The sequence below is a fragment of the Hyaena hyaena genome, unplaced genomic scaffold, assembly GCF_003009895.1.
Source record: "Hyaena hyaena isolate Hyena2069 unplaced genomic scaffold, ASM300989v1 scaffold_129, whole genome shotgun sequence".
NCBI lineage: Eukaryota > Metazoa > Chordata > Mammalia > Carnivora > Hyaenidae > Hyaena > Hyaena hyaena.
In genome coordinates, this window is record NW_024080763.1 from 52,895 (window position 1) to 196,688 (window position 143,794).

The following is a 143,794-nucleotide window of genomic DNA, read 5'->3' on the forward strand; positions in this document are numbered from 1 at the left end:
ATCATCATTCTGCACACCTTTCCAAAATTGCCTTCAGCGACAGGACAAGTCCCTTCTTATCAATAAGGAAATCAGTTCTGGACTTAATCCTGCAAATCACTGGTTTCTCTTCTCCTGGGCCTTTTTCCTGCAGACATTATATCTATGATCTCAAATGCAGCCTGTGGCCAGAGACATGAATTTGGAGAAATTGTACCTGGTGTAGGAATCTTATGCTCCTTGGATCTGCTGAGATGCAGCAGGTTGTATTTAACAAGGTTGTTTTTCTGCCACATTTTTTTTTTTTTTTGCCCAGGTTTCTGCTATACTACTTTATTCCATGAATTCAATTCAGCATGCATTTATAAGGTATTTGCCCCATGAGAGACTATGACATGTACTGGGGGAAAAATGAATGAACAGGACTCAGTACTTTGTGCAGACTTTCCAATCCACTGTGGGAGGAACTCCTATACCATCAACCATCGCAGTGAGCAAAATGGAATAAATCCACATAGAGGTGGTGCTGGCGGGAGAAGCAGTTACTGGTTATTAGGCATTTATTATGCACTAGGCACTCCATTTGCATGTTGCAAATGTTCTCTTTAACTTCAGGGCAACCCTTCAAAGTAGATTTAATTATCCCTCTTTTCCAGAATTGAGGCTTGGAGGGGATGAATGACATACTCAAGGTTTTGCAGCTGGCGTATGAAGATCAAAGTCTCAAACCCAGGACCACCTGGCTACAAGGCTGGATTTGCCTTCCCCTCCCCGCCCCTTAACCAAAGAGGGAGAAAACAGAGGAAGGCCAGATGAATTCTAATTTAGAGAAAGGCGGTGACATTGGAGATGTTTTTAATTAAACTTTTCTACTTTGAAATAATTGGAGGTTCACATGTAGTTTTTTTTAAGTACTTCATTTCATTTTATTTTTTTTAACGTTGACTTATTTATTTTGAGAGACAGCGAGAGCATGAGCAGGGGAGGGGCAGAGAGAGGGAGAGAAGGAGAATCCTAAGTAGGCTTGGCACCAACAGAGTGGAGCCTGATGCAGGCTCCAACTTACACATCACTGCGAAATCATGACCTGAGCTAAGATCAAGAGTCAGACGCCTAACCCAACTGAGCCACCAAGGTGCCTATGTAGCTTTTTTAATGTTTACTTCTTTATTTTGAGAGAGAGAGGGGACAGGAGGAGAGGGGCAGAGAGAGGGAGAGAGAGAGAATCTTAAGTAGACTCCACACTCAGCACAGAGCCTGAAATCAAGAGTCGGACACTTCATCGACTGAGTCATCCAGGTGCCCCGGTTCTCATATAGTTTTAAGAAATAGGGGCACCTGAGTGGCTCAGTCGGTTAAGCGTCCGACGTCGGCTCAGGTCATGATCTCACAGTGCGTGGGTTCGAGCCCCGCGTCGGGCTCTGTGCTGACAGCTCAGAGCCTGCAGCCTGCTTTGGATTCTGTGTCTCCCTCTCTCTCCAACTCTCCACTGTTCACTCTCTCTCTCTCTCAAAATAAAACAAAGACATAAAAAAAGAAAAAGAAATAATACAGACATGCCATGTACCTTTGACCCTATTTCCCCCTAATGGTAACATCCTACAAAACGGACAGTGCACCATCACAACTAGTGTACTTAATGTGATACAAGTCAAACAGCACATTTCCATTCCATCAGGGGCCCTGCTCTTGACCTTTTATAGAGCCATCCACTTCCCTCTTGATCCCGCCCCTCCTTAATCCCTGGCAACCATGTATCTGTCTTCATTTCTGTCATCTTGTCTGCCAAGGTTACACAAATGAAATCCAACAGCATGAAACAGGCTTTTGCCCTCAGCAGAATCCTTTGGAGACTCATTCAGATTGACCCATGTATAAATAGTTCATTCCTTTTTAATGCTGAGTAGTATCCCATGATATGGATATACCACAGTTTGCTTATCTGTTCCCCCATTGAAGAACATCTGGATTCTTCCCAGTTTGGGGCTATTATAAATAAAGCTGCTGGACACATTCATGTACAGTCTGTGTGTATGTGTGAACACAAGTCTTCATTTTTCTGGGATAAGTGCCCAAGAGTGCAATGGCGTGTTGTATGGTAGTTGTGTATAGTGATATCTCATTGTGGTTTTAATTGACATTTCTCCGATGGGTAATGCCGTGAAGCATCTTTTACATGCTTATTTGCGATCTGTATGTGCTCATTGGTAAAATGTAGCTCCATGCCTTTAGACGATTTTCTAATTGGATTGTTGGTTTTTCTTACTACTGAGTTGTGACAGTTCTTTATATATTCTAGATACTGACCCTTTGTTGGCTGTGTGGTTTGCAAATATTTTCTCTCATTCTGTAGCTTGCCTTTTCATATTCTGCACAAGGTCTTCACAGAGAAAAATACTTCAATTGTGATGGAGTCTAGTTTATCGATTTATCTTTAATGGGTCATTCTTTTTGTGTCAAGTCTAAGAACTCTTTTCTCAAGCCCTAGATCCCACAGATATACTCTTACTTCGTTATCCCTAAAATATTTATAGTTTTGCATTGTACGTTGAGTTATACCCCATTTTGCATTAATTTGTATATCAGCTGTGAGACTGAGTTCAAGGATAATTTTTCGACCTGTAAGTGTTCAATCACTTCAGCACCATTTGTTTAAAAGATGTCTTTCCTCCAGTGAATTGCTTTTGCACCTTTATCGAAAATCAGTTGGACGTATTTGTGTGTATCTATTTCTGAACTCCATTCTCTTCCATTCATAAAGAGCCCAACAATCTGCCAGCACCTCATGGCCTTGATTACTGAAGGTTAAATATTTTATCTTGAAATCGAGTAGATAGGTTTCTCCCAGTTTATTGTTTTAAAAAATTGTTTTAGCTACTCTAGATCCTTTCTGTTTCTATATAAATTTTACAATAGTTTTGTCTATATAAAAAAATCTTGCTGGGATTTTGATAGAAATTGTGTTAAACCTATATATCCATTTAGAAAGAACTGACATCTTTCCTATATTGAATCTTTTAATCCATGAACATGGAATGTCTCTCCATTTATTTATATCATCTTGACTCCTTTCATTAATGTTGTACCATTTTCAGCACCCAAGTCCTGTGCATGTTTTGTTAGATCCACACCTAGTATATAATTTTTTTGAGCAATTATAACATGGTATTGTAAATGAGCTTTTGGTATCCATGTGTTCACTGTTGTGTATAAACACAATTGATTTTTGTATGTTTATGTTGTCTCCTGCAGCCTTATTGAACTTATTAGTTCTGGGAACTTTGTTTTCAGATATTTTGGGGGGATATTCCAGGTAGGCAAGTATTTCATTTATAAGTAAGGACAATTTTATTTCTTTCTTTCCAGTCTGGTTTTTTTTTTTTTTTTTTTTTTTTTGGTAGTAGGGTATTAATACTAGCTTTATAAACTAAACTGGGAGGTATTCTTTTTTCTTTTTTCTGGAAGAAAGTATGTAGAATTGATGTTAGCTCTTCATTAAATGTTTGGTAGCACTCTCAAGTGAAACCATCTGGACCTGGAAATTTGGGGGGGGGGGCAGAGGATTTAATTATAAATTCAATTTTTTTTTTATTTTTTCTTTTTAAAAAAATTTTTAAAAATATTTTTTATTTATTTTTAGGAGACAGAGAGAGAGACAGCGTGAGCAAGGGAGGGTCAGAGAGAGAGGGAGTCACAGACTCTGAAACAGGCTCCAGGCTCTGAGCTGGCAGTCAGCACAGAGCCCGACGCAGGGCTCGAACCCACGAACCGCAAGATCATGACCTAAGCGAAAGTCGGACGCTTAACCGACTAAGCCACCCAGGCGCCCCTATAAATTCAGTTTTCTTGATTGTTACAGGGATAGTCAAATTGTGTATTTCATGTTGGGTGAGTTGCAGTCATTTGTATTTTCAGGGGATTGGTTCCTTCCACCTCAGCTGTCAGATTTACGTGGGTAGAGTTGTTCATAGTATTTACTTATTAATCCTTTTAATGCCTATAAGGTCTGTAATGATATATTTCTATTTCATTCCTGACATTGGTAACCTTTTTCTTCTCTTTTTTCTCTTATTAGAAGTTCATCAACTTTACTTCTACCAGCCCTGTCCTATTGATTTTCTCTATTGTTTCTCTGGTTTTGATTTCACTGATTTCTGGTTTACCTTTATAATTCCCTCCTTCTGCCTCCTTTGGGATTAGTTTTCCCTTCTTCTTCTAGCTGCTTGAGGTGGGAGCTTAGAGTGCTGATTTGAAACTTTTCCTCTTTTCTGTTGTTTCCCTTTAGTGCTATAAATGCACTGCCACAGCTGTGTCACAAATATTGATAAGTTGTGGCTTTATTTTCATTCAGTTCACTTTACTTTGTATTTTCTTGGAGCTGTCCTCTTTGACTCATTGATTATTTAGAAGGATGTTGCTTAGTTTCTAAGTGTCTGGGGATTTCCCTGTTACTTGTTCCTAGTTTGATTCCAATGTAGTCAGAAAACACACTAGATATGATTAGAACTTTTTAAAATTTGTTGATGTTTGTTTTATGGCTCAGGAAATGGTGCATTTTGGTACATGTTCCGTGGCTACTGGGAAGTGGTGTGTATTCTGCTCTAGTTGGGTGCAGTGGTTTGTAAATACTGATTCACCCCTGTTGGTTGGTGACGTCGTTCAGTTCCTGAGCTGGTGGTATCATTGCTGGTTTTGTGTCTATCTCTTCTGTCCATAGTCGAGAAAGGGGTGTTAAAATCTCCTAGTATAATTTCAGGTTTGTCTGTTAACCCTTTCGGTTCTCTCCGCCTTTGCTTCATGTATTTTGCAGCTCTGTTGTGCGAGACATACACAGTTATGATTTTCCTGTCTCCTTGATAGATTGGCTCTTTTATCATTATACACTGTCCTCTTACTCTGGTAATTTTCTTTGCTTAGAAGTCTACTTTGTCTGATATTAACATAGCTACTCTTATTTTCCTTTGATGAATGTTTCCATTCCTTTACATTCAACCTGCTTTATTTATTTATTAAAGTTTTTATTTATTCTGAGAGTGAGAGAGAGAGAGAGAGCACAAGCAGGGGAGGTCCAGTGAAAGAGGAAGAGAGAGAATCCCATGCAAGGCTTCATGCTGCCAACACAGAGCCCAATGCCGGCCTTGATCCCTCAAAATGTGAGAGCATGACCTGAGCCGAAATCAGGAGTCAGATGCTTAACTGGCTGAGCCACCCAGGTGCCCCTACTTGCTATATTTAAAGTGAGGGGTTTTTTCGTGGATAGCAAATGGTCAGGTCATATTTTATCAACCACTCCACAAACTTGTGTCTTTTACTTTGTGTATGTGGACCACTTGCATTTGGTATAATTCTAGGTAAGTTACAGCTGGAGTCGACCATTTTATTTGTTGTGTTCCTGCTTTTACGTATGTTTTTCATTTCTCTATTCTCGGTTTTCTTTTCCTGCTTCCTGTGGGCTACTTGAACATTTCTTACAATTTCATTGTGATTTAACTATAATGTTTTTCAGAATGCCTTTGTCTAGCTTTTTTAATGGTTACTCTAGGGATGAGGTGTTAGATGTGATATGCCAGGCATCACATTATGTACATACATGATATATATATATATATATATAATATGAATATATATCATGCATGTGCTATACATGTATGTACTGTATCATTTACATAAAATCACATGAGATATTTTATATATGTGATCTATAACACATATTTATGTGTATATTTGTGTATTTATATATCTCATCTGTGTATGTAATGCAAATGCATACATTAAAAGGCAAAATTTATGAATTAGACTTTAAAACAAGACCCAAATATTTGCTATCTATATGAAACTCACTTTAAATATAGCAATCTAGGCAAGCAAATGTAAAAGGATAGAAACATATATCATGCAAACATGAACCAAAGGAAAGCAGGGTTAGCTATATTAAGTAGGTACTTATATAAAATCATAGTCTCTTGTCATCATTTTGCCAGTTCAAGTGAGGTACAGAAACTTCACCTCCCTCTACGTCCCTTTACCCTCCCCTATTTATAATACAAGGATTTAAAATACTTCCTGCCAAATTATGGAAAGAGCCTAAATGTGCATCAACTGATGAATGGATAAAGAACACGTGGTTTATCTATATGATGGAATACTACTTGGCAATGAGAAAGAATGAAATCTGGTCATGTGTAGCAGTGTGGATGGAACTCAAGGGTATTATGCTAAGTGAAATAAGTCAGTCAGAGAAAGACAGATGCCATATGTTTTCACTCATATGTGGATTTTGAGAAACTTGACAGAAGACCATGGGGGAGGGGAAGGGGAAAAGAAGTTACAGAGAGGGAGGCAAACCGTAAGAGACTCTTAAGTACTGAGAACAAACTGAGGGTTGATGGGGGTGGGGGAGAGGGGAAAATGGGTGATGGGCATGGAGGAGGGCTCTTGTTGTGATGGGCACTGGGTTTGGTATGGAAACCAATTTGACAATAAATTATATTAAAAAATAAAATACTTCTTTTATGTACATTTAGAACCATATTAAATAGTGTTGTCATTTTTGCTTCAACCATTAAATATAACTCACAGAACTCAAGAGCGGAAGAAAACCTATTGTATTACTCATACCTTTGCTCACTGTCTTCTTCCTTCCTTCCTGGCGTTCCAAGCTTCTGTCAATTTGGTTTTCTGTTTAGAGAGAACTACCTTTAGCATTCTCTTAGGGTAAGTCTGCTGGCCACAGATTTTCTTAGTTTTTTTTCTTTTTTCTATCTGAGAATGTCTTGATTTCCCCTTCATTTCTTTTTTTTTAAATTTTTTTAAATGTTTTATTTATTTCTAGGAGAGAGAGCGAGACAGCGTGACCAGGGGAGGGTCAGAGAGAGAGAGAGAGTGACAGACTCTGAAACAGGCTCCAGGCTCTGAGCTGCCAGTCAGCATAGAGCCCGACGCGGGGCTTGAACCCACGAACCGCGAGATCATGACCTAAGTGAAAGTCGGACGCTTAGCCGACTAAGCCACCCAGGCGCCCCTCCCCTTCATTTCTGAATGATATTTTCCGAGGTATAGGATTCTGGGTTAAAAGTTCTTTTTTTTCCCCTCTTTCTTTTTTCTTTTTCTTTTTCTTTTTTTCTTTTTTAGCACATGAAAAATAGTGTGTCACTTCCTTCTGGTCCCCATGGTTTCCGGAGTTCCAGTAAATGTATTTACCAAAGAGAGAGAAAGAGAAAATGCTATTTAAATATTGTGAGAAATTTCTGCCTCCAGGTTTCTTGGCCATTTTGGGATCATAGGCAATGGGGAGAATCAGTAAGATACAGTCATAGCATATTGATAAGAGTTAAGTGAAGAATTTTAAAGGTTTCTTTATCAGGGACCAAAAAAGAATGAGGCATTGGGGTCATTCACTTGGCCAGGTATACAGGTCATGATACCTTCCTTTACATAATAAAAGGGAAGGGACAAGGAATTAAGGCCACAGAGACCCTTTAACTAAGAGGAGTTAGGATATTGTACAACCATAGCGTGTACATTTTGTACTCAAATGGTAATTTATAGGAGATTTGTACCAGGCTCAATGTCATCTCCATTACTGTGGGCCCCTGGGAGCCGGGGACCTGGGTCCAGGTGAGAGAGATCAGAGGAGGGCCAGGCGTGATTAGGTGGATGCAGGAGGGTGTTAGGAGTGTAGTCACACTCTCCATGACGTGGGAGGAAGGTGGAAGAGGAGGTGGGTTACGCATGACCTCAGTGAGGCTGTGAGTCACTTTCAGACACAAGATGGCAGGCACCATGTATTTTAAATAGTGGGTCAGCGTTTATCTCTTCTAAAGATGAATGTGGTATTTAAAAGTCATTTTGCCCACACCAGATATGGGAAGTCTAGCCTGGAGATGATCTTCAGAGGTGCCTGGATGGCTCAGTCAGCTAAGCGTCTGACTCAGGTTCCAGTCATGATATCGCAGTTCGTGAGTTCGAACCCCACATTGGGCTCTGTGCTGACAGCTCAGAGCCTGGAGCCTGCTTCAGATTCTGTGTCTCCCCCTCTTTCTGCTCCTCTCCCCTGCTCATGCTCTGTCTCTCCTCTCTCTCAAAAATAAACATTAAAAAATGTAAAAAATAAAGAAAATGTCCTCAAAACCCATCACCCTGCTGATCAGGAAGGAGGGAAAGACACTAAAATCACCAGATAATCAAAGGTCTTCCTCTCTTCTGGCCGTGCATGTGGTGGGATCGACAGGGCAAGGCGGGGGCCTTACGCCATCTGGGGAAGAGTGGATTTGCGAATAGCTCTTCCAGGCTGTGCTTTACATGATTATTCCCTCCTCTCACTTAGGGAAAAACAATTCTGCCCTAACATTGCCTGGTGGCTCTGTACTTTCCCTCCCCTGATTCCATCGTCTCTTGACATCCATTTAAGATAATCTTTCTGAAAGCTCCACTGACAAAGGGGAGGTCCCGAATGTCAGAAATCCTGTTGACTCTTTAAGTGGAAACGAAAAATAAAACCCAGTGTGCTTTCTCGGTGGAGAGAGTGTCTTGGGATTTATTTTTGTTAAGTGAGGTGTATCCGACGCACTGCACAGAGTGACAGGTATTATTTCAGATGATGACCCCCCACAGGGGGACGCGGTGTGGAGAGGAAAATGGGGCCAAATCCTGGAAGTGGCTGATTGACAGGCTGGGGATGGGGAATGGACTCACATCCAACCGTGGGCTTTGCCGGATCCAAAGAACACAGCAGATTATTTTCCTATGACATCATAGCCATGGCCTTGTGAGCACCTTTGGATGCATTTCAACCCTGTAAGAGCATATGTGTGTCACAGAAGCCACCAGTTAGGGCCATTGGGCCAGGGTCATTGCACAGAAGTCTTTGGTTGGGCCCAAGAGTACCTTGTTGTTTACTTTGAATATCAAAAATTGGGAGATTTTAACTAAAAAGTCAGGCATAGAACTTCTCTGAAAAATCTGGGTGAGGCAACGCTATTCTTGTTCCCATGAGCTGAGGGGCACTCGGCCCCGAGGGGAGGCTCTCGGTGCACCCCAGCCCCGCCCAGCCTGCTCTGCCTTTCCATGGCACCTGCTGGCTTCTGTGGGCAGGTCAACCCCTGGGTGCTGACCTAGGGCTGCGGGAAGAAGGCAGCCTTGAGGCTGGAGTCGGCCCTTCACTCAGTCCTGCAAAGAATGTCGAGGCGACACCAGCTTTTGGAACGTCCTTCACCACTCTTGTTTGAGAAAGGACTTTCTCGAAAGTAATAGCACTGCTAATGAAAATTGATTTTCCTTTCTAACAGTTTATTTTCCCAAGAACAAACACAGGGAATTCTTAACCACATGTGTTAATGGTAGCTAGCACAGGCACGGGGAAATAAAATCTGTGATCGCCAGGGAATAGCATTTTCGTGTTGGTCTGATGAGCCATTGGTTCACTCTTGGAAAATGGGTTCATAACCAACCTCCAGATGGACTGAGAGGTGGTGGGAAAGGCGCTTCTGTGTGGTCAGCCTGCCCGAAGTGCCCCTGCTCTGTCCCCCACTGTACCTGTGCCCATAGCTGTCAGAACCCAAATTATCAGTGACTTATCTATCTCCCCTTCTAGAACGTCAACCCCTTGACTGCCTAATAGCATCCCACGTTTACTGCATGTTGAAGATGTAGCAGACACAGTGCCAGGCACTTTATCCGAATTAACTCAGTGTGTCCTCTCAGCGGCTCTTTGAGGTAGGCATGTGTCATCCCCATTTTTCAGATGAGAAAACCAATATGGAGGGACACTTCATATGTACCAAAAGGCAGAGTTGACAAGTTTGAATACTTACAGATTTGTTGAAGCCTAAGCAGTGTAGCACTTGAATGACTTAATTTTTATTACAACCACTTTATGGAACTAGATATCAGGCATTAGAGTGTAAATTGTATGTTTTTACATTTTTATTGCCGTACAGAGTTGTTTACACAAATCACATGTATGTAATTTATGGGTGATTTAAAGGATGTTTAAGGGCAATTTGAGATGAAACGGTCCTTCGGTTTCTTCTTTGAAGCTCTCAGCAAAATCAACAATACCCATTTGCCAGATTTTTAATTTTGTTTTATTTTTTTAAACAACTAAGTGCCGGGGCACCTGGGTGGCTTAGTCGGTTAAGCGTCCGACTTTCGCTTAGGTCATGATCTCGCGGTTCGTGGGTTCGGGCCCCGCATCGGGCTCTGTGCTGACTGCCAGCTCAGAGCCTGGAGCCTGTTTCAGTCTGTGACTCCCTCTCTCTCTGACCCTCCCCTGCTCACTCTGTCTCTCTCTCTCCTAGAAATAAATAAAACATTAAAAAAAATTTTTTTTTTAAACAACTAAGTGCCAGTGAACATATACCTCTGTCTTGGGGCATGTGTAGAATTGAATTTTATAAGTGGAATTGATGTGTCACAAGGTATATACATTTGTTTTTTTTTTTAAATTATTTTATTTATTTTTTGAGAGAGAGAGTGAGAGAGTGAGCCTGCACAAGTAGGGGAGGGGCAGAGAGAGGGGGAGAGAAATCTCAAGCAGGTTCTGCAACAAAACAGAGCCTGACTCAGGGCTCAAACTCAGGAACCGTGAGATCTTGACCTGAGCTGAAACCACAGAGTCAGATGCTTAACTGACTGAGCCACCCAGGCGCCCCAGGTATATACATTTTAAATTTGATAGATAATCACCAAATTTCCCTCCCCAAAATGCTCTACTGGTTTATATTTGAGCCAAAAGGGTGGAGAGAACCCGCTTTCCCACACCCTAAGATTGGATTTTTCAAAAAAATTGAGAGAGAGAGAAGAAGGGCAGAGAGAGAGAGGGAGAGAGAGAATCCCAAGCAGGCTCCGTGCTGCTCTCAGCACAGAGCCCAACATGGGGCTCGATCTCACAAACTGGGAGATGGTTACCTGAGCTGAAATCAACAGTCAGACACTTAACTGACTGAGCCACCCAGGCGCCCCCTAAAACTGGAATTTTATAGATGTGTGTGTATGGTCAAATTTGCCAAACTAAGACAATGGTAATGTATCTCACTGTTGTTTTCACTGAGGTGAGATTCTCACGACCGAACAATTAAACTATTTTAAAAAGTGCTTTGCAGTGAACATTCGCGACGTTATACAATCAACACCTCAGTTCTGAAACACTTTGCCACACCGAATAAAAGCTCTTCCCATTCATACCTACCCCCAGTTCTTCGCAACTACTAATCTACTTTTCTTCTTTGTGGACTCACCTGTCTGGACATTTCATATAAAGGGAATCATATAATATGTGATCTTTTGTGTCTGGCTTCTTTTACTCAGCACGATGTTTTCGAGGCTCATCCATGTTGTAGCATGTGTTGGTGCCTCATTTCTTTTCACAGCTGAATATATATATATATATAATATGTTGTATAATGTACAACAGTTTGTTTATCCAGTCATTTGTTGGTGGGCATTTGGGTTGTTTCCACCTGTTGGCTATTGCAAATAGTATTGATACAAACGTTTGCATGAAAGTGTTTATCTGAGCACCAGTTTTCAGTTCTTTTGTGTGTGTGTATATAAATGAGTACATACATGCATGTATCCACACGTATATGATAATATGGTCATATGGTCATTATGTTTAACTTTTTGAAGAACCACCAAACAAGCTTCCACAATAGCCATATTATTTTACATTCCCACCAGCAATGGATGGGAATTTTCATTTCTTCCCATCTTTACTAATTCCTAATTTTTTCAGGTTTTTTAAAATATGTTTGTTTTGTTTTAGATTTAATTACAGCCACAATAGTGGATATAAAATGGTGTCTTATTGTGGTTTTGATTTGTATTTCCCTCCTGAATGATGATGTTGAGATTCTTTTCGTGTGCTCGTTGGCCATTGTATAGTTTCTTTGAAGTAATGTCTGTTCTTTGAAGAAATGCCATTGGGTTGGTTGGCTTTTTGCTGTTGAGCTATGGAGTTGTTTATATATGCAGGATTCTGGATTCTTATCAGATATATGATCTGCAAACATTTTGTCCCATTCTGTAGATTGTCTTTTCACTTTCTTGAGACTATCCTTTGCTGAAGAAGGTATTACTTGAATTTATTTTATTTAAACATTGTTTTAAGTTATATTTTCTCAATTGCTAAAAACCTCCAGCAGCTTTTAATTGAATATTATCCCATTGTATTTATTTTTCTATGAAATCCATGTTCAAATCACTCACTTTTATAAGGTATGTTCTTCTACTATAATCATAGAAGTTAATATTATATCCTCTGTATTTATCCTTTTAATATTTTCTTTCAGTCTGTTGCTTGTTACTTAATGTTTTTCTTTTTTCTTTTTCTTTTTGCTTGTCATTTAATTTTGTATGTAATAACAAATGTCGTATGCAAGTTACTCCTTATTTTACACTTTGACCATCTATCTTTTATGGCCTCTGGATATCTTGTCCTCTTTAAGAAGACTTCCAATATTATAAAAAATATTCTTTTATTTTTTTGATTTCACTTTTTATGTTTACATTTTTAATCCATTTTAAATTTAGTTTTGTGAATGGCTTTATTTACTTTTTTCAGATTTTATTTTTAAGTAATCTCTACACCCAATGTGGGGCTCAGACTCATAAACTCTTGTGACATTAAGAGTTACATGCTCTACCAATTGAGCCAGCAAGATGCCCCATGAATGGCTTTAAATATGAACCATAGCATTATTTTATCCTTAAATGGATTAGCAGTACCAATCCTATTCCCTTTGAGTTGTAACGTCTTGTTGATAGCAAATTCCCCGGCGTATATGGGTGTTTTACTTCCTGTTTTATTTCATTGATCTATTATCTCTTCCTTTGCTGAGATCACACTGTTTGAATTATTAACCCAGCTTTTGAATAAGTTTTGGTACATATTACGGCAACATTTCACGTTTGCTATGTATTATCAAAATCGACCCGAGTATTTTTATGTATTCTCTTTTCCACCTACATTTCATCATACTTTCAATTTTTATTTAATATTTATCTATTGTCCATTTTTAATGAAGTTGGGAATATATACGTTAATTTGGACAGTGTTGACTTTGCAATTATGACCTCTTCATCTAGAAACATGGTGTGCTCCCCCATTCACTTAGCCTTTCCTTATTTCCTCTGGTATAATTTTAGGATTTTCTCAACATGGGTGTAGCAGATTTCATGTTAGTTGCATTCCTGGGTGTCTCATAATTTCCTTGCCAGTGTTAATTTTTGTCTCCTGGTGATTTGTAATTGATTATTGCTGCTCTTTGTGAAAGAAGTTGATACTTGGAAGTGGTTTTTGGTTGTGCTTTAACTACTCAGCTCTGCCAGGGGTTCTAATGGTTTTCAGCTTAGACCCTTGGGTTCCCAGGTGGACAGTCACATCGTCTGCAGTCGTGAGAGTTTTGTCTCTTCCCTCCTTAACCTTGCTGTGTCGGCAGCTCCCCTGGGATCTTGGGAGTGCTTGTCTTGTTCCCAGCTCCTAAGGTTTCCTTGTCTGACACTTCATATTTTATCACAAGAAATCTCATTATTTAAAAAAAAATTACTTATTTAATAAGTACATGCTGGAAAAAATTTAATTTATAAGCTTTTCCAAATATAGTGGTCTTAGAGATTTTGCCCATTTTATAAAAATCACAAAATAAGCATTATCTTTCTTTTGCTTCATTAAAATATTTTTAATGTTTATTTATTTTTGAGAGAGAGAGAGAAACAGAGTGTGAGTGGGAGAAGGGGAGAGAGAGAGGAAGACAGAATCTGAAGCAGGCTCCAGTTTCTGAGCTGCTGGCACAGAGCCCGACGCGGGGCTCAAACCCATGAACCACGAGACCATGGCCTAAGCCAAAGTTGGATGCTCAACCGACTGAGCCACCGAGGTGCCCCTTTCGCTTCATTAAAACATTTTAATCAAATTTTAATATTTGATCATTTCTGGTGTGCTATATTCACGGAACAAATTTATTTCTGTTGGCTGAAGGTCTGTGTGACTGGAAGAATCACTTAAATGCAATTATTCAGGGGCTCCTGGGTGGGTTCCTTAAGTGTCCAACTTGGCTCATGTCACGAACTTGCAGTTTGTGAGTTCGAGCCCCATGTCCGGCTCTGTGCCGGATCCTACTTCGGGTTCTGGGTCTCCTCTTTCTGTTCCTCCCCTGCTCGCACTCTGTCTCTGTCTCTCAAAAATAAAGATTAAAAAAAATTTAATGCATTTATTTATATGATCTGGCCCTTTAAATAATGTCATAGATGGAGGCGGTTTCTTTGATGGGGAAATGCTACTGCAGAGACTCAACAAAAAACAAAGAATCTTTCCGTGTGTGTGTGCGCGCGCACACATACACACACGTACGCACACGCACCCCCCCCCCCACAGGTGGTTAGCTTTCCGAACATGGTGACCTTGTTGGGGAGACCAATTCACCATCACTTGCCTGTGGCAATTTTAGCCCCTCTCTGTCATGGAACAGAGCCCTACTATGGGGTTTTCCTCTATTCACCAAAATTTGCTTTCCTTGCAAAATGTGTGCTTTCCCTGCTCAGCACACGAATCCAAGCTACAATAGTGTTGCCGGGTGTTGCAAATGTGAGAAAATTTGCTCCGCCACTGTGGCAGGAAGGTCCCTCTGCACCGTCTTGCTCAGCGCTGGGACTGCAGGGCCCCCTCCGGGCTCTTCCTCCCTGTGGCCCCAGAGACACAGACGTTTAATCAGCTTCAAAGCTAACTTTGCTCCGAGCTCAACTTGCTGCCGCAGAAGTGTCCTGCCCGCCAGCCAGGGACCAGCTCCTGGCTTGAGCTCAGCTGGCAACGTGCCTCCCATCAACATGTTAAATATTTCATAGCACCTTGGTCCTTTCGGGCTTCCCTGCCCTGGTTAGCAGTTAGCCTTGCGGGTAGTTACTTCTGGGGGAAGCCCCTGTCTGCGCGGGGAGGGAGCCGCGTCTAGAAGGAGCACAGGGAGAATGGCAAGGGGGTGAAGAGCATGGTCTCCCGGGCGTCCGACTGGCTTGCGAATTCCAGCTCCTGCACCTGCGAGCTGTGGGGTGTCGGACAAGTTGACACCATTTCGCTAAGCCACGGCTTCATTAGGTGCCCACCGTGGTGAGTCAGACGTGGGGAGCCGGGGGCCTCAATGAGAAGGGGAGTGACATCTGTAGCAGCATATGGCATGTGGGGAGCGGTAGTATGGGTTTCCGGGGACATTTGAAGGACAGCACATCGAGTGGCTTGGACAGCAGGAGTGTATTGCTTCCCAGCTCCGGAGCCCTGCCATCCAGAATCAACGTGTCATCGGCCAAGTTGGGTCCTTCTGAGCCGGTGATGGATGGACAGTCTGTTCTGTACTTCTTGTCCCTACTTCTGGTGGGGCGCTGGCCATCCCTGATATTTCTTGGCTCATTCATGCACCGCCCTGCTCTCTGCCTTTGTCTTCACGTGCTCTTCTCTCTCTGTGTGCATCTCTGTGTCCAAACTATCCCCTTTTAATAAGGACAGCAGTCGTATTGGGTCAGAGCCACCCTAACGATCTCACTCTAACCTACTCACCTTAGGACTTAACGTATGAATTTGGGGGGAGACACAATTGAGCCCATGACAACATTCAAGAAGTCTTTTTCGATTTCAAAAAAGTGTTCAATAACCAATAACCAGTTGAAGCCTGGAGAATGACCTCCGGATGAAAGACACCACAGATTCTCTGATGGGCCGTACAATTTCTTGAGCATCCAGAGAACCCTTTAGATGGGAAAAAGGTACATTTCTGTTGTGCTGAGTTGCAGGAGAATTTAGTGGGGGAGGGATCTGAGGATCTTAGTCTCAAGAGGGAGATAACCCTGGGAACTTGGACATGAGGTTTTTTGGCTCCCTCTGTGTCACTATATGGGAAAGCCCCTGGGGCGAAGAGAAGGGAGAGAGGGGCGCTGCCCTGCAAAGTGCTTTGCTTCGGCAACTGCGGGCAGTAGCTGCATCTGTTAGAGATGCTTGGTTTTCACAAGAGCCAGGTAACGGGAGGGCGTTTTGGGGGCCGGGTTGCTAGGCAACAGCTTTCCCCTTTCCTGGGGAAGCCATGAAGCATCTCGTTCCCCTTGTCCAGAGGTCTCTTCTTTGGTAAAGGCTGGATTTAGAGAATCGATGACATTTTAGAACTTTGGGGGTGGTGGTGGTGGCAGTGAAGGGTGGGGCGACTGTGCATATATGTAATCAGTTAACAGAATCTAAACAGAAAGCCCTCCTGTTGGCAGTGACATGGCTGACATTGCCTCTGCTGCTTCTTGGTTATTTTTCTTATTGAATTGTATACGCGCACCTGGGTTGCCTGACTATGGTCCTCAGCAGAAGTGGAAGTTAAGGATCAATGGACTGCCAAGTTTAGGTGTGATATCGAGCCTCGCTCCTTCTTTACTTTCAAATTTCAAGTGCTAGTGATAAAAAAGCAATTACCTGTTATCTTTTGTTGGAAAAAAAGATAAGCACCAAACCCACTTACATTTCTCTTTATTTTTACGTCTCTCTGTTTGTTGAATGTCAGGTGTTTTTATTCCAGCTCCTGAGGACTTGGCAGGGCAATGACTGATTTGCCAAATCCAGCCCTTTGGAGCCGTTGTTCCAGGGGAAACACAGGGCTGGCGATCAAGGACCCCAGGCTTCCTCACCTGGCCAGACTTCTTGCCACAGGATTCTCAGGGCTGCCTTTGAATGGTGGACATTTTTATCAGACTCGGGCAGGGCGTGCAAAGAATTCAAGGGCATCTGTGTCTATAAGAACACAAATATGGCTTTATGCATCGTTCTGTGGTAGACGGGCACCGTATAGAGAGCACAGGTGGAAACAATTTATTTCCTTGAGGCCAGTGTGACGTGGTGGGGAAGCTTTGGCGTGACGTCAGGCAGGATGGGCTCAGGAAATGGGAGCAATCTTCACCACCCTTTCCTGAGGTCTTGGGTGGAATCAAGTGCAATGAGACGGGCTTAGACGTGTTTGCCGAAGAGCGTTTACTGACCACTGCCTCCAACCACCACCACCCCGGCCGTCCCTTTCCCAGGTTCAAGGTTGCATCAACCCCCCTGCCCCCATCCACCGATGGAAGATGCTGTGTCCCCTGGTGGGATTGCTTGTCCCAGGCTGACACCAGGTCCCTAGGTCAGTGCCCGCTGATTCCCAGGGCAGCACCACAGAGGAGGCCCCTTGCAGAATGCTTGACGTGCAAAGGGCGGGCTTCTCTCCTAACCAGGCATCTCCTGTAATCCAGGTGGCTCTTTTCGGGCTGTGGCTTCATTCCACACCAATGGGAACAAAAGTAGGAATCAAGATTCTGCCCCACCTGTCACCTAATCGTGGTCCCTGCAGTGACAGTTCAGATTGTTCTTGGACAAGAGGAACCCCTAGCCGGGATTACAGCCTTCCTGCCTAATGTGGGCGCGAGCCGGTGTGCACTGGAGGTTCAAGGGCAGCTGTGCCTCCCACGAAGGCTTTCAAGGCTCGTTGTGGCCCGGCCCCTGCTCCCTAACACGGAGGTTCTGAGGGGAAAGGCCTGACGGAGTCGGCAGATAGTGGAGAGCACTTCTCTGTTGCCTGCAAAAAACAAATGGCCATATTTCCACCTCTTCTAGTTCTAATGGGAAGATCTAAGACACATCAAAGAAAAATGAAAAAAAAAATGCATGTATCTATAGCATCGCAGTCCCTGCTGCCGTGAGTTTCAATTGTAAATATTTTTCTCACTGTTTCCTTTACAGCCACGGATTTCAAACAACATGACTGGATTTGTAGAGGTCTCAGCACAGCTTCATGTTTTGCAGGCAGGTAGCAGGAATCTGCTAGGAATGTAGGATCGGTTTGGAAATCTTTTTAACGGTTCCCTGGGTCCAAAATGAAAATACACAACTCTTCGTGGGAGCGTGACCTCAGCTGCTGCGAGCAGGCCACCTGGGCACACGTTCCTTCTCGGCCACGTGGGGGTGGCCAGTTTCTGCTCCCAGGGAGCCGATGGGGGCGCCTGTGAGTCCACAGAGACTCACCGAGGCAAACGGCCCCATGCAAACCCCGCTGGGTGTCGAAAGGCAGCCCTGTGTTCCCACGGTGTGTGTGCCAGGTGGACGGGAGCCCGCCGAGAGTCTCCAGATGTGCCAGCTCAGCCATGCCCCATTTCTGCCCCGTTTGCTGAGGGAGGAGGGAAGCGGAATGAGAAAAAGACAGGGACAGACCTGGCATTCATTCTAGGGGTTTTGATCTTTCTTAGTAGAAAAATGAAGGTTGTATGGATCCCATGGCTTTGTCATCTTTTCTTCCCCTGGGAGTGGACGAGGGATGCAGGAAAGCCACCTCTGGAGACATCATAAAAGAGCTGTATGTGTCTCTTGGGTCTTGGTTTATGACACCAGTGGCACATGACAGGAGGGACTGTGTGTCCCAAACACTGCAGTGGCCCCTGCTGGGGAGGACAGTTCAGCCAGATGCAAAGGCCTGGGGGAGTCGTGGGGACCGCGCCTCGTGACAACTGTTAAGAGCAGGCGCGGTGGGGAATGGCAAATGTGACGCCGAAGAAAATGCAAGGACAGGGAAATTCTCTGGCGACAAAACCAGAGAGGTCATTTGGGCACTGAAGGGAGCCTGCATTGGAAACCCAGGTGATCAGGTACCAAAAAGAAGTGGACTTGCACAAGCAGGTAGACCTGGGAGTCCCTTGGGCAGAAGGGGGCTTGGTGGACTTGTACCCTGGGGTGCAATGCACAGGTCTTCTCCGGGGATGCGGGTCTCGTGGGGGCAGGAAGGAAACCCCTCAGCGGGATGGGGCAGCCATGGCTCTGGGTAAGGGTGTGGGGAGGGGGAACTAGCAGAGGCCACCCGCTCACAAAGAATCATTTCATGTCTTCCTCTCTCTTCTTTTTACTTTTTAAAAAATGTTTTCTTTTCTTTTGAGAGACGGAGTGTGAGTGGGGGTGGGGCAGAGAGAGAGAGGGGGACAGAGGATCAAAAGCCAGCTCTGTGCTCACAGGCTGACAGCACAGAGCCCAGTGCAGGGCTTGAACTCATGAACCGTTAGATATGACCTGAGCTGAAGTCAGGAGCTCAACCAACTGAGCCCCCAGACCCCCCTTCCTCCCTCTTATTTATATGCAGACGCACTCTTGGGGTTCTGGTCCAATCTGGTCCCAGCTCTTATGGGGATCCTGGCCTCTCAGGAAAGGTCCCCTGTGGACACACTGGTTTACCCCCCCACCCCCCGAAGAAAGCAGCACTTGTAATTCTGCCCAGTTGAGCAAACTTTTAACTCCCTCTTACACGAAGTGGCAGCTGCCATTCCTTAGATTTTGCCTTGTGCCAAGGGCTCTCCATGCAGGAAGCGATGCCGTAAAACCAGAGACGGGGAAGGGGCTGTGAGGGGCTCACTTCGTCGAAGTTAAAGTTGTTGTCAGGTCCTCCGGTGTCCAAGCTCATTCCTCGTGGCTTTATGTCCCCAAGCAGCAGACCCGGCAGTGGGGATGTAGAGGCCCCCTCGCCCCTGGGAGGGCCATCCATCCGGGACTGCACCTGCTGACCGCTATAGGGCACTGTGGAGAGGGGCCCCTGGGAACCCAGAAGAGCATCTGGATTGTTTTCTCTGGGGGCAAAAACTTCCAGTGGGAGATAGTTCGAGCTTGGCCTTAAATGATAAGACAGATTTGCCCTGAGTTGAAAGGGACTTACTCCAGAATTGCACCATTGGGTGCTGGGTTTGTAGGAGTGGGGTTTAGCAATACAGGCTAGCTTTATTTTATTTTATTTTATTTTATTTTATTTTATTTTATTTTATTTATCTTATTTTATTATTTAATTATATATATATTTTTAAATTTATTTTTAAATTTTAATTATAAAGAAAGAATACTTGCTTTGTGCTCACTCTGCATACAAGTCCTGACCCCACTTATTGGGGGCTGACCTGGGATGACCCGACTTGGATGTAAAAGGCCCCAGGCTCAGGGTCTGAGAGTTTCTGGGACGAAGGCATGGTCTGAGGACTGGGACAAAGATGTAGTTGTGATGCCAGCCACTGGGAGGGGCCTCGGAGCCCGGCTCTGTCACTTCTTTGAAGGGAACATCTGCAGTCACTAGTAGCACCTGCTTCCCCAGTGGTGACAACCAGAAATGTCTCCAGATAGTGCCCAATATCCCTCAGGAGGCAGTTCCCCCCGCTGAGAATCACTGGTCCGTGTTCATGAGGGACACTGATTTGTGATTTTCATCCCTCCTCTCTCTGTGTGTTGTAATGTCTTTATCAGGCCTTGCTGTGTCTGTGGTAGGTTGTGCTGGTCGCCTCTAATTTCCCAAGAGTCTTATGGTATTGGCATTATCTTTTTTCTTGACGTTCATGTTTCCCATATATGCCTGCAGGCTGCCCGAGCTAAGGTTTGGTTTTCTTCCATCTCATCCTCTTCCTTGTTTCCAGGGAAGCCATCTGTGCCTGGAATTTTCTTTGTAAAAAGGTTTTTTAATAATGACGACTTCCTGTAATAGCTGTAGGACTCTTAAGATTTTCTGTTTTATCGTGTGTCAGTTTTGGTAAGTTGCATTTTTTAAAAGCGATTTGTACATCTTTTCTATGTTGTTGAATTTATTCCCATAAAACATATTCATGATCCTTTTCTCGCCTATAGTCTTAACACCTGTTCCATTCCTGGCAATGGCTACTTGTATGTGTTTTTAATGTTTTTCTTGATTGATTTTGTTGATATTTTTCCCTTGAAAACCCCAGTTTTGGTTTTGCTCATTTTTCTTTCATTTTTTTCTGTTGTTTCATTAGTTTCTTCTCTTATTTTCACTTGCTTTTTGTCACCCATGTTCAGGTGTGCAGCTGTCATTTATTTATATTCACTGCTGGATTGTTGAATATTTCACTATTTGTAAGTTCTCCTATCAAAGTACATGGTGGTTGTTTTCAGGTTTTTGTCCTTAAGAGCAATGATGCTGTGGACAGTCTTTTGTAAATCCTGGTGTCAACAAGCAGGTTTCTTTTATGTACACACCATATGTCATTCATTCTAAGATATATATTTTTTACATCTTAATATATCTGAAATCAGAATGTGTCTTAAAATTCATGGCATCTTAGAACATAATTAGAAGCTTTTTCTTTCATGGTGATACATAAAATAATGGTACATCTTATACTCGACGATGTGCTAGATTTTGCTGAAATACTGTCAATAAGAGCTAAGTTCATCTTTACCTTCACTAGGTTACTCTCATAGTGGCTGTATATCCACTGTGCTCACCAGCCGTACACAGGAGTTGTCTTCACCAATATATAACATTGTTATTTTTTACCAGTTGGATAGATATGAAATGGTCTCTTATTATGATTTTATTTTCACTTCTCTATTTACTAATGAGGTTATTCAATGAACAGATATATGTATCCATATCTATCTATTCAGTTCAATTGTTTAGTGAACATTCTGTTCTGAGAAATATGTATTCTGTCTTTGCCTATTTTTCCATTGGTTTACTAGTCTTTCCCAAATTAATTTATGGAAGTTTTTTTATTATTGTGATTCTAACTCTCTATTTTGGGAGTTGCAAGTATCTTTTTCTAATTTAGCTTCCTCTTTTTATCACATCTACTAATGGTCAGAAATTCTTAAAAATACTTGAATTTATCAAATATTTATTTATATAGTGTTTGATGTGGGAACATTTTGATTATGATTCCCAAAATCGTAAAGGTATGAACTGTTTTATCTCTTAACAGTTTTAAAGTCTTACCTTTCCAATTTAAGTCTTTAGATTATCTGGAGTTGATTTGTGGGCATGGTAAAGTGTAGGGAACCGATTCTGGTTTCTAAATTAATGACAACTAATAGTTCCAGCATCATTTATTATGGTTTGTTTTTATCCATGCCACCTCATTATTTTTCACATTTCACATATAAGAGTGTCTCTTTCTGGGTTCCTTATTCTTTTCCACTAGTCATTTTTGTTGTTGTTGTTTATTCCTATAGCAATGCACTGACGTTTTCTCTACATCTTTAAATTTTGATATCTGATAGGGGAAATTCCTCTGCCCTGACTATCTGTGTGTCTGTCTTTCTTCAAAAGGCGGCCTATTGATATCCCTACCACTTAGTTTTGACATATCGCCTCACACACACGAAGAGGCTGTGCTCATCTGGGCATCTCAGAGAGTCCCACAGGAAGCTGAGCATCGACAGCTAGGCTGTGCTAGCAGCCTCTCATCCCCAGTGGTGGGAATATTCTCTTAGAAGGACTTGAGAGTCTAACCTGCTGGATGAGGCTGGAATTGATGAACCCACTTTTCAGATGAAGACATTAAGAAAAGGCACGTGACTTTTTCAGCCTCATTTGCTCAGGTAAATTTTGCAGCTCATGCCCATAGGCAGTGTTACTTCAGTGTTACTCTTCATTCAATCTCAGATTCAGTCCCACCCGGGCCCACCCAGTTTTTCCAGAAGCTGGAGCTGCTCTACTTGCTCTTTCTGCCCAAGTGCCCTTCTCATTTACTTCTCTAGTCTATTTAAAAATTATACCTGCTCTTACGCTTCTAAAATTCCCTTAGATTGGTGAGTGTGTTCTCCCTCTCTTTGCTAAGACACCTGGAAGTGCTAAATCTTGGTGTTTGCTCCTTTTTTCACCTTCCTAAGACCCATGGACCCACTGCCAGGCGTCTCCCCTGGCACCTCTCCTTCTGTCTCTGTGCAAGTGTAGATGAAGGAAAGGCTCTTCTGGGGAGCTAGCAGGAGAGCAGTAATTACTGAAGCTAATGCTTCAGCTCTCTCTAAAGTTCAAGTTCATTAGTGAAACTTTATCTTGTCATTCTAGTTTCTGGTTTCTGATGAGCTGGTACTTATTTTGCAATCAAGAGTAAAAATGTTGAATTATAATAATAACTAGAATCATTAACTTTGCTAAAATGTTAAGCTGCCTATAAGCTCCATGCAGGCGGAGATTTTCTCTCTTTTGCTCATTGCTGTGACTTCAGGGCCTACACTAGTGCCTGGCACATGGTTGATGATATATAAATATTCCCTGGAGAAATAATGAAATGAATTTTATCGAGTCCTTTCTATGTGCCACGCCACATCCTAAGGCTTTTCAATGTGTCTTCTCTCTCACTGCTCATAATAACTCAGTGAAAGAGATATCATGATCCTTATATTACAAATGGGGAAACTGAGGCACAGAGAGTTAGGGAACTTGTCTCGGTCACAAACTTTTGTGTTATTTATTTTTTATTGAAGTACAAGTAATATACAGTGTTATATTAGTTTCAGCTGTACTTGCAGTGATTCAACTTTTCTTTTTGGTTTTGGCTTTTATTTAAATTCCAGTTAGTTAACATACAGTGTAATATTAGTTTCAGGTGATTCAACACTTCTACACATTACTCAGTGCTCTTCACACTAAGCGTACTCTTAGTCCCCTTTATCTATTGCATCCACCCCCCTATCCACCCACTTACTCTCTGGCAATCACTTGTTTGCTGTATTTAAGAGTCTGGATTTTTGGTTTTCTCTTGAAGTTACACATTTTAAGTGGTCAAGCTAAATTCAAGTTCTTATCTGTGGCATGCCCAGGGACATTTTCTAGCATCCAAGAAGTAATGCCTCTCTCCCTGATGGTACATGAATGGAGATGCTGTTTATGGAAGCCCGAGAATCACTGTGGTTGCATTCACATTTATGGGGGTGGATGAAAGGGAGGCATCATTAAGTATTTGTTTCTTAGAGTTGCTATAAATAGACAAGTAACCCAATTTAAAAACAAGCAAAGGATCTGAATAGATACTTCTTCAAAGATAATATACCAACAGCTAATAATCACATGAAAGGGTATATAATATTTAAGTCATTAAGAAAATGCAAATCAAAACTACAGTGAGATGATACCGCACACCCACTGGTATGGCTGTAGCCAAAAAGATGGACAGAAATGGGGCACGTAGGTGGCTCAGTGGGTTAAGCATCTGACTCTTGATTTCAGCTCAGCTCATGATCTCATGGTTCGTGAGGTTGAGCCTCATGTCAGGCTCTGCACTGACAGCTCGGCATCTGCTTGGGATTCTCTCTCTCCCTCTCTCTATGCCCCTTTTCCACTAGTGTGCATGTGTACTCTCTCTCTCTCAAAATAAATAAATAAACTTTAAAAAGATGGACAGTCGCAAGTGTTGGCAGAGATGAGGAAAGGTGGAACCCTTGTACATTGCTGGTGGGGATTTAGAATGGTGCAGTCACTTGAGAAAACAGTTTGACATTTCCTCAGGAAGTTAAACCTGGAGACCCAGCAATTCCACTCGTAGGTAAATGACTGGGAGAAGGCCAACCTATACCCACATACACCTTGTACATACATGTTCACAGTAGTGTTATTCATTAAGACATAGAACAATCCAGCTGTCTATCAGCTGGGGAATAGATGCACGGTATGTAGTGAATCCACGGTAGGGGAGATTATGCAGCCATAGAAAGGAATGGGGTCCTCACACATATAACATGAATGAACCTTAGAAACATGATGTGCAGTGAAAGAAGCCAGACATGTGAGGCCATGTGTTGTATGATTCCATTTATAGGAAAAGTCTAGAATAAGCAAACCCAGAAAACGAAGATCAGCAGTGGCCAGGGACTGGGCTGATGGGCAGTAATGGGTGGGGGGCTTCTCTGAAGGGCAAGGAGAATGTTCTGGAATCAGATAGTGATGATGATTGCACAACTTTGTCAATATACAAAAACCATTGAGTTGTGCACTGTGAAGGGTAAACTTACAGCATGTGATTTATAGCTCAGAAGAGCTGTTATTTAAATTTTAAAAAATCAGCTGCTGGGGCACCTGGGTGGCTCAGTTGGTTGGGTGTCTGACTTTGGCTCAAGTCATGATCTCGGGCCCTGCGCCGGGCTCTGTGCTGACAACTCAGAGCCTGGGTCCTGCTTTGGATTCTGTGTGTGTGTGTGTGTGTGTGTGTGTGTGTGTGTATGCCCCTCCCCTGCTCATGCTCTCTCTCTCTCTCTCTCTCAAAAATAAATAAATGTTAAAAAAAATTAAAAATTTAAAAAATGAGTTGCAGAGAGGGAAGCCCAGCTGGGAGGGGTGAGTTAGAAGACAGGGAGAGCCGCAGGCCAGGGCTCTCTCCTTTGAGCCAGACTCAGCAGCTCCCCAGCTGGAGCTGCCCTGCCACTCTCGGGGCCTCCGTGTCCCTTCCTCGCAGAGCGGCGGGTACGGACAAGCTGGTATTTATGACAGCCTCGGTCCTTCTGCGCCTCCACGTTGAAGGGGGTGGTTTCCTGGGTCTCGCCTACATTTAGGGTCTGTTAGAGCAGGAGGGCGGGGGCGGGGAACAGGGGACTCTGGAGTTTTGCTCAGTTAAACAGCAGCAACACTGATAACAACACAAGTGGGAAACCCACCCTATTCAACACCAAAAGTGTGCCCAGCGGGCAGAGCAACCTTGTCTCCCTGGCCTGCGCAGCTGCTAAGTTATCGGATAGCTGTGTAGACGAGGGGCCACTTGGCTTCCTACACAGGAGCTGGGCAGAGTGTGCGTGAGCGTCTCTGAGCCGGGGCTCTTGGACCTGGGTCAGGGCCAGCAGCTCCCCCGCCAACAGGGCCCCAAAGATAATGTGTGCGCCTAGCGGCTCCTACATGACAGTGTTTCCTAAGTGAGAGACTGACGAACGGGCGCCCTTGGGCGCTGCACCACCCCCGTCTGTCCAGCCCCTGGGGAGCCTGTTTTCCTGTCCGTGGGCTCCTGCTCCAGGCGGGGCTTGGCCAGGTCGGGGGTGAGAAACCAGAAGCCGCACGAACCCACCAGTAACAGTGACGTTGGTCCTCGGGGAGGAGGGGAAATCCACACGGACATCTTAGGGAAGAATCCTGCGGCTCGTGTACATCACGAGCCCTGAGCTGGCACGTTGTCCTGGTCGCGTGGAGTGTGTGGCTCCGCGCTGGGCCGCCTGTGGCTCCGGGCCCTTCCGCAGGAGGTGTCAAAGGCGCCCAGGTCTTCCTTGCGTGTTGGTCGCTGTCCAGGCCCGAACTGAAAGCACACAGTCCACCCTTGCTCATCCTGCTGGAAGTTGCCTGGGGGGTGAGGGGGCTGAGGGGGCTGAGGGGGTCCTGCTGCCACCTGGGATGCCCCGGGGGAGGGGAGCCCATGTGGGGGTCTCTTTCTGCTCGCTGGTGTCCAGAGCAGGGTCCCAGGTCCCACCTGTGAAGGCAGAAATGGCCCCCCTGCCATCAAATCACTCTGTGGCTTTCAATACAAGGTAATAATGACTCTTGTTCAGGGAGCTGGATGTTCCTTGAAGGAGAGAGAGCACGTCGTGACGTTGTTTTCTACTTGCTGAAAGAAGTCGGTGGAAGTGGAGACACTGTGTTCTCACACGCACCCCTTCAAATGTCCCCAGTGCCTTGTGGCTGGCCGTCTGGGGACAGGGCTGTGTGGCAGACCTAGACGGTGTCCCTAAGGCCACGCAGGCCCCTGCACCATCCACCTGTCACAGATGGGGAAGCTGAGCCTGGGAGATGGGTCACGGCTGAGTGGCCAGGTGGGATCTGAGCCCAATGTCCTTGCTGCCTGTCTGGACTTTGCCCGCTGTGTCATGCTATGTCCCTTTTAAAGCCAAAAGAAAGGAGGAAACAGTGCCTTCTTTCATCCTCTCCCACTGCTCTACCTGCTGCCGAGACCCAGGCCCGCTGCCTTGGGGAGTCTGCACTCTCCTGGGGAACCCAGCAGAACCCCGTCCCCACCCCCAGGCCCTCCAGCTCACAGTCTTTTTTGAGAGGGGAGGTGCGTTCACTCCCTTTCACACTGGTGCCCCCACTGAAGGCATTTGGGTTACATGACAGAGCCCACCTTTGGTCACTTGCTTACCTCTATCATGGACTTGAAACAAGACCTCCTCCCTGTCTCCTCTCCCTGTACATGTGGGAACGCAAGGTGGGGGGAGTGATTATTTTTCAAAGAGCTTTTAAGACGATTACTAAAATGATCTATCCATGTGTCTATCTCTCTGCCCAGCCTACCCCTCAAAAAAGAACTCTAGTGTTTGCTATGAAAATATTAGCCAATCCGACCAACAGGAATTCAGAATGAAAGGCAGAAGATAACCTGCAGAAAAAACTGAAAGCAGGAACTTGAAAGAATATTTGTACGGCCATGTTCACGGCAGCGTTATTCACAATAGTCAAGGGTACCAGCCACCCAAACATCCACAGACGCATGACTGGATGAACAAAACATGGTCTATACACACAGTGGAATATTACTCAGCTTTAAAGAGGAAAGACGGGGCGTCTGGGTGGCTGAGTCGGCTAAGCGTCTGGCTTCGGCTCAGGTCATGATCTCTCGGTCTGTCAGTTCAAGCCCCAAGGTCGGACTCTGCTGACAGCTCAGAGCCTGGAGCCTGCTTCGGATTCTGTGTCTCCCTCCCTTTCTGCCCCTTCCCTTCTCATACTCTGTCTCTATCTCAAAAACCAACATTAAAAATTAAAAAAAAACAGAAATAAGGTTTCCAAAAAATAAAGAGAAAAGAAATGCTGATACCGGCTATGGCACGTACGACCTTTGAGGACACGCTCAGTGAAGCAAGCCAGTCGCAAAATGACAGACACTGTGGGCGTCCACTTATGTTAGGTTTCTGGAGCAGTCGCAGTCACATTTGTGGAGATGGAGAGTGGACGGTGGTTCCCAGAGCCTGGAGGATGTGGAATGGGGGAGTTCATTTTCATGGGTACAGAGTTTCAGGTTCACAAGATGAAAGAGTTCTGGAGATGGATGGTGGTGTGCTGACAGTTTCACAACAAAAGGGACGTACTGACTGCCACAGAACCGGACACTGAAAAGTGGTTAGACGGCACCTTTATGTGTATTTTACCACAGCTGAGGGGGTGGGGAGAAGAAGACAGCCCGTTAGGGGAAATGATCAGATCCACACTGCATTGAAAGAGGTCTTGTTTTGTGTCTCAGTCCCCCATTAGGCTACGAGCTTTTCCAAGGCAGGGACTCCTATGCCCCATTCATCTTCCTGACCCCACCACCTAACCCAGGTCCTCAAAATGTTAGGTCCTCACGAAACGTTTGTTGCACTGAGCTCACTGTGTGGTTACTGACTACTGTGCACTTGCACGGCATCACGGCTTACGGAATGCTGGCATGTGCACATGGTCACATTTAGTCGCACAGCCCTTTGCCCTCTCCCCCAAGGGAGTGAGCCCAGACACCGAGGGCCGGAGACACGGTGCGTCAGATTCCAGGCCTCTTGGAAATCGGCTGTATGATGGCTACAAAATCGGTGGAGAGGCTTTTCAAACCTCCTTATTACCTTAATTTTCTGAGATGAAAATTATATGTAAAACCGGGGCTGATAACACGTTCCACTTTCTCCATGGCCCGTTGTGTGTAGGGCACTGTGCCGAGCCCACAAAAACCTTTCCTCGGCTCATTTCCTACATCGCAGGCCTACAATGCCTGTGTCAGTATGCCTCTCTGTCTGAGGAGCAGACACGGGCTTGTGTGGCTCGTCCAAGGTTATAGCTTTGGGACATGGTATCACCCAGGCCTTGCCACCAAAGCTCAGGTGCTTTCTCACGCTTCTGATGCTATCAGGTCTACAGATTCTGTCCCATTTCTACCTTTTCTGCATGGACAGCGATCATTAATATCGTAAAGTCTTAGCTTGAGGCTTACTGGTTAGGTGACCCACTTCCTCACCTGTAAAATGGGGGGGATAATAGTGCCCATTTTGAGCATTAAAGGAATGAACACTGAAACCGGCATAGGTTTACTCGCAAAGAGGGGGAAAGAAATTTCAGGCATTAAGATGTACTAGTGACATTGACCAGACTCCAAGCCCCTTGGGATTAGCCAGTGAAGTCTACCTTGGTCTGGTGTTTAGGAAAAGGCGTACAGAGGCGCTGTCCATTTACACAGTGGCCCCTGCTGCCAGTGCCTTCTCCCCAGGGATGGAGCCACTTTCCTTATGAAATGGTGTATTTCATTTGAAAGGCAATGAGTTACATAGTTAGTTGATCCTGTCCCACTTTGGACTTGGCTGTTGCGAACTCGCCATCAGGTTGTGAGTCATGGACGCCAGCGACCTCTCTGGTCCAGGCGATGTGGTTCAGTGATTTCTTCAGCTCCTTTTGCTTCTTTTATCACAGTTTTACCTTTTTGTTTTCGAATTTACCTATTTATTTTGAGAGAAGAAGAGAGAGTGGGGTAGGAGCAGAGAGAGAAGGGGAGAGAGAATCTCAAGCAGGCTCTGCGCAGTCAGTGCGCGCAGAGCCCGACGTGGGGCTTGATCCCAAGAACCGTGAGATCACGGCCTGAGCCGAGATCAGGAGTCAGATGCCTAACTGACTGAGCCACCCAGGTGCCCCTGCACGTTCCACCTTTTGGAAAAAATCCTTGTTGCTAATTATAAGCCACAGATGCGGTTGGGTATAGATGATAAACCCACGTTCATTGTAATTTAGTGTCAAGGGTGTTTTATTAAATTGTACAAAAGCAGATTGTTCTTATAATAGCTTGCATGGTAAACAGACTGTTATATTGCCCAATGTTTTAGATAAACCGGCTTGAAGAATCTGGTCACACATTAAAAGCGGGTTATTCACATTAACATTGTGATGTTTTCTGAATGTATGTTTCTACTCAGGGCGCTTTTAAACAGTAAAAATGGTTCTTGACAAGAGGACCAGCATCATCAAACCCAGGCGAAAAATAAAGTCCAGGGAAGCAGGGGACGGAGCTGAGAAATGGGCATCTGACCGCGGGAGGCAGATAAAACAGCTCTTTGTCTCACACCTCACAGTGCCCCATGGAAAACCTTTAAACAGAGCTTGTGAGAACTTTCCTTACTTGTCAAGGCCAAGGTGGGCTCCCTCCCCCCACCCCTGGTTGCCATGTAAACATTCCAGTGACTTCATCACAAGTACAACTTTTAGAGGTTCTTCGGCCCAGGGCAGAAGGTGGGAGCCTGCCTCATTCCAAGAGTGGTTGGTTACCAATGTAAACTGTGCCTGATTTCTCTCTCTCTCTCCCCCCTTCTTTAGCCAAACACATCCTTGTCATTAACAGACCTTTGAAACTGAGTAAAATGTCTTTGAAACGCCAGTGGAATATGATAAAAGTGCCCGAGGAAGGTATGTTGTGATTTCTCCCCCCACAGATGTAACTCTTATCAAAACAAAATAATTTGTTCGTTCGTCGCCATGCAGTGAGTGTCCTCAGCCGGCCAGGTGCTGGACGGGGATGAACAGGACATCCTCTGAAGGCCTCGGTCCGCCTGGGGGCAGCAGGCTCATGAACAGATCATTACAGAACAGCGTAGTCAGACCAGAAGGTAGTGACAGCCTGTCAGGGACACGGATGAGGGCTGAACTGTGCTCCTCAAAAAGACATGGAGTCCTAACCCCCGTACCTGCGAATGTGACCTTATTTGGAAATAGAGTCCTTGCAGGTATAGTGGAGATGAGGCCAGACTGGAGGAAGGCCAGCCTTAAAGCCAGTGGCCGCCGCCCTTGTTAGGAGAGGGGTTTGCAGACATAGAGACAAAGGAAGGACGTCCGTGTGGCAGTGGACAAAGGCCAAGTGACAAGGGGCACAGACATGGGAGTCACGCTGCTGTGTGCTAGGGAACGTGAGGATGGCCAGCAACCCCTGGCTCTTAGCAGGTGACAAGGGAGGATCCTCGCCGGGTCCTTCAGAGGTAGCATGACCTGCTGGCACCTTGACTGCGCATTTATGGCCTCCAGAATGCGAGAGAATACGTCCCTGCCGCCTCCCCACTCGTGATGACTTGTTGCGGCAGCCCCAGGAAACGAACGGAGCGGAGGGCGTGTAGGGCGGGGGCAGCCACGGAGCCCTCCCCGGAGGCGATGGTCATGAGCTGTATCAGGGCGTGAGGAGGTAGCCGGACGGGAAGGTTGGGAAGGTGGCACCCGAGATCGAAGAGACGTCTGGGAAGTAGCGGCAGGCTTCTTCTAAGGGTACTTCGCCTGGCTTCCTGGAGCCCCAGCGGCCCCGACACGGGAGCTCAGGTTTTTATGTGTATGTTTCCCATGCCCTGTTCGAGGAGGGGAGGGCAAAGTGGGGAGGGATCCTTTTGTGAGAGTTTTCAGAGGAGCCATAAGGTCACAAACTGGTGATGTCAAGGGGATTTGGGGGGAGCCAGACAGGAGACGAGGCTGGTGAGGTCACCAGCTTGACCGTGACCTTGCCAGGAGCAGGCAGTACTGGGAAAAATAAACAGATGGGATGGAGCAGAGCCTGTTTCGTAAGAGAAAGCAGGCCTTGGCTTTCCGCTGGACACTGGAGGGGAAGGAAAGGGGACGCCTCAGTGTCTACTGTGGGTGATAGGAGAATGGTGGGCACTCGCCAAGATGATGGATGTGATTTGGCAGGGGAAGGGGAGGAGGGGGTGGAGGGGGAGAAGAGGAGGAGGTGGCATCTTGGGGCGAGTTGGGTGGTTGCCTTTCAAACTAGCTGAGCGGGAGGTGATGTGGAGGCTGGCTCCAGGGGCTGGTGCTCACAGACGAGATCTGGGTCTTTGGTTGATAAAGCGAGGCAAGGCCACGGTGCGTCTGTTGGCAGAAGGGCCCAGAGGGAGAACAGGATGGTCAAAGAGACAACCGGCAAAGGAAAGCAAGACACAGTAGCCGGGAGGAGGAAAATGGAAAACCCGTTGTTCCAGAAGTCAAAGATGGAAAGATCTTCCAGGGACACTGGGTAGCTAACAGCGTCAAACCCCCCTGAGACGATTAGTGTAACTTAAATGGGAGCCGTAGTGCTGAGAATCATCCATTTGGAAATGTTTTCAGAAGGCCTGGTTCAACGTGGCGAAAGCTCCCGTGGACTGTAAGTGAGGAAAGGCATTTCCAGACCCACGGGGGGACTCTGGATGCGCCTTCTTGTCCCTGATGTGCGTGAGGGAGGAATGCAAACGTGTGCTCACTAAACTACCTGAAGGCTGGGCGCTCGTCGTTTACACGTGCCTCTGATGGAGTGATTCAGCAGGCAGTGCGTGTCCGCGGCGTCTGCGGCAGCACCGTCAGCATTGTTGGGTGCTGTGCGGGGATCGTAGGCGCTTCCTTGCTCCTACGCTGTGCTTCACCCATGGTGCTCCTTGCTGTTCTCGAAATATGCTGGAGTTTTCTGCTTTTCTCCTGTAAGCCATTTCCACCTTCTCTTTCGCCTCTGTTCAGGTTATGCCATCTTCTGTCCCCCCACTTCTATATTTGTCCAAACTCACGCCATCCTACGGGGCCGTTTCACCCCAAACGCTGCTGGGGTCCCTTTGGCTGGCAGGGCTCCGTCTGTGGCTCGCAGAGTTCGGAATAGCGGAGCCATGAGCGGGAGAGCCTCTCATCATCTGTGCCTTAGTCCAGGGCCCCCAGCACCCCGAGCGCTACATAAATTCCTGCTCTGGACCCCACGGCTGAAGCACACCTTCCCCCAGAGAGGAAATCTGGATTCCAGGAGTGTCCGGCTCAGAGTCTCTTGATGTCTTCAGTCAATGTGGACGCTTGTGGCCCCTGGAAAGGGGATCAAAGTTGAGGATGAATGGCTCTGGATGAGTGGCTGAGGCTGATGGAGACAGAAGCATGTATGGTCCTTCCAACCACCTTGGGAGAGGAAACTTCTTCAGACTTGCCGTTGTGCTGACACCCTTCCCGGGGCCCAGAGGACCAGAGCACAGGGCACCCAACACGACTGATCCATAAACCAGCAATGGGTTGTGGGCTCGTCAGGCTGATTTTTAAACTCGTATCAAAATAAAAGCCAGGATGCTGGCATTCTTGAGGGCTTTGTTTTAATGGAAGCGAGTGGTTAAGGGTCCCACTTGGATTCCCCAGATATGGTTTTCCAAAAGCCATGGTGTGGCTTCCTCCCAGGGCCTTAAACTCCTCATTTGTGGAAGAGCATGTAGGCTTAAGACCAGCAGTGTTCTTGGACCCAAGCTTCATTGAATGCTTCGGAGGGCTTCCTAAAATGTAGAAGGCCGAGTCCCTCCAGAGTTTCTGACTTAATAGATCTGCAGGTAGGCGGGTGGGACTTGAGAATGTGCATTTGCGAGAAGTGTGCCCGTGATGCGGAAGCTTGTGGTCCAGGAGCCCCACTGTGAGGTAAGGCCCCTTTGGGTTTCCAAGAAGCAGAGCCTGAGGCAGGGGTTGGGAGACATGTGGGAGAGGGCGCGCCCCAGGAAAGGGCTATTAGAGGGTCAGGGAGGCCTGACGGGGTATAGTCTGGCCCTTGGCTTACACTCTGGAGCAGAAGCAACAGAGCTTTCCTGGCTTTTGTACCTCTTTTGTGTCCCACCCCTGGCTGCGGGCCAGCATAGAGAAAGGTGCAGCATCCACAGAGGACCGTTCTCAGAGAAGAGTGAAGCTGTGAGTCACTGCTACCCTCTCAATAGCTGGGGGATGGGACAGCCCCCCCACCCCCCACCCCAGCAGGGTGTGAGCGGAGACAGCTCCAGGTTCTAATGTCACAGAGGAGAAGCCAGAGGCAGGGAGGTCATGTAAACTACACAAAGCAGCAGAGCAGGAATTTGGCTCCGGGCTGCGAGATTTCTGTGATGGCACCTTGGCTGGTATATGTGCTGCAGGTGCATAGGGTCTGCCCCGCCGTCTGCCACTTTCCTCTTAACCAGGGCAGTTTCTTGATGCGGAGTGGACTTGGCCGGCCCCTGTGGGAGGTCTGGGCCAGACCAGCTCCTGCTATGGAGAGAAGGAGCAGACTGGTCTGGCCCCTCCTGTCCTTGAACCAGGAGCAAGACCAAGGCCATGTGCGATCCGGTCTGGTTAATGCATTTTCTGTATTAGGGAGGTGAATCCCTTTCCCATGAAACTGATGGATTCCAGCTACTGGAAAAGCCCAAATTCCTATCACTCTTGTTCTTGTTAACCTGCCCCGAGTATCCCCCAGCCTTGTCTTACTTGGAGATGCCAGGGCAGGGTCACTGGATGGCGGGGGCCTTCATCGGTGGTCAGGTAGGAAGACACAGGGGATGTGTCCTCCCTGCATGCCAGGTGCTCTACTAAGGTCTTGATATTCATCATCTCATATTTCTTATAGGGTCTTGTTTCCGCTGACACATTGGAAAGTAAGACTGACATTTAACTAACTTACCCCCAAGTTACTTAAATTGACCTAGCTGTAGGTGGACAGGGATTTGCATCAGGGTCTTTCTTTCCTAAATTCTATGGCTTTAACTCACCTCCTCATGTCTTTTGAGGTCATCCTATCTGGCATCCTCTTTTGTGGCTTTAGTCATACCTCATTTTCACTCAAAAATAGGCTCCTGGTTCTAAGTTACAACTTTACCAGTTTTGTGAGTTCTTGCACATACTAATTTTTTTCTCTTGATGTTGGATTGTCATGTGGCTCATGAGTTTGACCCCTTTCTTTCAAAAAACAGTGCATGGTAATACTTACCTGTGTTGCTACATAGACTTTATATTTGTTGTTTTAAAGGCCCTAACTGTCATCCAACGCATTGACCTCAGTGTCCCCAGCTAGTCTGTGATGGGCGTAGCAGTGGTCCCTGCACAGATGTCTGCCTCCTAGTCCCCAGAATCGGTGGGTGTCCTGCCTTTCACGGCAAAAGGGACTTTGCAGATGTGGTTAAGAACCTTGAGACAGGATGGTGATCCTGGATTATCTGTGGGTCCAATCTGAGCACAAGGGTCCCTATTAGAGGGAGGCGGGAGGGTCAGAGAGAGAAGAAGTGATAATGGACACAGAGCTTTAATGACGTGGGGCCATACACCAAGGAAGGCCGGCAGCCTCTAGAAGGTGGAAAAGGCAAGGAACCAGATTCTCCCTGGAGCCTCACAAAGGAGTGCAGCTGCCCATCCTTTGACTGTAGCCCTGTGAGACTTGCACTGGACGTCTGACCTCTAGAGCTGTAAGATAACACATCTGTGCTGTTTGAATCCCAAATTTGGTAGGCAGTACTGCAACCGCCACAGGGGGCTAGGACTCGGCCCCTGCTTGTCTGGGCCCAGAGCTGTCCCTCCTCCCTGCTGGGGGATTCCCCTCCCCCGTAGCTCATGCTTATGCTTGTCGTTATGTTCTGGGCATTGTGCAGAGGGCAGGTTACGTAGGCTTTTTCAGGGCCTCTAGAAAGTAGCCTCCATTATGATCTCCATTCCACAGCAAGGAGCCAAGAGATGCTGAGGTCCTTTCCCAAAGCCCCCCGTGCAGCTAGAGATCCTTGTGTTACCACTCTAGTGACCATGTAGGCGGGGGTGTGAGGTGGCGCTGCCTTGGCCACATACTAGAGTCGTACAGTGTGGTTTATCAAGCATTAACCCCAGATCCTACCCCGGTCCAAGTACTTTACATACACCACCCTCAGTGCGTTGGTGGCAAGGCTGGGCGAGAGGTGTTCTCTGCATTTTGTGGGTGAAGAAACAGGGCGGACAAGTAACTCCCCTGCCGCAGGTGAGCTGGGGGCTGGGCTGGGCTGCAGCTCCGGGTCCAGCCGGCCCCAGAGCCTGTGCTGGCTTCAGAGTTCTTAGCACGAGGCCACGTGACTGGAGCCTGGAGATTTCCATCTTCATCAGCTTTATTGTCAGCTCATCATGATGCATCGACCCTGCACAGAAATCCATAAGATCTTTCAGTTCTTATATTTGTGCTTCATGGAAAGTAATCTGTGCACATCATCTCAGATGACTATCTGCATCACTCAGTAACGGGTAGAGATGGAGGTACGGCCATACATCTGGGTTGGAGCTGATGGGGGCTCTGTCGTCACCCAACAATGAGATGGGACAGAGGCAGGCTTTGGATGGGTCAGTGGTGGTCCTTGAAATTCTCATGAACCGTGTCCTGATCCCCTTGCAAACCTGCCCAAATTCAAAGTACTATTGTGTATCATTTTCTCCCTAAAATGTTTTAAATTATGTGAGTTATTTGGATTATTATATGTAAATTAAAATTTTTAAAATATTTTTGAGAGAGATGCAGCGTGAGCGGGGGAGGGGCAGAGAGAGCGCACACGCGAGAGAGAGACAGACAGAATCCAAAGCAGGCTCCAGACTCCGAGCTGTCAGCACAGAGCCCGACGTGGGGCTCAAACCCATGGACTGTGAGATGCTGAAGTTGGATGCTTAACCAACTGAGCCACCCAGGCGCCCCACATCTTTCTTTTTTAAAAAAAGTTTTTTTAATGTTTCTTTATTTTTGAGAGAGAGAGAGACAGAGATAGAGACATAGACAGAGTGTGAGCAGGGGAGGGGCAGAGAGAGAGGGAGACACAGAATCCGAAGCAGGCTCCAGGCTCCGAGCTGTCCACACAGAGCCTGACGCAGTGCTCGAACTCACAGACCACGAGATCCTCACTTTAGCCGAACTCAGATGCTTAACCACCTGAGCCACCCAGGCACCCCTATATGTAAATTTTTACTAAGCCCTTCTCATGAGTTGATGAAAAGAGCTGCTTCTCCACCTTCTCTGACTTAGAGAACCTCATCACCAGTACTAGACGTTGGGGAACGGTTCTTCAGAGACTTTGGAAAAATCACTTTCCCCGGAATTTCTGCATGTGAGGGTGACATTGTTCCCTGGGCTGCAGAGACTGGGCCACGCAGACACTTCTCTTTACCCACCTTCCTGTGCTTGACACGCATCCCGGCATTAGCAGCGGGTACCCAGGTGGGCATCATAATGCTGCCGGGTTGTGTACTGTGTCCGGGGCTCCGGAGGGGGTGCGGGCGGCTTTGGTAGACAGGGAGATTCCACAGAGCAGTTCCATAGGCTTGTCCTCTGAGTCTTTGATGGTGGGGCCAGAACTGGAACCCAGGTTCACAGTCTATGGCCCCCTGCTGTGTGCACTTGGGTCTAATGATATCCTCTGCTTATCAATGTGGCAGGTGTCTCTGTGGGGGGCTGTCCACGGTATCTCACTAACCCCCCCACCCCTCAAGTATTATCACAGATATTATCCCCAGCCATTCCAAAGCAGTTTCAATATCAGTGTCTGGGCCACTCGCAGCTCCTTTGAGCACTGTTGTGTTAAGAGATTGGATGAAGGTTGGTCTTATAGTTTCAGCCTTTCCTGAACTCTGGTGGCACTGGGAACCCCTTACATGTGACCTTCTCTCCTGCTGGGTGTAAACACAGGATGAGGGAGAATGTGAGTAGTCTGAATGTGTTCAATTATTACTGAATCTAGGAATATAAACAACAGCATGGAAGAAGGAAACTTGCAGCCTAATTATAAACTAAATAATAATAAACCCAGAGAGCCTAAGTGGAGGGGGTGGAGTGAAAGAAGGAAATATACAAGATTTTATCACGAGTCAGAATATACTGGATACATCCTTGGCTAGTGTAATACCTGAGTGGGTGACACAAAACCATAAAGTTGTAGATTTCATCTTCTCCTCTCATTTACTAAAAAGTAGCAATCCTATCTCCTTTTGCCTAGGATTACAGGACAACCAGTACAGTTCAAATGACCAAATTGCCCTTAAAAACCTTCAATCTGATGTTACTGAGAAGAAATCTGACTTCACCGAGGTAATGTGTTTCTAACTTCTAGAGTAGTCAGCAAAATGCAGCCAACTATAAAACATGGTCATTGGCCTACTTATGATGTGTTTGCATTTTATTTTGTTTAGTCAAAACTGATTTAAGGCGGTAGAAAAATCTCACCACTGTTGACTAAGACTTGTTACATGAAAGTATGCAGTGTCTATTTAATTAGTCTTTTATAATCTTCACCAACAATTGGTGAACTTGCAGCATCGTTGGAGAGTATGGTGATTGAATCTCAATTTTAAACCAAAATTAATCTGCTGGAGAGAGAGAGAATGATGCCAGGCAACATGTCGAAGGTGGAGAAGAGAGCATTGGAAATCTCACAAGCTAGTACGCATCGTTACAACTGCAAAACGTGCCAGTAGGCTGAAATAGAAAATTAGAGGTCATATTTATAAAATGATATGTTTCTGATTCTAAAGAACAAAGCACTACAGAGTGCATTACAACAGTGGTTGATGTTACCAAGGTATCACAGACCAGGTCATGGATAATTGATGGACTCATTCCATCTTTCCCATAATCCTGGGAGGGTGGTATTATTATTATGCCCATTTTGCAGGTGAGGAAACTAAAACTCCAGTAGCTCCAGGAGTTGCTTTGCCCTGAATCTCCTAGTCCATATGCTGTCTGGCTCCAGAGCTTCTGTTCTTACCTTGCTCTAAAAGGCTGGCCATAAAGGAAGGCTCATTCCAGCTAACGCATCTTAAAATATGGACTTTCTTGCGTGAAAGAATAGTCATCCCAAGTGTTAGTTTATAAGGCATCTGTTGTCTTTCATGAGTGGATATTCTGCCATGAACTTTTTTTTTTTTTTTTACAAATAGTTTATTGTCAAATTAGTTTCTACATAACACTCAGTGCTCATCCCCAAAGTGCCCTCCTTCATGCCCATCCCCCCCTCCCCCCCACATCCATCAGTCCTCAGTTTTTGTCAGCATTCAAGAGTCTCTCATGGTTTGCCTCTCTCCCTTTCCCCCACCATTTCCGCCCTTCTTCTCCCCCTTGGTCCTCCATCAAGTTCCTCCTAATCCTCCTATACGTGCAAACATATGGTATTTGTCCTTCTCTGCCTGACTTATTTCGCTCAGCATAACACCCTCAAGGTCCATCCATGTTGCTACACATGCCATGAACTTTTGTAATTCTAAGAGATTGTAGAATGATAAGAATTGATGTTTCATGACAGATTAAAGTAGCAAAGGTATCTGTAAAAAATATCTTTCCCCCAAAATACTTGTCTTCAGTATTATCCTTTGATTTAGTTCTGCATGTAACGAAGCTTGACATTTCCTTCGGAGACCCCAGGCCTGAACTCCCACACAATGGAGAAAGGATGCTATTTTGGGTGCTGAGATCAGTCATCAATTTTGAAAGCCCTCTCTATGCGGAAGCGCCGAGCTCACTGTCTGAAGATGTAAAGATGCCTGGCTACAATTAATTTGTTCCCTGGGGAAAAGAGCAGGAACCGCAGGTCACAGGGAGGGAAATGAATAGGAGGAACAGTGGATCACTGGGAAGCATCCCTGAAAGGAGGTGCCCAGTTAAGAAGGGCAAGATAATGATCAAGTCGATTGTCACTCTTTTGAAGAAAGATAACAGCCGAAGATCTTGCCCACCTGATTTTCACACTGAGCTGGCAAATTCCAGCATTTGATGTTAAAATTAGTCGGTCTGGTTATTAGTGATACAGATCTTTGGGGCTATGTAGTTGGGTCCCTATAACACACACACACACACACACACACACACACACACACAGTCGTTATCTGTGACAGAATGAAACAACTCCCACAAATCACACTTTCTAAGCCTCCGCTTTTGGAATGATCTGGACCATCTACTTTGATCATATCAGTAGTGTGACTTTCAAATTTCCCTCCCAACTTTGAGCTTTTAAAGCTCATCCCCATGTGTTTGTTACAAGGGTGCTGTGCGATGATGGAGCACTCCAACGGATGCCCTTCCCTGTGCAACTGCCATAAATCTCCGCCTCTCTTCCCGAGCCTGTGCCAGATTGATCACTCTCCCTTTCAAAATTCGTCGAAGCTGTAGAAATGATATGCAGGCACTTCTTCAACCAGGTGATTATTTAAAAGGAATGAAATATGGAACAGTGTTTTCTTGTTAAAAAAAAACAACGTTTAAATTTTCCTGGTGACACAAGTAATGGAAGCTGCATCTAGACACGTAGGAAAATATAGAAAATACCTAAGAAAATATTTATATGTATTTTGCTCCCTTCTTTTTCCCATGCAATTTTTTTTACATAAAACTATAATGTATATCAACTTTTATAGCTCTCTTTTATTACATAACATTCTATCATAGGCAATTTCCCATGGCATCTAAATTCTTTGTAATCTTTATTTTTAATTTCTACAGAATATGACGCAGTTGTGCCTGCCATGATTTACTTAGCCGATCCCCTTTTAAAAGACATTTGGGTTCTTTCCAGCTTTTCACCGTTCTACATCACACTGTACCGAGTCCTTGGTTTCTTGTAAGTGCGTAGAATGACAAAAGTTTCAGGATGGAGATGGAGAAAACTCCAGTTCTTCTATTTGTCTTAAGACAGACAGACAGACAGACAGACAGAGAGAACTCATACATTGGGAAACACTCTTCCATCCATGATGAAATGCCATTAGGTTGATAGAAGACTTAGTGGGGATCATTCTGGATCCACCAAAGAGGAGTAAGCGTGCTTGCAGCTAACATGGTGGTGACTGTAGAGTGTATCTGTGTGGATATGGGGCCAAAGAATCCCTCCGGAGAACATGTAGGCTGCAGAGCAGCCCTGGAAAAGGGAGAAATAGTCAAGTGGAAGAAAATATAGATTTCAAAGCCACAGGTCGGATTAGATGCTTATCCTTTGGAGAAATAAATTGCTGCAAGAATGGAAGCATCCCCATTCCAGTGGTTCAGGATCTGAGGTCTCTGACCATCTGCCACTTATCTCTTCCTTCCTTCAGCTTATGAGATGGTGCCTTTCTTAGCAACGTGCCTTAAGGCAGAAATATAAAGTTAAAAACAGTCAATAAGATGGATAAAACTAGGAAAGCAGTTACCAGCCCTACAAAATCATGTTTGAAACATTTAAAAGAAATCAATATTTTAAAGCAGCATTTGTGAAAAAGAAAATGTACAAATGTGCATATTGTGTGAGGATGGTCAGGAAATGGGTGATTTATTGCCAAAGCAAGACACAGTATCCAACTATTCGACCTTGCTCTGACCTTGAACATTCTACTTTAAATGCAAGATTATTTTCTTTTCAAATCAAATCTTACATCAGTTAATCTTATTTTAGATAAAAGATACCTTTTTTCCCCCAAAGCCATGTTCAGTTAACCCAATATAAAGAACAGATGGAGTGGCACCCTGGAATAGCTTCACTGGGAAAGGTATTTGATGTGAAAGATGTGATTGCTTTTCTAAAAAGTTTCCCTGTTTGAAAAGCAGTGCGCCAAGTTAGGAGCATCAAATAGTGCCTGTGTCTCATCTCGTTCTTGGTTTCCCAGCCCCGGAAGAAGAGCTGGACACAAAGTGTGTATTGTGGTCTGTTATAGACTGGATTGTGTCTCCCCCCAACTCCAAATGCATGTGTGAAAGCCCTAACTCCCAGTGCCCTGGAGTCTGACTGTGTTTGCACAGCATCTTTCAAGAGGTAATTTAGGTTAAATGAGGTCACCAGGGTGGACTTTACCCAGTACCCTGACGGAGGAGGGCATTAGGACACAGTCACACACAGAAGGGAGAAAATGTGGAGATGCAGGGAAAAGAGGCAGAAGGAGCCATCCCTGCTGACCCCTTGACCTCCAACTTCCCGCCTCCAGAACGGGGAGGAAATAAAATTTCTGTTCCTGGAGCCATCCAGACCGGGGTGCTTTGTTATGGCAGCCCAGATCTTTAAGAGGTTGGACCTCAACTTTAATTATTTAATAGATCTCCATGAGAACATAGGATCCGACAAAGAGAACTTCCCGAACAAGACTAGGGTGCATATTGATCGGCAGAGTATGCTGTTTCATTTTTAACGTCTCTCAGTCTATCCATCGGGGCTTTTGTCAAAGCTGAGTGTAAGCCCCGGAGAGAACACAGTAAAATTTAACCAATAATCGCAGTCCTGACAATTTGATTACCTGCTTGGTGTTATCTCCAGTCTCTTAACTCCAAAGAACCAAGAAGTGTCCTCAGCCTGGCGTGTGCTAGATGGTCAGTAGATATTTCTGATGAGTTAATAAAGGGTTTGATCATGACCCTATGTTATAATGACAGAATTCACATCTAAAAGGGTTTCATTCATTCTACAGTCATGTTGACAAAATTGCAATGTATTCAGTGTGTGATGGGTTAATTCGATTTTTGTGTAATTCCAATAAACACAAATGCATTCATTATAAACGCCCCCTCACTCATTCATAGGTTTGAGTACATCAGATAGCCTCTGATTTCTGCTAAATCACAGAAAAAGTCATACCCTGGAGTTATAGAACGTGCTCATATTTTCAGACATGTACTTTCACATCTATCATTGTTTCTGATGTCCAAAACTACCCGGTAAGGGAGAGAAGGCAAACAGACTTTTCTTTGGAACTGGACTTCTATTAGCGTTTCTCCCTCAGGAGCGGCGTCACCCTGGCATACCGAGCTTCAGAATTAAGTTCAAATCCACACCATTCATTCTTGCCCTTCCTTCATCTGTTTGCATTTGATGGACTCAGAGTCACAGTTGCACCTGCCAGGCCTGAGCTAATGAGACGGTGGCTGGTTCTCTATGCCGTCCTCTGGGCTTCTAGGACCTCCTACAGTGGCGCCTGCCAACCCCACTGTGGCCCAGGGTGTCCCTCCTGCGTGGGCTCAGGCTGGGTCCCAGGAGCTCTGAGTCCTGGCCTGGCATTCCTTTCACCGTATCTGTGGTTAAAACATAGCTTCTGAGGGGCACCTGGGTGGCTCAGGTGGATAAGTGCCTGACTCTTGATTTCAGCTCAGGTCTTGATCTCCCGGTTTGTGAGATTGAGCCCTGAGTCCAACTCTGTACTGATAGCGAGGAGTCTGCTTGGAATCTGTCTTTCTCTCTGCCCCTCCCCTGCTCTCACAAAATAAGTAAATAGCTTAAACACACACACACACACACACCCACCCACCCACCCATAGCTTCTGGGTCTTATCCCCAGAGATCCTGATTCACTGTACGTCTAAAGAAGGGGAGGGAAGGGTCCAGAAGCCTGCATTTTTAACACCCCTCCCAACACCAGGTGTTTTTTATGCAAGTGGTCAGTGGCCCAAACGTTGGGAAACACTGCAATAAAGTATAAAATGAGACCAATGCAGCACGCTTTCCAAAATGAACATTTGCTTTTACCTCCAGGGACTGTTGTGAAAGGAATTCCTAGGAGGGATGATTGCACCCTGGGGAGGGCGCACAGGCACAATTATTATCAGAACTAAATGTAACTAAAATGGGAGGGACTCCGTACCGAGCCTGACTGCACGGGGGAGGCGCCAGGTGTCCTTCAGTTTCCTTGTACGTAAACTAGAGCCACGGAGAGCGCCCCGTGGAAAGCAGAGGGAAGCATTGATGGTGATTCTCAGCATCACCTGCCCACTGGAATCAAACTGGAAAGTTCAAAAAACGCAGATGCCTGGGCCCCACTCCCGGGGATTCTGATGGCATTGTTCAGGGATACGCTTTTTTACAAGCTCCCAGGTTGTAGGCTGAGAAGCGCTGAAGGGGAGGCCCCACCTTAAAAGAGGCTGAAGGCAGAGCCTGGCTTCCATTAGCCATCTGGGAAAAGGTAGCCAGTGATGTTGTGATTTTTAAGGAACTGAAGTAAATTTTAAGATGACTCTGTTTCTTCTTCACCTATCTATCTCTTGTGATCTTTTAAATTTACAACGTCCCATGCATCTTTCAAATTGAATCATGCATAAGGTGCTAGAGATTGCCATGAAAAACAGGAAAAAAGAGGAAAAAAATCAAGAAAGAGAAGCTGACCATCTTCTCGTGTTTAACAGTAAGAACGCAATGAGCCCCGGGTGCTGAGATCACACGTGCTGGGCCTTGCTTCAAAAGTCCAGGTGGGGGAAGCCTGACATCAGTTGCATAAATGAGTGTTAATCCTGTTCTGATGAAAAGAAAATTTTGTGCTTTCTCATCACATCGTAGAAGAGAAAAATTTTCTGTCATCAAACACAAGCGCTTCCCATCCTTGAAAAGACTAGCAGTGCCATGGTCTGTGTGTTTTTCTTTTTTGTTTTTTAAATGTTTATTTTGATGAGGGGAAGGGCAGAGAGAGAGGGAGAGAGAGAATCCCAAGGAGGCTCCTCACTGTCAGCACAGAGTCTGACATAGGGCTGGAACTCACAAACTGTGAGATCATGACCTGAGCCCAGACCAACAGTCAGATGTTTAACCGACTGAACCACCCAGGTGCCCCTCTGGTCACGTTTTTCAAAGTGCGCTCCCCGGATCAATGACACCAGGCTCATGGGATGTTGTTTAAAAAGCAGATGCCTGGGCCCCACCCACGGACCTAGAGAATCAGAATCTCCAGAGCCTGGGGAACGTGCAGTTGTAACATGCCAGGTGATTCTCGGGCCCCTTGGAGCTTGGAAATTGCTCTTACCTGCTGAGCACCAATTAAGCCTACAGGCTCTGCACGCGGTGGGAATTGAGTCGTTACCATATTATTTTGGGTCCTGGGCAGTTCCGGGCAAGGGTCGTTTGAAGCGTAGAATAATGAGCATCAAAATGGGGGTCTATGACCCTTCAGGCAGTGGCCCACATAGCTTTCTACAATGTTCCCACATACGCATATTAAAAACAAATCCAGGACCAAAGAGATTCCTCCTGCAGGTGCTGACCTGGTTCGATGCTTTCTTAAAAATCTCAGTGCGTTGTTTTGGGCATAGATGGGCTGGTAAGGAAGCCTGGAACACCCAGATCTGTCTCTGGACAGAAGCCGTGCCCAGGCCCCTGAGCACTGCCGGGCAGCAAAGCTCCATCTGTCTTGTTTGGGGCCCCCTCCTTGCTGATAAGTGATTATCACAGTCGCTATGTTAGTCTAGGTAACTGTCCAGCTTCAGGGTTTGCATTTGTTCTGCTGTCTGGGATTTGACCCCCCAGGATGGCATGAATGGGGAAGCACTGAATGACAGTCTAAATTAGCAAAGGGGGAAGATTGTGTTAGGGGGGTGGTGACCCAGGCAGAGAGAGCTCCTCGTGGAGGAGCAAGGACTCATCTCCTGCATAAACTGGTGCCCGCGAGTCCCAGCCCTGCTGCAGAACTGTGTCCTGCCTTCCCCGTGAGGCTGAGAACCTCTATTCAGGTGTTCCTGGGCCTGGTGGAGGTGATTATCAAAATTTGATGATACCCAGCAGGGAAAACCAATTCCCCAGTCAGAAGAATGATTCCAGAAGGTATAGATGTATCATAAACAGATCTGAGTGTTCTGCCCTTATGAGTGTGCAGAGGTGGTGTCAGGTGTGGGGTAAATGGCCTTGGACAAGAACTCGGTTCTGGACGTCCTCCTGGCCCTTGAAAGAGTTTACTGCCTGCGTTACAATGGACTGCTTGAATAATTGCCATCTTTTCCCATTTGCAGGAGACTCTGGCATCGCGAAACACAAAAATGATTTCATCCGTGGTCATTTCACAGCTGATTGATGAGAATAAATCAAAGGCAAACCGGGCCGCGCTGCCCGCGCCCTGCGCGCCCGCTCTGCACACACATCCCGCCAAGCCGCCTCGGGCAAACCGCAGCGGGGTCTCCATCAGCCGGGCGTTCACCTCCCTCCCTGACAGGCTGGGCACCCAGACACCCGCAGAGGGGCCAGGACCTGACACGGAGCTGCGGTCCAGTGAGGAGAAGCCATGCAGTGGCTCCCAAAGGGGCTTTGCGTCCATCACCATCACGGCCAGGCGCGTGGGCCCCCCAGCCATCGCCCTGGCATGGGAGGCCATGGGGGACCCTGTGTGCACCAGGTGCACAGCCCAGGGTGCTCTGCTCAGGGACCCCTGGGCTCTGGCCAGGGTTACCAATCCCTGTAGGCACCATGGACCATTCGCCTGCGCAGAGGTCTCCAGAAACTTCTCTGTGGTGAGGCAGCAGCATCCGGAGACCCACTCCCAGCTGTGCGAGGGTCACCAGTGCTGGGTCACCAGTGCGGACTGCAGAGAGAACAGTTTTCCCCCAGGGGCCCCGCGGTCCGGCAAGAGGCCGCTGGTGTTCAGCTCCTGCGTCCATCTCAGGGTGTCTCAGCAGTGTCCAAATTCCGTTTACTATCTAGACCGGTCCCTCTCCGTCCCCATCGAGCAGCCTCAACTTGCCGGCCCTAAAATGCACAGGTCGGTCCTGTCACTGCACCTAAATTGCAGTTCGCACAGATTGACACCAGATGGAGTAGATAGCACGGCGAACGGAGGGCCAAGGAGCAGAGCCTCGAAGCCGGAGCTCACCCAGGGAAACCAGAACCCCCTGGGCCCCCGCTGGAGCCCAGGTTTGCACTACGGTCTCTTGAAGGAAAACCCACCGCTGGAGCAGGTACGTTTGGGGCCCAGCACCTGTCCTTGGAGTGGCTCGCCTCTGTTGGAAGATGCCGAGTTCTCGGATGTGGGAGCCAACCAGGTCACTGTAAGAAAAGGGAAAGAGGACTACGCAGCGCCACCCGCCGACCAGCTGTCCATTCACATTCCTGGCTGGAGTTACAGAGCAGGTGAGGGACACTCCCCTCCTCGGGAGGTGGGGCCGCCAGGGACGGATCCCCATCCGTCGGGTAATCTGTGCAAGTGGCCGTACAAGGCGAATGGTGAGTTTCTTCTACGTAACTTATTCCAAAAGGTAGTTCTCAGAAGCATTGCTTTCTCCACTCGGCTCTAAGTTGGCAATTGATAGGTGGGTGTTGATGTCCGCCTTGGATTTGCACAGGTACTTTTATGGATTATAAGAGACCTTCCCTTTCCAGCAGTAGCACCAGACCCTGTAATGTAAGGAGCAGGAAACTATAGGCCCCAAATGAAGTTCATTTAGGTCCATGTCATTCCAGAACAGGGTGAGGAGGTCAAAGTGCTGTCCGCTCTCAGAGGGTCTTGCTTCTTTGGTCTGAACATCTGAGTGTCTAGAAGCATCCACAGTACAGTAGTTCTTATCTTTCAATCAGATAGTTGGTATTTATGGATTGGTCTTAGAATTCTAGTGTGTGTGTGTGTGTGTGTGTGTGTGTGAGAGAGAGAGAGAGAGAGAGAGAGAAAGAGAGAGAGAGAGAGAGAAAATATATGTATATGGGGGGGGAGAGTAGTAATTATGGGACATTTTCAAAAAGAGGCACATTGGGAATTCTACCTGCCAAACAGCAAAAACAGAAGTTTTTGCTTCCTGGGCTGTGTTTTCTGGGGCAACGCGGCTAGAATGTGTTGCTATTTCTGCCATTGCCAGGGCCAGGCAGAATTCCCAAGGTCAGCCGCCCTGGGTGCCCTTCACCTTTCTTAGGAGATCAGGAAGCCGAAAGCAGTCCTTAGCCCCAGGCCAGATTTATGTCTCTGTATAAACTTCCAGTTTTCAGTTCTACTTTCTCCGGGAGCCTCTGATTTATGAATTAGTGACTTTGCACTTGGGGAAAATATTTAAAGATAATAATAGTAAAATTGGAAATGCAGCATACGCACAATAATTTTATAGTATAATTTTTGTCCATTAAGGCTTTATTAATTAATAAAAATGGCTGTAAAACATTTTAAGCAATAATGTGCGTAGACATGGTAAATGGTGTAATTAATTTTAACAAGAGTGTATATATTGAATGCTCGCAGATTTTTAAGGCCATTTGACATGGCTTTCAGGTTGATTAGACCATTGAAATGCCCCTGAGTCTTACAGACTTACTGCGAAAAGTAAATGTAAGCCTCTCTCAGTGTTGCAAAAATGGGCCTCAATTTAGTATTTTAAGAAGTTGCTCAAGTCAACCACTTCCTCTTCCTTGTTGATATAGATTCTGGAAACGTACCATCCACATCATTCTATGTCTGCCACCTCCACACTGGAGCGTATCCTTGTTTTTACATTGTGTCTTGTGGGGTGAAATAATCATTTGGGTTTATGACAATTTTGCCAAAGGATCTTTTTTAAAAATATATATATTTTTTAAGTTTTTATTTTCAACAGAGAGAGAGACAGAGAGAGAGTGTGAGCTGGGGAGGGGCAGAGAGAGAGGGAGACACAGAATGTGAAGCAGGCTGCAGGCTCTGAGCTGTCAGCACAGAGCCCAACACGGGGCTCAAACTAACGAACTGTGAGATTGTGACCTGAGCCAAAGTCGGGCGCCCCACCAAAGTGTCTTTAAAGATCACTAGAGCAAGATCTCAAACATTGATTTCGGAAGAGAGGAGCAGAAGCAGGAGCAAATCCCCACCCCCCACCCCCAGGGGATGTGGCTTTGGTGCAGAGAAGATGCTTGATCTTGACTTTGTGGAATGACAGCTCGTGTAACTGGTGTTCTTGGGCAAACAGTATGAATGAATTCTACTTCCCGTGGGCCGACTTTGTTCAGAACCACTGCCTATCCCAGAGTTCCCATGGAGAATTTGAGTGGCTCTGAATCACGTGGCCTCATCTGACCATTTAAGGAAACATATTCACAGAGGCCAGATCACCGTTTTTAGAGTTGCTGATCGATTATCTTCTAGCTCGGGGAGTGTGGACAAACCACCCTGACTCTCTGAGCCTGTTTCTGCATCTGGGGAGCTGAAGAAGGGGGGCATTCAGTGTTCTGGAAGGTCCCCTCTGGCTTGAAAAAAGCACTCTGCCCTCTTATCCTGAGGTGAAATCTGTGAGTGAGAGTGTCCCTGTGACTCTGGGTCCCTCAGTTGTTAAGCTCAAAACCACAGAGCCTCGAGCTCGCCATTTTGGGCACACGGCTCAGAGGTGTACATAGGCACATGCATGCATCACACATACAACCCACCTGGTACTTTCAGACTTTCTCACTCAGAAACTAATCTGTGAGGGAAAGTACGTCTTCCCAGGTGACAAGAATGTGCTTCTTGTCCACGCTGTTGAAGTTTTGCCTGGGATTTACAAACATGACCCGTGGGCTGTAGCCGCCACAGTCTGTCGTGGGCTAACATACACAGCACGTCGAGGGGGAGATCGCTGACCTTCAGTCTTGACGAAACTTTCTAGCCTCACTGCAAGTGTTTTCTGACAGGGGCAATGCTCATGAAGCTTCCGAGGAGCTGTTTGTATTTCCTGTCTGGAACTGGGATCTTGTCTGAGGCGTTCTCGACAGCCTCCCGTGGCCGCACTTGCTGTGAGCAGTCTTCCTATTTTCATAGTTACTGAATCTGATTCTTTTTATCTGAAGGATCCCCAAATCCCAGGGGAGCAATGTCCTCTTGAGCTGCCTTACTGACATTCAGCTGCAAGGGAGGCACAGCCTGGGAGATTCTACAAACAGAGACAGGGCAGCTTCGATTTTAGTGCTTAGCTCATCAGACAGGAAGTCCTCTGAATTATATTCTAGAACAAGCCTCCCAGATACACCCAGAAAGATTGCCAAGATTAGGGATAGTGCGAGTCTTGCAAACATTTGGTGTGGTACAGATAGGCCATGTCTACTGGGGCATCACATTCTAACAGAAAGAGGGGGACCCATTCTCTTTCTAGGGGCTGGAGGCTTAGGAATGGGTTCCTGCCTTGCCCTTCTCCTCTGTCCCTGTGTGTTTATACCTTGCATCTCTGCTGTCGGTGCGTCCCCTGCCAGCACTGGCTAGATGACATTGTGCGACTCCCGGCCCTGCTGGAAGGAAGGCTCACTGCCATCAGTAGCTCCTCCTACCAACAACCAGAGCAGGTGCCATGCAGATCCTGGGTGCCCGGCCCTGGCTGAGATCTGCTGTGTCCGGTACTTGGAATCCTTCGAACTATTCTGTAAAGACAATATCGCTGTCCCTATTTTGCAGATAAGACTAATGAGTCTTGAAAATGGGATGATATGCCCAAGTCCACATGGCCATGAAGTGCCAGAGCTGAGGACAGTCCTGAGCACTTGGCTCCCCCCTGTACTCCCTTCCCAGCAGCAGCCGAAGCAGAGGAGTTGGATTGGTGGGGACCCTCTCAGTGGCGGACCCTGTCTTCCACTGTCACCACGAAGGTGATGTTTGATGACCACTCATGGACATCCAGAGTAATATTAGTATCTGGTGGCCAGAATCTAACAGGAGAGGGAGCTACTCAGTTCATCTACAATTAAATGTAATAAACCACGTCATTTGGTACAGTTAAAATTTATTGGCTCAGAAATCCTTCCCAGCCTGAAATCCCATTCCTTGTGGTGTTCTGTGGGGTGTACAATATTGATCTGAGTAGTTCTCCCTTTGCTGGGTGTTGCACGCCTGAAACAGTACTGACTTTGATACGTAACTTCTGGTCAGTTGCACTTGGCATTTGTGGCCTAGATCTGAAGCTTTCCCCTGTTCCCCAGGGCATCCGTCGAAGTTTGTTAGATGTTGTTGGAGAGGAGACTTTGGCGTGCACTTTTCTCCATGTGTCCCAACTGCTGGTGTGCTGTGGCAGTCTGTTGTCCCAGCAAGTCCCAGCCGGTGCTCAGGCCGCTGGTGGCCTCGGTCTGACACGTCTCTGGTGGGTCATCTGGGGATCGAAGCATCACTGGTGATCAAAGATGTGAATGGCTGGAGGGGATTCGCTGGAGAGGAATGACTGGATCCCTACTAGGATCACAAGGCGAGGGCTGTGGCCCCCAGGGTGCTGATGCTGGACTCCAACACATGGGTAGTGAGTGGGGTTTATGTCATGATGCAAGCACTTCCATCACTCAAGAGAAAATGGGAGGCTAGATGCATATGTGTCAAACCTTCCAGAGAAACTACATTAGGCTCTACTCCTTCAGTCCCATGAGCACTGCTTCCGAGAGGAGCCAGAAGAGATTTGAGGAATGCTTATTTTACATATGTGATTTTTCTTGAATGATCGAGAACTGGGGTCTACAAACTTGTTTTGGTAAAGGGGCCAGATGGTCTCCATAGCAACTGTTCCACTCCGCTCTTGTAGAACAAAAGCAGCCACAGATGAGGCATGCATACCTGAGTGTGCCCGTGTTCTAATAAAACTTTATTTACAAAAACAGACAGTGGACCAGATTTGGCCCACCGGCTGTGATGTGCAGACTCTGAATCATTCATCCCCCCACACAAATGTCACCCTGTGTGCCAGTTTTGCGTGTTGGATCCTCTGGAGACCCAACTCTGAGAGGGAGATCAGTAGGCACTATTAGGGAGTGGTCTTGGCGTCCATGGATGGGAAGGGACAAAAGCAGGAAAGGGCAGAGGCAGTAGTCACTCTGTGGTACAGTCATAACGAAGGCCTTAGGGAACTCTGAATTTGGGACGGCCCATCACAGTTCTGAGTCAAGGCAAGGAGGCTGTGCCTTTATCCCCCCTGGGGAGGGGATGTGACTGTGTATGAGGCAGCTCTCTCTACCAGCCAACTGCCACAGTCTTGGTGGACCCCCTGCAGCAGGGGTGGGTGTTGGGCATTGCAGTGTACATCACGGCTGGCCATCCCAGGATGGCTAGAATTGACCTTTCCCCTTTGTGACCTCATACTTCTCCAGAACAACTCAGACATCTTGCACAGCCTGGCCCGGGGCAGTGAGGTGTGGACACGGGCTTGGGAGTGGCCCTCAGTGCCTGTCCAAAGAGGACAGTGGGGAACTCATTTCCCCTCCCCCGCTGATGTTTATTCATTCAGCCAGTGCACGCTGGACGCTGTCCAGGTGTGGGAGCAGCACCTTGAACCAGGCAGTCGTGGCGGGTTTGCTGAGAGATGGTCAGGTGTGGGGCTGTTTGGAAGGAAAAGCCCACAGCGTTGCTGATGATCAGGTGGGCTGGTGGTGCCACAGTGGCTGGAAGTGCCAGGCCGGGCCTCTGCAGTCTCCACCTGGATGGGAAGCTTGTCTCCCAGTGGCTGGCCAGCGTTTCTTCGGTGACCACACTCTCTCGTGCTGAAGGAATGTTGTTGAGGACCAGGTGAACGGTCTTAAGACTATGTCTTCTTACGTTTTATGAAGCTGTAAAAGAAGAATCAGGAGGAATGAGCGTTTGTGGGTTTTTTAAGTTTATTCATTTATTATTCCTGAGAGAGAGAGAGAGCAAGCACATAAGCAGGGGAAGGGCAGAGAGAGGGGGGAGACACAGAATCTGAAGCGGGTTCCAGGCTCTGAGCTATCGGCACAGAGCCCTACGTGGGGTGTGAACCCGTGAACTGTATGATCATGACTTGAGCCCGAGTCAGATGCTCAACTGCCTGAGCCACCCAGGCGCCCCTTGTGTTTTGTTTTATTATTAACAATAAACTAAGCCAGCAGGTGTTCGAATCAGCTGGCAAGTGGGTGGCTGAACTGGGACCCATAGGATCTAGCAGCAGCTGGAGAGCAGGGATTAGAAAACTGTGGCCCGAGGGACCACACTCAAACCTCCTCCGGTTTCTGTAAGTCACGTTTCCCTGGGACACAGCCGTGCTTTTTCATTCGCACGCTGTTCCGTGGCTGCTTCCTCACTGGACAGCAGAGACGGATGGTTGGGACAGAGACTGTGTGTCCCACGGAGCCTACAATACTTGCTATCTGGGCTTTCACAGGAAACGCGAGCCACCCCCTGCCCAGGGCCAAGCTCTCTGGGTGACTCTGGGCAAGTCCTTTTCCCGCAGAGTCTCCCACTTTCTCACCTGTGGAAGGAGGGAGGTGGACAGATCATCCGGGGACTCATCCCTACCAGCCCAGTATTGTTCCGGCTGTGGTTTTCTGTCACAAAAGTCCAGCTTTCAGGTTAACTCCCGGAATGTAGGAAAGATGCTCAGAGTCAAAAAGAGGAGCTCGTTCATCCTTGACCTCCAGCACCCTGTCTACTCTGGGTTCTCTGCCTTTTCCGACCGGGACCCTCCTGGCTTTCTTTGACTCTTCCTTTCCACTCCAGAGACGCAAGTGCGACTAAAGTTCAACCTTGGCATGAGGCTGTGCTGCCTCTTGGCATGTCAGCAGCAAGATCGGGCTCTGTGCCATCTGCTCTTGTTAGCAAGGGGTTTGGGCATGTGTCCGGCGCTGGCATCTCCTGCTCGTACCAGACCAGTGTCCCTCCCTCATCCACATGCCGTTTATTGTGTCAGCCATGGTATCAGGCACTGAGTGAGGATCTTGTTCCGTGGGGCTGAAACAAAACGTAGGTATGTCTCTCACCATGCAGGGTATAGTCTGGTGCAGAGACAGGCATCCAGTTAATACCCCTAAAATAAGTGTGTAATTGTAGATTGTGGACAGTGCTCTAGGGGGTAGTGAGGACCATAAGAGAGTTTAAAAGGGTAGGCTTTACTTAGAAGAGGGGGTTTAGCAAGGACTTTATGATGGAGAGGCTTTTAAGTTGATTCTTGAAGCCTAAGTGGAGGGGCCAGTGTGTGCCAAAGCTTTGAATTTTGGTGCTTTGGAGTTGCCGAGAAGGCCAGTGCAGCTGCAACACACCGAATTGGGTTGAAGAGATGAGCTTGAGCCACATTTACAGTCAGGGTGAGGGGCTTAGAGACCAGAATAAGGATTTACAATTTTATCCTAAGTGCAGCGAGATGCTGTGATACAACATGTGCTTTAAGCAGATTGTATTGTTTCTCAGAGGCTGAGAGATGGAAGCAGGTGAGACCTTCGCCGTGGAGTAGGTGAGGGCCATAGTGGAGGCCAAGGAGGTGGGAGGAGTCTGGTGGTGGAACTCACAAGCCTTGAGTACCGGTGAGCTCAGGAGGAGGGAGCCAGAGAGATGGCAAGGTGGACATCCAGATTTCTGGCTTGAGCATCTAGAGATGGTATTGTTTTATTCATATAGATTATTTCTTATTTTATTTTATTTTGTTTTATCAAGAGAGACAGAGACAGTGTGGGCAGGGGAGGGACAGAGAGAGAGGGGGAGGAGAGAGAATCCTAAGCAGGGTCTATACTGTCAGCACAGAGCCCGATGTGGGGCTCAAACTCATAAGATCGTGAGATCATGACTTGAGCTGAATCCAAGAGTCAGATGCTTAGCCAATTGAGCCACCCAGATGCCCCTGTGTAGAATATTTCCTAAAGCAGCTTTAGGCTCAGAGCAAATTTGAGAGAAAGGTACAGAGATTCTCCACCTATCCTGCCTCCCACAATATGCCCAGCCTCCCCTGCTATCAACATCACCAGCTGAGTAGCACATTTGTCACAATCCATGAACCTACATTGATCTCTTATAATCACACAAGGACTGTAGTTTACAGTAGGGTTTTTTCTTGCTGCTGTACATTCTGTGGGTTGGAGCAAATGTATAATGGCATGTATCCACCATTATAGTAGCACAGAGAATAGCTTCTCTGCCCTAAAAGTCCTATGTCCTCTATCTGTTCTTCTCTACCTCCCCCTAACCCTTGGCAACCATTAATCATTTTACTGTCTCCACCGTTTTTCCATTTCTAGAATGTCCTATAGTTGGAATTACATAGTATGTAGTCTTTTCACATTGGCCTCTTTCATTTAGGAATATACATTTAAGATTCCTCTGTGTCTTTTCATGGCTTAATAGCTCATTTCTTGAGAGCACTGAATCCTAGTCTGTTGTCGGATGGATCACAGTTTTTCTATCAACTACCAAAGGACATCTTGGATGCTTCGAAATCAGTTAGGAATAGAGCTGCTATAAACATCTGCGCACAGTTTTCTGGGCAGACCTGAGTTTTCAGCTCCTTTGGATAAGTACCTGAGGACTGTGGTTGTGGGATCACGTGACAAGAGTAGTTTAGTTTTGTATGAAGCTGCCAGCATGTCTTCCAAAGTAGCTGCGCCATTTTGTGTTCCCACCAGCCACGATTGCATACCAGCATTTGGTGTTGTCAGCGTTCTGGATTTTGGCCGTTCTAGTAGGTGTGTAGCGGTAGCTCATCGTGGTTTTAATTTGCAGTTGCCCTGATGACATATGATATGGAGTCCCTTTCATATGCTTATTTGCCATCTGTGTATCTCCTTTGGTGAGGTGTCTGTTAAAGTCTTGGTTCATTAAAAAAATTTTTTTTAATGTTTATTTTTGAGAGAGAGACAGACAGAGCATGAGCAGGGGAGGGGCAGAGAGAGAGGGAGCCACAGAGTCCAAAGCAGGCTCTAAGCTCTGAGCTGTCAGCACAGAGCCCATCATGGGCTTGAACTCAAGGACTGCAAGATCATGACCTGAGCCAAGGTCAGGTGCCCAACCAACTGAGCCACACTGCCTCCATGAATTTCTATGCCCAGATTTATTTTCCTGACCATAAAACTAATACATTACAGGAAACTGAGAATAACAAAGTACAGAATCAAAAGCTTAGTAATCCTTGTTAATACTTTGGTGTATTTGTTTCATTGTTTTCTATGCATATGTATTTTTTCTTTGAAATGGTTGAGATTCTGCTATAGATGTAATTTCCCTCTGGGTCTCTGCCACTTAGAACTAGATCATAAATATTTCCTGGTATTAACAGTACTTTACAAAGAAATTTTTATTGACTGAAAGGGTGTGTTTTATGGACATATCATGGTTTTATTTATTTCTTCATTCTTGGCCATTCAAGTTAACTCATTTTTCACTTTTTGGAACAATATTAACGTGAGCACTTGGTGTGTAAAGCTTTGCTATATTATTTCCCTTTGGAAAAAAATCCTTTAACTGGAACGTCTAGATCAGAGAGTATCAATCCTAGCAGTGTTCTTGAGGCCCGGCGCCAAATTAGACTCCAGGAGAAGCCTAGGTGAACACTTCTCTCCTCAGCATTGCAGAGGCCTTTGCTGTATGTGCTTGGCCAAGATTAGGTATCATTGTGCTGGGTTTTGCGAATTCCAAGATGAAAAAAGCCAGCCTCATGGTTTGAGCTGATATTTCTGCAATTGCTGGTAGGTGTGCATTGTTCCAGCTTCTCACCTTGACCTTGGCTGTAGCCATCTCCGTGCCCCTGTTGCCTTCCTTCTGTAGGCTTCACCAGCTAGATATTTGGGGCCAGATAATTCTCGGTTGTAGGGCTGTCTGTACATTGTAGGGTGTTTAGCCACATCCCTGGTTTCTGCCCACTTGGTGCCAATAGCCCATTTGTTTGTGACCAAGCAAATATCTCCAGACATTGCCTGGGGTGGGGGTGGGGGCATGACTGAAGCATCCTGGGTTGGGAACCATTGGCCCAGACTCTGCCTAAACCTCGCTGCAGCCACTGTGATTGTGGACCACCCTTCCCAGCAACCCTCACTGCTCACCAGGACATGATGCAGCCTCAGTGCATCTTCCGGCCTCACTCTCTCAAGTCTCAACTCCCAGGACTTTTATGGCCTTTTAATGTGATGTATTCGCCATGTCATGAGCACCATTTTCTTCCTCTAAATTATATGGTCCTTGAAGTCAGGATCCAAGTCTGAGTCTTGGCATTGACCTCTCCATGGCCGGCAGAGAGCCACCGAGTAAAGAGCCCATGCTCGGGACCTGTGTGCTAGGTAGAGGACAGGTCATCTGGATGACCCAACAAGGCCTCGCTGATGTCAGTGTCGCTTAGGAGCCAGCTGTCTTTTCTTTCTGCAAAGCACCTCTCCCTGCAGTCATATCAGCAACCTCTCTGGCCAGGAAAAGGTGGGGAGTCATGTAAGATTTGCTGTCCAGAGGTAGGTTGTGAAACAGTAAAGTGAAAATGGGGCACCTGGGTGGCTCAATCGGTTGAGTGCCTGACTTTGGCTCAGGTCGTGACCTTGCAGTTGGTGGGTTTGAGCCCCATGTTGGGCTCTGCGCTGACAGCTCAGAGCCTGGAGCCTGCTTCGGATTCTGTGTCTCCTTCTCTCTCTGACCCTCCCCTGCTCATGCTGTCTGTCTGTCTGTCTCTCTCAGAAATTGAAAAAAAAAAAAAAAAAGTGAAAACTATAGCTTTCCCACTTGGTTTTGAAATTTAGGGGGAAACTGTTTCCAACTATTGTTTCCCTCCAAGAACTCAATAAGTATTGTCATGGAACAACTTTATTATCCTTCAGATGCTCAAATTTAATGTTAAAAGAGGAAACATATGGACAGTTTTGCAAAAACATTTTCAAGGATTTTTTTTTGTGTTTGTTCATTTAGCTCTTAGTAAGTCTTGATGAGATTGTATCGTTTTCACATAATCTTGGAATATGATGTTCAGATCATTCCCCAGAGTCTACACGATCTCTAAAAGCTGTTCATGTCAGCAGGCCCAGCTGTCTTTATGGACAAAAGGGCTTCCCCCTCCTTTTTATCCAAGTAACTGCCTCAGTGGTATGAGTGGGTTGTGTCCTCATCCCTGTGTTGTTTAGGAAATGCTCATTCTCATGGGCCACTTGCTCAGGTTGGCCAGGGATTGATTAAGAGGCATGGATTCAAGGGCTGTGGTGTGCTGGTGGAATAGTGGTCCGATCTGTTAAATTAGAAGGCTGCAAAGCTGCCCTCTAGGCCTAAGAAATGGTGATCATCAGGGAGACCCAGCAGAAGACTCTGGGGGTGGAGGTGAGACCCATTGGCCTTGCTAGGTGCTCATCTCATGTCCCGAGGGTGACTGCATGTTGTTAGGGTGCAGGGGAAACTCAGTCCATTTTGTCATGATCTGTCATCCTCAGCACCCCTCTGAGCTGTCTGCAAGAAGTCCATGTAGATGTAATCTTAGAAAAAGAAATGGTCATAGCAGTGAATTCTGTAAGGAAAAGTGGTCCAGGTATAGATGATCCTGAAAAAGGGGGAAGAAGGAATATGAGAAGTAGGGGAGTTTGTTTAACTCCTTTCGCTGGATGAGTTTTATTATTTCCCCATTATCTTAACACAGAAGCTCAGATCTTTCTTAAAAAATGTAACTTTATTTTCAGTGTTACCAATTAAGTTTGGGAAAAGGAGAGATGAATAAATGTGGTAGGGCCAGCGTGGAAAGCCTCTTAAGCCATGTCGCCACGGTCATGCAGAAATTGTTCCCATATTGTGACATGGGATCATTTACCTCCTGGGTCAGGTCATAGCCCCATGAGGGCGTTTCTATGGATGAAGCACACCATTCACACAGGGTGGGGGGCATTCTGGTGATCCTATGTGGCTTAGGGGTGCCCATCGGAGTGTGAAAAGTGTGTTCTTAGCCAGGGGAGAGCATCTGACAGACCAGGGATACTTTCCCAAAGTATATTTTCCTGCCCTTTACTCTGTGCTGGAATCTGGTCTCTCCCCAGTTACGAGCCCTTTGCTGGAGTATGTCGGGGAGGGAAAATAATTTTCCTTCCAGCCTTCTAAGTGCTCTCCGGGGCCCCTAGAACAAAAAGGCAGATTAACAAGAAAAAGCAAATCCGTTTATTAACATGCGTTCATGGGAAAATGGATGCCGGGAAATCTCCAGAGAAATCTGACTTGGAAGGGTGGCTTAGAATCCCACCTTGTATAGGTCTTCCACAAGAACGATGACTCTGTGAAGACGGGATGAAAGAAGGCAATTCAGGCTTCCAGGGTCAGCAGAGCAGGAAGGTAGATGCATCGGAGGAACCCAGCCCCAGATAGAGAGATAAAGGCTGACGTCTGTTATGTCAGTTTCCCTGGTGCTGTCTCCGGGCTGATCGGTCTACACTTGTCTCTGGTGATTAACTTCTGTCCTTCCTGGTGGCGAGGGGAGGAGGGCAGAGAGCTTTTCTTCTCTCTACCTTTTCTCAGTGACTCTCAGCTCAAACTAATCCTCATGCAAAGTGGCATCTTTGGGGGCGGCCTGTGTGCTGCTGCCCTTCAGGGACAGTTCTGTCTAGAGGACAGCATGTCCCTTCTACTGTGCACCTCGACTCTCTGCCCTATTTAGGGGGGCTAATGACCGAACTCTTCAAGGTTGAGATCCACCTGTCTGAAGGGTCGGTGCCCAGGACAAGCACTCTCTTTTACAATTAGAAGCCGCTCTCCCAAATGCCTGCCCTTGCCCATTCCCATTCTTGTGATCAATGCCTTGTAGGGATAGTAAAACTCAGAGTCTGGGTGAGGAGTATATAAATTGGCCCATTAGGTGGTAGTTGTCTGTAGAATCAGAAGTTAAAGACAAAAGCTGTAAAACCCCAGGTTTCTTAGTTGAAATGTTTGGACACAAGGACTGGATCCTTTTGATTCTTCTGTACAGCTGTCTCTGTCTTCATTATGCATCTGGTGTGTTACGTCATGAGCCCACATTTAGCGGGTGGAACATTTATACCAGAAAATGTCATTTATGTGGGCCCCATGAAGAATAACACCTCCACTTCCCCTGTCCCCAGATCTGTGTGTCTTCTGAACAACACTTACCTCTCTGGGCATTTGGTCCACGTAGACCCTGATGTTTCTCCTTCCAAAGTACCAGAAAATCCACGAGGCTGATCGCTTAAAAACATGCAGAACCTTATGGAAACATTTGGTGTTCTGGCTTCTTGTCAGATCTTTCCCATGGACAGATATCTACGTTGGCTGAAATGATGGGAAACATTCTGACTTAAAATAATAGTTTTACTTACAATCTGCTCCCTCCTCGGGGATACTCTGCCGATGAAAGACTGGTGTGTTAAGAAGACAGACTGCGTTTTTGCGTAGATGTGGACTATGTGGAGGTGATTTTGACTGAATGGTCTTGTAGATGGTGAAAACTGATGTTGAGTTCCAGGGGCACCCTGTCCCGCAACCCCACGAGACACGTGTGTGCGCAAGACCGTGGGGGGTCAGACCCCGGCCAGCAGAGTTGGAGAGCGGTGGTCCTTAGAATGCCTGGACTGCCCCAGGATTGTCCGTTTGGGAGGTGTGGCTTTCCCAGACAGCAAGGACAATTTGTGTTGCTGGAATCAGTGTGACAGCGCTGGTCGGCCCTCCTCGGCTGTGAGCGCTGCTGGGAGCTCTCTGGTTCCTCCTGGGTCTTACGTCTTCCACGCAAATGCTTAGGAAAGGCTGTAAATGTAATGTTTCTCCTTCAATCCTTCTGCTTCTGTAATGTTTTCTTTCCGTCTTGTTAAAAAAAAAAAAAAAAGCATATAGTGAAAATTAAAATGCAAACAAGAAGAAAGAGGAAAATAAAAAGCAACCATAACCCTACTACCCACAGGTGACATCACTGGACTGTTTCAGGAGATTTTCCCAAATAGATTACTTGGATCCTTTTGGGGATGCAGCAAACTTCTCTTTTTTCTTTATTCTTTATTTCCAGTCCTTTTAACAGAAAGGGGAGCCCTGTAAAACAGCTTTCTAGGAGGCTGCTCATTGTTAGCCTTGGACTGTGAAGTTCCTTGTCATGTTCTGCTGAGGTCCATTGATCACATGATGGCTACCCAGGCTTTCGTTGCCTGGATTTATCTGTTTTTTGTTTTCTCTTAAACCTCTTGTTAAATAGATTATTAACATTTTTACATTTTTGTAACAATGTGTCAGTAAGAGTCCTTGTACAGAAATCTTTGTGGGCATTGCATCTGATTTTCTTAACCCAGTTTCCTAAGAATTTCTGAGTCAAAGGATGGGCACGATTATCGATTTCCAAGAGATGCAATGCAGCAGGTGTATCAAGTTATAGTATCAATACATAAGCTTACCAGCTTCCCTGAACACATACAGACACTTCGTATCGGCATTATGAAAATTTCCATGCCATTTTGATAAGTGGAAAATGACATTTACAATATATTAATGCATATTGAAATTGTTTTTAATGTTTATTCATTTTTTGAGAGAGAGAGAGAGAGAGAGAGAGAGCAGGGGAGGGCAGAGAAAGGAGACAGAATCTGAAGCAGGCTCCAGGCTCTGAGTTAGCTGTCAGCACAGAGCCCGATGTGGGATTCAAACCCACGAACCGTGAGATCAAGACCTGAGCCGAAGTCGGATACTTAACCGACTGAGCCACCGAGGCATCCCATATTGATGTATATTTTTTGGTGGTGAACTCTTCCCACATGATATACCTCTATTGTTTTGTGAAGCACCTGTATATTTTCTTTGGCTGCTTTGGTCTTTTTTCTTTTGAAAATTCTTTTTATGTTAAAACATCCTCTTGTGTTTTTCAGGTTATTTATCATAACTTTTTAAACTCTGAATTTTGAAATGATTTAATAGAAGAGCTTCAAAGCTCCTACGGAGAGTTCCTGTATATCCCATATGTGTAACTTCTCCTTAGTTACCCCTAACATAATCACAGCGCCTTTCTCTAAGGATTTCTCAACCTCGGCACTCCTGGCATCGGGGCTGGGAGATTCCTGCCTGTGTGGGCCATCCTGTGTGTTAGGGTTTGAGCAGCATCCCTGGCCCCCACCTCTGTCCCTAGCTGCACAACCAGAAATGTCTCCAGATGTTGCCACATGTTCCCCGGGGGAGCAGAATCACCCACAGTTGAGAATCACTGGCCTAAACTGCGAAAACAATATTGGTCCAGTGCTGGTAACTCAACTCCAGACTTCATTCCGATTTCACCAGTTTTTCCACTCATATCCTTTTTCTCTTCCAGGATCCCATCCAAGATACCACGTTGCCTGTAGTCATCATGTCTGTTTATGGTAATTTTTGACATTCAGTAGTTTTTATTATCATCCTAAGCCCTTTCCCTTTGTCGCACTGACAGGCTTCGAATGCCTCCTCTGTCTTACACTCCTCTCCAGCTCCTTTCTTTCCATCTGTAATCCCTCTGGACGTATTTCCTCAGATGGTGTGAGCTTGGGATCTATTTTCCCTAAATGGGTTGCCAATTGTCTTTGGACTACTGATTCCTCTACTGACTGGAAATGCCAATCCTATATCGAATTTATGTTTATATGAGGATTTCCCTGACCCGTGCAGTTTCCTTCTAGAAAGTTCCATGCCGTTTGAATAGTATGTCACTCACAGAAGCTGTTCTCTTACCACCTGGCGATTTGAGAGATGGGGAATCTTTCAGATACTCCTAAGTGTAAAGTCCTGTCGGCATGTGATGTATCTCATTATCGTAGGGATCAGGTGCGGAGAGGCTCTGGCTGCCATCATACTTTGTCCAGTTTTCATTTTATATTTTAAGAAAGCCCTCTCAGTCTGACCCCACACTCTGCTGTTTGCCTTTAATCAGCTATCTGGGTGTTTGGCTTACTTACCTTAAAGTGCACACACTTAATATATGTGCCCATGTAACCACCACAGTGGGATCTAGAATATTTCACCTCCGAAAAGTATTTGGCTTCTTTCCAATCTTCCCCCTGCCCCTGGGACCAGAAAAACTCCCATCTTCCTTCTGTCTCTGTTCTAGAATCTGTATAAATTGCAGTTTAGGCTTTCACTGTGGAAGGTTTCTTCCACTCAGACTAATGCTTTTGAAATTCTTCCACGTCACGGCATCTTTCTTGAATTTCTCTCCACGATGTTTTGTACTTCTCGTGAAAAGATCTTTCCTATATTTTGTTAAATGCATCCCTCCTTATTTCACATGCTGAATGCTACTTGATATGGATGATAGTGATTTTTAAACATTTCATTTCCATTTTTTTTTTTTTGCTTACACAGAAGCATATGATTGATTTCTGTATCGTGACCTTGAATTCTGCAGTGTTGTTAGAAGCACTTAATAATTGTAGTAGTGCTTTTTGTAGATTCCCTAGGATCTTCTGTGCACACAATAATATTATGTATGATTAAAATTTTACTTCTTTGCCCATCTTGATGCCTTTACTTTTTTTCTTGCCTTGTTGAACTAGATAAGACTTAACAGTAAAATGTGGAACAGGAGTAATGAGGGTGAGCATCCTTGACTTCTCATTCCCTTGTTAGCTGCAGGGTTTTAAAAATATAAGTGGATAGAAAGGTAGGTAGGTAGGTAGATTCTATCTACCAGGTTGAGAAAGAGTCATTTGGTTCATATTTTTTTCTCTTAATTTTTTTATTCTGCTGAAACGTACGTAACATAAAATTTACCATCTTAACCATTTTGTTATATACAGTTTTGTGCAATTCACATTGTTCTGCAAACTTCACTGCCGTGTAGCCACAAAACTTTTTTCATCTTGCAAAACTGAAACTCTACCCGTTAAACACAAATTCTCCATTCCCTTTCCCCTGGTCTCTGGAAACCACCATCCTATTTTCTGTAGGAATTTGACTGCTCTAGGCACTTCGTGTTAAGTGGAATTGTACAGTATTTGTTCTTTTGTGGCTGGCTTATTTCCCATAGTGTTATGTCTTCAAAGTTCATCTACATTGTAGCCCATGTCAGAATTTCCTTCCTTGTTACTAATGCTGAGTAATAGTCCATTGTATGGATGGACCATTTTGTCTATTCCTCTTGTCAATGGACACCACCTTTCGACTATTGTTAAATATGCAGCTGTGAACATAGGTGTACAAACATTCCTTCGAGTCTCTTGCCTTTCATCCTTTTGGGTGTATACCAAGAAGTAAAATTGCTGAATCATAGAGCAATTCCATGTTTGAGTTTCTAAGAAACCACCATACCATTTTCTACAGCAGCTGTACTGCTTCGCATTTATTTCCACTAGCAAAGCACAAGTCTTCTAATTTCTCTATATCCTTGTCCATATTTGTCATTTTCTGATGTTTTGGTAACAGGCATCCTAGTGGGTATGCGGCAGTATCTCATTATGGTTTTGATGTGTGTTTTCTTAACGATTCCCTAGTGATTTGGAGCATCTTTTCATATATATACCTATTGGCCATCAGTATGTCTTCTTTGGAGAAATGTCTATTCCTTTGCCCATTTTTAGGGGCCGTTTCATTGTCGCTATTCCTAATTTGATAAAAGCTTTTGTTACTGTTCAATACTGACATGCTTTGTATATACCTATGGACATAATAATAGGGGGTTTTCTCCTTTATTTTGTGATATGGGAAATTACATTAATTTTCATAATGAGTTAACTATATATTTCCAGGTTACACTCTATTTAGTCATGATGCATTATACTTTTAAATATAAATATATTTATGATATATATATTTATGATAAATATATTTTTATTTTAAATATACAAATATATCTATATCTATAAATCTAAATATATTTATATTTATGATAAATATATCATAAATAATATATTCCTAGATTCTAGCTGCTAATACTTTTAAGAATTTTCTTTCATTTATGTTCCTAAAGAACAGTGATATGTCCGTTCTTTTTTTTTTTTTTTTTTGAAATGTTTTGTTTTTGGCACCTTAGTGGCTTAGTGGCTTAGTTGGTTAAACAGCCAAGTCCACTATCAGCACAGAGCCTGCTTGGGATTCTCTCTTTCACCCTCTCTGCCCTTCCCCCTCCACCAATAAATAAATAAACTTAAAAAAATGTTTTGGTTTTGGTATCAGAAAAATACTAGCTTATACAAAGAACTAAGAAGTATTCTTTTTATTTCTGGAAGAGACTTGGAGGGCTGATACTATTTCTTCATTTAAGTGTTTGGTAGAAATCACCAGTGAAGTCTTCTTGGCCTGAAGTTTTCTTTGTGGGAAAGCTTTAATTACAAATTCAATTTCTTTAATCATTCTATGACTAGTCAGTATTTCTACTACTTCTGGAGTCTCTTTGGTAATCTGTATCCTTCAAGAAATTTGCCATTTCATCAAAGTTGTTGAAATTATTGCCGTAACATTGTTCATAATATTTTGTTACTGTCTTTGGATCTGTAATGATGTTTCCTTATTTATTTCTGGTACTCATAATTTGTGTCCTTTTTTTCCTTATCAATATAGCTCTAGAGGTTTTTCTGTTTTATTGCTAGTCTTCCAAGGATCTAGGTTTTATGCCATTGATTTTTTTTTTATTGTTTGTGAATTTTCTGTTACACCGATTTCTGCTTTTTGCTTTATTATTTCCATATGCCTGTTTACTTTGTCCTAAATTTGCTCATCTCCTTTTTCATTTTTTAGCCTAAGGGGAAGACTTAGATCAAATACTCATATCAAATATTTTCACATAATTATTTCAAGATATGGATCTCCTTCTAATCCTGATATACATTTTGTACTGTAATTTAGTTCAAAATATTTTCTGCATATACTCTACCAATATCACTTTGTTTTACATATCTTCATGATATTTAATATCTGATAGGGCAAGAATACAATCCCTATTCCCTTTTTGGGCAAAATATTATTAGCTCTTCTGACTTATTTTAACTAGAAAATTTAGACCATTTACGCTTATTTTTTAAATATTTATTTATTTTGAGAGAGAGTGAGCAAGCATGCATGTGAACAGGGGAGGGGCACAGAGAGAGAGAGAGAGAGGGAGGGAGAGAGAGAGGATCCCAAGCAGACTCCATGCTGTCAGCACAGAGCCCAATGTGGGGCTCGAACCCAGGAACCATGAGATCATGACCTGAGCCAAAAACAAAAGTCAAATGCTTAACTGACTGAGCCACCCAGTCGCCCCATATACCCTTATTTTGATTACTGGTATATGTGCATTTATTTCTGTCATGTTATTTAGGCTTTCCCTTTGTCCTGCCTTCTTATCTCTTTCACAGCCTTGCAATGAATTCATTTCTTTTATATTCTATTTTTTTCTCTACTATTTGGAAGTTGTACTCTTTATTCTTTCTTTGACCAGCTGGAAATTGTAACGTGAACTTAACAAAACTGAAAGTTAATATTTTTAATCCTCTCTGAAACAATTTAGAAGCCTAACTCCTGTCACCACCTTAGATCAGTTATTATGTCTTAGTTCTATTATATGTTATAGTTCTGTCTTCTTTTGTGACTCCTGCAATCAAATGTTACTTTTAAACAATCAGTGTTTCATTTACCTCGTGTTTACCACTGCCTGGGCTCCCCTTTCCTTTATGTATGTCAGATCTTTGCTGCTGATATCAATTTCTATGTCCCTAAAATACATATTTTAAATGTCCTTTTTGGGGATACATCAAACTGGAGGGACTTCTGGTGGTAAACTCTCCACATTTGTTTGTGGAAAGAGAAGGTGGGAATTCTAGAAACGCCTTTATTTCATTATATTCTTGAAAGAAGGCTTTGCAAGGTTTAGGCTTCTATGCGTATGATTATTTTCTCTCCGCCCTTTGAAAATGTTATCCCAGTGCTTTGGGCTTCCCGTTGGAGAAGCAGCTGTAAGTCTAATTGCCAACCCCTGTATCTTTTTTTGGAGCTGATTTTCAGATCTTCTGTGTGTCTTTGGGATTATGCTTTGCCATGATGTTATTAGATGTGGATTTCTTTTTTGTTATTTTCATGATTTGTTGTGCTTCATGAATCTGATGGTTCTTTCTATTTTTTCTGGAAGTTTCTCAGCCATTTTGTTATTTCTTCTCCTTCATCTCCCCTATTCGCTTCCTCTAGTTCTGATCAGATGGATTTTGTACTGTCTCATTCCACCCTCTTTTCTCCTAGCCTGCTTCTCACCATTTTCATTTATGTGACTCTGTGATGCAGTCGTTAAACTTTTTTTTAAGGCTTGTATTCCACTTCTTCTGTTAACGCTATCTAAATTCACCTGAGTTTCAAATTTCAATTAATGCGTTTTTCATTGTGGGGAGTGATTTTTAGTTTAGTTTTTTCTGTTTGTTTTTTAAATCACCATGGTCAGGTTTATAGTCTCTTATTCTTTACTGATAATTTTCACTAATTCTTTTTGTTCCTCCAAACATATCAGTTTCTTTCTTATATTCTGTGTCTGCTGTTTCTAATATCTGAGGCGTACGTGAGTCAGATTCTAGTTTGGCTTATCTGCCGACTTCCGCTAATGGTGGTTTTTTCTTGCACGTGTTGTGATTTTTGGTTCGCGGATGGGTCCTCTGGTAACCATGGTTACCACATATGGTTCCTATGGGGTTACCCTGATTCTGAGCACATGTTCATTGAGGAGATTCCAAGTCCTGGGTTGGACATAAGTGCCTCCAGTCTATCACATGGGCTCACATTATGCTAAAATTCTAACTTGTGGCTCTTCAGCCCCAGGCCTGAGAGGGGGCTCAGCCTGTGATCGTGACTCCGTCTTTCATGCAGGGGTTTCCAGCCTGACTTCCCACATTCCCAGCTGCCAGGGTCTGTCCACTACCTTCTGTTTGACCTTAAATCCAAAGCTCTAGATGACCAGAAATTAGCAGTTGGACTTAGGGAAGGTGGATTGGTCTCCAGTTTTCTTCTTGAGCTCCAAAGGGTTTTCTTGCTTTCCAGGGAGCTGATCCATATAAAGAGAATGTGTATCTATGTTTATTTCCAAGGTGTTCGGTTGTTTAGAGAGAGTGTGTGTGTGCATGCAAGCGTTGGGAGGGGCAGGGAGAGAGAATCTTAAGCAGGCTCCATGCTCAGTGTAGAGCCCAGCTCCGGGCCTGATCCCATGACCCGGGGATTATGACCTGAGCCACTGAGCCACTCAGGTGTCCCTATTTCTAAGGTTCTTAGTTACTTCTAGCATAAGGGTGTTTTGGGTATCCAGTTCACCATGTGGCAGGAAATAAAATCTTTCATTTTTTTTTTCAGTACAATTTTCTCAAGTTGGGCATCCATAAAAAAATGTTGGGATTTTGGGTTATTTTCCAAAATTAAATTTAGAGACTAATTTAATGGTCATCATTAAAACACTAATTGTTAGTACATGTATATTGCATGCCTCTTCATTTACACAAGTAGACTTAAGTGGTGTTAAAGTTATTTCTGTGACATTCTTAGGCTTTTCCTAATGTTTCAGTTTTTCTCACGCTAGGAATCACAATGACTTGTTTTCCATATTATTAAAAATTCTCTGAAAATATTTTAGTCTAATATTTAGATCATATAGCGACATAGATTTTTTTTTTAATTGTATTTGTAATGTCGGGCATTTTACTGATTCTTAATTTTTCACCTCTATAAATAATACGGTTTCTGTGTGTGTGGACATCTTTGGCCATACTTCTGCTGGTGTTCTTTAGCTGTGTTCCCGGAAGGAGGATTGTTGGGCAAAGTAGTTGAACATTTTTAAGACTTTTGAGTCTGTATTACCAATTACTTTACAAAAATGTTGCGGTGTGCTGCTGTGGGCATTGTAGGAGAACCCGTCTTCTTACATTCTCTCTGGAGGTGAGCCCACGTATTTTTATGCTTTGCTACTTTGATAGATGAAAGATAGTATCTTAAGCATGTTTACTTTCAAATCAGTTAATTTCACATTAGGTAGAATTATTTATTGGCTATGTATATTTCTTGCCTTGGAAACTGTCTTGTATTCTATCTCCCTGTCAGCTCCTTGAATGTTAGAGTTTCCTAGGAGTCTTTTTTTTTTTTTAATTTTGAGAGAGAGAGAGCAAGGAGAGGAGGGGCAGAGGGAGAGAGAGAATCTCAAGCAGGCACCATGCTCAGTGCAGAGCCCGACTCAGGCAGGGCTCTATCCCAGGACCCTGAGTGGAAATCAAGAGTCAGATGCTCAACTGACTGAGCCCCCCAGGCGCCCCCTCAGTCGTCTTTAATGTACTAACTCTTTTATGTCACCAGGGACCACGATGGTTAGCCTGTCCCATTTGGGCCAGTGTATTGTGACCCCTAAATCATTTTGAACTTCCAAGGTTTCCATTATTGTGTTCTGACTTCTTTGTCTTTAAGAATTAAAATTGTTGTAACAATATAAATAATGATGGCTTTTCAGAGAACTGGCACTTGGATGAAGAGACCTGGGTGCAAAAATAACACATTTTAAAGTTTTGCTGAGAACAAAGTACAGATGAAGGACTGTGCTCGGTGCTTTTGGTGGTACGATGAAGAGAAAGAGAACTTTCTCTGCCTCAAGATACTCACAGGCTAGTGGCAAAGAGAGAAATGCGAGGTGAGTCAAAGTCTGTGCTGAGCCCGCAGAGTAAGGGGGATTGATTTCCAGTGAGAGAACTAGCAGAGTTCCTGGGCTGGAGGGAACCTGGCTTTAGTGGGATGGAGAAAGGCATCCCAGAGGCTGGAAAACGTCACACCGCACACACAGAAATTCAGGTCTGGGAGAAGGACAAACAGAATGTGACTTAGATCCCTGGGCATCTGGTGGATTGCCGCCAGGCTATGGTAATGGAAAAGAAGTCTAGGAGCCAGCGTGGAGGGCAACCGACAGCCGAAATTTCAGGCCTCAGTCTAGGGGCTCCCTGAGGCTCTCCGGGGCCACAAGGAGTGAAATGGCAAATGCCTGCATCCGATTGGCATGGCAGCCATGTTTGTGGGGCTGATGGGAAGTCTTGTTCTGAAGATAGCCTGTTTCCTGGGGATTTTCTTATAAAAATATGTCCAATGATCTCAACTCACAAACTGAAAACATGTATGCATTTTTCAGACAACTTTGACCAAAATATTGCTAAAGATCATCGCAGGCTTAGCTCTGTGCTTGCAGACGGGCTTTCTGCTTTCCTCTTGAGCCTTGATCAAGTCAATACACAGGCACAGAGTCCTGGATTAGTAGAGAAAGGATTGGAAGGGGGTTTTTCACATGATGTAATTGGATGTGAGTCGTTAATTACATCACGAAACTCAAAGCACAAAAAGCCGAGTCTCTGCAGCTGAGTTGAATTAGTTCCTCCACCCAAAGAAATTAGAGTACAAGTCAAAAGACTAGTAAAGACCAGAATGCTAAGGGCACAATGGTATATTTCACTTGGGCTCCACCTGCTGAGCATGTAATGCTCTTACTTCAATATGGTACAAGTCCCAGCTGTCCCCACCTTGTTCGAAACCTGCCAGCCACATGCCTGTCAGTATGGTGAACAGTCCTACTTTTTAAAAAGAGAGTTATTTAGTAAGAGCTTCATAGGGATACACTCCACATACTGTAACTGCCTTGCGCTGTGTCCTTTCAGCTAGCAAAATCTTCCAGAGGGTAACTTTTTAAAATGCAATGAATTTCTGAATGTTGCATACTGCTACCTATTATTCAGCAGGTGTGCCTAATGTAACAGGTGCAGGAAACTTAAAATTAAGAGGGGTCACCAAACCCAAAGTTTTTCCTTAACTCCTTTTACAGAAGAGAAACTTCCCTTTAAAATTTGAACTCTTTTTCCTGCAAGGAAATGCCCTCCCCCACCAACCTCTCCCTGCTAATCTCAGACAAAATCTAACCATCTTGTTCTCCCCGGGGACGCACCAGGGCTTACTGTCTGGTCTACACGGTCTGTAAAGCTGATCTGCTGCTTCCTTCCTGAAAATTGCCCTCACATGGCGAAACTGGTGGTCATGTCAGAAATGGAAAACGTGTAATTTCACATCCTGGGGAAAGCCATAGCGACAACTACTAGCTATTTAGGAAGTAAATGATTTCAGTCAGAGTGTAATTGAGCTCTTTGCTTCTCTGTCTCCACTATTCTATCCACCTGGCTTTTGTCTAATTTTCTATCATCTGTGCTTCTGCTAAGACAGTGTGCAGAGAGAGACTGTGAAGTTGGATTTGGTCAAGTTTGCCAGTTAGTTTATCTTGTAAAATGTGGAGTAGGGACATCTGGGTGGCTCAGTCGGTTGAGCATCCGACTTCAGCTCAGGTCATGATCTCATGCTTTGTGGGTTCAAGCCTGGCGTCGGGCTCTGTGCTGACAGCTCAGAGCCTGGAGCCTGTTTCAGATTCTGTGTCTCCCTCTCTCTCTCTGACCTTCCCATGCTCACACTGTGTGTGTGTGTGTGTCTCTCTCTCTCAGAAATAAATACAACATTAAAAAAGTTTAATATGTGGAATAGAAATGGGCAGGGTTTGCTTCCGTGATGACGTGGTTATAATGAGATCTGGACATTTGCATGTTTGGTAATGGCCAGTTCCTATGGGGCTGGGAGGCACACACACCGCATTCTCCATTCTCCCCATCCCTTTCAACCACATGGATTTGCGGTACCTGCCAATATGGTGGTCCAGTTAAGACAAGCAAGGCTTCCAACACCCTCCTGAGTGGAGGGAATGATTCCAGGAAAAAAAAAAGGTTGTAAGAGTACTGAAATGGCTCTATCATTCATATATTTGGCTTAGTCTCAAAACAATTTTTCCTTTCCTGGAGGCCACTGAAATTGAGAGAACCCAGGCTCCTCTAGCGTTACATGTTTTTGTTACGGTAAGAGTATGGATGGAACTAACTGTCCTCAGGTTGAAGGCATGTATCCTTTTGTAACAAATATCCCAACTTGGCTACTCTGTGGGGCCAATAGCTGTGTCTCTGTTCACATTCTATTTGTCATTCATAATAGGAATCCAGACCATAGCGGGTACCTAATAAATACTATCAAATTACTGAATTAATGTTGCCCCCTAAGAAGCTGTCAAAATTGCTCTTATGATACTTTTGGGTGAAGATTCTGTATCTCTTCATCATCTCCTATTATCTGGTAGGCAAGTGAGTCTTCAGGATTTTACTGGGCTCCTCCGGGGCTATGAGACCATCATGTCCATGAGGACAGGAGCTGTCACTTAAATGATGTGAGTCAGGTGACAAAGGTTTATTGAGGATGCCAGGTATCATCTAGGTATGTTCAGCGTTGCAGTAAACAATGCAACACCCTTGCCTTCTTGGAGCTTACCCTGCTAAGTGGATGGGGAGCACGACAAATAGATGGTTCACCATGAGAAAGTTCAAGGGCCAGTAAGAGATTTTGCAGAGCACTGGAATCAGGTGATGTGATTGGGTTGGCTGCTATTTGGCTTCTTCAGATGGGTGGTCACGGAAGGCGTCTCTGAGTAAGTGACATTCCAGCCAAGATCTGCATAATAAGGAGCCTACTTTGTGAAGGTGGGGAAGATGAGCACTTAAGGCAGAAGGAACAGCTGATGAAAAGCCCCTGATGTGACAAAGAGTGGAGCTGGCCCATTTGAGGGACAAGACCAAGGCCGGGGGGGACGGGGAGAGCGAAGGGGTGGGAGCGGCCATATGGGCTCAAGAAGGGAGGCCAAAGACAGATCATGTTGGAAGGAAGTTTGTGGTTTATATTCGATGGGATGAAAGCCATTGGAGAGATTTAAGTGGAGGATTGTCACGGTTTGACTTACATTTTCCCAGCATCTCAGATGGAATCAGGAAAGTAGGGAGACAAGAGTCAAGGGGTGAGTGGTACCAGCAGAGGCGGAGTAGAATGCACAGTTCGAGGTGTTTTACGTAGAGTTAAGAGGACTTGCTGATGGACTTCTTATGGAGTGGAACGGAGGAAGGGAGGAAGGAAGGGAGGGAGGGTGGGAGCGAGGAAGAAAAGAAGGAAATGCCTAGATTTGGGAGTAAATAACTCACTGAATGAAGCGGCAGGATGGCTGGCTCAGGTCCCACTTAATTCTTTTCAAATATATGAGACAGCAAACTGCTTGCTGTCTATTCACCGCCCCTTAGGGAAACCCTTCATTACCAGGCAGACATTGGGTGTGTCTGAGGGTCCCTAAGCACTGGACCAAATTGTACGTGGAGGTGCGGTCATGTTTAAAGAGGCCTGCAAACAAGTGATGGGGAAAGCAGAACAAACAGAAAGGATCCTAGATGGAAAACTAGGAATGTCCATGCCAGTGGAAGCCTGAGCAAATGTAGCCGATTTTAGATAGTACTACACTTATGGGAGGCAAGGCAGACCAGAAGTTCATTTTCAGTTTTGCTGTTTTGTGACATTTTGAGTTTGGCCCATGGGGTGCACTTGGTATTTACACTGCATTACTATCTTTTAAAAAACTTATTACTTTAAAAGGATATTTGTGTTTTTAAGTGTGATTTTATTATATCCAAGAGGTAATTTTTTTTTCACTCTTAACCCTAAGTAATTACAAGTGAATAATGAAACTCATTAGGAAAACAAAATCCCCTTTTTAGTAATTTTCTGTACAGAAAACTTTTCTGGAATATAGCTCTTCTTACTTTGAACCATAGTACCGGACCATTCCATGGTCTACTAGCTAAGAGGGACCTTTGAGTGCATCACACAGAAGATGGGACGTAGCTTTCAATGGATAAAAAGGGCCTTCGTTAAACTGTGCTCATATAATACATTGAGGAGGATTTCAGATTATTTCACATATAAACCTATTTAATGACAACCTCTTCACTATTAAAATTGAGAAACAACTGGATCTCTTGGATGGTGAATTTCTCTGGTTCCTTTTTGTTTGTGTTTTTATAAGCCCAAATAGGAACAATACATATGTTTCCCTTTTCCACATTTTATTTTTAGAAAATCTGGAGAACGAAATGCCTTCAGTTCAGCCACATGACTCCCATTAGCTTTAATGGGAGAAAGGCATCTTCATGAAGGAAAAGAGTCTTCCAGAGTGTAGAAATAACAGCCGACCCAGAGCCACAGAAAGGCCTCACCACGGCACACATCGTCAGCTGTGCCCTTGGGGGCCCGTCCAAGTCCAACCCGACTTGGGATGAGTTGGGATTGAACCATCAGGGTCTCTTGGGAGCTCAGCATTCAGAGACGCCTCCTCTGGGGCCTCTTGAAGCCTCCAGATTGGGGGTCAGGGTGGGGTCTGCCATGTTTGTTGATCCTCAGTGCATTCTCTTCCTCAATTCCAGGACATACCTATGTGACCCTAGAGCAAGCCCCATTGTGCCTAGACTTTTCTGAGAAATTCCAAATATATTTATGCACGGGTTGACCTTGAAAGTCTACGTGTGTTGCTGGTCGGTGCCTGGGTGGCGTGGAGGTTTTAGCACGAATCTCCCTGCGTGTTCCTCTCCCCCTCCCCTGTCCAGTGCAGGTGTCTGTATCCAGCTCACTCTGACTGAAGTGGTCAGGGCGTCGATGCGGAAGATTCGAGGGAAAGGGGTAGAAGGGCCAGGGGCTGGTGTCGTGCCTCCCACCTGCTTCTCATCTGGCACTCACCCGAGATCGTCTCCAGCTCTGCAAGTGGTCTCACATCCTTCTCTCTCACCTGCTCCCCAGCAGAAAAGCTTCTGATGTGGCATAAGGAGGGAGACCCCCCCATTCAAGGGACAGACCGAGGCCAGGGGTGAGGCTGGAGAGCAGAGCCCCTTCCTCCAGAGCCCCTGCAGCCCCAAGAAAATGGCTGAGTTCGCCCCACCCAAGGTCAACTTTTATCCCACTCTATAGAATGACCACAAAGCATAACTCACATTGACCTTCGCTGGCGGCTGCCTTCTAGTGAAGTTGGCACAATGGGCAGGAAATAGCAGTCTGGGCAAGAGGGTGAGACATGGGTCAGAGATTGAGCTAACAGTCTTCCTGCCTCTCTCTGTCTCCTTGGGTATATATTTCCACCCCACCCCCCCCCAGATTTGAGGTAAAGGACAAAGTGCATCCATATCACTTTTAAGTTTGTGCCTTAGATGTGGGCCACCTTAGGGCTGGACACACTGTAACGAAAGCTCACCCTTGCACAGTGCACTATTCTCTTAGAGTTTGCACACTGCCCCATTTCCTCCTCATGGAGCAGGATGGTTATTATCCCATTGTATAGACAAGTGACCTGAGGCCGGATGGACTGGGTGATCTGTTGCGTAGTCATAGTTGATGGGAGGCAAAACCAGGCTGGAGTAGATCACAGATCTTTGGTGTACGGTCCACATTATTCCTGTCATTTGTTAATTTTTTTTTAATGTTTATTTTGTGAGAGAGAGGGAGAGCACAAGTGAGGAGGGACATAGAGAGAGAAGGAGACACAGAACTCAAAGCAGGCTCCAGGCTGTGAGCTGTCCGCATAGAGCCCGACGTGGGGCTCAAACTCGAGACCATGAGATCTTGACCTGAGCCAAAGTTGGTCGCTTAACCGACTGAGCCACCCAGGCACCCCGTTCCTGTCATTTGTATTCTAAATGCCTTCCATTTCTCTGACGTGATGTCACATTGCCAACCTGGCCATCCTGGGAGAATGTGTGCTGTGCTCTCTCCGAGGGACCGTACAGTTCCCTCGTTAACAGAGCTGACCTTGGGGGGACTCTTGGTGGCCCATGATCCATCTCCACTCGCTAACAGATTGCTGCGAAGTGTAAACTGTGCTGAGACGCATCAGGATGTTTTAATAAATACGGGACAGGATTTTACAAACACGCTTCGGCCATTTCTGGTACATCAACAAATACAGAGAGAGGGAGTCAGGGGACAGAGTGAGAAATGACTTTCAACTATATGAAAAACTGCAGCTCTGGAGGGTTTTTCAACCTATCACAAATGACCATTTTTGAAAGCATTTCAAGTCTGAGCTAAATTTGGACTCAAAGGAGCGGTGCAGATATAATACAGCTTCCTTGCACCCCTCACTCTGCGTCCCCTACTGCTAACAGGTAAGATGTTAACAAGGACTACTTTAAAAAATGATTTTTAAATTTTATTTCAAAATAACTTATTTTTATTTTTATCATTATTTTTTAATGTTTATTTATTTTTGAAAGAGAGAGAGAGCATGAGCAGAGGAGGGGCAGAGAGAGAGGGAGACACAGAATCTGAAGCAGCTCCAGGCTCTGGGATGTCAGCACAGAGCCCGACGCAGGGCTCGAACTCACAAACCACAAGATCATGACTTGAGCCTAAGACAGATGCTTAACCTACTGAGCCACCCAGGTGCCCCAAAATAATTCTTTTAGTGTTTACTTATCTTTGAGAGAGAGGAGAGACAGAGCTTGAGCGAGAGAGGGGAAGAGAGAGGGAGACACAGAATCAGAAGCAGGCTCCAGGCTGTGAGCTGTTAGCACAGAGCACAACGTGGGGCTTGAACTCATGAATCGTGAGTTCAGGACCTGAGCCGAAGTCAGATGCTTAACCAACGGAGCTGCCCAGGCGCCCCTGAACACTCACATTTTAATGGCTGTTAGTTACTCTAAAGCTTGACCCAAAAGATTTCCTTGAAAGGCATCAGGATGAGAAAGGAAGACGGCTCATAGAACCAGTGGGAATGGACTTCCCTTCTCAAGAGAAGCTTTGGGAAGCCTGGTTGCGTGCTTAGAGGTTTAAAAGTCCAGCAAAAACCAGTCGACCCATTTTTTCCCCGTACTATTTTGAAATCCAAAATAAGTTGACCACTCTGACCAAAAAGAGAGGGGGAGTGGTGGTATGGGGGGAAAAAGAAGTGTGCATCCTACTGATTCCTACACGAATTCAGTGAAATTCACTGCCGACGGTGCAAGTTTATAAAAAGTAACACCCAGCTGTATTAGCCAAACAATCGAAATTGTCAGAAGGAAGTTATTTTCTGTCCTCACCAACATGAGACCAAAAGAATGAAACTACATGGGGTCTCTCTCCTTTCTCCAGGCTTGTGTATCAAACATTAGCTCAGAAGAACTTGGCAATTTTTACCGATGTTGCCTAGATTGCTCCAAAATGACAATTTTTAATAAAACAATGATAAGTTTATCCTTACAAAAAAAATATTCCTCCCTCTTTGGGCATGAGGAAGATGTTTTTACTAGCTGCAAGTACTGTAGCATTTAAGAAACAGTTCACCTTATTTCCATTTTTCTGTGCCTAACTGATCTCTCGGGGCAAGCCCATAAACTAACTGTGTTTTTTTTGTTATGAATGACTCTCAGAGATGAGAAATGAATAACTCAGGAAATCCACATTAAATGGGAGTAATGGGAAAACAGAGTATTTGTCTGTGATACCACTTGTTTATTTCATCGGGCGATCATGGTCGTTCGGGAGGCAACTGGGACCGAGAGCACGTGAAGTGTGTCAGTCTTGAACCTTGGAGGTGAAGGCAGAGAAAGCCCGCTGCCATCAGGGTATCCCTCTCTGCGTATTGCCTGCGGTCTGGCCGGCTCTGATTCAGGCTCTTCGTGTTGCTTGATTTATTCTCCGTTACTATTTTCGGGTGGCATGTGCCTCTCCTCAGAGGCACTGGGGAATCTCTCCAATTCTGATTTTCAAAAATAGTTCTTCAAAGGGCGACAGCATTCTTAGAAGATGCATACGAGACCATGTGTTTCCAGCTGAGTTTGGTTTGACATGATTGAGGTTTGTACAAAGTGTCTGAGAAAACCAGAAAAATGATGTCAGCCGTGCAAGGGAGGAGAGCCTCCAGTTCTCCCAGCAGCACTGAGAAGTAGAGCCCAGAGCCTTTTCCACGGGAATCCTGCAGCCCGGAATTCACTTCCTTTCCTGACATGAAACCCTTGGAGGTATTTATATCTTCCCCAAACGATGTTTCCAGACCTTGTAATGGAAGCGAGAGTCTGACTGGGGCTGGAGGGAGGGACAGGACTGACTGCGAGACGCAGGAAGTGGAGGTATTGTGTATCAGGCTGGCCTGTCTCCTTCCTGGCCCCGGCCCCGCTGAGCCTCCAAGCAGGGACCCCTTACAGCCAGTGATCCCAGGGTTCCAGCGCTGGTCTTCTAGGAACTGGGAAGCATCTTGAGAAAGGGGATTCTGCAGGCGGACCTCCAGCTGTACCCCGCACTTGTGGCCCGGTCTTTTATCATATATATCAAGCGCTTCAAATCGGCACTTTAATTGTGTTTATTTCCTTCTCAACTCAGCACGAAATCAATCCGTTTCTGGCTTTAGTCCAGTGACCAAAGAGTGAGGGTTCAAGATCTGCTGCTTCCAGGACCCGATGACGCCCGTCTTCATGGCGATTGTATTAAATGAGTCCAAGCAGGTTCATACACATGCCTGTTTTCTACTCCTTTCCGTAAAGAAGGGAAAGATGTATATTTAAATTATGGCCAGAAAACAGCAAGTCTGAAGAAGAGTGGACTGTTAGGCGAGTGCCAAAGGCAGCACACATATCGGGGAGGCTGTGTGTGCCGTCTGCTTGCCAGCATTCAGCATTAGGGGGAGTCTAGAATGTAGGATCGCCAAGACCAGCCTGTGTGCGGACTGGCCAGGGGCTAGCGCCAGATCAGTCACTCACTCTCTGATTTAGCCGGCATCCCTCCCCCCACGCCCCCTGAACTGTCTGGAAGTGTTAGTATCATTAGAGATGTTTTGTGTTTTGCTGCCTTTGGCTCTCAGTGCCTTTTTTTCTACATCACTTTGAGCACATTCATTAGCTAGAAGACCCTGCTGGGCTCTGTCAGCAGCGCCCACATACAGAACTTGTGCACTGTTTGCCCATTTGGACTTCTCAAAACAGGCAATCGCACCCTCAGTTCGGTGCTGGGGTCAGATCCGGTTGTTTGGGGGATCTACCCATTGTCTGCCCAAATGCGAATCCAAGCGATGTCCTTACTGTAGCAAGGCTGTTACTCCCCGAGATCTGTCCCTCCTGCCCTGGGCTGGCTTCCTCACCTCCATCCAACAAGAGCAAATGGGTCAGTGATACAGGCGAGGTCTGCCGTCCCATCTTCTGAGCCCACTGGAGCGGTTTCCTAGCGGGCGGAGTTCGAGGCCGAACGTTGAGTTCACGTGGTTCTGTTGGGCGTTGCCGAAGTTCCCATTTTGCAAGTCTTCCTGTTGAAAGTCTTTTTCCTTTAACAGACAAGGTAAACCCTTTTGCATTTATTGATATGATTGATGTTGGATGCCGTCTTCATCATAGTTGTGTAATTTGTATTTTGTTACATTTCCTGTGTTTCTAAGATGCACTCTTTGCTTTTTTATATATAATTTTTGGGGAGTATTTAAGAAGGTTTATATCTTTGTCTTAGTGGGTACATTTGTACTTATACCTTTTAAAATGTCCTTAGTCCCTGGTCTGAGAAGAGTTGAAGGGAGAGGGGAGGGTAGGAAAGGCCGGGAAACCAGGAGGCGGAAAGTGGGGGTCTTTAGGCCTCTGCCCTTTCACCTTCTTGTCCTTATTGGCACGTGGCAAGGCCACGCGCCCCTCCACTTGGTCTTATGCTTTGGCCGATGAAAATCTGAGTGACTTGAGGGCTTGTGAGTAGGGTCCCTGATGGGCCAGTGCAGACTCTGCCTGTCCTTTCTCCCAGCCTCGGTGGCCGTGAAGCAGGTGTCAAGGCGAGGTGTCCCCCGGCCTTCCAGAGGACCTGATGAGCCGAGCCCACCTGGGAACTGATTCAAATGAAGATTCTGAGTCAGTAGGTCAGAAGCAGGGTCTGGGGTTCTGTGTCTTTAACATTGCCAGGTGTTGTCAGTGACGGGGTTCGTTGACCACATTTTCGGTAGCAAGGTGCTGAGAGCCATTAAATTTTTGATTGTTGTTTAACTTCCGTATTGTAATCCGGCAGCTCTCCAACTGTGGTTCATGGAACAGCAGACCCAGTGTGACCTGGGAACTCAGAAAGGCACATTTCTGGGGCGCCTGGGGGGCTCAGTCGGTTAAGCGTCCGACTTTGGCGCAGGTCACGATCTTGCATGTGAGTTCAAGCCCTGCATCGGGCTCTGTGCTGACAGCTTGGAGCCTGGAGCCTGCTTTGGATTCTGTCTCCCTCTCTCTCTCTCTCTCTCTCACACACACCCACACACACACACACACACTCAAAAATAAATAAACATTAAAAAAAAAAGAAATGCACATTTCTGGGCTTAATGAGTTGGAAACCTTGGAGCTGGGACCCAGATTTTGGGTTTTAACAAGACCTCCACGTGATTCACATGCGTGCTACCAGCCACTCCAGACCCATACATGGTTAGATGGGGGTTGTAGCATTTGGGACTCGTGTATAGCTTTGAGTAACTCAATGTCCACAAAGCTGTGGTTTAAAATGTACAGGTGTATTTCTGCTGTAAAAGAAGCCTGGAGGCGGGCAGTCTGGGGCGGGAGTGCCAGGCTGACAATGTCACCAGGAGCCCAGGCCTCTGGTTCTCTCTGCTTTACCTTCCTTCTTTCAGCTCCAACCCTCATTATTGTGCTCACATGAGAGTTGCCAGGACTCCAGGCATCACATCCACATCCCCAGTAAATACCAGCTGAACATACCCTTTGAGATCTTACAGAAGTTCTCACAGAGGAGTTGGGCTTATATCTCACTGGCCAAATCCTGGGGTCAGCTGGGCTTGTTGCCGTCTCGAGCAAAATGAGAGTTCTCTAAGAAGAAAGACAAAAATGGGGCTTGGGTAGGAAGGCAGCCATGTCTGCCACAGAGGTGGCGGGGACTTGAGGTCTCGGTAACAAATAATAAAAGGCACGGAGAAAGTGGTGTTCTGTGAGCTGGAAGACGTAGTGGATGTAGTCAGAGAACAGATCACTCTGGGTGCAGGTACATTCTAGGTATGGAATGTGGTTATAGGAGCGGTAGGCTGCGGTGGAGGTGATGGCCATTGGTTATGAGTGGAGGTAGCGGGGTAGTGGAGGTAGCCCGAGTCAGCTCGGGTCATGATCTCACGGTTCGTGGGTTCGAGCCCCGCATCGGGCTCTGTGCTGACAGCTCAGAGCCTGGAGCTGCTTTGGATCCTGTGTCTCCCTCTCTCTCTGACCCTCCCCTGCTCATGCTGTCTCTATCTCTCTCTCAAAAATAAAATTAAAAAAAAAAAAGAGAGTGGAGATAGTGGTCACTGGCTGTAGGAATGGAGCTGATGTCATTGGCTAAAGAAGTAGAAGTGATGGCCGTTGGTTATAGAAGTGATGAGCTGTAGTGGAGGTAATGTCACTGGTTATGGAAGAGGAAGGTGACAGGCATTGGTCACAGGAGGGGGTCGCTGACATGAATGGCCCTTGGCACGAGAGTAGGAATTTCATTTTCCCTGCTGCATCCCAAGTGCATTACAAGTCCCTGTAAGAGTGCCTGGCACGTAGTAGGTGCTTGGTGAAGGGCTGTTGAAGATAAAGAGGTCAGGCGTTTTCCTGGAGAGCAGGAGAGACTGTAAACAAACCTTGCTTCCCCTCCCTGCAAGACTAAAGACTCAGAGGAAGGTGATGGGGTGCGACTCTGATGTGGAAGACCACACCCACCAGGCACGTGCACGTGTGTGCACACCCCCACACACACACACGCCCAGCATGCATTTTCTCTGCAGGAGCCTTGCCTCAGATTCTCCTCTGCTGCTCCCTTTGACACCTGGCAGATCAGGCAGATTTGTTTTTAATCAATTTTTTAACATGCAGCGTTACCTGCTTGGTAATTGTCAGAGCGCTCGGGAAAAGCAAGGGGAGGAGGTGAGATGAAAGCCTGCCCGAGTTATCAAGCAAAACAGAAAGAGTGGCCATCGACAGCCATATACACTCGCGGACAATACTATGTGAATCAACCTGTACTTTGACGTAGTGCTGGTGTGGAAGCCGGTGATCTTGTCTCAGAATAAGTGATATCCATATTGGAAATGAAGGAAACAAAGGGAAAGTGTATTTCTGTGCTAGAAATGTGTCCCACTTCCCAGAGAAAATCACTGTGAACATTTTTGAGTGACAGCTTGTCAGTGACTTTAATTTTTTATATGCTTTCCTATATTTCAAATTGGACTGATCATTTATTGCTTTTGTAAATTGGCCAAGGTTTGTTTAAAGGGAATAGGCCTTGTTGAGAAAATTATCTTCCTACCAACTTGACAATAAACTATTTGTTAAAAAAAAAAAAAGAATATTTGAAATTATAAAGTGGCGAGAGAGAGCAAAAAAAATTATCTTCCCAAATGGTTGCTTTGGGGAAGTGTAACATCAAGTTTTAAGAAAAAGCTTAAAATGTGCTTTGCCTGTGTTACAGGCATCAGAGTCATGCTTTGGGGCAAAGGAGTATGACAGTCCAGTAACCTGGGACTGTCCTGAGTGTAGGGTAGAAAGGTATGATCGAATCATCACTGGGACTTGTGTCCCTTGACCATCACTTGTGATGTGTTCAAGGTAACACCGTTACAGATAACAGACGGGCATATCGGAGTGTGTAAGCATGTGTGTGTGCAACATGTCTGTTTTATTTCTGCCTCCCAAATGCTTTTTGTATGTACTGAGAGACTTCAGCTCATGAGCCTGAAGGCCTCTAGGATTATGACATAATTGGAAAAACAGCTCTATTTATCCAGTGTCCTTTCTAGACAGTCTCTGGGAGAGGAGGGCTATTACTCATTTCTCATTGCAGCAGTTGCTTCTGAGCCTTCACTGTAGATGCAAGTTGAGTGCACAGGTCCCCACGTGGTATTCTGAAACTTGACCTTAGAACAATCGCAATGAGTATACTGCGTCTTTCCCTTGTTCTCTGAATACAGAGGTCTTCAGATCCCTGCGCGCAGGCATATTTTGTCCTGACACCATACGCATGTCTTAGCAATGTTAACAACAGCTCTCCCCTCCCCCACGGTGTACAGATGTTCCAGAAAGGGAAGGCTCTTTTCATAGATGGTAGCTGCCACCGCCCGCTTACAAGGTAGTTGTATTTCTCTGTTGCAGCCCCCTCCCCCCGTTGCATCTACTTCTTTAGGGAGAGACAGGGTCCTGATGTTCGATGCACGTAGCAGAAGAAGACTGTTTACTGTCTAGGAAGGGCTGGCAATGGCAGGAGGTCTCGTTTCCGGGAAAGGAAAGGGCTAACTTTCCCCTTGTGTGTTTCTGCTTGTTTAGCCTTCTCGGGACGCCCTTCACCCCTGTGCTCTCATTCTCAGCTTGCTGTCTGCTCCCCTAGGCTCTCCGGTTTCTTCCCTTTTCTCTTCCCCAGGGCTGCAGCTCTGGCTCAGCTCCTGCTGTGTGGACTGGCTCTGGGCCTTGCAGGTCCCAGATGCAGCTTGCCACCCCCACCCTGCTGCCGGGAGCTGCTTATCGCATTTGCTGGCCGCCCCCTCCCCCTCCTGACTTCCTTCCTGGGCTGCCAGGGCTCCACGTAGAAACTTACCAGAAATACACTGAAACAGTTCTTGGCTGATTCTACACACAGGTCTGGATTGGGTGGGATGCGGGCTACCACGTGGGGAACCATATCCTCATGAGGACCTGCAGCCAAAAGGTGAAGCCTTGACCCGTAAAAATGAGAAAATATCCACCAGCCTTGCTCATTGCAAATGCTCTTATTATTTTCTCCCTTGGTAGTTTCTCTGTGGGGCAGCAAGGGACTTGACTTTCTTTCATTTCACCTTCTGCTTATGTAATTGGAGGTAGTAGGGGGTTTTCTCTCTCCCGGGAAAGGAGCAAAGCACTCGCTGGAGAAGCTGTGTACCATCGCGTGCCTGTGGTACCTCCGCCCTCTCTCTGTAACAGTCTCTGTGTCCCCACATTAGCATGCATCAATGCCGAGGATGCCTTATCTTCTCCCTCGGTAGCAGCCTCCTCTGTCCCCGTGCCAGTACTGGGGATACAATAAGTCCTGCCTTAAAAGCAAGGAGAGTCTGAGATGGACCCCACGGTGCCACTCAGAGTGGCTTTCCAATTGATTGACACACAGTCCTCTTGAGCTCCTTCCTTTGGTGTCCCGTGAAATGCAGTGTCCTCGGTTGTTAGAGGGCAGCCCCCGGGTGAGGCAGGAAGGAAAGCTAGGTTTCACTGTATGAACATGCAGACATAAGGGCTCTAATAAGGTGGTGATGGGGGAGGGCAGTCAGGGCTATAGTGCAAATGACATTGTCCTTTAGGAGCCCCTCAGGCCTGCCCTGTGGTTGGATTTTGAAACTCATATCTATGTCAATGCCCAGAAGCATCCACACAAGCTTCAGTTACTCCATTCCTAAGACCGAGTCATTTGTAATATGGTCCAATTTTTTAAAAATGTTTTTATTTATTTCTGAGAGAGAGAGAGAGAAACAGTGTGAGCAGAGGAGGGTCAGAGAGAGAGGGAGACAGAATCTGAAGCAGGCTCCAGGCTCTGAGCTAGCTGTCAGCAAAGAGCCTGATGCGGGGCTCAAACCCACGAACCATGAGGTAATGACCTGAGCCGAAGTCGGAGGCTTAACCGACTGAGCCACCCAGGTGCCCCAATATGGTCCAATTTTTGAGGGGAGAAATATCACCATCAGGAACATTGAAAAACAGGAGGAAATGCATGCCTTGGATTCAGGGAAGCTGGCTTGGTTCAGACATGTCTCCTTGGCTGGGTTCGGCCTGTTTGAAGAGGCAGGAAGGGTGCAGAGGTCACCCTTCGAGAGGATCTTGCTAGTGGCCGAGTTCTACCTGCCACACCAAAGCACGTAAGACAAAATCTACACTGATTTGGAGACAGAGGACTCTAAATTGTATTCTGTGTGTGACTTACCAACCTCAGGCTCTCCAGTGTCCCCAAACAGCCATCTTCCCTGGCTCGTGTGTGTGTGTTCATGGTTTTTTTGCTCTTCCTTTGGAATTCACTGATAGAATCTGGCTGCTGGGCTGTCCTTCTCTTTAGCAACCACTGTCCACTTTCTGAGTTCTGCTGTGAGCCAGCTTGTCACAGGATCATATGCCAGCGGGGGGCCAGTGGCTCAACAGGGGCTCATCTAAGAACATAAAAGATTGTACTGCCTAAATATTTGGAAAGAATCAGCGAAGTGTCTTTTTCTATCAGGTTGGTTCATTGTGATTTTTTCTGGCCAGTGGAGATAAAGTGTCTTGCAGAAGGGATGCCTTTTCCTCATTTTGTACCATGGACAGGCTGGTGGACCCGCATGGGCTGGTGGTACCCTTACCTTGGCCCAAGTTCACATCTCTTGGTTGGCTGTGATGCAGGGTGTGTCCATGAGGCCCCCGCTCCCCTGCCTACCCTGTGCCTAGGTCAGGGCAGGGCCCACATCTCACCACCGAGGGGAATCCCAAGGCCTATAGTGGCACAAGGTAAGGACAGGAACAGCATGATGGGTCAGAGCAGCCCCTTCCCCTGGCCTTCTTCCTGCCAGCTGGGCCCCCCTGCTGCCCACACTGTGGCCACCCTCCTGTCTCCGGTACTCGCTCATGGCTTACCTCTGTCTTCCCCACAATCACGCCCCATCAACTCTCAGAGAACCTGTGGCCAAGGCAGCCTGCTGATCTCTGTGCTCCTGGAAGCTTTTGAGTAGCAGGTGCAATGACAGCCTCAGCTGCAACCAACCGACCTTGAGCTTGCTGTTGGTATTGGAGATCCACTGTTTATGGATACGGACATGGGTGGGAAAATCCTAGACAAGACAGTTTGCAACTGCTGGGCGGAATCTTCGGTTACTTTCTGTTCCCCTCCTGGAGCAGGACACGGTTCCGCATCACCGAGTCTGCTGAATACGTGAGCTATAGAAGATCAACCCATAGGGTGATGCATTTTAGGAAAGGGAACAGAGGGAACGTTTCTGTTTCAAGGGAGCCTGCAATACACCAGCTCTTCCAAATTCAGGCTCAGGAAGGAGGCTTTGAGTTTGGGTCCAAGAAATAGAAACTGCCGCTTTCTTCCTGTTTTGCTTAAGACTCTTCAGACAGGCAGAGCCCACGTTACAGTGGGTCATCATTGGGGTGACAGAGTTTAAAATTTGGGGTGTGAATCGAGAACTCTCAGTCCAACCCACATTCAGGGCATAAGACAGAAAAAAGACAGTGTGTGCTTCCCTGCTTTGTGAAGGCCCACCTGAGGACAGTTTCATGGCTGATGATTGTACTTTTCAGAATCCACAAAAAGAGATCTGATCAATAAGTGGTCAGGAGAGTCCCTCTTTGACTGACTCTTTTTCTTTTCTGTGGCAAACCAACCACATTCTATTTTCTGGGAATTGTGTTAACTCTTTCAGCTCACAAGTGGACCACCTGAATTGCACAGAATGGTTCACATAAGAATTTACATTAGGGGCGCCTGGGTGGCTCAGTGGGTTAAGCGTCCGACTTCGACCCAGGTCATGATCTCACAGTTCATGGGTTTGAGCCCTGCGTCGGGCTCTGTGCTGGCAGCTAGCTCAGAGCCTGGAGCCTGTTTCAGATTCTGTATCTCCCTCTCTCTCTGCCCCTCCCCCATTTGCCCTCTGTCTCTCAAAAATAAATAAAAAGAATTTACATTAAACCAGACAGATAGGTAGCTAATAGGTGGGTAGGTAGGTCATTCTCCCTTAAAGAGCCCAACACCAGAATGAAAGGAGCAGATTGGGAAGTGCACCGCTGAGCATTGATTTCATTCTTAGTCATTTAAGAGAGCTTCTCAGGAAGGGAGGCAATATGGAAAGGAATAACTATTTTGAGACTTTTTGCTTATGACATTTCATACTTAAACAGTGTTGACAAACTTTAGAAAGATACTTTCTGCACAAATTACAAGAAATCTGACCTTTACCAGAGGAGGCCACATGTCTTCTCCAAACGACAGGACTGTCATTTTCTTAGTACATCCAGGGTACTGGGACCCAGGAGGTGCTTTACTTCATTCTGTTTGTTCCTAAGAACACGGAGAGCAGGCTTTACCACCCCCCCACCCCCCCCGGTGATTCGCTTGCCTTGTTGTGCCCGATTCGCGAGTTCCCAGAGACCTCCAAGGAGCCGACACCGATGCAAATACAAAAAGGTCTTTATTACAAGCTTGAGCAGGGACTCATCTGCCTACCGGTGTCGTGGCAGCAAGATGAAGCCAAGAACAATAGCGAATAAGGTTTTTAAGGAGTAAGGGACGGGGGTGTTACAGTACATGTGGCATCATCACATAAGCACCAATTACAATTACAGCTTTGACCATTCAGTGTCTGTGAGGTGTTCGTTACTTTTGCTGGGACCCAATCATGACTTTTGAGGATCCTTTGAAAATGACCAATTATGAGATGAGTTCAAAGGGCCCACGTGGGGTTCAGGCAGGTGGTGAGAAACTGGCTACTTTGTATCTGCAGTTCCCAGCCTTGACTCAGACCATAGGAGTGTTTTTTGATTAGCTGACCTGAGGGTGGTCCGAGGATGGCTTTAGCCTTGAACAGTCTGAGGCTTTTCCTGGGACTGGGATTGGGGCTACGTGCAGCCCGAGGTTGCTCTTAATGGGGGACTTAATTTTTGGCTCTTCAGCCTCAGACGCCGGAGCCAGGGCGCACATGCAGGTGTCCTCTGTTCTTCCCGCTGCCCTGCACCGTGTCCCCAGGCTCACACCATTCTCATTGCCAGGGACCCCAGGAGTCAGGGACAGAGGGGCCAGAGCAAATTACAGACAACGGGGATATTTTAAGAGAAGTCCCCGTTCTAATCAGTTCCAGGTAGTCAGGGGCTTATTTCCTTTCTGTGTATGACGTTGGAGAAAACATTGGAAGAATCTTCTAAGAGTTGTCATTATTCCAGTGGCTCCTAGGACTTTTTTCTCCCTGGTGCACAGGAGGTTTGGAGACATGCTACAGCAGCAGGGGCCCCTCGCCCAGCTGGGGCCCTCCCCCCCGGGGGGCATTCACATAGCGAGGAGATGGCACCTGGCGGAAGAGCCACTGCCTCAGGTAAAATGAATAACTTTGAACAATGTGTAGGATACGCCAGAAGCAAAAAAGTGAAATAAAAACCAAGAGTACAAAACAGGCAAAGAGTGGAAAGAAAGTCTGTCCCCATCTCGCTGTTCCTGGTCCCCTGCACTGCCATCTCCCCAGGTTTCTAGCACCTTCTGGGTCCTTCCAGGGATGTTCTGAGTATATGTAAGCTCTGACTGGTGGAAACAGACCTGATGCATCATCCTTCGTGTTGCTTTGTTCACCTGATAACGCATCTCTGAGATTAGTCCACATCTAGACAAGAGACTTTACCCTGTCCTTTCCCTTGCTGCGAAGCCTGGGTGAACGGGGATTTAGTGGTCCCTGTTGAGCGGCAGGAGGTGATGTCCAGACATTTGGAATTACGGCGTGGCAACGGGCAACGTGTTGTGCACGTTTTCAGTCTGCAGCTTTGTTAGAAATATGTCCCTCCATTACCTCCTAACTGTGTCCCTGCCACAGTACATAACCTACTCCATGTTTCTGTAGTAATGAGAGCCACCATTTATTTTTTTATTTTTTTTTACAAATAGTTTATTATCAAGTTGGTTTCCATATAACACCCAGTGCTCACCCCCACAAGTGCCCTCCTCCATGCCCATCACCCCCATCCCCTCCCCCCCCCACACCCACGAGTCCTCAGTTTGTTCTCGGCATTCAAGAGTCTCTCATGGTTTACCTCACTCCCTTTCCCCCACTATTTACCCCTTTCTTCTCCCCCATGGTCCTCCGTTAAGTTCCTCCTAATCCTCCTATACGTGCAAACATATGGTATCTGTCCTTCTCTGCCTGACTTTTTTCGCTCAGCATAACACCCTCAAGGTCCATTCATGTTGCTACACATGGCCAGATTTCATTCTTTCTCATTGCCATGTAGTATTCCGTCATATAGATAAACCACATCTTCTTGATCCATTCGTCCGTTGATGGACACTCAGGCTCTTTCCATGTTTTGACTATTGTTGAGAGTGCTGCTATGAACATTGGGGTACATGTGAGAGCCACCATTTATAAGTGCTTGCTGTGACCAGATACTGCGCTCAATGCCTTACATGGATCATTATTTTTTGTATTACCTCAATTTTTATTAAGAATACAATATTATATAAAAATTATAAATTTTACCAGTGTGTTGTTTATAATATACATATACTAACTTACTATGAAAACAGATATCATAATAAATAAATAATATTTAATGTTGTCACCTTACGATAGCATTACTTTGATTTTATGGATGGGGCCACATACCTTATAAGTAGTAGAGGTAGGATTTGAACCCAGGTCTTCTGACCCCTCAGTCCATGTACTGACACCCACTCTTTTGCCCATTGTTGAGAAAGACATTTGAGTTTTTAAGGGCACTAGCGAGTGGTCTCTTTAGACCAAATGCATGATGCTGGTGTATACATTGAGCTCCTCAGTGAGCCGGCGGGGGTGGGAGGGTCCTACCCAGAAAGGTGGTCACCTGCTGGGTGCCCACAGTAACACGTGCACGTTGGCCACTAGCGGCTCCAGGTCTTCCGAGGCAGTACCGCAGCCTATGTCCCCATCTCCAGGGGAGGAAGGTGTGCAGAAGCCAATACATTTGATGTGCACTGGTCAGATGTGGTTTTTTTTTTTTTAATTTTTTAAAGTTTATTCATTTATTTTAAGAGAGAGAGAGAGATCAAGTGGAGGAGGGGCAGAGAGAGAGGGAGAGAGAATCCCAAGCAGGCTCTGCACTGTCAGTGTAGAGCCCAGTACAGGGCTTGATCCCACAAACCGTGAGATCATGACCTGAGCTCAGATCCAGAGTCAGACACTCAAGCAACTGAGCCACCCAGGTGCCCCTCGTCAGATGTTTTGAGCACAACTCTCATTTTATTTTTAGTAGAAACAAACGTATTTTCTGGAAGCAGCAAGAAGCAACAAGAAGAAGCACGCACGAACTTGTCTGCTCCCCCGGTGGAACAGAAGCTGGTTAAAGATTTCCTTCCCGAGGGGTGTAGCTCTCCAAGCAACACCTGTCAATCTAACAACTTCCCTGAGCCCTCAGAGAGTCGGCAGCAAAGCTTTCCGAAATCCAGAATCCTTTTACCTGGATTTTTTTGCCCCTTACAAGATTTGTGCACCTCTCCACAGGAAGACAATGATGTTCAGGTAGAAAGAGAGTTTCCCAAAGGTAAGGAGCAAGGGAGGTAGGGTTCAGATGATGCCTCCTTGATATGTGTATGGAAAATGGCATGATGTCTTCCGAGCCTTGGTTCACACAAGCTCACAGTACAAAGCTGTCCCTTCTCCACTGCGGGAGTCGAGAGCAAGCAGAAGCAGAAGGTTTCCCGGGAGGGTGAGTTCTCCCTCACAAGCACGGAGCAGACAGCCCCCTGGGGACATGCTATGCATGAGGTCAGCATCAACCGATACCAAGAGGAAAGCCACTCCCAGGTGCATGGCCGCCTCCCAGGCTTAGCTAAGGAAGGGTTGAGATGCTGATGTGGGTGCTCTGAGGCCCACCAGGCTACCCGTGGTCCCCTGTGACTGACTGGCAAGGATAGTGGCTGAGGGCTGCAGGCCCCACATGGCCCGGCACCCAACTAGCATGAGGCCAGGCAACTCCCAATGTGAGCCTCACAAAGATGAGAGAACCTAGAAAACCAGCCAGGCCATCTCTTCTCCAAAGGCCAAGTAGCTGACCCCTATCCACACGGCCCTGAGTGCTGATATATAAAAGAATATAAGAATAGAATAGAGTAGAAAAGAGATCCGTGGTGCCTGGATTTCAGTGGGAAAATTTAGATTTCCTATCAGTGAAGATGTTTTGAAACAGCTATGGACAAAGACAGAGAGAACCCCACTGGGTTGTACGGCTTTGGGATATAAAGGTTAAAATGTCTTTGGTAATTGATAGAAATAATTTCACTTGGGAGCCAAGTTACTCCCTAACTCTTCATTAACGCATTAAAGAAGCATCTATTAAGCACCTACTGCGTGCCAGTCACTGTGCTCACTGCTCCCGGCCCTCCCAGCACCGTCAGTCCAGTGCTGGAGGTGCCAGGGTCATACCTGTGTTGGGCAGGACCGTGGGGAAGCTTCAGGTGACCACAGGTGCTCCCAGGAGGGGCGGACAGAGCCCTCTTCCTCGAGGAAATGATTCTGAGCAGGGACATGAGAGCTGATTAGAGGCTTACATATCAGACCTAAGGGCAAAGAGCCTTGCTTGCAGACTGAGGGGAAGTCACATACAAGCCACGGATGGATGGAAAGAGCACGGTCGATGCAGGGTCCAGGGGCCCAGAGTGCAGGGGAGGGGTGGGGCCGAGTGGGAGTCGGAAGCCATGTGGTCAAGTTGGAAAGTCCTTGAAGCCCACCCAGGGGGTGTGATCTGAAGCCAGGGCCAAGCCCTTGCAGGGGCAGAGATTTGCTCTGAAGGAGATCGTCTCCCGGACAGTGGGTGGCGGGAGGGGCAGAAGGGAGAGGGCAAGGCCGGGGGGCTGAGGCCCTGCCAGGGAGGAGCAGAGACTGTCACTGGGCAGGAGAAGGTTTCCAGAATACAGCGGGCAGAGCTCTCTTGTGAGCGCTGAGGAAGATGGTTGCTGGGTCCTGTGGGTGGGGTGCAGCTGGGCAAGGATGGAAGGCACTGCGGCTCCCCTGTGGACGGGGTGAGCCGGAAGAAGGTTCACAGCCGGAAAGGGGAACAGTATGGTCGACGGCATAATTAATTCCCGTGGGGGGTGGATCTCTGGGCGGGTCGGTGAGGCCTAGAGCAGAAAGAGGGTTGCAACGGGGAAAAATCCTCCGGAAAGAACAAGAGCAAATGTTTGAAAGAATGAAAGAGGATGATTTGGGGGCCGGTAAGTAGTATGTTGTTGGTAGAGAATCAAAGGCAGTAGTTGGACGTGAAGCACCCACCACGAGTGAGCGACAAGAAGTCTGATCTGCCTTCAGGACGTGCAGATCTTAGGGAGGTTCTGAGGAGAGTGAGGGCAGCAGGTCCAGGCCAGAGAGAATCCGCACATGAACAGTGGACGTTACAGGGGCTTCCGATGAGAGATTCCGGGGCCCATGGAGGTGCATCCTGTGGCGGCCTCTCCACGCCCATCAGGACCAGCTCCCCCTGGGCACGTGGCTGCCCCCGTGGAGAGATGCAGGGTGACTAGGGCACGGTCCAGCCTTTGAGGGAGTCACGGGCTCGTGCAGTGAGAACACACAGTTAGGAACCCACCCCATCACCGATGCTGCCACATGTGTGAAGTGTGTTCTTGCTGCGGGAACAAGAGTTGGCGGGTAGAGCCTTGGGAAGGGGAGGCCTTCATAAAGGATTGGGGCTCAGCCTGGATGTCGGAGGTCACTAGGTGTGGAATCAAAGGCGCTCTGTGGCCCTAGGAGGGCATATGGGAGAGGAGGGAGGGAGGCGCTGTGGAGCTTCAGAACTGGGGAGGTCTAGGGAGGCGGCGTGGGGGGGCAGGGGAGCTCACACCGGAAGAGCGGGCTGGCACAGACTGAAGGCTCATTGTGTCCCTGGCGGTGAAGTCGGTCAGTGAGCGGTCAGCCAATATACATTGATCCCTCCTTCCCCACGCCAGGGGCTGCCCTGCGAATCAATGCCTTCCCTGACCTCTTCCACAAGGGGATGTTAAAATGGCCTGGGAAAGTGGCCAGAGCCAGCATTGAGAGAGAGAATTCCGATTATAAATGTAAAGCCAGTGGCGGTCCCCGGAAAATGAAGGGGAGGGATAAATAATTGAATACCATTTTTCTGTCTTACATCATTAGTGTAGGAAACAGAAGATAAATTAATACACTGCCCCCAAACAACTGAGCTGTGATGATTGTACAGGACACGCTTAATATGAAGCACAGAATGGAAAAGTTTCTTTTTGTTGTGAACACAGGCATTTTGAACCCTGGAAGCCAGGGTTCCAGGTAGTCCATGGACTACCTCCATGGGGTAATTAGCGACTCGTGAAGCCTGGCTACCCACTGACACTTCTCCCTGTGACCAGGGCAGCTGGGGCAGGGGTGGGTCCAGTGAGGCACCATCTCTTCGGCTTAACGAGGCCCATTAATAACCCACTGGTGTCTCTATTTTCAAAATTGTCTTCTCTGTCTAATGGCGCCAAGGAGCCAGGCAAAACTCCTGCTGCCCCTCTAAATGGAATTCTAAATCTTCTCTCCCAGGAGATTACAAGTGCTGTGACTTGGTGGTAAAAATAGAGGAATGCAGGAAGAGGGAGAAGCCTGAGCCAGCTCCCCCCGAGCCAGCGCCCCCAGAGCAACCAGAGACCCCTGACCTGTCAGAAGACTGTTCTGAGTATCAGGAAACACCTGCAGTTTCCTTGAGCTTGCAGGTAAGGCCTTCTGGGCGTCCCGGCTTGATCCCCACCAATGGCAGACCTTTCCCGGGGAGACCGTGGGGACCCGATCTTACTTCCGCTTCTGACTGCCCTTCATAATGGCTCTGTGACTCTGGGCAGGTCCCCTAACCTTTCTGGGCCTCCGTTTCACAGTGTGAGTAACGGAGAGATGATATCTATTCTGCTGGGCTAGAATGAAGATCGTATAATGTCCATAGTGAGTGATCACAGCAATGGCTGCATCTATTGAGAAGTTGTGGGTGACGCTGGGCGGGCATCTTCACAGCACCCCTAGGAGGCAGGGGTCCCTACGGTCCCACCTGCATGTAAGGACATTAAGCTTTGGAAAGAGGTTATTCTACATCACGTGGCCAGGAGCTCAAGGATGTGAAAGCTTTCATTTGGTGTCTATTTCCAGTTGTGGTTGTAGAAGTAACATGTGCACAGTTTTCAAAGTTCAGAATTACAGAGATATAAAAATGAGAAGGGCAGACACATAAGAGAAAGCCGCTGCTACCGTGTGTCACATAGGGAGGCACACTCTCTTGGCAAGTACCTGCAACGTCGTAAACCTCCCTACGGGTGTGCAGGTGGTGCCCTTGGCTGGTCCCTGCACCCCTGGGCCCCCTGGGTAGGTCCATGGTGAGAGACTCTTGATGTCCCCAAAGCAGCCACGCTGGGCCCCTAGGCCGTTCCCAGGGGTATCTCTGCAGGCCCCCCTGTGTCATGGAGACCAGCGAGCCAAGGAGACTCCGTCCCTGGGGCAGCTACCAGGGCCACATCCCTGACATGGAGAGAGCCAGAGCTGCCCTCCCCCTGGGGACGCAGCTCCCAAAGGGCCGGAAGAGGTGTCAGGCAGATGAATGGATCAGACATGGCCGCACATCCAGAGGGGCTTTGCTGAGAACCTCCTATGTACAGAGCTCAGGGTAGTGGCTGCGAAGGACACAATGGGGGTGAGGCATGGCCCGTGCTGTCCAGGACCTCACAGCCCAGCGCGGCCACAGGTGTGTGCGCATCACTTGTACGAGGTGGTCTGTGAAGTATCATGATGCTCGGGGTGAGCGGGGAGCCCCAGCCAGGCTGGGACTCTAAGCGATGGGCGTCTTGGGAGGTATTACTACAGGCGGACAAACCCTTGAACAGAGGTGATCAAGGAATAGCAAGTTAAGACCACAAAAGGCAGTGTGGGAAAAGCATGGGGGTCTCTCAGCTGCGGGTCACCATGGGATCCAACAATGAGCCTCAGATGTTGTATCTGCCAAGTGGGAATATATCCCTGCCTTTGGGAATCCGTGTGGAGATTCCCCGAGACAGGGAATCCAAAGAAACCATCCAAAGGCATCGGTGGTGGTTACTCTTTTCCAGAAGACCTGAGTAGGTGGCTTAGTGGGTGTGCGGGCACAGGAGGGAGGTGGGGGATGCGGCTGGACGGGAAACATGGCGTGCTGAACCCCCCAGCGGACCTCTCTGCATCGGCAAAGATGTTTTGCCAACTTCTTCTGCCTGGAAGTAGACACTGTTCCTGTTAGCCAAGCTTCCTGTTTCTCCTGAAAAGGCGCATATTTCACGCTGGGTGGATGTTCTAGGTCTGTGCTTGAGGCTTCCAACACCCAGCAGAACCAAGTGACTCATAACACCTTCGTTCCTTCCCCACCCACGTCTCTTTGGAATATGGAGTTCAGGGTGCTCGGGTCTGGGTCTGTTGGGAATTGAACGAGTTGTCAGGAAGAAGGAATGGGTTGAAGTGCGCCTTCGCACTCACAGCCATGCCATTGGTTGCTAGTCATGCTGCAGTGAGGCCCTCGGCGCTGGCCAGGACTGACCACCAGGCCCTGTGTCATCAACATGTCTGTTACAGTCTTTCCATAAGGCCACGGAAGAAACGTGTGGTGTGCTCATCCACTGCGGCTATTGGTCTTTGAGTATTGTACTTTTTTTGAAAGTTTATTACATTTATTTTTTTAAATTGTTTATGTTTATTTTTTAGAGAGAAAGAGAGACAGAACACAAGTGTGGGAGGGGCAGAGAGAGAGGGAGACACAGTATCTAAAGCAGGCTCCAGGTTGCGAGCCATCAGCACAGAGCTTGAACCCACAAACCATGAGATCATGACCTGAGCCAAAGTCAGACACTTAACTGGCTGAGCCACCCAGATGCCCCTATTATATTTATTTTTGAGAGAGAGAGCAAGAGTGGGGAGGGGGCAGAGAGAGGGAGAGAGAGAGAAAGCATCCCAAGGAGGCTCTGCACTGTCAGCACACAGCCTGATGCGGGGCTCAAACTCATGAACCGTGAGATCATGACCCGATCCAAAGTAAGATGCTTCACCGACTGGGCCCCCCAGGTGCCCCAAATGTTGTACTTTCAATAAGCTTCTTGATCAAATCAAAAGGATATATTGCCTTTCTGTGTTACTTCTCTTAATAAAATCTTCTTGGCGCGCCTGGGCGGCTCAGTCGGTTGAGTGTCTGACTTCGGCTCAGGTCATGATCTCACAGTTTGTGGGTTCAAGCCCTGCGTCAGGCTCTGTGCTGATGGCCTAGAGCCTGGAGCCTGCTTCAGATTCTCTGTCTCCCTCTCTCTCTGCCCCTCTCCACCTCAAGCTCTGTCTCTCTTTGTCTCAGAAATAAATAAGCATTAAAAAAAGTTTAAAATGTTTTAAAACAATAAAATAAAATCTTCTCTCACTGCAATTAGGAAGCGCTGGAGGTCCGTAAACCCCAGTTTATTTCTCGCTCCCAAGAACGGCTCAAGAAGTTGGAACACATGATGCAGCAGAGAAAAGCCCAGCGGAAGGAGAACCTAGGGCAGAAGCAGAGCCTGTTTCCTGTCCGCGCCAACAAGAAGCAGTTCACAGTTCCCCACCCTCTTAGCGGTAAGCTACAGGTGGCTTGGGGGAGGGGTGGGGGAAGGTGGGACGGGGTGCCTGGGGAGACCAGGACCTTCACCCAAGGCGATGGTGCAGGTGATCCCCTCTGACGCGCACAGGACGCAGATTTGTGCCGTCCATCCAAGCCTGGGTGTTGTCCTGAAGCCCCCTCTGGGAGCCAGCCCACGGCAGGAGCTTGCACAGGCCACTGCAGTTGGCGGGACCAGCCCGGGATGCAAATTCACCACTACAGCTGGGAAAGAAGCCACGTAACTCTAGCGGCCAGGGTAGCAAGTTCAAATTCTTGGCTCCTAACAGACATTCACAAGAGATCCCCTCTGCCCTGTATAGATTGCAAAACAGATCTCAGGGTGAGAGGTTGACTCCAGCGTGTCTACATCAATATTTGTCATCCTGAAACCCCCCTCCTGCTGTGAGCTCAGAGCGCGAATGGCCAGCTTTCCAACGGCGGTGTAGCCAGCGCCGGGCCGACCCTGTGAGGGGTGGCACTCGCACGCTCATTAGACGGAGTTCTCCGGAATCTTCTCCGGGCCAGGCACCATGCCGGGAGCTGGGGATAGCGCAGCGAGCCAGGCTAGCCTCGGTCCTTTCTTCATGGAGCTCATAAACAGACTATTAAACCGGCAAGAATAACAAGAAGCAATGAGGGCAACAATGGGCTGTCAGAGCCCATATCGAAAGCCTGCCAACTCCAATCTTAAAGTCTGGAGGCCTGGGGAAACCTCCACTTTATTCCTTTGGATAGAGGAGCAAGATCTTTCTCCTTAGGAAAATGTTCTGGCCCCCGGGAGGTGAAATCATGGGTATAAATCTGGATAAAAGTCCTCTAGGGAAATAACCATATTCAATAAAATGCAGCTCAGCGAACGTTACCAAGATCTCGTAGGGGAGCCTGGGAGACAGAGGACAAAGGGTATTGTACCGGAATTCCTGCTCACCTCTGCCGTCGGAGGACAGGCTGTGTCCATCATCCGCACAGGGCGCTGTAGGTGCTAAGGCCCGCGCAGGGGTGCATCCTTCTTGTGGCAGAGGACTCGGGAAAACACCTGCCGCTCTTTCCCAGTGTGCTTAAAAAATAATAGCAATCATTTTAAAAGGGGGCGCCTGGGTGGCTCAGTTGGTTAAGCGCCCGACTTCGGCTCAGGTCATGATCTCACGGTTCGTGGGTTCGAGCCCCACGTTGGGCTCTGTGCTGACAGCTCAGAGCCTGGAGCCTGTTTCAGATTCTGTGTCTCCCTCTCTCTCTGACCCTCCCCTGCTCATGCTGTCTCTCTCTCAGAGGTAAATAAAACATTAAAAAAAAATTTTTTTAAGATAATAATTAAAAAAGTCGACAGGATGAACGTGCAGAAAGTTCCCCTCTTTGAAAATGTTGTCTCAACATTTTCAAACTTTTGGCAGATCCAAGTGCCATTTGGGTGTGTTCCCCCAGGGACTAAAATCTCTGGCTCGACAAAGAGATCTCTAGGTTTGGTGCAGACTTCTCAAGCTCCTTGGTGGCTAGCCAGGCGTCAGCCACAACGGGGAGCCCCCCTGGGGACTTCGCTGTCTCCCCTGGTCTTGGGAAGGGCTGCAAGGGTGCTTGAGGAGTGTGGGCCACTTGGCCTTGGTATTTTTGAAGATCCTGCTTGTTGAAAATGGTTCTGTTAACAACTGTGTTGTCAATAACCATAGAGCGATGCCGCATAGAGCCCACCAGAACTGCCTACAGAAGACGGGGTCTGATCAGCTTCCTCGTTAACCAGTCCCTATACTTTGCATAGGAAGAGATGGGGCCCTAGAGACACTCAGAGCTTCTTCCGCGTGAGGCTGGTAAGCAGCTGGGTGTCACCCTCTGGGCCAGCTACCTTCCAGCTGTGCCATACTCTTGGTCCCAAGTGGTCTAAAATACCATCATCTCAAATGTTAGGGAGATGCCTGTTGGTCATCCCTAGGGCTGCTTTAAGAAGTGACCATAGGTTGGGGGTGCCTGGATGGCTCAGTCGGTTAAGCGTCTGACTTCAGCTCAGGTTATGATCTCGTGGTTCGTGGGTTTGAGCCCCGCGTTGGGCTCTGTGCTTACAGCTCAGAGCCTGGAGCCTGCTTCTGATCTGTGTCTCCCCCTCTCTCTCTGCTCTTCCCCCCACCTCTCAAAAATAACTAAACATTAAAAAAAAACTTTTAAAAAGAGGTGACTATAGGCTGGTTGGCTAAAATAATAGATATTTATTCTCTTGGAGTCTGGAGGCCAAAAGTCCAAAATCAAGGTGTCTAAAATGGTTGATTTTATTTTTTTGAGGCTCAGAGGGAGAATTCATGCCGTGCCCCTGCCCTGGCTTCTGGTGGCTTCTAGCAATCCTTGGCTTATAGGTGCATCACTGATTTCTCTGCCTCCGTCTTCACATGGCTTCGTCCCCTTGTCTGTGTGTCTTTGCATGCAGATGTCCTCATCTTGAAAGGACACAAGTCACTGGATCAGGATCCACCCTAATCTACTGTGACCTCTTTGTCACTTGCATACATCTGCAAAGACCGTATTTCTGAGTTAAGTCACAATCACAACCGGCCAACTGGGTAGGGGTGAGATTTGAACATCTTTTTGGGGAGACATAATTCTACCCACTACATTACCCAACTGTGGTGTTTTCCCCTAAGCAGATCTCCTTACAAGGTCACATTAAATGAAATAATATTTTTTTCATTTAGAGAGAGAGAGAGCGTAAGTGAGGGAGAGAGGCAGAGAGGCAGAGAGGCAGAGAGAGAGAGAGAGAGAATCTGAAGTAGGCTCTGTGCTCAGCTCAGAGCCCAATGTGGGGCTCGATCCCACAAATCCCTGACCTGAGCCGAAATCAAGAGTTGGATATTCAACCGACTGAGCCACCCAGGCGCCCCTAAATGAAATCTTTAAATGAAGTTCACATCAAATGAATATTTTAAAATCACATATAATAAAAAGTGATCAGACCCAGTCAATAGTTTTAAATCACCGAGGTGCCTTTGTATTCCCCTAATTCTGAGAAGGCCCGGCAGCTGGGATGCCGTGGGCAGGACTTTGGGGCACGGACTTTATGGCCACCCTGCCCGTTCCTGCGGTGTTTATGTGTCGATGAGAGCTTTATGCTCCTGTTTGTTTGTGTTAAGTCAGTGAAGTCAGACGACTTCTGAAACCAGAGCCTCGTGTGAGCTGGGGCAAGTGCGAGGGGTGCGTAAGGCCCCATTAAACAAGCCTGCGGTACACATCTTGTCTTCAGCCTGTCTGCTGGGAAGATGATAAAAGCGAGATGCAGATGGCTTTCTTACATGCTAAATTAGTTAATAAATCATATGCGTGAACGAGCTCCCGCTCTGGCATCAATACGGCTGTTAGAAGGAAGACTCGGGTTTGCTTTCTGGGCTGGGGGTCGCTGCCTCCCATCGGGGTCTGCCTGGACGGACCGGAGAGGCTCAGGTGGGCGCTCTGGTGGCAGACAAATGCCTGCTCCCCAGCAGGGGCGGGGGCTGCCTCCACGGGGAGCACCTGACTTGCAGGGACTCTTACAGCGAGGGCCACGGGGCCAACGCTGCCTCCTGGTGACCAGCGAATCCTGAGCCGTTTTGAAGGCTGAGGGCAGGGACAAGCGTGTCCGTGCGTGTGTGTGCACGTGCATGTGAGCGTTACTGGGGCTCCCTCTTTGTAGACGGGGATTTTCACGGACGACTGAGACTAGGGAGCGACGAGGCGGTAGCATTATCAAGGCCCTGTCTGCAGCCCAGCCTGTCTTTGCTGCTTCACCAGCTGAAGTTTGAATTCTCAAAGTCAGGACGCATCTCCTTCCTCACCAGGACCCACCTGGGCCACCTCTGTGTGGCTGTGGCAAGTGACACGGAGCCTTTTCATCCGCCTCTTAGCAAACCTTTCTTGAGAACCGGCTATGTGCCCGGTACAGCCCCTGGTCTCACGGGCCTCCGTGAGAGGCATACTTGGGGCTGGGAAGGCTTCTGATGGGGAGAGCTTGGAGCCGCGCAGGGGTGAGTAGAGAAGAGGCATCGTGGTGCAGGGTGGAGGTGGTGAGGGTGTGACATCACAGCAGAGAGAATTGTCGGGCTGTCAGTTTGGCCAGGACTAGACTGCAAAACGGGGTGTAGATAGTGGAGGAGACCACACATGCCGCTTTTGAATTTACCCCCATTCTGAGGTCGGAAGCTCCGGGCAGGCCCAGGGCGGTGGCATGCGGGCGGATGACAGACGGGCAGAATCAATGCACTGCGGTGACCGTCGAACCGTGGAGGAGAGAAGGCCGGAGGAGAAGCTGAAGGAGGAAGGCAGGGACCAGGCTTTGCTCGCCGCCTCTGTGGCTACAGACTCTCCAGTCTTAAGGCCTCCCCCCCGCCCCCCCTGCACCCCCCACCCGCCCTTCCCACCTCAGGGCTCTTCCTGCCCGCGTCACCTTGGTGATCTGGGCTGTAGACCATCATCTCTATGCAGCTCCCAGGGTCCCGGGGCTCAGTGGTGTTCACGGGCCGACCCTAACCTGGGAATTGGAACGTTCCAGAATTTGTCCCTGCCTCTGCCTTGCCCAGCGCATCGGGGGCAGGAGGACCCGGGAGCCCCAGATATAGGCGGGTCGGCGCGCACAGGCGCCGGCAGCACAGCACCTTTAGCTTGTAGGAGCTCCGTCGGTGGCTTCCCTCCCTTCCTCTGTGGACCCAGCCCAGGGCCTCCTGGACTTCACCCCCACCTGTGACCTCGACCCCTCCTAGCCTGACTCTGCCCCCCTTCACCCACCCCTTCCCAGTTAGCTGCCCTTCCTTACCTCGGGTCCCTAAACCACCTGCTAGAAGCCTTATCTTGTCTCTACTCGTCTCTGCCCCACAAAATCCTGCATCAGCCTAAACCCAGCCTCTTCCTTAATCTCTTACCCCCAAGGCTCTTCCTTCTGCTTCCTGCACTGCCTGACGGGGACTGCGTGGTGGTGCGCACTTGGCTCTGTATGAATCACTGTCGCTATGGCCCTCCCAGGTCGTTCCTGTAACCTGCGAATGTGTAGAAAACCCACGAGGAATATCCCCTTCTTCCGTGAAGCCCTCCCTGATACTCCCATGGAGTCCCCTGCCCCCTCCCTCTTCCATCTGAGCGCTCATGGCTCTCACACCTCTCCCAGGTCCCCCCGCCTCCTTACTGTCCCCACTTTGGATTACGGTCCTGAGGGTGTGCTAGTTCAAATCTCCCGAGAGTGTAAATGCCGATGGGCGCGTGCCGCACTGAGTCACCCCGGGCCGCCCCCCTGCACGCACCAAAACAGCCTGAATTCATCTGAATTGCATTATCCACCCTTCCCAAGGTGATCCAAGTCAGAGCCATTCAAATCACGGACCAGCTGAGGAACGGAATTCTCCGGAAGGCACTGCAGAATTCCTCCTCCAGCAGTTCTGCCTTCGCTGATGATTCTTGGCTGGAGCAAGTATTAAAATTAATTTGCATTCCCAGAGCATTGAGCTGGAGTAGTGACCCAGCAGATACGAGACGGCTGGGGAAGTCATTGCAGTAATAAAAATGTGCTGTCCGTCATGCAGCTAGCTCAGCACCAGCCACATCGTCCCTACTGTTGCCTGATCTTGAGCTCATGAATGTTTTTCCATAAAACATCTGAATAAATATTTGGGGGTAGTTCTCCTGATATTACTCACAAAGGAGTTTTTAAATGTGCTTATCAGATAAAAGTAATTGTTCCTTCATCAGCCTGCAAAGAAAACAAGAAGCATGATTTAGCTGACAGGCTCTTTCCCTGGTTCAGAGATACTGACACGTACAGTATGACTGGTGTCCTTCACAGACCGATGAGAACGGCGTTGGGTTGTTGTGTTTTGAAAGAGACGTGAAGAAAAGACCAACGTATATCTGGTGATTAGAAGGACAGTGCTATTTCCAATTAAAACAGTTCAAGGTCAAGGCAGGGATTGCAGAGTGGTAAGGAGAAATAACTTTATGGGAGATTCCTTTTCTCGATTGCCTGGATTTTATTTTCCAAATGATTTCCCTTTTACCCCACAGTGCAGTTCAGTAGTAAACCTTTCAGTGACACCAAGGGTGTAAATCTGCTTGGCAATGAGAAGGAAAGTTTATTCATTATCTATAAATCACCATATTTTGTGGTTCTCTAAAAAATGCTGGGAAACCCTGGAATTGGAGCAAACAATGACTTTCATATCAAGAGTTAATCTTTCAGACTTTCACTAACTGTTGCTGTTTTATGGTGAAAGGTGTGGTTTGAGCCATTGTTAAAGTTCCTTTAAATGAGTAATTTAAACTTGCCATTTAACACACACACCTTTTAAAGAAAACTGTGGGGAAAGTACACCAGATTTTCTGTTTAATAGAGATTAAATCCTTTAGCTACAAATAATGACTTTGAAAGCAGAATTATAACTGTTAAAGGCACTGATAAGTTGTGCAACAATGAAGACTACTTAAATTTGTTTAACCTTGTTTTACCTAAACTTTTTTTTTTTTTCCTAAACTTTTTTTTTTTTTAACCTCGGAATGTTTTGATCTACTTCTTGAGAGTCCACTTTAGAAACATGGCTCTAGGAATCTTTGCTTATAGAAATGTCTACCATGCTTTGCTAAAGAAACTCCAACCAGAGTGTAAGACTTTCATTTCCCAGAGTAACCTGGGATTGTGGGAAGGAGGTCTTACTCTCCTTGCTTGTATTCTGCTTCTAGCAGTGCCGAGAAGCAGGGGTGGGAGGCCTTGGGGACCCCTGGGCAGCAGAGTATGGTGCCAGCTTCACAGTCTGTGGTTGGCTTTGCCTCACTGGAGGCTTGTCCATTGAGAGGTCCTGCCTGGACCATGTGGGTTCCCCTGGGATGTACTAATGCCATCATGCTGGAACCCGGCACAAAGTCCATCAGAGAAGACGTCCCTTTGGAAAGCAGGTCACAGTTGTGATCGTCTGACATAATGGGAGGAGGAGGGGGCTTGTCCATACCAAGAGTTCAGATAGCAGTGATGCAGGGGATACTGCTATCAGAGAGCACTGATACAGGCTCACCTTCCTCTGTGGTCCCCGTGGCTTTTGTGGGAGCCGACAGAGAGCCGTGGACCCCTTTATTCTTTGCTGGGTCTTTGAGGAGTGACTGGGTAATAAATGGAAAGTTGCCTTTGGCCGTGTGGATGGAAAGAAGCAGGGGTGTTGGGGGTGGGGTGAAAAAGCAAATAGAGTGGAAGAAATCCCCCCTTGTCCTCCAGGGCTTCCGTGCCACGTGGAGAGAGGGCTGGCCTGGAGGGCGGCTGTAAACCACGTCTAGAGCCGCATGGGAGAAGCCCGTGTGGGCTCGTGGTGCTATTGGTCTGGGTGCAGGATCGAACCAGGGAACTGCGTGAAGACTCCTCCTCTCTCCAGAAGTATTCTTCATAGATGTGTTTGACTTGGGGACCTGGTTCCTCCCGCTGCGGGAGCTGGAGCCGTGGGCCCCGGAGCCGTGGGCCCCGGGCCTTGTCTGCCTGTGCTGCGTCAGGGTGCTCCCATCATGGGGCGCCTGGGTGGCTCAGGCAGTTACATGTCCGACTCTTGGTTTCAGCTCAGGTCATGATCTCACCATTTGTGAGTTCGAGCCCTGCATCAGGCTCTGCACTGACGGCACAGATGCTGCTTGGGATTCTGTCTTGCCCTCTCTCTGCCCTTCCCCTGCTCGCTTTCTCTCTCTCTCTCAAAAAAAAAAAAAGAAAAAGAAAAGAAAAGACACATAACTTGGTTATGAAGCTCTGCCCGTGTTCTAAGCGAGCGCTTCGCATCACCACGCCCACCCCCGCCCCGGGCTCTGAACTCGAGGATGGATCTCTGTGCAGTGAGCTCCCCATGAAGGGAACGAGTCACTCTTCTCTTGCCCGGAGGCTTGGTACCTTGCTTCTCACTCTGAGCCTGCAGAGAGAGACAGATGCTCCCCAGAAATCTCTGGTTTATTTCTCATCTCTGCGTGTTATATGCCTTCACCAGAAGGATCTGAGATCCTTGCACACTTTGACATCGGCGTCTCTCTTGTGTTGCCGGGTGGTAATTGGGATGAGCATCATTTTCATATCAATGCCGGCGTCTGGGCCGTGCCCACCACCTTCTTGGCCCCAGAGACGGCTGCTCCCAGCCTAGAACTGTCACTCAGAGCAGGACTCCCACAGAAGGCTCGCACAGATCTGAGCAAAATGAGAAATGGTCACCCAGCGCAAGCCACCGTCTCAACAACACTTCCGAAACAAATGGCCTAAGAGTCTTTCCACTTGCCTTTGTCCACTGCAAAATGTACCATTTAATTTCTGGAGGGCTAATTAGTCCAAGCTAGAGCACTTTGCTGCTGCCTGTGTCAAGCAGATTAGAGGTACCACCAAGGGGAGCTGAGTGGAAATGATGCGCAAGTAACTGGATTTAACTCTTGAAAACCAGGATGTAATTACTCCAGTGGCCGGATGGATGGTCTGCTGCTAATTGGCTCTGAACAGCTCAGTGGCATAATGAACAACCTTGTGGTCTCAGAATACAAGATTTTGGGAGCCTTTTTTAGAGGAACACCCTCAGAGATTCCCCTCCCTGCACACACATATCCCATTTTCATTCCTTTTGGGAGGCCATGTCTTTAATTGAAGGTATAGGCTTGGTGTCTACACTCCAAAGTAGTTTGTTGGCTCCCTGCTGGATTCTCTCCAACAGGCATCCCTTGGTTTTGGTGTTTCTATGATACAGGAAGCAAGTGCCTGAAGGATTCTTGAAAGTGCTCAGGGTGACTGCAGAAATGAGCTCCTGGGAGGGCATTGCAGTAATAAATCCGGCGTGGACTTGATTATCATTTAAATTACTTGTTCAATAGGGAAAAGGAAGCTTTGCAATCAGAGCAGTAGATGGGGGCTCGTGCTCGGAGGAAAGGGAACCTCAGCCCCATAAACAACCAATCATGCTGGCGTCTGGGTGATCCTGGCTGCCTCCTGCTGATACTATCAGCTCTCCCAATGTGGAGGCCACCCGTGTGTGTGTGTGTGTGTGTGTGTGTGTGTGTGTGTGTTCACACATGTAGGAGATGAGGGCTGTAACAGACACCTACAGATATTTATAGAGATCGGGACAAGGTACTGGGACTCAGCCTTTACCCAGCTGCTCTCCGAGAGTGGCCTCAGACACACGAAAATCTTGGCAGCTGGCTATTGGCTGACTCTGAAACAGGCAAGGGCTTAAGCATGTCTGGGCTTGCAAATTAAATGATCAACAGGCCCTATGGCTCAGATACAGTAATGAGCCCGACACAGAGATTGGGAGTTGGGGGGAAGGACACGATTTTCCAGATATACAGAAATGAACAATTTACCAGAGTCATTTTATTGAAAAACAAAAACAAAAACAAAAACAAAAACTGAAAACAGACCCCAAACTTCCTCGATTTGAATGTTAATGAGAGGTAACTACAGCCATGGGTCTCTTTCCTCTAAATCAATGAGTTAGAACAACGAAGCTTCAAGGAAGGTCCATAAAAGACCAAGAAGACGCAGGCTGAAAATTGTCCCCACCCATCACTTTAATTGAATGGATAGATGCGTTTTTGCTGTATTTTTGAGCAAAGCTCAGGCAGGATGGCTTCCATTCCACGAAACGAGGTCCTGGACGGGTCCCTGGCACGTGTCCTGGAAAAACCATCGCTCGCTGCAGGCGGGTCCCAGCGGGGCTGCCGCGTGCCTCCCCGCCGTGGGGGACAGCTCTTTTTCAAGATTCGGCTCCGCTGCCTGCTGCTGTGAAGTGTCCCAGAGCCCTGTACCCCGTGCAGACCCTTGGTTCTGGCCCCTCAAGGCCTCATTCACCTGGCTCTCACCCTGGGCTTCGTTACCTGTGTGTCTCAGCAGAGCGCCGAAGAGGTGAAAGCATTAACAGACACCAAAGGAACGGCCCGTCCAGCCTGGAGTCATCCTGACTCCTGGCTCCCAGCCGCGCCTCACTGTGCCCACGGGCGGTGTCCCTGAGGCCAGAGTCCTCCCGCTTCCGAACCCCAGGAGCTCTGTCGACGCCAGGTTCCCCTCCAGGTGCCTGGTCTGCCTCCCTCCGGCCCGTTTGCACTCCACCCAGTTTGTGCAAGAGCAGCCGCTGGTCACCTTCTAACACACAGATCAGATCTCCCGTGTGAACCCCACGGGGCTTTCCCTCTCTCTCTCCCTGTGAAGGAAAAGCTCCTTAACCGGCCTGCAGAGCGCGGCACGGGTGGCTCCCAGTTTGTGTGCGCGTGAGCATCGTCGGGAGACTGGGGCTCAGGTTTCCGGCGCCCACGCGCGGGCATCGTGGTCCGAGGCCCCTGGTGGTTGTGTGGCGTGACCTGGGGGGAGAGCGTCGCTGATTTTGACCTTGTCCCGGCTGCTGGCCTGACGTCGCCTCGTGCCTTCCGCCCCCTCCCTCCCTCGCTGGTTCCTGCCTGGGCTTCTCGCAGCTGGTCTTGCGGCCACTTGGGCTGTGGTTTAAATATCTGCTCCCTCGAGGGGCCCTTCCCACCACCTGGGTCCCCCCTTTACCATGTGGCCATCAGAGCAGCACTTGCCTGAAACGTTGTAGCCAGTTTGTAAATTATCTGACCCCCACCCCCAAGTTCATGGTGTCAGGGTCCTACATATTTTTGTTTCCTCTGAGCCTCCCCTGGTGACATTAGCTAGAGGAGGAAGGGAGTATAAGAGAAACGAAGTTTGGATGGGTCTCATGGGGAGGGGAGTGGTACTCAGCATGACCCCCCAAAATCTGGATTCTGCAAGATGAATTAGCAGCAGTGTTCTGAGGTTAAGAGCCTGTGTGGACAGGGCTGGACCGATTTCGGGCACCCAGCTCTTTGAACTCCGGTTACCCCAACCCTAAAGTACAGATAATCATGCGCATCACGGAGTTGGTGTGAAGATCGGGGAGATCACGGAAGCAAGCATCCAATAAACACTTGCGGTGTTGCTATAAATAATAGTGTGGACCCCTCAGGTCTGATGTCCCGCTCCCCAGCGCCAGGCTGGGTTCTGTTCGTTCCGGTGAGGTTGGGGGCCGTTAGTAGCACCCTTGTTTTATTTCACACAACTTCTTCTGGGAGCGTAGATCTGCTGCCTGTCTCTCCTCCCCGCCAGAAGATAGGTCTCACTGTTCATCAAATGTGTCCCGTGCTGTTAAGAAAACTCAGGTCAGCACCAAAAAGCAGCCCCTTTCCCAAAGTGTGGGTGGAGCCCAGCAGCCAGGGCGCACCCTCTTGGATACAGACGTGCTCGTTTGGTCCCCGACTGGGCTGCTGGGCCCCGAATCTAAAGGTCTGCCGAGGCACAGCAGGCCATGAAGGTTCAGAAAACAAAACAGCAGAGGTACCAAGGAGCTCACATTTGCTTTTGTTTCCTCTTGGAAAGAAAACCAAAGCTCCATTGTGGTATCAGGTGTTCTAAAGAAACAAACTTAAAAAAAAATCTAATTTCCCAGAGTAGACCACATACGATTGGATTAAGATTATAAAAAAAAGTTACAAATACAATTTGTATTTTTAGTCACTTGGAATACCATCTGTCGATCTGTCTGGGTTGGTCTCGCTCTTTTGTTTTTTTTAAGTTTTTTAATGTTTTTATTTATTTTTGAGAGAGAGAGAGAAGAGGCATAATTGGGGGGGGGACAGAGAGAGAGAGAGAGAGGGAGGGAGACACAGAATCCGAAGCAGGCTCCAGGCTCTGAGCTGTCAGCACAGATCCCAACACGGGGCTCGAACTCACAGACAGTGAGATCATGACCTGAGCCGAAAGTGGACACTTGACCAACTGAGCCACTCAGGCGCCCCGGCCTCACTTGACTCTTGAGCAGCTCCTGAGGAGATGCTAATCCAGATTTGAGTCTAAGTTTTTGTAGAGGCACCTTGTCCTTGCCTGAGTGGGAGTCTCCAAGCAGTCACACCAGTGCCCACCTTAAGGTGCCACCCATTTCTTTGGGAAAGTTGTTGGGATGTGTCCAAGGCTCTCCCCTCTGCCCCGGTCCTACTTGTAGCAAAAGCCAAGGGTGGGCGCCGGGAGGCACCTTGGCAATCTTCATGGTACAGTTGGCTGCTCCTCTCTCTCATTCCTTTCCAAACACTGGGGGCATTTCCCCCTAGCTGGGAACATTCTTCGGATTGTTTTGACTCCTCTCCCATTTCTTCCTTGAGTCTGACCTTTGAAGTTAAGGAATGGTGCCATTTTTTCTTTTATGTTAAATAACCAGCCAGAGTGCAAGCTCAGCCACTGTGTTGTTTCCAGTTTGTAAATCAGTACCAGTGTTTTCTTTCTCCAGAGGGGACAAGTTTGTTAGTTTCCTTGTCTTCACCACCTCCCGCTTTGTGTATATTCATGGAAAAATCTGTAAGCCTGAGAAGTCTCGCGTGGCTCTGCTGAGTGAGGGGATAGGTCCATGTGGAGATTAATAGAGACACAAGGGGTCTTTGCCAGGGAGCCCCTTTCAACTCCATGATGCTTAGCTAGGATGCTGAGTTGTATGTCTGCTTATGCCCAGTGGAGGAGGTGAGCTGGTCACCATGTAGGTGTTTTGGAAGGTGTGGAGACTTCTCAGATGTAAGTCCATGTAACACATACCCCAAGAGTATTTTTGTGTGACGAACTCTTGGCTAATCTATAGGGCTGAGAGCATCGCGGGAATGTGAGTTATTGCACAAAGGTATATATACACTATTTTTACAAAGAATACATACTACTTTTGGGGCACCTTGGTGGCTCTGTCGGTTAAGCATCCAACACTTGGTTTCAGCTCAGGTCATGATCTCATGGTTCGTGAGTTCAGTGCAGAGCCTGCTTGGGATTCTCCCTCTCTCCCCTCTCTCTCTCTGCCCCTCCTGTGTGCTCTCACTCTCTCCCTCTCTGTCTGTCTCTCTCTCTTTCTTAAAATAAATAAACTTTTAAATAAGTATGTACCATTTTTAATCTACAAACATCATTGTAATTAGTAATACGTATTTACACTGAAAAACATTCCAGACTCATAGTAATTTTGAGTCACTGTGCACTTTCTCAAAGGGTACTAGACAGGCACTCCTACAATGTTGTCGTCCATTGTCTTTCTGACTCTGAAAAGGGGTGTTCCTCCATTGGAATGGATGCAGAGGCTGAATGTCCCTGAGGGAGGGCCCCACTTGTGTCAACCCCTGCTCTCAAAATGCTCTGTGATAGCTGGGAGACCCCCTTATCCTCAGAGGTACCAAAACCCTGGTGTGGAGAGCTTTTGTGGGTGATATGACCGGACACCCAGGGCCCCATACCCAGGATGACCCTGACACACGTTTTAGGGCCACCTTGGCACCATCCCCTGCACACTATGAATGTCGCTAGATGAAGCCGGCAAAGGAGTCACTGTCCACAAAGTATGTGAGACGCTGACCTTGTACTTCACGTCTGTGTTTAACTGTCATCAGGACCAACCTGCTGGCTCAGTTTCAGTGTAACTGTTTATGGTATATGAGCACCCACTGAGCGCTGCAGTATTTGTAACAGGACGGGGCTTAGACTGAGGATCGATAGCAAAGTGTGAGCTGGGTTTCCCATAATGTTTCTCTAGAAACATGCAATAGCCACACCCTCTGAAATTAACCCTCTTTCCGTTTCTTTCCAGATAACTTGTTCAAACCCAAAGAAAGGTACATTTCAGAGAAGGAGATGCACATGCGATCTAAAAGGTACTTGGTGATTGCGTGAGGTCAAAAAAGGTGGGGGGAGATGGCGGAGGGGTCGCCACGCGCTGCCCAGAGGGGCCACTAATTCTAGGTCTACCTTTAAGGGCTGAGGTCTTCGTGGCCATGAATTTGAAAAGCTGGCTACAAGAAGTGCATTTGTCCAGTTGCGTTTCTGAATGTTAATGCCGTTCTTGGAAAAGCCTTAGGGAAGCGGTGGGTCTCGGAATCGGAACCAATCCAGTAATTGGTCTCTCAGGGGTCCCCAGGCCCGTAACGGGAACGCTTCTGTACACTCTCCTCGCCTCTCCGGGCAGGTGCTGCTGGTCCCTGTGCACCTTTGAAGGTAGTCTTATGAGGAGGAGAGAGGTGGTTTGCCCTGAGGCTTTGACAGGAGCGAGCCTGAGGAAGAGTCCAGACTTGGAGGCCACTGGCGTGTGGGAGCCAGCAAAGCCACAGAGGGCCGTGGCTGGCGTGGTGTCCCGGTCTCCCATCCCCGGTGGGCTTCCTGGCCTTGCTGTCCGCAAACTCTCCCTGTTCTGTCTGGCCAGTTGCTACTCTAGGCCTCTACCAATTCTCACCAACCTGACGCCCACAAAGGGGGCCGTTCTTCCTGAGCCCTGGCCTCATCACCAAAATGTAATAACCCAGCAATGATGGCCAAGTTCATGCAAGTGAAGTATCATTTGTTTATAATGAAGTATCTCGCACTAGGAGGAACTATAGTAATTAAACCAAACTGATAGTGTGCTTAGAGAAACCGCTGAAATCGGAAGGGTGCGTTGCGCCGCAGCCCAGGTGCAAGATTTCTGCTTTCACCATGATTGTATTCCTTCTGTGATAATTAGGTCACGTTGGTCATCTGCAGGGAACCCCTTTGTAAGTGAAAAAGCACGAGCAAGGAGAAGGGGTCCATCCCATCAGCGACCTGATTCACCACCTTCTAGCTGGGGGGTTATTTTTAGAAGTGTAGAGCTATGTATACCTCATGCCAAAAGTATTCCTTTTTCAGTTTAGTGAAAAAATTCAGCCAACTCTTTCCCTCCCTGTCTCCAAACCCATAACCATTGTTATGGGGCCTTGCAGTTAAAATAATAGATCTCAGGGGCACCTGGGTGGCTTAGTCGGTTAAGCGTCTGACTTTTGCTTAGGTCATGATCTTGAGGTTTGCGGGTTTGAGCCCCGCGTCGGGCTCTGTGCTGACTGCCAGCTCAGAGCCTGGAGCCTATTTCAGAGTCTGTGTCTCCCTCTCTCTCTGACCCTCCCCTGCTCGCGCTGTCTCTCTCTCTCTCTCTCTCTGTCTCCTAGAAATAAATAAAAATATTAAAAAATAATAATAATAATAGATCTCAAAGCAGCATCCATGGAGGACAGGATTGTTCAGGTTCTCCTGAAAAGGAAACCGAGGTTCAGAGAGGACACACAAGCCAGGTGAAGCTTCTTCCCCTGGAAGGAGTCAGTGCTTGGGTTTACACTCTGTGCCCTGAGTGGGATCTGGCCCTGGCTCTCAGACCTCACCCACCCACGGTCACACTGGAGCTTTCTTTTCTTTTGTATTCTTTGTTATTAGTTTTATTGTTCAATTACATTTTCATCTTAAAAAGTCAAACAGTGGAGATAAGGCTACAGTCCCCTATGACCAACGGTCTTCTCTCCCACATCACTTCCCTACGCCCAGGCCTTTCTCCAGAGACCCACAGTTATCAGCCATCTACGTATCCTTCCCGGCCTTTCTCTGCCTAAAAATAGACTTTAATTTGTACATCCACAGCTATCCAATTTTTAACCACAAATGGCATCACACTACATATATGGAAAAATAATATATATATTATTATAGCCTTTTTTCACTTTATAATATGTCTGTGAAGTCATTCTGTGTCAAAAGATGCAAATACAGATGATTTTCCTCATTTGCTTAAATATCTGCCATGTGGTGCATTGTATGGATATACCATAAGTTATTTAGGAAGTTCTTTTTTAAAAAAATTTTTTTAATGTTTTATTTATTTTAGAGAGAGAGAGAGAGAGAGGTAGCACGAGCAGGGGAGGGCTCAGAGAGAGAGGGAGACACAGAATCTGAAGCAGGCTCCAGGCTCTGAGCTGTCAGCACAGAACCCAACACGGGGCTCAAACCCACGAACTGTGAGATCATGACCTGAGCCGAAGTCGGACACTTAACCAACTGAGCCCCCTAGGTGCCCCTTTAGGAAGTCCTTTTAACAAAATACTGCCAAAGCTCTAGGAGTGAGACCTAGGAATTTTTGTCTTAAATTGCCCACATGATTCAGATGGTCAGGAAGATGCTCTCTGTGCATCTGAATAGATTTCCACTGTGGAAATTTGGGACAGTCCTCTCCCTGGCCCTTTCCAGAATAGTCCCTGGCTATGCAAACAATACGTTCATTTATTCATTCAAACTACGTCAACAGCATAAGCATTTCCCAGACCCTTTATGCTCCATGGTCTGGGGGCAGTGCTGTGTAGAGATGGACAGACCAAGGTTCGAAGCCCAGCCCACTTGACACGTGTCTCCCCACCTCGCTGGGGCTGGCGTTCCTCATTCCTCTGGAAGCAGGATGCTACGTGCCTGTCCAATGTCATGAGGATTGAGAACATTCACGTCAGGTGATTAGCCTGGTGCACGATAACCAAGATCGTGTCGCCTTCTAATTTTGTCATCATTAATATTTTTATACTTCGTCGACTATTATTTTAACAGTGGAACCTATTAAATTTTGTCTGGCTTTCAAACGTGAAAGAACTTGAAAAAAAAGGTGTTTTTCCACATGCTATGCATCCAGCACCCCAAAAGCCCAGTCCCTCTGCCGCGTCTCTGGATCCTCGCAGAAATACTGTTCGGCATCGATGCGCAAACAGCTCCCGTTAGGGGCTGGGAAAGAAGGATCCAGAAGAAGGTCTCTTGGGCCCCACTTGTCACTTGGAAACACCTAACTTTACACCAGGACAAGAGCATAATACGTATGTCCGAGACGTATTTGGAAGCAGTTTAATTAGGAAGGCATTAGGCTAAGAGGTAAATACACATTTATGTGCGTGTCATTCCAGTATAATTCCTGCCACTCCCATGTATGTGCTGCTCCTTTTCTAAGTCACAGGAAGGTTAAAAAAAAAAAAAAGTGTAGCAAAATCATATCCAGGGCAAGTTTACACGGAGTGGCAAAGTGGTAGGTTTGGACTCTCCCACGTTATACAAGCATGTCTTAGACAGTGGGGGTGGGTGAAGAAGGCACTGCCACTCCCACAGCTGGCCTCTCAGCTTGGCCCCCGGGGGGCCCCGCGGCTGGTCCTGTCCCAGCCTCCGCAGCCCGTTCTGGAGACGGAGATGGTCAGGGCAGCCCTGGGTCAGGCGCCTCCCAGCCCCAGGATGGCCCCTCCACCCCTGGCCCCCTCCTTGCAGTGGGAGAGTCTGCCGACCAGACAGGACACAGACCCACCGCGGGCGCACACTGTTTTGCTGCCATTCCACGTGTTTTCTGAATCTGTTTCAGAATCTATAATAACTTGCCGGAAGTTAAAAGGAAAAAAGAAGAACAAAAGAAAAGAGTGATCTTACAGAGCAACAGGCTCCGTGCTGAAGTCTTCAAAAAGGTAATGGCCTGGCCGCCAGCAGGTGTGACGCGTGTGTGGTGCAGATGCTGAACCTGAACTTGACATGTTTGTCTCCTGCTTCCCTAGCAATTACTGGACCAGCTCCTTCAAAGGAACGCAGTCTAAACACACAGGCCGCCTGCCAACCCCCTACCTGGACCCGGGATGGCTTCAAACGCTGGGTCAACCATTAAATGTAGCATCATCTTCGTGATACGAAACACTTATTTTATTTTTGCTTTTTTTTTTTTTTCCAGAAAGGAAAACCTAGCTTCCTGAATTGATTACCCAAACCACACATATACAGTAACCCTTGAAGAAACGGGTCACCAGACTGCTGAGGGGTGCCCAGTGCAATACAAGCCTCCAGGCACAGTCCCTTCATTTTTCCACTTTGGAGTTTACCTTTAGCTTCTGATTTTCATACCCGCCATTTCCACCGAGGCAGAAAGGCCTTATACGTTCACAGGGGCTTAGACCCCAGGGTTTGGGTTTTTGTGTTTATTTTCCCCCAGCAAATTTTTGGGACCCAAATCTATCACTTTTTAAGTATCAATCCCAACTTTTGCAGTTCTGCAAACTCCAGGTCAGCACCCAGTACGCTTAAAAATGCCGTGGCTGTGTGGGCTGCAGAATGCTAGAAGCTGACCTTGGAAGGAAAGGGGTGCTTTGCCAGAGGCCGGGGGACGTGGATCCTGTTTCTCTGTGGCCTGGGGTGGCCAAAGCACCCTCACTACCCCGCCCCACTCTGAGTGCTGCTCTAGGAAAAGACTCGATGTCCACAGAAGCCACGAGAGCAGAATTGGTGGGAAAACATCACAGATGATGTCAGCATTTCCCGTGAAGTCCCCTCCTCCCGAAACAAGGGGCAGCCATGTCGCTAAAACTGGGGTGATGGCTCTGGCTCTGCCCTGTGGCCTTCCAACACTGACGTTGTTCAGTATTTACAAATGTGTGTTTGGGGAGCTAAGTACTAACTAGTTTTTATCAAAAGTGGAAATAAATGCAGTTATTACAAAAATTGGAGTGTCGCTCTGTTACGTATTCCATGTTATGAACCGAGCAGCCGCTATGGATGACAGTCAGTGAGAAATGGCCTCTGACCCCCTCTTAGGGCCACAGCACCCAGGTCCGGAGCCCCGTGCTCCCTGATGCCCCGGGGAGGAAGGGCGTCCGGGGAGAGCAGGCCTGGGAGACGCCACGCCCCATCCTTCCTCCCAGCACTGCACACACCGTCCCTCCTTCTAGAACGCCTTTCATTTCTGTGTCTGCCGGAAAACTGCTTAAAGACTCCACATCCCTCCTCACACCTTCCCCTCTGCCCTGCCCTCCGGGCCGAACTGGTGCTTTGTCCTTTGGGCACATTGGACCAGAACCCGCCGGCGCAGACGACGGAATGGTGACATCGGACCAGAACCTGCCTGTGGAGGCGACGAAACAGCAACATTGGACCAGAACCTGCTGGCGGAGACGACGGAACAGGGTCGGGAGACGCCCAATTCAGGTCTTGGCCGCACTGCTCTGGGTCTGGGCCCTCAGGCAAGGGCGTCGGTCTGGATCCAGTCGGGAGAGAGAAGCCACACAGTAACTTGGACTTGGGCGGGGAAGCATAATGTCTGTAATTATTTACCACGACGGGACTGCAGTAACGAGGGATCTGCGAGTGAGACGTGGAGGGAACGTGAAGGGGTGCGGGTGGGACAGCAGTGACCCTGGAGCAGGTAGGATGCAGAGGCTTGATCGTGGCTCTGCAGGTGACAGGCGTTCGTGTGGTGCCCTGCTGACGGATCTTGTTGAAAATCCTCCCTCTGGAACTTGCCGGAAGCCAGATCTCTACGACGCGTGGGGAGCCATGTTCCTCTGCTGCAGTGCCGCCGAGGGGTCCTAGGGCAGCAGCCGCAGCCCAGCCCACAGGAGCTGCTGAGCAAACGGTCCCAGGCCTAGAGCAGCACCCTTCTCCCCTGCGGAGCCTCCGTCTCCTTTACCGACAAAGCTTGGCCTTGTGCCCGCAAGCAGAGGGAAGACAGAGGGCCCGGGTTCATTTCTTTTTTTTTTTTTAATGTTTTATTTATTTCTAGGAGAGAGAGAGAGAGACAGCATGAGCAGGGGAGGGTCAGAGAGAGAGGGAGTCACAGACTGAAACAGGCTCCAGGCTCTGAGCTGGCAGTCAGCACAGAGCCCGACGCGGGGCTCGAACCCACGAACCGCGAGATCATGACCTAAGTGAAAGTCGGACGCTTAACCGACTAAGCCACCCAGGCGCCCCAAGGTTCATTTCAACAGAGCAGACAAGAAGGGCAGCTCTGCAAGGGCAAGAGAACACAAGCAAGCTCTGGCCCGCCGGCTCCTTCCCCAGCCTCAGTTTCCTCACCCATACGATGGAGAAAACCGCACCTTCTCACAGGGTTCTTATGGGAATGGACTCAGCAGTGTGACGAAGGTGCTCAGAAGCGAAGCGAGCCTGGCCCCAAGCAAGCACACCCCCAGTGTTTCTGGTCACTCAGATGTAGAAGGGGAGGTCGGGGTGTCCTCAGGAGCCCGTGGGTGCAGGGGCCGTGAGTTGTTCGATCCCATCATCCCTCGGCTTGGTGCTGAGATGCATCTGAAGGACCATTGACTTTGTGGATTGCCGTGGCAACGGTCAGTCCTGCAAACAGGATGCTTTGCAAACTCACTTTTTCTCTCAAGCTCTTCTCCTAGAGACCATTTCAACAGCATGGTTGAGCTTCCTCTTAAGGTTAATTCCAGCTTTCTCGAACTTCCAAGATGGTACACCGAACTTCTGGTTATATCTTTAGTGCTCTTTTAAATAGTTTAAGTCAAATCTATGTTAGTTCAGGATGGTCTTTCTCAGGGAAAGATCCTACCACACCTTTTCTTATTTTTCTTTAATATCTTCAGAGAGTTTCAAAAGCTTTTCCTAACCAATAATTTTCAACTCGGGGTCCAACCACTTCTAGACTGTTCTCTGACACTTTCTGAGAACTGGGTTTATGTCACCTAACAACAAAATGTCTCAGAAAGAGTTTCTAGATGGATCCACCTTCCAAAAGTCACCCATGAAGGGCTTTACCCCCTTTGCAAACCTGATGCCAAGTCTTAAAATATAAATGGTAAGTTTGGGGCATCTGGGAGCTTCAGTCAGTTAAGTGTCCTATTCTTGACATTGGCTCAGGTTATGATCTCATGTCTGTGAGTTGGAGCCTCACTTGGGATTCTGATCTGATGGAGCAGAGCCTACTTGGGATTCTGTCTCCCTCTCTCTCTGCCCCTCCCATGCTTGCTCTCTAGCTCGCTCTCAAAATAAATAAAAATAAACTTAAAAAATATATATATATAAACAATAAGTAAAAGTCAACTTGGGATCAACCAAATGCCATTGAATGATGTATTTCTTTTTTATTTTTTTTAAATATTTTTATTTATTTCTAGGAGAGAGAGAGAGACAGCGTGAGCAGGGGAGGGTCAGAGAGAGAGGGAGACACAGACTCTGAAACAGGCTCCAGGCTCTGAGCTGGCAGTCAGCACAGAGCCCGACACGGGGCTCGAACCCACGAACCGCGAGATCATGACCTAAGCGAAAGTCGGACGCTTAACCGACTAAGCCACCCAGGCGCCCCTGAATGATGTATTTCTGAGGCCACTTCTTTCTTTTTAAATAATTTTTAAATGTTTATTTTTGAGAGAGATAGAAACAGAGCATGTGTAGGGGTGGGGCAGAGGAGACAGAGACATAGAATCCAAAGCGGGCTCTAGGCCTTGAACTGTCATCAAAGAGCCTGACGTGGGGCTTGAACTCATGAGCCATGAGATCATGACCTGAGCCAAAGTCGGACGCTTAACCAACTGAGCCACCCAGGTGCCCCTTTCTGAGGACACTTTTTAACTAAGGACCCCTGAAGGTGGAGTTCTGGGTAGGAATTTGTGATGTCTGATCCTTTCTCTAAACACCCGGCTCAGGACAAAGCTACATAAAAAATCCTGGTCTCTGCTAAACTAAATTTTTTTTCCTCTTATTTTAGTTTGCTTTGTAGTGCTGATGAGTAAATTTCAGATATCTAGCATTTCCTTTCTGTTTTAATAAGGTTACAACAGAAACACAATAATGTTGTAATAACTATGGAAGTAAAGGCTTGAATCATAACAGCCATTCCTTATATTTCTCTTGGAATGGGTTGCCCGCTTTATGGGTTCTCTTATTAAAATCAGACCTCAGGAAAGACTTTAATGATTTTGAAAGTCTAAGTAGAATCTACCTTTGTAACTTCAGTGATCAAATTCTTTTCTGGAACTGATTTTTTTTTAATGTTTATTTTTGAGAGAGAGATAGAGATACAGAATACAAGCAGGGAAGGGGCAGAGAGAGAGGGAGACACAGAATCTAAAGCAGGCTCCAGGCTGCGAGCTGTCAGCACAGAGCCCAACACAGGGCTTGAACTCACAAATTGGGAGATCATGACCTGAGCCGACATTGGACGCTCGACTGACTAAAGCCACCCAGGCGCCCCTGGAGCTGATTTCTTCACCACTGAGTGCACTTTGGGTTCTGGCGTGGAACTGCTCTCTAGGTAGCGGGAGCTGAAGACTCGTGGCCGATATCCGCGAGCTCGAACCAAGGCTTTGGAAATCCCTTGAGATGGACAGCCCGTAACAGGACCAGCGTGTCTCACTGTGGTCGACGTGACTTCATGTCGAAGGAGAAATTCCTATTTTGGTATTTATCCTCTCTGCCAGCTGGTAATGGAATAATGGAAAAACAATTGCCTTGGTCTTTTTAGCCAGCATGTATTGCCAACCCAACTTCCTGGAAGCTGTGTGCTCCCCGAGTGAGTCAGCAAATGCTTGCTCAGATGAAACGAGGCTCTTTGAAAGAACTATTTGTGAAACACCAGTTGCTGAAGAGCCGTTGAAAATGCTGTTCGTTAGGCAGTCCTCCAATTTCGGCGCTAGGTGTAAAACTCGCAGGCAGCAGACCTGGTCTCCAGCGGCATCAAATGACCCATGGCCTGAGTAGGAGGCTGGACGGATACAGAAGGACAGGGGCATGGGGTCGCCCGGCAGGAGGCTGCCCGACGGCGGGGACACGGGCGTTCTGGGCTGAGGAAGTGAGACCGCGGCATAGGAGTGACTCACGGTGGCTCTGTGTGGGAGCGTTGGCGTGCACGTTAAAAGCAAAGGAAATGATATGTGAAGTGACTAAAATGAGTCTATCACCAGTTGCTTGTATGTTCTGTGTACTTCGTGGCTGCTTGAGGGTTAGTTGCCCACAGTGTCTCTCTGAACAGCAGCCTTTGGGAAGCGCACCAAGGACTGAAGCCCTCTGGCAATCTCTCCAGATTTTTCTCCTCCTCTGTCTGTCCCGAGCTGCCAGGACGTCTCCCAGCTCATTGGGAGAGCCAGGCTGTCAGAAAATTCCACGGGATTCCACAGGGCCCCCTTTCTCCTCGCCGGCGGACTGCTCGCCCCGGAGTGGCGGGCTCCTTCACGCAAATGTTTTCTCCACATGGAACCTAGCAACAACTTTGGCAAGTCTCCCCTAGAATCTTGGGTTTTTTTTTTTTTTTTTCAAGCCAGCCGGCTGCCTCAGGCACAGTTCTGATCCTGAGACCCCAAGAGACTGTCTGAGGTAGTTGTCTGGGGTGTGGGTCTTAGAGAGGAGGCGTTGAAAAAGTGCCATTTTTTTTTCTCACTTCCCACAGAAGGTTTTCACGTCCACATTCTGGATGCTTCTGTCACCTGTCACGCTGCAGCCTCACTGTGACTTCAAGCAGCAGCCTTTCTCTCAGATCTCAGCACATTGGGAGCTTGGAGCATGGGAGGGAGGAAGGGAGAGCCTTTACTTGCCTCTAGGATCTTCAAAAATGCTGGCTTATTCTTATCAAAGCCTACAGCAGAAGAGAATGAAGTTTCTGGTCTAAACTGCAGCTGAGAAAAACAGTCATGAATTTGTTTAAATCTGTTTTTATGAAACAGTCTTTCTTTATGAAAGACATAGGGGAAAAAGCATCCTTTTGATGACTTTCAGAGCTTGCTTCCTTTGCTGGGTGTCTGTGCTTTCCTGACCTCGTTGAAATGGGACGGCAGCTGTAACTGACATCAGGGAAAAGATATTACAACCGTCACCCGTGTTAAGTACATACGATGTGTAATACCCTCTCATCAAAGCCAACGAGGCTGCCTGCTTCCTTGCCCACTGATGTCAGTGAGAGGGAAATTATAAATCTTTTCACTGCTGCCGATTTATAAGGAAATAAAACCACAGTATGCGTTGTATCCACCATGGTTCCTTGTGACTGATGTTATTACGCAGATACCAAAGGAATTTGTGATGACGGTCCACTTAATGACTACGTGTTGCCAAATATGTCCTTAACGTTGAAATCTGCTGACTGCACGTACAGAATTTTTGTGCTTGTGTTTGTTGAAAAGTATATGGTGAAGGCTGGTTAGGCAGATTTAATTATTATATGCTGACATAATTATAATTCCAAGTCTTGTTCTCTCAGCCAAAGCGATTGTTAAATCAGAATGACAAAATGATTCAGGAGGGTTTTCTGGAATTTTGGTAGCCTGTGACATTTCATTAGCAAGGCTGAGCCTGCGTCTCTCCAATGGATCACAAATATTTTTGTGTAGATTAAACCAGATGTATGGGCACTGGTATTTCTAGATGGTGGACTTGATTTGGATCCTTGAAATCTCTTGAAGCCTTTGTTTCAGATTGGGCTGTTTCAACCCTAATTCTCAGCGATTAGGTGGGATTCCCCCTCTTCCCAGACCCCTGACACATGAAGTGGTTTCTGATTGGTCAGTCATGAGCAGCCTCCAAACAGAAAATGATCTGGACAGAAACCTGTTGAGTGCAGGACCCCGTTCAAATGTCTCTTAAAATAATGACTTGGAATGTTTTTCTCTTGAGTGCTGACCACATGCCACACTCTTGCCATGTACTTTATGCTGTAGGGAAGGAGAAAGTTTCCTCATTCTGTCCCAGGTTCTCATCTGAGGCTTGTAACAAAAGACAATAAGAGAAAGACGAACAGAAGTTTATTGATATGTGTATCTCATGTCTCAACTATACGCATGAGACAGGTTCAGGGAAGAGTAGGACCTGGTCTCAGGTCTGCTTCCAGGGTCCTCAGACCTTAAGGACCTGTTATGGACTGAATGTTTGTGTTTGACCCCAGATTCACATGCTGAAGCCCTCACCTCCTGTATGGCTGTATTTGTTGATAGAGCATCTAAGCAAGTAATTAAGGCTAAGCGAGGCCATGAGAATGATCTGGCTGGATTAGTGTCCTTGAAAGAAGGGACACCAGAAAGCTTGCACTCCATCCCATAAAATGCATAAAGTGGTCATTTGAGCACACAACAGAGGGGTGGCTGTCTGGAAGCCAGGAGCCTCCAGGTGAAACATAGCTGGCCAGCACCTCAATCTTAGAACCCCCAGCCTCTGGACTGTGCGCCATTTCTGTTGTGTGAGTCTCCCAGCCCGTGGTATTTGTGGCAGCCCAAGTGGACTAAGACAGGACCCTTGCCATCCTCTGCGACCACACCATTCCATGCCCACGCTACTGGCACTTGTTACCCCAGTCTATAGCGTGTGCCCGCTCTCAGCTTGAGCCGGCCGCTTCTCCATGCTGACTGGGCTCTGCTTTCGTGTTCTCAGGCACAGAGAATCAGGAACTTCCTGCTGCCTTCCTGCATGCCGGCTGGAAAGGTCTGGAAACACGCTGGAGAAGCAAATGAAAACCCTTCCTCTGCCTCACCTAGAGGAAGTGATTTCATTTCCTAGGTTTTCTCTGTGCCTGGTGTATAATCTCCAGGATCTAGTCCCGTAGGCAGAGTGCGTAATATGCTCATGAAACTCAAGGAATTTAGAAAGTTACTTCCTCCTCCCCCACAAAGCTTGGCTTCAAGACCGCTGTCTCCTGAAATGTCAGGAGAGTGGGCTTTAGGGCTCAATGCTGTTCAGTGGTCTCTCTTCATTTTCTGAGATGCCTCCATCGTTTTATCTTTCTGAGGCAAAAAATCTACCCAATTACAAAGCATGCCCATTTCAAATTCTTTACCCTCAGAATGGCCCTAGGAAGTGGGGGGTAGGTGGGGGGCAGGTGGAGGCTGGGGGTTCTGGACTGGCTTCCTTTTAATAGGAGCTGGGGCTGCAGCGTGTCCCTGTTAAGAAGAAGAAAGAACTTCCAGGTCAGTTAAGAATGGAATATTATCACTCCAGAAGCACTCTTGGAAAAACCCCTTTGGGACCATCTTGAGGCAGACAGACATCTCCCGGTGAAGGTCTGTTTCCTGCAGCTCTGAAACAGACCGACTGAGCATCAGCTGAAGAAACTGACCTGTTTGGGGGACTGGACACAGCTAAAAAGCTTCTTTTGTAATACCAGAGTCCCAACCAGCATCGTGAGAGGGCTGTACTTTAAGAAGCAAAGGATCACACATCCTATCTCGCATCTGGTCCTTCTACAGGGCAGGGGCTCTGAGCAGAAAGATGAGGCCCCCCCCCCAAATGTTGTTCCCGCCGCTCCCCAGAGCTGGTGTCCGTATCAAGAGAGGTGCGCTGGTGTGCCGGGACCGTGGCAAAGCACCATTCAGCGCGAGCGAGCACAGTCCCAGGCAGGGGGTGCTACCTGCCCAGGGTATCCATATTGGTGGGTTGGGACTGAGGTGGAAACCATACCTGCCGCCTTCCAGAACAACCCCAAGCTTCTATGCTGCCCGTGTGCTGCACATGCATGAATGGGCCAAAGAGTGAAGACATGCTTTCAGATGAAATTTCACTCACAGTTTATGCAATTTCACTGACACCAAAGAGGCTTGTGCCCCGCCCCCTCCTGGAGGAAAGAAGCGATCTTCTACCCTCTTGGGGTCCCTGGCTAGGCCAGAAAACAGATTCATAGGAGACAAGCAGGCTCAGTTACTTAATGTAAAGGTTCCGTGACACGTGGGCCGTAGTCAGGGAAGGAACGCTTGAAGAAATGGTTAACCTGACGAAGAGGGGGCTGCCATGGGAAAACATGGCGGCCCCAAGAATGGTGTGTGAGCCCAGGGTACTAAAGGGCAGGACACTTAGCAAGGCTGGTTCATTCAGGATCCTCTCGATGTCCCTCCTCTCCTGAGATAAGGCCTCTCCCTTCTTCCAGGTGCGGGAATCACCTCTCCCCCGGGGGTCTTACGGCTGCTTCAGGGAGAAGGGGGGGTCAGGGAGTCTTCCCTGCACCTGCATTTCTCAAATTCCTTCAGCCTAACATATGCTTAAAACATGGTAAGACGCCATATTTCGAGACTGCATGTTCTGAACTCCATCAGACCTAAGTTACGGAACAGGATGCTTCAAAGCTTCAGAGAAATAAAACAGAAAATAACTGCTGTGGATACTTGCATCCTTGGCAGCGAGATGTCAGGTGCTGCAGACTGTGGAGGAATTAAGTAGGTTTCTCCTGACATGAGAAGGATGCAATAATGTGCCTTTCCAGCTAGACCGAGGACATCCTGGGCCAGCGGCTGTGCTCTTCTTCTCCTCCACAACAGCCGGCAGGGAGCCTGGCACCCATGGGCATCAGGACGTCCTCATCTCAGTGTCACCAGCCAGGATTTCAGTACATCTGGGCCTCACCAGCTGTTCCTCACTTGTCTTCCTCTGTGCTTGCTCCGTCTGGGAAAGTGAGCATTGCCTAAGTTATCTCTTCAAACCCAAAGGTAATGGGAGAGACAGACCCTTTCCAGTTCTGAACAAAAACTGCCGTGAAGTTTAAACAATGTTCTAAGAGGTGAGACAGTCTTCTCATGGAGACGCATCATGAATGCCATTCCCGTGCCCCAGCTTGATGCCTCAAAGCCCACATGTTGGCAATGGACTGTGCTCAGTGCTGTGACTGAAGTGCATGATGGGTAAGGAGGGGAGGGCATGCTGTCCACAGCAATCTCAGCCAGAAGCAGAAGCGAACCTCTGAATTCTGAACTTTCCAGGTTACATCAGTGAAGAAACTTTATCCCTGATACAAAGTAATGGCGAGTTTTTGTCAAATATAAATCACAACTATAGTGTGGTACAAAGATGTGAGATTCCAGGTTTATCACTTTCTCTTCCTTCTATGGAATATATGCATTACCTCAAGTGCATATATTATTAATAGCCCATAAAATATTAACTTCATCTAAAAATGCATTATTAACAACATAACCTGTGCAATACACATACTGGTTTTTCTCTGGACACTTTACTTAGAAAACCCAGGTTCCCTTTCTCTTGACCGTTGGTGAAAGAGACAATTCTATAGATGTTGATTTGTTATGACCGAGAGAGTTCACAATGTTGTAGTCCAGGGGTCAACAATAATTCTGTCAAAAATGCAAGATTTCAAACTAGAGATTGGCCCCCAAAATAAAAAAAAAACCACAGGAGCGCTGTGGGAGCAGGTTTGTGCTTAGAAACGTACTACGTGGTGCTTTGTTTTGTTTTGTTTTCTGTGGGCACCTTCTAAAATGAGATCCAAAGTCCTGGAGGCGTAGCGAGGCCCCGTGCAATGATTTTATTATTGCCTCCACGTATGTGCTTAAAGACATCGTGAGCAGATTTGCGGTACCAATCATTAGCTCGGGCTTGTGGACACCACTTTCCACTTTAACACAAGGCGCTGATGCTGCTCTTCATGGATGAACCCCGTGTTCCCAACTCTATGAATTTTCAGAAATCATTCACATTAGAAGGAACACATCATCATCCAAATCTCTGAAGGGAGAGAAGGAAGATGTTGATTTCAACCTTCATTTGGTCCTGTCACGGGGCTCCCAGGCTCTGGAAAGGCAGCTCATCTCCACCGCCTTCTGAACAGACAGTCCTGGGAAAGGCAGTCCCCACATACGGTTTGAATTCAATGACCCAGATCCTCTGAGACGCACGAGGGTACTGTTTAGGACACTGCTTCTTGAATTCCCATTTGCAGCGTGGCAAATAAGGTTCAAAATCATTACAGCATAAAGAGTTTTCATTACCCTTCACTCGCGTCAACGGTAACCACATATTGACTGGGCGCCTACTTAGGGTGCTGTGCTTGGTACCGCGTGGGTGGAGCGAGAGGAAGTGCGGTGCAGAACACGTGGAAGGCAAGCCTTTCTAGCGAAAGGAAAGGAGGAGGCATCTCCAGGATTGTGGAGCTGTTGTAAAAAAAAAAACGAAACAAAACAAACCCACTTAGATGCGATTATACAAAAATGAGAGGTTGCTGAACGTCAAAAGGTACGGTAAACACTGTGAAAAGTGGGACAGATATGTGAGCTCTATGCCAAAGGAAGATGTCCTTCATAAAGGCTTCATACAGGTCAGTGAAGGAAGAAGGGCATTCTGTAGAAATACGGAGGTGGGACACGAACAAGCCTTTCACAGAAGAAAGACAAATGGTCAAGAAATGTGCACAAATGCTGAACAGGAACAAGCATTCAAATAAATGCAATTGAAATCATGAAATGTTTCGATCTATCAAATTTTCCATTTTTCCTTTTTAAGAGTAAGAGTAAAAGGGGGCGCCAGGGCGGCTCAGTCAGTTAAGTGGCTGACTTCAGCTCGGGTCATGATCTCACCGGGTTCAAGACTGGCATGGGGCTCTGTGCTGAACACTTGCTCAGAGCCTGGAGCCTGCTTCAGATTCTGTGTCTCCTTCTCTCTCTGCCCTTCTCCTTCTCACGCTCTGTCTCACTCTGTCTCTCAAAAACAAATAAATGTAAAATAAATAATTAAGAGTAAGAGTAAAAGCAAACTGTAGTAAAATGCATAGGAAACAGTGTGAGTTCGAGGCGTGGGCCATGGCCTCCCTGGTCCTGCTCAGTTGTAGGACATCTGTCCTCTGTCCACACCGCACATGCTGCTCATGTTAGCCCACCTGCACAACCATGGAGAGCCGCTCAACTACGCGCTCTTGAAGCGGAAGCCAGAGTGGACGCCTCTGGGAATCAACGTCTGCCTTGGGTGCCAGTGAAGGAAGGTGAGAACTCAGAGCTTTGCAGAGAAGCCACCAGCCTACTGAGAGTGGATGGAGCTGGGAAATGGATGCAAAAAGGAGTCACTCCAGGCAGGTCCATGATGCCAGGCTTTGCTTCCTGCATCTGGAGCCCCGAAACCCTCCACAAGCCCACAGGAGAGCCCGCTTCCCGCTGAGCTGCCTGGAACAGGGTTCTGTTTCTGGCATCTACAAAGCTGTGGCCCTGAATGTCCAGTGGATTCGTGGAACCTGTCTAGCGGCAGGTGGCAATTTGTGTTAGCGGCCCATCCTGGGAAGGAGATTTATCAAAGACGTGATTAAAGATTTGTGTCCAGGGACACTTACTGAAATACTGGTTTTAATAGTGAAAAATTGGAAACAACTTAAAAGTTACACAGGAAGGAAATTGCTTACATCCATAAGATGATGTACCAAGGTCATGGCAACATATTTATGGTAGAGCGAGAGGTTATGAAGCTGCTGCTTAAAGAGCTAACTAATAGGAACCCTGAATGGGCAGAAAGCAGTGTTTTTATGCAGAGGGAAAAATCCCCGGAAAGTATATTATCCCAAATCTATTCATTATGTTTTAAAATAGAATCACAATTATAGGTAAATTCCAAGAATAGTACAAAGAATGCTCACATACCTTTACCCAGACTCACCAACTGTGTTAACATTTTACCACCCACATTTACTTTGCTATTCTCTCCCTCCCTCTCCACACACACAAGTATACACACATCGCACATTTCTGACATCACACATGTAAAACTGTATATATTACTTTTTCTGAACTATTTGATAGTATGTTGCAGAAATCATCTTCTCCTGGGAAATAGTGACCTTAATGTGTTATTTTTATTCTTTTTTTATGTTCCAAATTTTTTACCTTTGTAATTAGATAAAAACAATTTATGTTATCTTAAGACACAATTGTTTACCTCTCAAATTTTTAAAGTAATTCTAAAAATTACTGTGTGGGGGCGCCTGGGTGGCTCAGTTGGTTGAGCATCCGACTCTTGATTTCGGCTCAGGTTGTAATCCTAGGGTGGTGGGATGGAGCCCACGCTCATCATGGAGCCTGCTTAAGATGGTCTCTCCCTCTCCCCTGCCCCTCCCCCACTTGTGTGTGCACACGCACGCTCTGTCTCTCCTTCTCTCTCATATAAAAACAAAAAATAATTACTGCCTGGACAATACATTGCTACAACTCTTTTGAAATCAACTTAGAAATACATATCTAAGCTGTAAAAGGTTTTTTTGGAATTAACAATCCTACTGCTAGAATTCTAGAAACTTCTAAAGTTTTGAAAGGGCATTATGAAAGAAATTTAATTACAGTATTCTTTTTAAGAGGAAAAAAATGTGAGTGAGCCAAACGTCCAACAACAGAGAAATTGGCTGTGGAAACTCGTTATATCCATTTGAAGAAATCTTACACACTCATTAAGTCATGTGTGAAGTACACGTTACCACTGGGAAAGAACGGCAGTGTTACAGACTAAGGGTTCAGGTGTGTGGGGTGTGTGTAGGGGGAGTCATCCTGAAAAGGCTCTACTGAAACCCTTGAGAAAGAAGCCCCACTAAATGGGGAAGCCATCTGGTCTACCAGCAAGGCTCACCTCTCCTGCTGAGGTGAGGGAGCTCAGGTAGACGTGGGACCCTCAAACACCACTTGCCAGAAACCCCTCTAATAGGGACAGGGAACACAGAGAGATTCCTCTGGGGCCTGCAAAAAGGACCTAACTTTCTCCTCATTCCCTGTCCAAGGCCATTGCATAACCAATGGCTGCCTTCTCTCCTACTAAGCCCACATGCGTCCTTGGAATCATTCCAGAAGCCACTGCATCAGCTAGAAGTGGCCCTATGAAGAGAACACTCTGCCCCCCTAAGCCAAGCCTTGGAGGTAAAGAGAGAAAAAAAAAAAGCAGATGGGGACTCTTGGGCCTTTAAGCCTGGGGGTAGGGTACGTGCAGGGTGGGGTTCAGGGGAGGGGCGAGTTGGCTGCAATCAGAGCCACCAGCACCGGATAGTGAAGACTCATCTCTGAACAGGTCAACTGTCAGAAACAGTGGTCACCGACCTGGGGGGAAAATTTTCATTTTAACATTGTGCAATGGGTCATTTTCATTTTCCTACCCCTCGAGGCTGGGTAGCCCCACACCCTAGTGCCCTTTGGGTCAAGGGTAACTGTCTCCCAACGTCTCCAGTTTGCTGGGTGGCAGTTCAGCTGTGTGTAGCCATGGCAAGGCCTAGCATCAACTTGGAAAAGCCGGACGCGATTCTTTGCCAGCCTCCTCGCTGGCGTCCAGAAGAAATGCAGGCTCCGCCTCCCAAGCAGGTGACAGCCTGAGCCTACTGCTCCGAAGAGCGGGAAAACTTGCAGGAGTCACTCTCACGAATGCCAGTCCAGGCCAGGAAAGGAATCAGTCCCTCTCTCCAATGATTCGTTCAGTCTCACGACAACAATCATTTCTAAGATGAGCACAAACATACTGTGGCTTGAAGAGACCAGGAAATCATGAAGAACAGTGAATATTCTCGATGCCCAAGTGCTCGGTCACAGTGGCAGTACATCCTCAGAGATGCCTCTTTCTTTAAGTTCAGGTAGGAAAGATTTAGAAACTGCCAGAGTCTTTGGATTTCCAAGAGAGCCCTATATGTCTGTGTCAGAATGTCAGCCCCAAACTAGCGGAAAGGCAGAGAGAGATACAATCCCCAGGAATTAAACCTCCGAGTGCAAGCTTTAACTTTAAAATCAGTTTCACTTACACCGAATGAAGGCTGCTGGGAAGTGACATTTTAAAGGTTCCAGTCCTTCTGGGGTAACAAAGACGACCATTATGTCCGAGCGAGCAGCTGTTCTTTGATGTTCTAAAGGGCGGCAGACAGAGCGCCCAGGTGGAATTAGGGCTGGATTAGGAGGCAGGCGGGTGTAGGGAAGAGGCCGGGAGAAAGCGATCTACGGTTTCGGGCCTGGGTCTGCAGACAGCGTGACACGCGGACAGAGAGAACACGCTGGGGCCCCAGAGAAAGCCAGGGTCTTAGCAGCCTTCCTCTATCTCCCCAGCTTAGGAAGATGCAATGCTAGGGAAACGCAGGAGGCTCTCGCTCCACCTGACTCACCCCCTCCAGTGCGGAGACAAGACTGGGAATGACTTCATTATTCCGGGATAGCAAGTCTTAGAACTGTCGTGAGCAGACCCCGTTCTTCCCACCTTCTGCCTGGGAGCAAGCAAGACAGAGTGAACTCCAGCACGGATGCTCTCGGCAAAGATGGGCTGGGAGGGAACACGTGCAGAGGGTCCCTGACTGCTCGACCTGCGTCCACGAGGAGGAACACGGACCCCGCACGCAGCCGTCTGCTGCCCATCTAAGCAGCTGCTTGGCAGCAGAGAGGTTTTACGAGAAAACCCAGACCGGAAAACACGCCACGCCACACACTTGCTGAACGTGTGCGGTGGGCACGTGGTACCAGATGAAGTGTGTCGTTCTGCCAAAACTCACTTGTAAGTTGGTAGTAATTAAACGTGCTGATGTCCCTGTCAGTGATTTCGTTCTGCAGTGACTTGTTGTCAAGAGATTCGAATGATCTCCATTTTCCAAAGAGGCTTCCAGGTAAGGACTGTACTAGAGCCGCTGTCACTGAATGTGGTTTTCTGGTGTCGGAGCACTGTTCTAGGAGAATCCGGTTTGCCCAGATCCTCCCTGGAATAACAACCACAGCTTGCTCTCTCTCTCTCTTTTTTAAGTTTATTTTTATTTATTTTGAGAAAGAGAGAGAGAGAAAGAGAGAGAGAGAATCCCAATCCATGCTGTCAGCCCAGAGCCCAACGCAGGGCGGGGAGGGGGGCTCGAACTCACAAACGGGGAGATCATGACCTGAGCTGAAGTCAAGAGTTGGGACGCTTAACCGACTGAGCCTCCCAGGCGCCCCACCTGCAGCCTTTTTTCACAGGGAAGTCCTGTGCCAGTTGCCCACAAGGCATCTCCTGAAGGAAACCGTGACGGGACCCGGGTAAGAAGACGGTCTCAGAGATTGCTTTCCCAGAGCTGAAGCACAGCAGCGTCAAGGGTCCCTGGGGGTCTGACCCCAGCCTTCCTTCTGCCCCTCCCTGCCCCTGCTGTACCCTGTAGACTAGACGCTGCAGGCAGCGTGCTCTGGTCTCTCTCCTCCACATCTTTGTCCACACTGTCCCTCCTACTGGGAAAGTCACCCTAAGTGTCTTCACCTACCAAACTCCTACTCACTCTTCAAGACCCCGTTCCCTTTCAGAAAGCAGCTCCCGGCCGCCACTGCTGAGTTCCCACATCCTGCGTGACCTCTACATGAACACTTCTAAGATCTGATTAAACTTCTGTTTTCAGGGACGGAAAAAGCAGCTTATCGGCACAGGATACTATTGATATCTGTTAAATAAAAACCAAAAAAAAAAAAAAAATTTGTAAAATGCTTTGAAACCAGGTTAAGATAGCTCAATAGATAAAAATATATCTCAAGTCAAATGTGATCACTGTAACAATAGTATAGGTGTCTTTTGCTTCCCTCCCCCCTTTGTGCTATTAGATAGTTTCTAAATTTTTTATCCTGAATCTTGTATCAGTTTTCTACTGCCATTATGACAAATTACCACAAACTTAAAGCAACACCAATTTATTATTTGGAAGTTCTATAAGTCGGAAGTCTGGTATGGGTCCCACCAGGAGAAAATCAAGGTGTCTGCAAGGTTGGATTCCTTTCTGGGGGCTCTGGGGATGGATCCACTTCCAAGCTCATCCAGTCTATTGGCAGAAGTTGGTTCCTTGTTTGTGGGTTCCCTTGGGGTCCCCACGTCCCTGCTGGCTGTCACCTGAGGGCCACCTGCAGCCTCTCGAGCTCACTCACACTCCTTGGCCCACGGCCCCTCCTCAGTTCTCTGCAAAACCTCAATCCCCCCGCCTCTTCACCCAGAAAATTCAGAATAATCTCACTATTCTAAGGTCAGCCTTAATTCCTTCTGCAAGCTTACTTCTCTCCTTATGTGACTTAACATATTCACAGGCATAAACACGGGGCACCAAAATCCCAAATCTCTTGACAAAAATGTCTTCTAACTTTTCTGTAAGAATGAGCTTCTTCCTTCCTGATGTCAAAGGTCATGTGTGTCTTCCCACACAGCCATGGCTTCCCCTTCTCCCCCCCGCCCCCCATGTGCCTGGCCTTTGCTCCATGGGGCAGGGTCTCTTCCACCCCACCATCGTAGGTTGGCAGGTTGCTTACGCTGGCCGGTGGACAGGAGCAAGTGTGACTCAGGCAGAAGCTTGGAAAGGGTGTTGGCGGTAGGACTTGGCCTTTCCTTACGCTCTTTGGACCCCTGAGACCACCACATGATGATTCTTGGCCGGCCCACGGAAAGTGAACAATGACTCTGTTTAGAGATGCCTGGCCCACCCCAAGCCCTGAAAACAACCAACCTGCCGATCACAAGAAATTCAAATTTGGTGACACTAGGCCACCCTGACCCAGCCTCGCTTGCTGATTGATGGGTGACTACAGAGACACACCAGCCGGCCTGGACCCAACGAACAGCCCGCTGACCCACAGAATTGTGAGGAATAACGTTTCCTGTTCCTTGTTTTAAAACAGCTACATTTTGGTATAGTTTGGTGTACCGCGAAGGCTAACTGAATGTAATTTTAGAAAAAAATTGAAATAGCAAAAATTTCTAATAGGGCAGCAAAAGTCACCCATAGTCCCATCAACCACAAGTAGCTAGTGTGAATATTTTGGTGTATTTTCTATCAATTTTTATATTCAGTTAATTACATGGCTCCAGAGAGAGAAGGAATAAAGGGAAATAGAATGATGGTAGAAACACAGAATTTATGTGATACGTAATTTAAGTCTTGATTTCCCCCCTTATCACGACTAGCTAGCTAGCATTATCTTGTGTCATTGGCTGTTTCTGGAGAATGGGACATTTGTTGACTTGGAAACATCTGTCAAACACCACAATCTCCCTTGCAGCCAGTCACGTATTCAAATTCCTTCATCAGTGTGCGTACCTATGAATCCAAGCAGCGTAAAAACTCAGCCTAATTGGGTTACAACGAAATAAACCTAATTGCCCATGTGAGGTTATTCAAATTTATCTGAATAATTGTCTAGGGCTTGAGCTTTGATTGGCCAAATTTGTCACTAGGGACAGGAAATAGTTCTTGTGACGCTTGCCTTCCTGTGAAAGGGCTCTTTCCAGGGTTGCAGGGTCCAGCCCAGGGGGGCGAGAGCTGCTGGTGATTCACCCAGGAGCTCTTGGATATTTATTTCTGTTCTGGCCTGGCCCCCAGCCTTACCCACTGAGGGGACAATGACCTGGGCGAAGAGATGAGTGGGCAGCCTCCTGCACAGAATCGTCCTGAGGGGAGAGAGGGCCCTTCGCCCTACTGTTCTACTAGGAAGGCTTGGCTTACATCCCGGAAGATGGGCCATTCTGAGTATGCAGGCTGCCCCCATGGGGTTGGATTTGTTCACATCTGAGTCCTAGGAAAAGAGGTGCCTTTTGAATGTGCCCTACTCGGGCCACAGCTGGCATCACTCCCAAGGAGCCTGGTTTAAAAGCCATAAACATGGGGCGCCTGGGTAGCTCAGTCCGTTAAGTATCCGACTTTGGCTCAGGTCATGATCTCACGGTTTGTGGGTTCAAGTCCCGCGTCGGGCTCTGTGCTGACAGCTCAGAGACTATCGCCTGTCTTTGGATTCTGTGTCTCCCTCTCTCTCTCTGACCCGCCCCTGCTCATGCTCTCTCTCTCTCTCTCTCTCAAAAATAAATAAAACATTAAAAAAATTTAAAAATAAAAGCCATAGACAAATTCATAGGAAGTCCAGTCCTTCTGGGGGCTCCAAATCATAATCGTTAGGAGCTTACACCCCATTAGTTGGAGTCCCTGTTTTTGATTCTCCCCACTTCAGCCGTTCTCTGCCTCGCGAATCAGGCACCTGTTATTCCACCCTCCCAACCCCCCACCGCCCCCACTCCCCAGCTTTCCTCAGTACATGTTCCCCAGTGTCCCTGTCACCTCTGTTGGTGGCCTTTCTCCTGTTCCCCTCTGCCCACTCTCTCCTCCTGTAGTACAAAGCCCAGGAGACTGCCCGGCAGAAGTAAACCATCCCAGCAGCCTGGAGAAACGAGGGCCGCCCATACAGGGCCTTCTTTCCTTGGGGGACCAGGGGAGACTCCCACAGCAATATCTTTTATTTTTTTCAGCCTGAACTGACACTGCAATCTCCGGGCGACACTGGCGAACGAGGTGGCCTGACGGGTCACGTGTCACAGCGCGGGGCAGCCGGCCCTTCTGGTGTTCCCTTGTGTGCAGCTGCAGGAAGGTGGGAACAAGGCGTGCCAGGGAGGGGAGGCGGCCAGTGGAGGCCAAGGGCATTTGCTCAGATCACATATGTGACAGTCTTAGGGGCCAGCTGGAAGTAAAGGGTGAGTCTTGTGCCTTCCTGGGTACAAGAGCTGGTATTGAAAATGCAGAGAAAACGCAGACAAAATGCAATAAAATGCAGCCTCGCCCTCCCCTCCAGGCTGGTATGACTTGAGGGGATGCAGGTAACAGGAGAATCGAATCTGTTCCGACCTCTGCTGTCTTTCTCTCGGCTCTGCCTTTGTGAGCTCTCAGTCTCTGTGGTTTATTTTTCTTCCATTCTGCAGCACCCTCTACATATAGAAACGCTCACAACCAAAGTTGCAGGTGTCAGTCCACCAGTGTAATCACTTTGCAGAAATTCAACGAAAGCCGGATAGTTGCCCAAGAGAGGGGCTTTTTCATTTCATTGCTGGTGGTCACAGTGATCTACACGGTGATCTTCACCCAGCAGTGGATTCTCAACCCCCCTCCGCCCGATGGCAACCTTTACGTGCACGGGTCCGTCGGAGATGACCCAAACAGCATCTCCGTGATCATTCTACCCCTGGTGTGAGCGTCTGGACCGTGAGATCACTTCTGAGAATTCCTGAACTCAGACACAGGGTCAGCACAGGGATAGCATTTGTACGTCATTAAACCTCCACAGAGAGAAGATCGCTGGTCGGTGCAAGGACTGAAAACGTGAGTGTGTAGATGCTGTTTTCTGTGTTTGTGGCAGGATGGTGGCCAGGGGGTCCACGCCCTCTAAGCTTGGGGCCAACAAGGCAGCGCCTTTCTGGCCGGTGACTGCTGTTTCTTTGTGCCTCTAGTCCTGGTGTGCATGAGGCCTTGGAGATGGAAAACGTTTTCCAATCCTTGAGACTCCTCTGAATTTCAAGCCAGATTTCCCCTGTGTGTTATAGCTATGGGAACAGGTTCACAGGGTCCAAAGAGGTTCATTGTTTATATAAAATGTGTACCAAGTCCTGCCAGGTAAATAGGCTGTAGGTTTTTAAGAATATTCATTGATTGTTTGATGAATTGATTCATTTCCTCATTGAATCAAGCACTGAGCAGGGACTGTGTGCCAGGCCTACACCCTCTTGGGCTACCAAGAGGAAGGAGACACTGCCCTGCACTCGAGGGATCTTGACTCTAGTGACAAGTGGCACTCAGGAAGCAGATGCTACCACAGAGGTGTTCAGAGTTGCAACAGAGCCAGAAGGCAGAGGAGGGGTGCCAATTCTGCAGAAGAACACAGGACAGTTTTGAGGGGGCTTCCAAACCAGGGTGATTGCAGAATGGCAAAACACCACGGCAATCGTGTCGCTGTGAAGAGGAAGCAGCTGGTGGGCGGAACGGTTGGTGCGACCCTAGAGCCCCTTGGCCAGTTACTTGCTAAAGGTAAATATAGGGTCATGATATTCCCATGACCCAGTAATTCCACTCCTGGGTTTACACCCCAGGTACGTGTGTGCACATGCCCAGAACAGACATTCACGAGAACGGTCATCTACAGTTTACACACAACACTTAAAAACTGGAAACAACTCAAATGTCTATTAAATACTTTGAGGTGTATCCATACAACGGAGTAGTACGCGGCAATAAAAGACAAATTGCCACTGCTCCGTGCAGCAGATGTGTGAATCTCACAAGTGACAAATGAGAGAAGCCAGACACAGAGACCACCCACCAGGAGCCCATCTGTGACAATGGTGGTGGAAGTCAGCATAGTCCTTACTTGGGGGGAGGTTCTTGACTGGAAAGGGGTACAGGTGGTGGTGGGCACTGGAAATAGTCTCTCTCTTGACCTGGGTAGCGGTACAGGGTTACGTACGCAAGGAGAACTCATGGAACTGTGTACTTAATATTCACACGCTATGTATAACTCAATAAACATTTTTAAGTAAAAGAAATCAACTAACAAATACACAAAACAGAACGTTATCACTTAGGATCTCAGGACATGTAAAGGACCCCCACGTTTGTAGGAATTATGAACAGATAGGCTGGGGCAAAGATTTTGTTCCCAGATGATCTGCTTCCAGAAGGCAGAGGAGTCGGAAGGACCCATGACTGAGTAGTGGACTCGTCTCCCACACAGCACGGTGATGTGAATTTTCTACAGTGATGCTCACTTTTTAAGCATGAGAACCTACTTCGAATTTTTTCCAATGAAGTTTTTTTATTGACTTATGAGCATTGAAAACAATTTTTTTAACGTTTATTTATTTTTGAGAGACAGAGACACAGAATGCAAGCAGGGAAGGGCAGAGAGAGGAACACAGAATCTGAAGCAGGCTCCAGGCTCTGAGCTGTCAGCACAGAGCTCGACACGGGCAAATGCATGAACTGCGATATCATGACCTGAGCCGAAGTTGGCAGCTTAACTGACTGAGCCACCCAGGTGCCCCATGAGCGTTTTCAAGCATGTAGAAAAGTAGAGAGAAAAATGTAATAACCACCCTGATACATCCATCGATCCATGTAACAATTGGTAATGTTTTGTTATATTTGCTATATTATTTTCCTGAGCTAGTCCTTTTTAAAAAAAACCATATTATTATAGAAAGTTTCAAATATTGAAAAAGAGGGACGCCTGGGCAGCTCAGTCGGTTAAGTGTCAGACTTCGGCTCAGGTCATGATCTCATCGTTCATGGGTTTGAGCCCCGTGTCGGGCTCTGTGCTGACAGCTCAGAGCCCGGAGCCTGCTTCAGATTCTGTGTATCCCTCTCTCTCTGACTGTGCCCTGCTCGCTTGCTCGCTCTCTCTCTCTCTCTTTCTCTCTCTCAGAAATAAATAAAACATTTAAAAAATTAAACAAAAATAAAAGAAATATTGAAAAAGAGAGAGAGAGAGAAAGTAGTGTAAGGAGCTCCCATGCATCCAACCCTCAGCCTCAATAATTACACAGACATGGATAATCTTTCTTCTGGCATATCCCTGCCTCTTTCCCCACCTACCACCCCATAATTATTTAGACATAAATCTCAAATAGTGACATCATTTCATGCACAACATATGAGTACGCTTTTGCTTAAAGAAAGGACTCATTGAAATGTAACCACAAGACCACTATCGGACCTTCAAAAATTAAACTTCTTAATATCAAATATGAAGTTGGTGTTTACAAATCAGGAGCCAAACAGAATTCATCTACTGCATATTGCTGATTTTTAAAAAAATTCTTTATGAATCCATAAATTTCCTTATTTATTTATTATTTATTTATTTATTTACTTTGCAGTTCATTTATCGAAGTAACCAGATGGCTTCCCCTGCATATCAGTGTTTCTCACCCTTGAGCATGCAAAAGAATTTCCTGGAGAGCTTGTTAAAATACAGATCCCTGGGCCCCAGCCTGAGAGATTCCTGATTCAGTAGTTCTGGGGTAGGGCCTGAGAATTTGCATTTCTAGCAGGCCCCCCAGTGATGCTGATTGCAGGCCTGGGAACCCATGCTGGATAGCACTGGCCTGGTTACCCAGGGTCTGGATTTAGCTAGTTGCATCCCCAGGGTGTTTTTGAGTGTTTTCTCTTCTCATTATATATTTTTAAAAATTTTTTTAATGTTTATTTATTTTTGAAAGAGAGAAAGAGAGAGAGAGAGCACGCGCAAGGAAGCGAGGGCAGAGAGAGGAAGACAGAGAATCTGAAGCAGGCTCCAGGCTCTGAGCTAGCGGTCAGCTCAGAGGCCGACGCGGGGCTCGAACCCACGAACCACGAGATTATGACCCTAAAGCTGGATGCTTAACCGACTGAGCCACCCAGGCGTCCCTAAAAAATTTTTTTAATGTTTATTTATTTTTGAGAGAGAGAAAGAGAGGGAGAGCGTGTGCAAGGAAGGGAGGGCAGAGAGAGGAAGACACAGAATCTGAAGCAGGCTCCAGGCTCTGAGCCATCAGTACAGAGCCCGCCGCTGACTGCCAGATCATGACCGGAGCTGAAGTCCGACGCTTAACTGACTGAACCACCATGCGCCCTCTGCTCATTATATTCTTAAAATCCACTTGGCTGGATTTGGACAGAGTACTGTATCCTTTCATCAGGAGGCACAGCATCTGGTCATTTCGAAACACTGGCAGCCGTGGTCATTCCTAGATTTGTTATTTCACTGGGGGTTGCTAGTGACACTCCAATTGTGTTTTCCATTGATTCCCTTGTCTGCTTCCCTAGAGACAGAGTTCCCTTCCTCAGCTATTCGAACACCCAAAGGTAGAGTTCACATGGCAGTCAGGATGATCTTTCTCTTCATTAACCCATTTTCAAAACAGTGAGTTCATTCCCTAGCATCTTGAGCAAAGAAAGAGGTGGGTTTTGTTTGTTTATATCTATTCTAGTGAACTCATGAATACAAATGCATTTTTTATGTTCTGTTTACTAAGTTATTTTTATTTATTTTTAAAATTTGTAATATTCATTTATTCGAGAGAGAAACAGAGAGGCAGAAAGAGAGGGGGAGAGAAAATCCCAAGCCGGGGATTGGTGTCAGCAAAGGTCCTCAACCTGGGCCAAAATCAAGAGTTGGCCGCTTAACCGACTCAACCAAACCTCCCAGCCACCCCAGTTATTATTATTTTTCGACTTTATCTATTTATTTTGAGAGAGAGCAAGAGCACTTGTGCATGCATGTGTATAAGTGAGGAAGAAGGGCAGATAGAGGGGGAGAGAGAGAATCTCTAGTAGGCTCCACACCCAGCCCAGAGCCTGATGTGGGGCTCGATCCCATGGCTGTGAGATCATGACCTAAGCCAAAACCAAGAGTCAGTCGCTTAACTGACTGAGCCACCCAGGCATCCCACTAAGTTATTATTTTCGATGCTCAAATTATTGTATCTTTGACTGATGGGGGCCTGCTCAGGTTACCTCCCGGCTCCTTTTGGCTTGACTCCAGTGGTCTTTGGTAGCTTCGTCTTCTGATAGGACAAATTTTTCCATGTTCACCTTCTATATTCCTTCCCTCAGATCTGGAGTCCACCATTTTCCCAAGGAGCCCTGGTTGCATTTTCTGCAAATGGCCCTTGGAGACCATAGTCTAGGTACTGGACACGTTCGTTAGTGATTGGATGATCATTGTTTCCAGAACTTTTCAGCGCATCAAGCTGGAAGATGTGTTTTTTAAAATAAAAGGTATAATGAGTTTCTAGGAATACTTTGAATTAGAATTTAGGGGGCATTTCACTTGATCCCATCAATCTGAAATCTCAGAATAACACCCCTAACCCTATAGTCCATGATATGATCAGTAAAAACCACTTGTTTTTCCTTTCATATGTTCTTTTGTTCTTAGTGTGTGTCTAACAAAGGGTGTGCAGTCAAATTAATGTTTGAAGTCACATGGACTAGTTTCTCTTTGTGGTCATGCCACGAATCAATATATAGCTAAGTTTGTTTCACTTTGCTTTCAACTTTTGAGAATGATTTTTTAAAAAATATTTTAATTCATTTTATAACTGCATAAATATTTCCATGGTTTCAAAATCAGATGTACAAACCAAGTGTATTCAGAGAAGTCTAACCTACTCCCCATTCTCTGTCATGATCGTTTCCTCCCCTTATAAGGAATAGTTTTAAACAATTTTATGGTTTATCCTTTTGTTTACAAAACAACATAATAACAGCATAACATTATACACATACTGATATTTTCATATCACATCTTTATGGATAAGTGGTAGCATGCTATGCACATTTTGCTCCACTTAGTCTTTGAGACCACTTTGTAATGTCAAAAATCTTTATATTAAATAGTTCCACTTGGGGAATTTATTAAGAAAATCTACAAGGACAAAGGAACCACAATCCATTTGGTAGCACTTTTAAATGAATTTACTTAAATAAGTGTGTTAATGCGAACGTACTACTGAAGAGCTGAAAGTATCAGTCCACATGTCTGTCCAGCCTGCAATAAATACTTGGTTCCACTCTAGACAGTCAGAAACCACAGGAAGAGAACTATTTTTTCCATTCTTTTCCTTTTATTTATTTAGATGTCCCTTTTTACAAAAGTAAACATTTAAATTTTGGAATCATTTCAGGCTTACAGAAAAGCTGCAAAGATAGTGCAGAGAGTTCTCACGTACTCTTTACCCAGTTTCTCGCGTTATAAACACCTAAAATAACGGTGCATTTGTCAAAACCAGGAAACCAACACCGGCACATTACTATTAACTAAACTCCAGACTTTATTCCGATTTCACTAGTATTTTCCACCAATGTCCTTTTTCTCTTCAAAAATGTGACCCAGGATACCGATTGCATTTAATACCTTTCCATGTTTAACTGACCTAAAAAAAAATCTATCGATGTTCAAGAGTGCTCCCATTTATTTATTTATTTATCTTTTTTTTTTTAATGTTTTATTTATTTCTGAGAGAGAGAGTATGTGTGAGCAGGGGAGGGTCAGAGAGAGAGGGAGACACAGAATTCGAAGCAGCTCCAGGCTCTGAGCTGTCAGCACAGAGCCCGACATGGGGCTCGAACCCATGAACCGTGAGATCATGACCTGAGCCGAAGTTGGATGCTCAACCGACTGAGCCACCCAGGTGCCCCTATTTTTCTTAAATAGTTTATTGTCACGTTGGTTTCCATATAACACCCAGTGCTCATCCCTACAAGTGCCCTCCTCCATGCCCATCATCTCCTTTCCCCTCCCTCCCCCCCACCAGCCCTCAGTTTGTTCTCAGCGTTCAAGAGCACTCCCAATTTTATAGGTGGTAAGGGACAGAAACCAAATGGCTTACTGGCTGCAGGATGGTCACAGGATTTAGCTCTAAATCTTGGTGGAATCTGATTTTAGAAGAGGCAATCTGGGTTAGGGGAAGAAAATGCAGATACTCGCATTGGGCAGACCTGGGTGTGAGTCCTCCTTTGGAAGGTCTGGGAGAACTTATTTAGTGTCACTGGGTCTTAGTCTTTCACCCGAGAATGGGAAACTAAAACACGCCTCGCAGGGTAGTAGAGAAGCTTATATACAGTACAGGTGAGGTGTTTGGACCATAAGAAGCCCTCTGCCAGTGGTGATTGCTGTTGTCATAGATGGTTGTCAGAGGCACTTGGGAGCCACATGTTGGTCATCTGCCACCCAGACTATAATTCTCCCTTGTAAAACAGATATGTAGGTTTAGTCCACCAGTTACGACTCAGATATACAGCCTCCGATTCAAGTGACACTAAGCAGGGCGCATCTGGGGAGGGCGTTCGCATCCAGATCTGCCATGACTCACGTAGCAGCTGCTGGCTTCTGTTTGGGAGAAGAGGCTTTCCACCAACACGCGCTGACATTGCCCTGTAGGTGTTTACCAGAACATAAGCATCTAATAAATGAACATGTATGTATTTTCACTTCTGAAAGCACTGTTGCCCCTTTGTAAAGTGCTGGCAAGTGTTTTTGTGACAGGAAACAGAGGCTCCTGTGTGGAAAACCTCTCTGGCCTGGATTTCTGGGCTGCGTACACGTGTGCACCCGTGCGTACGTTTCTTCTTCTGCCGGGGTACACGAGACTTCTGTGTCACTTTCCAAAATAGGACTCAAAAGTAGGTCGGTAGAGAGCGGTGAAATAGGTCAATTGCCATAAACTAAGCAGAAGAAGGGGGTGGGGTTCAGCTCTAGAGAGAGCGCATGTTTACACCCTTGGCACCTGTTTTCTTAAGGCCTTGAAGGACTGCTCTTTAGGGGGCGGGAGGGTGACACTAACACTCCGTTGTACCATTGCTGACTGTCTGCATTTTCTTTCTCTGGGGCAGTCACCACTAGGGTGGAGATTGTGGTGCCTGGTCCTGGGGACTGAGCTGGCCGATTTAAGCCTGGTGTCATTGGGATGCTCAACACAGGACCAGGGACAGTGTTCTTTCGGAGGATGGATAAGTGGGGTGCTTTCTTGCCTCTGTGGATCGGTGGCTAAGCGGCTGGTTTTGAATAGCAAAACTGCACTGTTGGTCATGCTTCCGGTATTCCAGTGCAGTGCAGTTGGTCATGGGATCTGGCTCCACATCACCCAGAGTGCTCCCCCCGTGCTGCTGGAAACGTGCCTAAAAGGATTAGGCTGTACCGATGGCTTTTCCCTTACTTTAATGGTCTCCTCTTCAATGATACATTGCTTCCTCATCACTGTGGGTCATTTTTCCATATGGCCCATGAGACTGTCCGCACCCTGCCTCCAAGACAGACAGCGTTTTCCTGATGGTGCAGGATTTTGATTTCTCCATACTCGATGTCGTAAGGTTTCTTGGCACTCTACCAGGTAGAAGGGGCTCGCTAATAGATTATAATTTAAGAAAAAAAGAAAACATCAACTTTGATTTTGTGACCAAGGCTCTTCCATGTGACTTTCTGAGTTATTACCAACACACATTTCTGGTTTCAAATTATTCTGACTCATGCTCTTATTTATTTTTTCCATTGTTGGCAATATGTCCACATAACCACAATCTCTATCCATTGTCTGATTACCAGAACAAAACAGTTTGAGGTTGTTTGGAGTTTTAAAAGAGTCTGATTTTGTTTTCCTTACATTTAAAAAGAGTCCCAGAAGTAACAAACTTAGTTAAAAAATGGAAGATTTGAGAAAACAAAACACCTCCTGATACAGATTGCTAGCACTGTGGAAATCAGTCCTAACTTGATTTGCAATGGTAATGGGCCTTAACTGGGCTAATTACAGAGGTTATTGGGGGAATGGCTTGGGAAAGAAGTGAAATATTGCCTACTTATCGTCTTGGACCTCAGCAATAAATATGCTTACATGGAATCACTATCCTTGAGCCTGGACTGGAAGGCTGTATGGAGACGAAAAATCTTAAAGACCCAAGTGGGAATGCAGTCACGCATTGGTTCATTTATCCACTGAACCAGAAATTGCTGTGCCTTCTTTTTTTTTTTTTTTTCCCAGGCTTTGGGCTAGGCATGGGCACATCAGATGTAATAGTAACAGGTCAAAGTGCTCAACCTCCAGGGGGCTCCCCGTCCAGTAAGGCAGGCAGGCTTGCATAACAATAATTATAGTACAAAGTGGAAAGCCTGATGCCAGCAGTGGATATGCAGAACTGTGCAAGCAAAAACAACAAGGCTCCATTTTGCCTGGAGTAGTAGAAAAACCAATGCAGAGGAAATGGCGCCACTCTGGGCTTTGAAGGCTCGATCAGAAAGGAAGAGAAGGGCACTCAGACATTAAGAGAAGCATAGATGGCCATGAAGTGTTAAACACTTTGCAAATGTCCAGTGGTCCCATGTGGCTAAAGGATGGGGCAGGGACGGGGGAAAGGGGGAGGGGGGAAGAGGGAGAGGAGTTGGGAAACTCTAGCGGTTCTCAAATCCCCAGTGGCCTTGAGTATCCCAAGAAGGAGGTTCAATGAATTACTAAAGGCCATGAGGATTCAGTGAAGCTTTGTCCGATTTTCATTTTAAAAGTGCTTTTGCAACAGCAGAAGCTGGAATGAGAGCAAATCAAACTCCGGGGGCCTGTGACTGTCATCAGGGAGGCACCATGGTTACCTGGCCCTGGGGCTGGAGCAGTGGGGGTGGGGGGTGGGGGTGCAGCAGATTCGGGAGCCATTCCTGAGGCCCAGTGGACAGGACTTTCTGGATAACTGGAAGGGTGTGGTCGACGGAGAAAGAAAGGAAGGGACCAGTAGAGAGGAAATGAGATGGAGGACCCTTGGAGTCAGGCACACCCGGCTGCTGCACTGCTTTTAAATCTGTCCAAGTCACTCCTCAGGGCCTCCCTCTCCTCCTTCTAAAGAAGGGTGATGAATAGGACTCTCTGGGGTTGATGAGATCCTGGGGCCTGGGGAGGGGGCAGAGCAGACAGACACAGAGGCTGTCCATTACGATTATTTTAGGTAGGCTCAGCGCCTCTCTCTATAGCACACAGGGAGAGCAGGAAAATGGGGGGTTGGCTGCATCCCTCACCTCCAGCACAGGGCACGAAAGGAGCTCTGGGTGTCTGTGCTTAACTTCTGTTTATTCTTCAGCTCAGCTGAGGACAAAGACAGCTGAATACCCTGTTGGGAATATTGCCTAAGACTCCTGGGCAATATTCCCACTGAGGAAAAGGGACCCTGGGAGTGTTTATTCCGAGGAAGGCCGGGGCGCACTTTCCCACTGATACCTACTAGGTTGGTGGGCTTGGGGCAGCGGGGCTGGCCGCTCCTGGGCCAGGACATGGTGGTAATGACAGATGTCCAGTGCTGCTTGGTAACTGCTACAAAAGTAAAGCTCCATCAGATCCTAGACAAGAGCTTAGTGCAGGAGGAAGAACAAAGGACCCCAGGCCCCTAGAAATCTGAGTTGGCTTTTCTGCATGAGTCCCAGAGGAGTGGTTAATGGGAGAAAGGAGGCCCGCATAGAAGTGTCCATCAAAGAATCATGGAAAACTGAGACCAAGCAAGCGGGCTGAAAGAGATACAGTGAAAAGGAGGGCTGCACGTGCCACGATCAAGGCCGCGCAGTGGATGTGATGGAGGGCCGGACTCCCCCGTCCTACCCGGAATTGTTCGAATTGTTCCTCACTATGTTCCAAAGTAGAAAATAGTCCGGCTCTGAAGAGGAGTTAGAGAGATCCCGCCACCAATAAAGCCGATACAATAAGCCAGCCTCTGTGGCCCGTGGCCTCACGCAGAACAGTCTTGAAGCATCACGGCCACATTTTGCCTCCATAGTTTAAGAGAAATCAGGAAACTGGAAAGGATCCAAAGCAGAGCAAAAAACATGATTAAAGAGAGCAAGAATAGGACCCAGGGGGCGAGTTAAAGAAATTGGGGTTGATTTGACTAAAACAGTAAAGACGAAATGGGGACTGTATTCCAATACATGGCGGAGGGGGCGGTGTCCAGTAATTTTCCAAGTTCAAGAGCACAGCATAAGAGGCAAATGGCCTAATTTGCCACAAGAGAGATTAGGTAAAGAAGGAGTTTCATAAACATATGCACATCTTGGAATGGCCTTCCCTGGGGTTGTTGTAAAATAGGGCTGGGCCCTCCCTGGACGGAAGCCTCCTGGGGACTAAGCCAGACTGGATGCGGAGGGCCTGGTGTGTCCCCAGAGGCCCCAGCAATCCCAGCTCGCCTGGCTTCCAGGAAGCCATGAGTCTTTCCAGAGCAGAAACCTGCCAAGGGCATGGCCGGCCTTGACCGGTGGGAGCATCTTTGCTCTCCCGGTGGGCCCCTCCATCCAAGAGCCAGCGTGACCTTTGAATCTCCTTTTCTCGTTGATGGTGTTCCAGACACAGTCGACAGCAAACGCCTGCAGGTTCTTAGGTGACTGGTAAGAACTGTATCACAACTTCCGGAGGCGGCTGTTTAGATCAGATCTCCGCGGGACGGGCTAGCCATGCGGTGAAAATACTCAGAGGAGCTCATGAGACTCCATGCCCCTGGACGGTCAGTTGGCTTTGCTGGTTGTGGCTGTCCTGGTAGGTATCCCGTCCATCACTGTGACTTCAGTCACACGTTCAACCGTTCTTCGTAGAAGGAATGGAGTCAAGGTGTAGAACCAAGCTTGTGTGCTCTCCACCCCCCACCCCCACACACCACATAAAAGACCTGTTAATCTGCAGATAGGGTAACAGGACAATTTGTTCGCAAACCGGGTGGCCTGTGACAGTATATGGAGGGTACTGTTGACAATTATGTTGCTACGTAGCTGAGGCCTATGGCCATCCGTCTAGAACCTGTACTCAAAGGCCAAACGAGGGAGGTGCCCTTGATAGTAAAATCCTCACAAACTTTCTAGTAGAAATGGAATGTTTGCTTTGTTAAATGTGGACTAGCTATTGCTGCTTAGCAAATCACCCCTCAAATAAGTGGCTCAAAATAATAAACATTCATTATCTCATGCAGTGTCTGTGGCTTAGGAAATTGGAAACAGCCTCACTGGACGGGTTGGCCATGGGGCCTCTCAGAAACTGCCCTGAGCCTACCATCATTGGAAACTTTGGGCTGGGAGATGGCTTCCGTGACGGCTCACGCACGTGGCTGATGGCGGGAGGCCTCCGTTTCCTGCCTCAGTTCTTCCCCATTGGACTGCTAGAATGTCCTGGTGACAGCTGGTATGCTTCAGAGTGAGTGACCGGAGTCACTCCTGCCTTTCATGATTTAGTCTCAGAGCTCACGCATGGTCGCTTGGGCCATATTTTATTCATTAGAACGAACCTCCAAGCCCAGCCCACACGAAAAGGGAAGCAGATTAAGCTTTATTTCTTGAATGAAGGAGGACCTTCAAATATTTGGTTGTTCTGGCAAGTTTGTGTTGTTTTTGAGATTCCCTTTTGCCTTTTGTTGAATCCTGTCTTTTTATTCAGCCTGGCCCAGTGATGGTGGAAAAGGACAGCGGTGG

The 143,794-nt window shown here is 47.1% G+C and overlaps 1 protein-coding gene across 2 annotated transcripts; it reads left to right on the forward strand.

Moving 5' to 3' along the window:
* The first annotated feature begins 18,475 nt into the window (after positions 1-18,475).
* On the forward strand, positions 18,476-112,331 carry CUNH10orf90 (chromosome unknown C10orf90 homolog). Of its 2 annotated transcripts, none has more exons than XM_039237966.1 (10): positions 18,476-18,643; positions 30,024-30,113; positions 37,409-37,500; positions 45,133-46,243; positions 88,466-88,756; positions 91,753-91,922; positions 94,629-94,806; positions 108,409-108,472; positions 111,979-112,078; positions 112,166-112,331. In XM_039237966.1, exons 2-10 carry the CDS (start codon positions 30,068-30,070, stop codon positions 112,202-112,204), a joined length of 2,091 nt encoding a protein of 696 aa, XP_039093897.1. In that variant the 5' UTR covers positions 18,476-18,643; positions 30,024-30,067; the 3' UTR covers positions 112,205-112,331. The 2 variants fall into 2 exon arrangements, with proteins under 2 accessions (XP_039093897.1, XP_039093896.1); XM_039237965.1 differs by having other exon boundaries at positions 18,629-18,643; positions 30,049-30,113.
* Positions 112,332-143,794: the final 31,463 nt, after the last annotated feature.

Coding starts and splice junctions, on each gene's coding strand:
- CUNH10orf90 (XM_039237966.1), top strand. CDS start 30,068: ATGTCTTTGAAACGCCAGTGGAATATGATAAAAGTGCCCGAGGAAG. Junction 94,807..108,408: donor AGTTCCCCACCCTCTTAGCG/GTAAGCTACAGG, acceptor GTTTCTTTCCAG/ATAACTTGTTCAAACCCAAA. Junction 112,079..112,165: donor GTGCTGAAGTCTTCAAAAAG/GTAATGGCCTGG, acceptor CTGCTTCCCTAG/CAATTACTGGACCAGCTCCT.